General features: G+C 42.0%; 1 protein-coding gene across 3 annotated transcripts; it reads right to left on the bottom strand.

Annotated features, from left to right (window-relative positions):
- Positions 1-41,239: 41,239 nt before the first annotated feature.
- On the bottom strand, positions 41,240-108,291 carry WASF3 (WASP family member 3). Of its 3 annotated transcripts, none has more exons than XM_036457778.2 (9): positions 108,177-108,291; positions 80,754-80,896; positions 63,303-63,437; positions 60,909-61,062; positions 56,502-56,619; positions 51,645-51,820; positions 45,415-45,681; positions 43,788-44,134; positions 41,240-41,784 (listed from the first exon to the last, which is right to left on the bottom strand). In XM_036457778.2, exons 2-9 carry the CDS (start codon positions 80,884-80,886, stop codon positions 41,627-41,629), a joined length of 1,488 nt encoding a protein of 495 aa, XP_036313671.1. In that variant the 5' UTR covers positions 80,887-80,896; positions 108,177-108,291; the 3' UTR covers positions 41,240-41,626. The 3 variants fall into 3 exon arrangements, with proteins under 3 accessions (XP_036313671.1, XP_036313672.1, XP_045444419.1); XM_036457779.2 differs by lacking the exon at positions 51,645-51,820 and adding an exon at positions 46,491-46,657; XM_045588463.1 differs by lacking the exon at positions 108,177-108,291 and having other exon boundaries at positions 41,248-41,784; positions 63,303-63,507; positions 80,754-80,889.
- Between the last annotated feature and the right edge of the window lie 35,888 nt (positions 108,292-144,179).

The raw sequence follows: 144,179 nt of genomic DNA, 5'->3' as shown, positions 1-144,179 counted from the left end.
GACATAAAATAAAAGCAGGGCTCTGTGGGGATACGGGGAAAGGAGCTGATAATGCTGCCGCTGGTCATAGCAAGGTCCAGGACAGTTTTTCTGCTAATCACTTTCTCTAGTTTCTAAGAGAAATAATGGTCAGGGAGGCCGGATACTATAACTTGAAAGAGTATGAGCAGCAGTATCCAGGTTTTCAGGGAGTTGAGTGTTTTGCCTTGTTTGTGGGTCAGTTTTAGAATGTGCTCCAGCAGCTCACCATCCATTTTTCATTGGTATAGCTTCATGTATGCCATGGCAACAACACCCCTGCTGTTTCATTCTCTTTCTAGCTTACAGAAAGTCTTAAACCTCTGGGTAATCCTACATCCCAGCTACTTTATTTTTAAAACAAAGTCGTGTGTGTGTGTGTGTGTGTGTGTGTGTGTTCTTTGCATTGCAGGACAAAAGGCAAATGGAGAGAAAATTAGGGGGGAAATGAACCCAAAACATTTTTACTTGATTTTTTTTTTAAACTTGGGCTTTAGGGGAAAGGTATTATACCCAAGGATACAACATGCACCCACAAAATTGATCTTCAGAAAGCTTAAGCCCCATGCCTTTCATTTTATTGGCATTATTTTCTAATCAACCAATGAATTAAAAGATGAGAGGCCATTTCGATCAATTGTGCTCACAATGAAGCCAATGCCTTTGTCCCAGGTCGCAGCTTTCCAAAGGCCAAAGAGCATCTTAAAATGCTTCCTTTCAGATTGCTAATTGGCCATCCTGCCTTGGCATCTGAGGAGGGAGGCACTTAACTTCTGTCCTCTGCCTTCATTCGGATGGTGTCAGGAAGGAGGCGGAGCTATTCATACACATGCGCACCAGAGGGAAGAGGCTCCCCAGCTCACCATCTGACTGCAGGCAGAACCCTGGCGTCTCTTGCTTTATCCTCTGCTGCTGTGCACCATACCACCACGTGTCTGCTACCAGGCACACAAAATTATGAATAAACAAATAATTGGCTCAGTTTCCACAGTGAATGACAAATGTTTTTCATGAACATTAAATTCCTATTTATTTATTTTTAATTTGAAAAAAATTTACCTCATTTCTGGCATTATTTTCCACTTGTCTTCCTTCTGGCAGCATGAATTATTTCTCTGAGGCAGAAACGCATAACTCTCTTGTTTGTCTGTTTTGCAAACTCTGTACATTGCCTAGGGAAAGCTTTTCCGTGTTGCCCACTCGCTTGTACAGACTCGGGCGGGTAATTCAGATCCGTTGCAGTTCCATGCCGCTGTCTGTTTCTTGCTCTCCAGGCGGCCTTTCCTTTGCATCTCCTGCAGTGCCCCCCACAATCCAAGCCTGGTATACAGTGGTGCTCAGCGAGTGCTTACTAAGTAATTGAGAGCTCCTTGGAATGTTAAGATTGATTTTTCTATCAGTGTTTGAAATTTTATACAGTAAGCACAGAAATAAGACATGTTGACAAATATTTTCCTAAAATAAACACAGATCCTCCCACTTACCAAGGAAGCTCTCACCGCACTAGCCTTCATGCCAATCCTCAACTGTGCCAAACTTAACTTTTTGTGTCAGAACCAATGCATTAAAAGAAATAATTGTTTTCAACGTATTTTGCATTTAAATGAACACTGTTGACAAATACTGAAATATCTCTGAAAGATGGGATATGTTTTAAGAGGTGCTTTCACAGCCCTGAAAAGCTTCACTGTGTCATTTTTTCCAGAAACATCCCCAATGTCCACTGTGTCGTTTTCCAGAAAGTATCCTGGTGTTCACTCTCTTTTCCCAGAAACTGTCCCAGTTTGGATTTTATGAAAAGCAAGATCTACGAAAACTTTTTGAAAGTGAGGAGTTTGAACCGAAACTATGAAGTTTCAAAAAAACATCAATGACTTGGACTGGGCAAGTAATGTTTTCAGAATGAGAAAGAAAATAAGAACCAGTATGAGTATTACAATAGCTGAAAAGAAAAGAGAAAATAAATTGAGTTGAGATACATCAGGATGTTTCTGAAGCACTTGCCTTGTGGTTTTTCCCTATAACAGGTGACTGACGAAAGGAGATACATGAAAAGTTCCTTTGTCAATAAGAAGATGATAAATCATTTGGGAGAGAAGACTTGCATACAAGTCCGTGCTCACCCACTGCCAAGATTTTGTTGTAATGAGTTTTTAGCCTCACTCTCAGCTAATAAACTTGTTTCAATTTCTCAGGGGGGGGGGGGGGGGAAGAGTCATCACAAAGGAATTGCCTTTACTTCCTGCCTGATGCTCATGTCTATAAACATTACAGGATCTGTATATCTCCATCTCCTTTCCTCTTTGCCTCCTTTCCTAAGACCCCAGAGAAAAGATGCTTTTTCTATCCAAGGTAAATGCTGTGCCCCAAAATCATACCTTTCCACTTGCAGGAACTTGCTCCATCAATTACCACCCTCCCCCAGAATCTTCAACCTCCCTCTTCACCACAGTTTTCCTCTCACTACATAAGCATATGCTCGCATCACAAAACAAAATAGAACCATGATCACATAACAAAAAACTTCTTCCTTGATCTTATATCAGCTGATGTCCACCCTGGGTATACTGAATCCGCTAAGATCTCTGAAAAGGAAAATCCTGACCCCTCTGGTCCAACTCAGGTCAAGGGCAACAAAATCCTTAAGTAGGGTGGTCCAAGCATTGGTATTTTTAAAAATACATATTTTAATAAGTTTTTGTTGATTTTAGGAAGAGATGAAGGGAGAGAGAGACATCAACCAGCTGCTTCCCATACACTCTGACTGGTAATTGAACTGGTTGGCTCACAGGACGAAGCTCAACCAACTGAATCACATCAGCCAGAGACCAAGTATAGGTATCTTTAAAAACTACTTTGCTGTGCTGAAACCGGTTTGGCTCAGTGAATATAATGTCGGCCTGCGGACTGAAAGGTCCCAGGTTCGATTCTGGTCAAGGGCATGTACCCTGGTTGCGGGCACATCCCCAGTAGGCAGTGTGCAAGAGGCAGCTGGTCAATGTTTCAATCTCATCTATGTTTCAAACTATCCCCCTCTCTTCCTCTCTGTAAAAAATCAATAAAATATATTTTTTTAAAACTACTTTGCTGATTTTAATGCATAACCAGAGTTTTAAAATGTTGACCTAAATAATTATATTCCTCCTCTTCCCTTAACATTCAATCTTCTATAACTACATCTATTATATTTCAAAGCATTCATAAATAATAATACCTACTAGGGGCCCAGAGCACAAATTTGTGCACCTTGGAAGGAACTGTGGGCCACGAGGCTGCAGTAGGTACAGGAGTGGGTCTCAGTCCATCCTCCACACCCCAGCCCGACCCCTCCCGCCACAGCCCCTGGTCCCCTTTCTGTGGCAGCCCCCCTCCTGCCAGCAGCCCCCCTCCTGCCAGCAGCCCCCTCCTGATGCTGCTCCTCCCACATGCTGATAGTGCAGGCCCAGCCCTGCTCACACACCCGCTGGCAGTGCAGAGCAGAGTGATTGGGGCCGGCACCAGCAGCGGGTGTGAACGGTGGCTGCCGCCCCAATCGCCCCTCAGAAGCAGGGGGAGGTGGAGAAGCCCTCAGGGGTGATCAGGGCCTGTAGCCAAGAGCAAGGGCCTGCTCCAGTGCCAGCTGTGGGTGTGAGCAAGGCCCACACTGCCAACAGGTGTGAGTGTGGGGTAGGACTGCAGCACCTGGAAGCAAAGAATTTTCAGTGACCACCAGAGACTCAGCCCAATGACAGCTACTGGCGCCCCACCTCGGTCTGGTGCCCCTACTCACCTGCTCCACCAGCCTGCTGTGGCCAGCGCCCTCCATTTTCCACACACGCCCCTCGTGGTCATTGTATGTCACTGTGACCAGTTCAGTTTCTCAGTTGTTCCACCTTTAGGTCTATTTGCATATTAGCCTTTTTTATATATAGGATTGGAGAGTAAAGATATATTGGGTCGGCAGCTAAGTAATTGCGGGTTTCACACACATATGGCTTCAGTTGAATTTTTAGGTTGGCAGACGTAGTACAAATGTAAAACACATTTTGTTATTTGGTAGTTGGCTATTCAGCTGTTAATCAGTGAAAAAAGTTTTTTGATCTGTTTTGTAGTTTTCGTTTGGCGTTCATTGAAAAATGGAAAATCAAAAGGAACATTTTCGTCATATTTTGCTTTTTTATTTCCACAAGGGAAAAACGCATTGCAAGCTCATAAAAAGTTATGTGCTGTTTATGGTGACGAAGCCTTAAAAGAACGGCAGTGTCAAAATTGGTTTGCCAAATTTCGTTCTGGTGATTTTTCACTCAAAGATGAAAAACGCTCTGGTCATCCAGTTGAAGTTGATGACGCCCTAATCAAAGCAATAATCAATTCGGACTGTCACAGTACAACACGTGAGATTGCAGAGAAGCTTCATGTATCACATACATGCATTGAAAATCACTTAAAACAACTTGGCTATGTTCAAAAACTCGATACATGGGTTCCTCACGAACTGAAAGAATCACAGTTAACACAACGCATTAGCAGCTGCGATTTGCTAAAGAAACGTAATGAAAATGATCCATTTTTAAAACGACTGATAACAGGCGATGAAAAATGGGTTGTTTACAACAATATCAAGCGGAAAATATCGTGGAGCAGGCCAGGTGAACCAACTCAAACAACATCAAAAGCTGATATTCATCAAAAGAAGGTTTTGTTATCAGTTTGGTGAGATTACAAAGGAATTGTCTACTTTGAACTCTTACCACCCAACCGAACGATCAATTCTGATGTCTACATTGAACAACTAACGAAATTAAACAATGCAGTTGAAGAAAAGCGGCCTGAATTGACAAATCGAAAAGGTGTTGTATTCCATCATGACAATGCAAGGCCACACACATCTTTGGTCACTCGGCAAAAATTAATGGAGCTTGGTTGGGATGTTTTGCCACATCCACCATATAGTCCTGACCTTGCACCATCTGATTACTTTTTGTTTCGATCTTTACAAAACTCCTTGAATGGTAAAAATTTCAATAATGATGATGATGTCAAATCGTACCTGATTCAGTTTTTTGCTAATAAAAACCAGAAGTTTTTTGAACGTGGGATTATGATGCTGCCTGAAAGATGGCAAGAGGTCATTGATCAAAATAGGCAATACATTACAGAATAAAGTTATTTAGTTCCATGAAAAAATTGTCTGATTTTCTTTTAAAAATCCGCAAGTACTTAGTTGCCGACCCAATATTTAGATGATGGAATTAGCAGCAATTGGTAAAAGATTGGATACACTGGTGTTACAAACTGATGCTTAAACCATCGGTTCCATTTATCAAGATAAGAAATACTGGAATCTGTAGATTACTTTGGGCAGTATGGAGATTGTAATGATATTAATTCTTCCAATCCATGTTCAGCGAATATTCATCCATTTGTTTGTATCTTCCTCTAATTCTTTTTTCAATGTGCTATAGTTTTCTGAGTACACATCTTTTACCTCCTTAATTAGATTTATTCAAAGACTCGCCACAGCTGTTCCTGGAATCCAATTAAGGAAAGCTGGGCTCACTCCCACCAGCCATGGTACCTCAAAGTAACTCAAATGCCAGATCTCTTTGGGGGCAGCCATGGTGGCAACGAGAAGGCCTAATTCTCAGCCCGGGTATCGGGAAGAGAGTCAGAGCCTTTCCCTCGAAAGACAGGGGCTCACAGAGGCCTGGAGGAGTCGGACTCAGTTTCTGATGGCCGAATGCTGACAGCCCCCCGAACCCCTTCCTCCGTGCGCTGTCCCACAGCTGGGCAGGAAGCCCCAGTGGTCTTGCCTGAGATTCAAAGCCTGTGAGCCAGGCCCTTGCCCTAGTCACGCTCTCTGAACCCCACAACCCCCGTCCAGGCTCCGTCCTCTGCTCTCAGGTGCCGTTGGGCCTGCTCAGGCCGCCAGCCGTGCTCCCAAAGGAAGCCTCGTCATGTGAGTACTGACCTGTGCGGGGTCATCCGGGTAAAGGACGAGCTCAGCTTCAGAGGAGAGGCCACGGCTCCTGTGGGTTCCCGCAGCCAGGCCGGCGGAGGGGCTGCTCCAGCACAGGTGTGGCCGCGCAGGCTCCTCAGCCAGCGAACCAGAGGGAGTCTGCCGCAAGACTGGGTGCTGGTTCACCTCACAGCTGCACGGCGGGGACCACGGCGAGCGGGGCCTCGGCGCTCAGGTCAAGCAGCTCCCAGCCCCAGGTCTGCAAGTGTTTCTGGGAGAGTGGGTGATGGGACACTGCCGGTCACTCAGAAGATGCAGGACGAAGCCAGTGCCTCGGAAGAACCGCCTGTGCTCAATGCTGTGGTGATGAACATGAATACGGGACCCTCCCACCTGGAAATTCCACTAGGCAGTTTCCTACCTTCTGACAATGCCCCAGTCCAAGCACATCAAACTCAAAGTCTAACACAGGCCAAGTAAGGTTTAAGCTTATCTGGGCCACAAAAAAACAAAAGCTTCAGTTTTCATAGAAATGTAGCTTTTATTTCAAGAGACATGCTGAACACAGAGGACTAAAATAAATGAGTAATCATTAACATAAAATAATAGAAATTTTTAATAGAAATTAATATATTTTTTCTTGACTTACCAAACATTGAATAACTGAACAAATTAATAAGGGTAATGCAAACAAACCTATTTTTCTTGTTCCCCCAAAACAACATATTTCCTGCTGCGCACAAGTCACTACAAGACTAATGGCGTGGCAATAGGCTGCTAGGATATTCGCTGCTGGTATTAGTGGAGAGAAATGGTGCGCCCGTGTGTAACGAATGCAACAGGGTTATAGTAATCCCTCATTAGCGAATGTTGTAGTTTGTTATTAATAATTATGTATAACAGAAGATTGTAAAAATTAAGTTACGACATTTTTATTAAAACTGAGCTGCAAAAGTATTCGTTGTGGGCCACGTGCAGGCTGCAGGCCACAAATTTGACATGCTTGCTCTAGTCCCTTCACCATGTTTTCCACTACACACACATACACACACACATATACACACATATACACACACACTCACACACACACCAGGCCCTACCAGCGGCCCCAAGGACCACAGGGAGGAAGAGTCAGGCCCCCGGGAGCCTCCCAGCACACCTGAGAGCATTACTCCCGAGAAGCAGGAGGCGGGGCCCCAACAGCCTGCAGCTGAGCCAGCCGGACACTCACCGCACTGCCGCTCCGCCAAGTCCTGCCCCTGCCGGTCTCAGTCTCCTCCTGTTTCAGGGGGACTCACAGAGACAACATGGGGCGGCACCTGACATTTAACATCAATTTTACTTTTTTTCCGTCCAGACACTGTTTTCAAAAGAACGATTCAGCTGATGTGCTCTTACAGTGGACGTTTCCTCCGGCAGCCCCGCCACCTCTGATGGCCCCGGGCCCTCCTGGCTCCCTGGCTCAGACACACTGAGGCTCATGCCTGGGCTCTACGTCCTCTTTGTCCTCCTCCTGTCACAGGCCGGCACGGCCATGGCCTAATCAGGAAGAAGTTTTACAGGGCACAAGTGGAGTTTTCAAAACTGAAAAAAAAAAAAAAAAAAAAAAAAAAAAAAAAAAAAAAAAAAAAAAAAAAAAAAAGTAAGACTTTCAAAATATTGTGAAAAGAATTTGCATGATCTCCTTAAGAACTATGATGGAGTCACTTGTGCCAAGCCCCAAGGCAGTTAAACAAGCCTTAATCCTTACCTCACTGAAGAGAGAGAGAGAGAGAGAGAGAGAGAAAGGGAGAGAGAGAGAGAGAGAGAGAGAAAGGGAGAGAGAGAATCTGCCATCACCTCCTTCCTTTCCCACAGGAGGGCACCCTTACTAAAACAATGCATTCTTGGCTAATCCATATCCTTTCTGTCTTTAAAACCTTCCACTGTGTACAACCCTTTGCAACTCTTTTGTATTTGCTAGATGGGATGCCGCCCAATTCATGAATCACTCAATAAAGCAATTTAGATCTTCAATTTACTCAGGTGAATTATTTATCACTAACACTGAAAAGGGATTCTGAACCTCCCTACACCACTTTCAAGGGAAAAAACACACACTCAGATATCATTTGGAGGGAAGAGATCTTTGGGGGAAAAAACATCTAGATCAGGGGGTTGATGTAGAAAATGGAACTCCTGAATTTGGAAAGCCAACCTACCTCTGGACTACTTGCCTTGGCTTGAAAGTAATGTAAATCGAACTTTAAGTTTTGGGTTTTCTCCCAGCTCACAAATGAACCTAATCTTATTGGTACAGACCCCCAAACCCTGCCCTCGCATGCTGCAATCATCCAATTTGCCCTAAGAAATGACCCTGTAGGCATGGGTCCCATGGGGCAGGCCTTGGGTTATGAATCTGCTAATTAAATAAAAGACAAGCGCAGATGGAAATGCAGGTGGGGACCCTTCTCGCCTCTACACTTGTTCGCCCAGCTACAATAGATTTCAATGACCTGAGCCCAGTGTGCCTGGGAAGACATCTGCATAACGCCTCGTAATTAAATTTGCTGGTTAATAGGCTGCCTCAGCATGGACTAGGAATGCTGCTGCCAGGTCTTCAGGGCAGTCGTTGGGGGCTCTAACTGGAGTCTGTGACAACCTATTGGTTTGCTAGGGCCACCAGTACAGCTGGGAGGGTAAAGGGAAAGACACCATTCTCTCAGTGCTGGAAGCTAATGGTCCAAAACCAAGCTGTGGACAGGGCCACGCCCTCCCAGAGGTTGGGGAGGGGGGGAGCGGGGGGGGGGGGTCATTCCTCGCTGCCTCCAGCTTCCGGTGTTTCCTGGTGTTTCTTGGCTGAGGCAGCATCACACCAACTTCACCTCTGTCTTCACATGGCTGCTTGTCCTGCGTCTCTGTGTCCCTCTCCTCTAGGCAGTGGTCCATCTCACAGGCCCAATGGTCCCGGGGTGATAGGTTTTCATGGCCTTAAGCACGCAGAGCTGAAAAGAAAATGCCAGGCTCTTCCTGGTTTCCCGCCTCTGCTCCCTCCCCACCTGACCGCCAGTCTTGGCAGCTATGAGCCCAGACCCAGCCCAGGCCACCCTGGCTGCCATCCTCGCCTGGCAACCGGACTCTTGCATCGCTGCTTGGAGCCTGAGTCCTTGTCTGAGTCACTTCTTCCCCAGGGTTCATCATATTTGCAAACACTGAGGCCCAACTCTGACCGATTTCAGCAGAGATTTTCTTAAAAAGGATATTAGGAAGCTCCCAGAGGGCCAGAGAGCCAGGACTGGATGCTCCATGGCGGGAGCAATATCTGTAGGTTTTCAAAATCTCCTCAGGTGACTCTTACGTGCAGCCACATTGGTGGCCATAGCCCCAGAGCACCTCGGACACCCCGTTCCTATTAACCAAGCTGCATGAGCAGGGGGATCCACCTACAGCTCTAAATGATGGTAACAGCAAGTTTGCATTATGCTAAGGAAATTCAGCTGTCTTGTTATTCTGCTTATCCTAATCATCACGAGGTTATCCCGCACGGCATCATTTGGAATCTTAATGAGAACTGCTTTCTGTCCACGGCCATACCACCCTGAACGCGCCCGATCTCGGAAGCTAAGCAGGGTCGGGCCTGGTTAGTACTTGGATGGGAGAACTGCTTTCTTAGTTTTAATTGGATTCCAGGTCCTTTATAAAAATCTCTCGATATATTATGCTTACTATACCAAAAGTGTTTTGTTAGCACTGCGTTTTAATGAGAAAGAGAAAGAGAGAGAGAGAAAGCAGATAGCTCATTTTAAAATACACTAAAAGGTAGAAAGCACATGCCAAAGGTGCAGACATGGTTGTCGTCTAAGCTTGATTTGTAGAAACCATATTTCTGGGCAGGAAACAGAAAACACAGAAAGCAGGGCACTCGGGACGTGACCCTGCTTGTCTGCCGCCACGAGCCCCTGCCTGCTGTGGTCACCTAACCATGTGAAGCCTGTGTCTTTGTGGGGAGAGAGAGAGAGAGAGAACGCCGGCCCTCGCTGCCTCCTGTGGCAGGCCTGGGCCAGACGCCCGTGTCTGCTGCCCCCAGTCCTCCCAGCAGCACGGTGAGAGGAATATTATAGGACTTGCTTTAGTTCTGGGGAAACTGAGGCCCAGGCATCCCAATAGATAGTCTAAAATCATACGGCCAGGAGGGCCAAACCAGATTCCTCTGAGCCTCCAGCCAGTGCTCCTTCTGTCAACCGAACTCCAGGAGAACAATTCTGACCAAGGTCAGGGCCAGTTCAGACTTGACATCGTGCCAAGCGGAATGAGCCAGACACAAAAGGACAGATACCGTGCGATCCGCTGACCAGAGGTGCGGAGAGGAGTCACATTCAGAGTCAGAGCGTGAAATAAAGGTTCTGAGGCTGAGGGAGGGGCAGGGGAGTTGCCGTTGAATGGGGACAGAGCTCACTTTGGGAAGAGGGAAAGTTCTGGAGATGGATGGTGGTGACGGCTGCACAATAGTGGGGATACTTGATGCCACTGAGCTACCCTTAAAAATCACTGAGATGGTAAATCCGCAGCAATTAGTGTTGCAGATGTTAACAGGCCTCTAAAATGACTGATGTAATCATTGTTACCTATCACTGCAGAACATACTAGTGACTAGAGTAGAGGTCTTCTTAATGCAGTTTTTCCATGATGTTCTTTCTTTGTGAAGGAAAAAAAATAGATAACTCAGGTGTGGGAAGGCCTTTCTAGTGTACACAGACCAAAGAAACACATTTAGCAGATTTTATCATAAAAATTATTTGCACTTCAGAAAATTCCCCTAAGGAGATGAAAAAGTTAAGGTACCATTGGAGAAAAATAATTCTAAAATTTTAGTTCAGCCCAGCCAGTGTGGCTCAGTCGTTGACTGTCAGCATGTGAACCAGGAGGCTATGGTTTGATTCTTGGTCAGGGCACATGTCCGGGTTGTGGGGACAGGTAGAAGGCAGCCGATTAATGATTCTCTCTCATCATTGATGTTTTTGGTGTGTTTTTTTTAATATATTTTTTATTGATTTTTTACAGAGAGGAAGGGAGAGAGATAGAGAGCTAGAAACATCGATGAGAGAGAAACATCGACCAGCTGCCTTTTGCACACCCCCTACCGGGGATGTGCCCGCAACCAATGTACATGCCCTTGACCGGAATCGAACCCGGGACCTTTCAGTCCGCAGACCGATGCTCTACCACTGAGCCAAACTGGCTTCGGCTCGTCATTGATGTTTCTATCCTTCTCTCCCTCTCCTTTCTTCTCTGAAAATATTAAAAATATATATTTAAAAATTTAGTTCATCATTAGCTAATGTCCATAATATTTAGTTACTGCAAATCAGTAAGAAAAAAATATAACAACCTACCAACAGGACATAGACAATTGAAGAAAGAAAGAATACAATTAATTCCTGAAAGAGTGAACTGCATGAGGACTCAGGAATGCAAATTAAAATATTCAATATCGTTTTCACTTGTCATATTGGCAAATATTAAGCAGAATCATAATGTACCATGTAGCTAATAGTTTTGAGACTGACATCATACACTGCCAGTGGGAAAGTTAGTTGGCATGATCTGTATGGGCAGCATGCACTTCTTAGAGTCATCCTAAGGGAATCATATGCATTCAGTCTAAACAGAACAGATGTACAAGGACATGTGACAAGGTATATTATTTGTAACAGTGAAAAATTAGAAACAACATAAATGTCCTACCATGTATCCACATGCTACTTTGCAGCAATTTAAAATAATTTTAGAGTAATATGATCATGAGAAAAAAATGCACAAAATAGTTAAGGTGATAAAAGAAAGGTACAAAACAGTATATATTGTATAATTTTGATTATTTTAAGATGCTTAATCAGGCACAGAAAATATTATGAGAATAATATATGTAAAAATATTAAGCAATATAGATGGTTTTTCTTGTTTTGTTTTGTTTTTAACTAAAGCCTGGTGCCCAAATTCGTTGAGATCAGGCCAAAACTGGCTCTCCTGAGGAATCCCAGATTGTGAGAGGGCGCAGGCCAGGCGCAGGGACCCCACCGGTGCATGATAGGAGGCCTGGAAGAGCCATGGGAGGTTGGCCAGCGGGTGAAGGACTGCAGGAGGGCTCCAGGGTATGTCTGGCCCCTCTCGCTCAGTCCCCATGGGCCAGACCCCAGCAGCAAGCTAACCTACTGGTCAGAGCATCTGCCCCCTGGTGGTCAATGAACGTCATAGCAAGCAGTTGAGCAGCCTTAGCATAACATTAGCACAGCAGTCAGCAAACTCATTAGTCAGTAGAGCCAAATATCAATGGTACAACGATTGAAATTTCTTTAGAGAGCAGAAAACCGACTTCTGCACATGGGCCACAAAGTTTCAATCGCACTGTACATTGGCACCCACACGTGGTATTTTGTGGAAGAGCCACACTCAAGGGGCCAAAGAGTTACATGTGGCTCTCGAGCCATAATTTGCCAACCACTGCATTAGCATATTACGCTTTGATTGGTTGAATGGATGACCAGATGACCAGACACTTAACATATTAGCCTTTTATTACAAAGGATTGCTGTATTTTACAAGTCTCCTAAAATAAATAAATATTATTTTTGTGTCCACAAACAAAATATTACTTAACTTTCTTATCCACTTTTCACTCTGACTCCACCCCTGATGCTGTGTCAGAGTGCAGTATCCATTGTAGTGGTGCATTGCTCTGTGTTCGACAGATGCCAGGACCTCTGCTACCCTGCCTGCGCAAACCCTAGATACCCCCACCACCTTGCTGAGGCACGGGGAGAGCAGAGAGTGGTCTCTATCCCAAAATGTCCACTTTCTCCCTCAAAATCTTGCCATTCTAGATGGCAGAAGCGAAACCCTCATGCAAAACCTGACCTGTGAGGGGGATTGGAGGATGCGGTCTTTGGCAGGCCAGCTTCTGGCCGCAATGAGACACTCCTGGGAGAGGAATTGGAGGTGACTGAGCCAACCTGCTCTCTTCCACAAATGGTTGTTAAAGAGATTACACAAATTAACGCGGCTTAAATAGTAAGGGCATTTGTTGTCATGCTTATATAATAAGTAGTCCAGAGGGAGGCAGCTGCAGGATTAATGAATTCAGTGGCTCAGCGAATACAAAGCTCTTGTCAAGAACTGGGAAGGTCTGATACTGTATGCTGCTTGCAAACTCATGCATTAGCCTGCCCGCGTTTCATGGACACTGGCTGCCACACTCCTGCCTTCACACATCATCATCTAAAGATGAGAAGAGACAACCAAGGTCTTTCACAGGCTGGAGAATTGATACAATCTTACGTGAAAAAAATATAGGTGAATTACCAATAACTTCTCAAGTAACTCAAACCTTCTGTCAGGAAGTCAAGCTATTCTCATAAATTCAAAGCTGATTTCTCCCAAATTCCAACCCTAGCCATTCCTCCAATGCTAAGCCATTGCTCCGGGGCTGTGTTAGCTCATTTTCCCTGGAGAAGCCTGATACAGGGGACATGACGAGACCAGCAGTGATTCTGCATCTGGGCAGGCCCCCACCGAGGTACACTCCTGCTTCTCCGGGTGGTGGGAAGAGGGTTGCCCAGGTCACATAGCAGCCATCAAAGTCCGAGCAGACATAGGGAGCTCCAGGGGGCCCTTCCTTCAGAGAGTCACTGCTCTCACACTGCAGATGGCCCCTGGGCTGGCTGGCAGAGAGGTCATGACCCCGTGCTTCAGTTCTGTCCCTTCGGTCAGGGCTGTGTGTGTGTGCGCGCGCGCGCGCGCGGGGGGGGGGGGGGGGGGGGGGCAGACCTGGTTGCAGCAAAGCTCCTGGGAGGCCTGGAGGCTCCCACAATCCCCCATCCCCACTCCTGCATTCCCTGGACTGAGAGCCTGACCCAGAACGGGCCCTGGCTGCTTTGCTCTGTTTTTATCTGCTTGAGTTTTCTTACTGAGCACGGGCCAAAAGCATAATGCTTCTCCCGGCACCAGAGGGCCGCAGGAGTGTGTTTCGGTTGGAAGACCTGACTGTTCAGAATGAATGAGCCGAAGCTCCCGGGATGCAGAGAGCTGGCCTGGGCGATCAGGAGTGTGCTCGGCCAGGGAGAAGGCGGGCAGTGGAAGGTGTATGTGGTGAGTAGGTGAGATCAGGTTCAAGAGCAAACCTGAAATGTCAGCTTCCCAACCAGAGCTGTGAGAAACCCTCAGGGCAGGGCAACTTCCTGTTGAAGTTTGTTGACATCCATAGGCGGGTTAGCTTCAGAGAGACTAAAACTTGGCGCGCTGATGAAGCTGATCTCAGTTGACCTTGCCCCTGGATAGAGAGCTATGTTGTTACTGAAGCAGTTGAGTTGAGATTTCCACACTGCGATACACTGAAAATCAAAACCATTGATTCAGGAAAAAACCCTCCAAAACCTTCAATGGAATTACCCCACCTGCTGCATTCATTTACATAAATATAGCTTTCCTCCAACTTCAGGTTGCCTGTGAGCGCACACGTGCGTAAATTCTCTTTCTGGGAGAACAGGAGAGCAACCCAAATCTTCAACAAGTTGAAGCACAAAACGAGAACCCTAATGAAACAGCTGCAGGAAGAGTATATTGGATACAGAGAGTTTTCTTAGATGTAAATTTTAAAAAAAGTTGTTCTTCTTGTATTGCCTCTGGCCATTTACTAGCTGGAGTCCCAGGGAATGAATGCGCAGAGTGCAGACTGAGAGCTGCCTCTTCCAAGTAACCGGCTTCCCTCCCCTCCAGTCAGCCCGGGCATGGGTGGGTGTGGGGGATGGGGAGGGGAAGGGACAGGGATGCTTGCTGCTGAAGCCACAGCTGGAATCCCCTCCATAGCCATCCGTGGAGGCGGAGGGGCGGAGGGGCGGGGGGGCGGGGGGTGTAGCCACCCCTGCTTTCCCCCCACTCCCCGCTCTCCTAGCCACCAAGACCATCTTGGAGAACCCAGAGCACAGACGCAGTAAGTCTGTGACTTCTCACCTTCGCTCGCCCCGCCCCCCCATCCCCTCCCAGCAGGCGCTGCGGTGGCCTCCCTGGCTGCTCTGGCTTACTCTTGCCTCAGTTCCTGTCTTTTGCAACAGGCTGGCAGCTCCAAGCACTCATCTTACTGACGATGCTTCTTGTGACTTCTTTTTCCCAGCCTCATGGAACCGAGAGGGTGCTGTGGAAAGAAGCTTCCGGGTAAGAGGCCACTCCGCAGAGCTGCTGTTTAGTCTGAAGTGACAGCCACCACACGTTTCCCTCCATACAGGCCTGCGCGCCACCAGGTTCTCGCTGCTCTGTCATTCCTCAGGCGGCATTCGGAGAGCACCAGGGACACGCCATGGGACGCAGCTCCAACCGCTGACTGTAAGGACGCTTCCCTAACACTCCTGGGCTCCAGGCGAAAATCTGAGTGCTGGAGAGGTGTTAACTCCTGTAATCCTCACTACAGTCCTATTAAGCAAGCAAGTGCGTGCCCCATCTGCAGACAGTAAGGCGAGGGGGTGAGTTACTTGCCCAGGTTTTCCTAAGTACTGACAGGCAGAGCTGGGATCCAACCCCGTGGGCCTGGTTCCAAGCCCGGCCAGACATCGCCCTGCTTGACCCCGGGCAGTGATCTGAAACACACACATCCTCAGGCAGCGAGAGAAGCAACCAGAGCGCTTACACTTCTAACGCCAGGAAGCTCTGTCCGGAGGCAGGGGGTTGAGGCGAAAGCGGTAGACGTAGTCATGCCATATCAGCAGTAACAGCGGGCATCTCTCAGCACTCCGCACATGCCAGGATCAGCTCCGTCAGGCCTCACGCTCACACTAAGGGGCCGGGTATTCCCAGGGCACGGCCGTGCGCCTCCTCTCCAGGTTGGGTGATGCTGTTGATGGCGTGAAATCACCAGGGTGGGATTCAACAGACATAGGCAAAAACTACAAATCAGGACTTTTTCAATTCTCCACTGTTATTGAAAACCCGTCCATAATTCATTTGCCAGCACCCCCCGGAGGCCAGCTTGCCCAGTCACCCCATAAGCCGCAGCCTCTGCCTCCAGAATGGCTCCCCCTGGACAATCGGGGCATCGGAGCCAGTGAGATGCCGTCCAGAACTAACGGCTCTCAGGGAACAATCGGTAAACACCTGCTCCTTCAGGTAGGAATGCAAGTCCCATGGAGCAGTAGACATTCCATTGGGTAAGAAGAGCAAATATTCAAGCGGAAATAAACTTGGGAAGCACAAGTTTCAGGGAGAATAACCCTAATCACATGCCCTGCACTAAAGGCTCAGCTGATGGGCGGCAGCGGGGAAGCCAGGCAGCTGCAGGCCCGGGAGGACAGACCCTGTGGGAGTGCCCACCTGGGGCAGGGAGGCCAGGACCTTGGGGGCAGGTGGGAGGGCCCCAGACACCACTGCTGGACCTGCAGGGGAACTGCGGGCCCCTCATGCTCCCTTCCGGACACACCCGGACACCGGGCGCTCTGGGGCACCACTGACACAGTGGAAAGCCTCTGCACTGCTCTGTTCCCTGAAAGCTGATCTTGCATTGGCAGGGCCCTCTATTGGCATCAAATTTAGGTTCATTGGTGCTCACAGCCCCCCATGGGGTAGGTATCATTCTCGCTACTTTACAGACGAGGAAACTGAGGCTCAGAAATGGTAGGTGACCTGCCCAGGGCCCTGCCGTCAGAGACGGGCAGATGAGGAGAGCTCGATCCAAGGTCAGGGCCTCTCACTTTCCATCCTGTTCCCTCCACAGTCCCACACCCCTTGTGCAGGCAGAGCACTTGGATCTAGTTGCCTGTCCTTTCCCCAAGACCACTCTCTCTTGATGACCAGCTTTGGAGTGAGCCTTCGAGGCAGGCAGTGACAGTCCTCCGGCTTTGTTCTTCTCCTTCACCGGCCTTTCCGGGGCTTTTGCCTGTTCACCTCTGTGGACCAGCACTGGCCCGTCCACACCCGCTCCCCACAGGGGGCTGCTTCTGGAGGCCCGCGTCAGCACTCTCCAGCCGGGCCAGGCAGCTTCTGCAGAATCGCTCTGGCCTGCCCTGGTCCTCCAGGCATGGTAGGCTGCCCGACAGCCACGGCCCACAGTCTCCGACAAGGGTCTGTTGGTTTTCGCCACCAGCAGCTGCATGTTCTCATGTTACTAAAATCTCTCTCTCAATTGCTGAAGCTGTGTAACAAATTAGCTCAAATCTGAGACACCTAAAATGATGACAACATTTATGTTTGTTCACAAATCTGCTGGATTTGGCAAGCAGGGCTCAGTGGGATTGCTCTGCTCGGGCTGCAGCACCTTCCAGCAGGGATGGAGTCCCGGGAAGTGTGGCCACTCATGGGGCTGGCAAATGATGCCGCTGCTGACTAAGACTTTAGCTAGATCTACACCCTGCATGCGGCCTCTCCAGAGAGCCTAGGCTTCCTCACAACATAATGGGCGAGCCCGGGAGCAGTACTCTGAGAGAGGTCTAGGCCCACTGCCTTCTAAGACTTGGACCAGAAGTCAGACACGCAGCCAGGCAACCCCCAAATCTCACCCAGTCTTCCGGAGCCGGGGAGGCGGGGGGGAGGTTAGAACGGGGGCGTGGAACGGGATTGGGGGGGTGGGGGATGGGCAGACTCCACCTCTTGACCTGGAGTGAGAGTTCTGGAAGAGAATGTGGGCCCAGTATTACTGTCATCACACTTTTGGAAAATCAGTCTGCTGTGGACATGTTTCTAAATATGAACTTGTTCCATCGTGGATATGTACAGTTTAAATTCCCACCCCCTCCTATCCCTGGCCATCCCAGGACCCCATCCCTCACCGGACTGGCCATCCCTGTGGGCACTGCTACATCCAAGACCCAAGACCCTACAGTTTAAATTTTGATAAATGCCCTGTTTCTCTGAAAATAAGACAGTGTCTTATTTAATTTTTGCTCCCAAAGATGCACTAAGTCTTATTTTCAGGTGATGTCTTATTTTTCCATGAAGAAGACTACAGTACACATTCATTGTTAAATGAAAATAAAAGAAATCTATTACCTGTATACAGTACGGTAGTATGGTAGTTGTCAACATAAACCAGACAAACTGTGAATCCTACAGTATCAAGAATTTACTCATTTATTCAATGACAATCATGTCATCATCTTCTGAACATCATCATAACAATCCAATTCCTGAATTTGCTGTGAATTTCTTGTGACTCCATTTCTTTCAGAATCAGTGGACCAAATCTCTCATGTTTAGCAATAGCATGGTCTTTAAATGAGTACTTCTTATCAAGGTAGCCTGCTCGCAGCGCATTTGCAATGCAACTGTCAATGATTTTCTCCCATGAATTCTTCACCCAAGTCACAACTTCTTGCAGTTTAGGTTTCACAAAGTTTCCACGCTGATTTCTCTCTATTCTATTTTCAATGTAGTCATTAATTTCCATGCGCAAATTGTCTTTGAATGGCTTGTTTATTGCAATATCAAGAGTCTGGAGATAGGCTTTTATTCCTGCGGGAATTATTATCTGATCTATTTTTCTTTCGTGAAGAAATGTCTTCATGTCTTTAGCGCAGTGAGTGCTGGCTGCATCCCAGACTAGCCGACCTCTTTGGCTCCCTCGCATAACAAGCGGCAGCATTAAATAGACCCACTTCCTTATAACTGCTTGTGTGGCCCAGGCTTTTTCAGTTTCAAGAATAAAAATGCCCAAAACACATTCAATCTTTTCCTTCTGGCCCTTAGAAATGATTCAAGGTGGGATTTTAGTGCCATCCAGACGAATTACCAAAATACAGGAAACAAGTGCACTTTTGTAAGCAGTGGAGGGAATGTATACTAAGGAGGCACCCTGCTGTTCAATTGTTGTTTGAGATGATTGGCCCATAAACACTGCAGTTTCATCCATAGCAATCATGTTGGAAAGATTGTAGGGTCTAGTAATAATTAATGTCATTTTTAAACATTCGTTTAAAATCTTGCTTGGCGTTGACTTGTATTGACATAACCTTCAAACATGTTGTATCTACAGAACGTGTGAAGTGCAATTAACAAGTTTTGCTTGAAAAGGTTTGTGTTTGGTTTGGTTTTTGTTGCAAAACTAGGGCTAAGAAGATGGCAGATGAAGAGCATATTCGGCACTGCATGCTTTACGAGTTCCAATTAGGAAGAAAAGCAAGTGAGACTGCAAAAAACATCTGTAGTGCTCTTGGTCAAGATGCAGTTAGTGCCAGAAAATGCCAGCGTTGGTTTGAGAAATTTCGCAAGGGAAATTTTTCATTAGATGACAAGAGTGGTCGACGCCGTGTGTCCAATTTTGATCAAGAAGCTCTTCAAGCTCTTTTGGTGCAAAATCCTCAAATTACCCAACAAGAGCTTGGGACAACTTTAAATTGTTCACAAAAAACAATTTCCAATCAATTGCATGCACTTGGCAAAGTCCAAAAGTTTGGAAAATGGGTTCCTCATGAGTTGACCGACAACAACCGTAATCAAAGAGTCACAATTTGCAGTTCGCTCCTCTCTCGTCAAAACCGTTTGCCGTTTTTAGAGCAAATTGTTACTGGAGATGAAGAATGGGTACTGTATGTTAATTTGAAAAGGCGGCCTCAAAGGTTGGACAAAAATGAGGCTCCGCAGCCCACGCCAAAACCTGACTTGCATGCGAAAAAAGTGATGTTGTGTGTTTGGTGGAATTTTAAAAGAATTCTTCATTATGAACTTTTACCATCTAACCTAGGGGTGTCGAACTCAATCAGAGAAGGGGCCAAAATCTAAAATCCAGCCTAAATCGCAGGCCGAATGGTTTACTGAACAGTCATAAACTGTCATTGTGATGGAAACGCAGCGGAGAGCAGTGATGACAGCGCAGTGCGGGCCACATTGCAAGGCCTGGCGGAACGGATTTGGCCCGCGGGCCTTGTGTTTGACACATGTGACCAAACCATTACAAGTGCAGCGTATAGTGCCCAATTGGAAAGGTTAGCCCAAGCTTTAAGAGAAAAAGAACCCGCGCTGATTAATCGGAAGGGCGTAATTCTTCACCACGATAACACACGACCGCATACTGCAAGAATCACTGCTGAAAAACTGTACCAGTTGGAATGGGAAGTTCTCCCTCAACCTGCATATTCTCCTGATATTGCCCCTTCTGATTACCATTTGTTTCATTCTTTGCAAAACTTTCTTCTTGGAAAAAAATTTAATAATGAAGAATGCCTCAAAAATGCATTGACCGAATTTTTTGCATCAAAATCACAAGAATTTTACAACAGAGGGATTAAAATGCTTCCTGAGCGTTGGGCACAAGTAGTAGAAAACAACGGCAACTATATTGTTCATTAAATTTTGTTGTATTGTTTAAATAAATTCGATTTAAAAAAAAAGTATTAGAAAAGGACATTAATTATTACTAGACCTAATATTTAGAGAAGTCAGCATCATCAATAAAGGACTTGAATGCAAGTGCTCACTTAATAACTTGAGTATCTTCCAACCTAAACAATGTTGTACCGGTAGATCTTCTTAAAGACAGATCACTTCGCTGAAGGAAATTATCCAGCCAGTGTTGTGATGCTTTGAAGTCTTCGGGGGCTATGTCAAACTGTGGTGCCATTGCAAGGGCAAATTCTTGAATCTGAACCCTATCCACAACCAAAGCCCCTGCTCTCCTGTCAACAACCCATTCACAGATCAGGTCCTCCAGCTCGGAAAATAATGGTTGCTGACCTGATCCACACTTGTGCTTTTTAGCATTTCCCTTGTCCATTTGTTCAATGAGGTTACCATACTCTGCTCGCCATTTTCGGACCAATCAGATACTCAACATCTTCTCTTTGCAGAAAGCAGTAAGATTTTGGCCCCAAGTGTCTTCCACGATTCCTTTCTTGTACTCCACGGAGTATCTTTTTCTTTTTGCTCTCATTTCTAGGGGTAAAATAAAGGAATCAGGTTATCAAGGTGGGGAGAGGAGATCACTTAAAATGACACAGGGGGGATCAGAGGGGGGAATCAAAATGGCACAGGAGAATCAGAGGGGGGATTACCATTTCTGCTGACCTTTTGATCCTCCTGTGTCATTTTGATTGCTTCCTCTGATCCTCCTGTGTCATTTTAAGTGATTCCCTCCCCCCACTCTTGTGCCACTGAACACCTTCACCAGACATCCCCCCTACCCCTTTATCAGACATTTACCCCCTGGGGCCTGCCTGGGGACTGTCACTGGGCTTGCTGGGGCCTGGGTCTGGGCTGGAGCAGGGTCTGCCACTGACTGAGAACCTTCAGTCATCATGAGGGCGGCCGCGAGCATCAGGTAGTGTCATCAGAGACAGACCAGCACTCAGCACCTTCGCCGCGTCCCGTCCACTCTAATCCTTCTGTTCTTCTACACACATCTGCAAAAGTCTCCTCCTCTCTCCCGCCCCGCGCTCACCGCTCACTCAGCAGTGACGTCAGGACTTTGCATAACGTCACTGGTTGCTAGATGCCAGTTGGGGAGGCCCTAGCGACCAGTTTATAGTAAATTAATTTTCATTCTGAGACAGAGCCTAGGGGGGGCCTTATTTTTGGGAGGATGCCTTATATTTCACTCAGAAGGAAACCTGTAAGTAGGTCTTATTTTCGGATGATGTTTTATTTTCGGGGAAACACGGTGTTTGCTAATTGCCCTTCAGGGGCTGGGTACCAATTCACTCTCGATAGAGGAGCATGAGAAACACATATTTGTTTAAGGAAGTAATGAAAAGGATGGAGAAATTCAAATTAAAACCACAATGAGATATTACCTTACACCTGTTAGAATATCTATCATCAATAAATCAACAAAGAACAAGTGCTGGTGAGGATGTGGAGAAAAGGGAACCCTTGTGCACTGCTGGTGGGGATGCAAGTTGGTGCACCCCCTGTGGAAAGCAATATGGGGTTTCCTCAAAAAATTAAAAATGGAACTGCCTATGGCCCAGTGATTCCACTTCTGGGAATTTATCTGAAGAAACCAGAAATGCTAATCGACAGAATATATTCAGCTGTGTGTTCATTACAGCATTATATACAACAGCCAAGATTGGGAAGCAGTCCAAGTGCCCATCGATACATGAGGGGATAAAATAGCTATGGTACATTTAGCCCACTATTACACAGTGGAATACTATCTACATATATAAAAAGGCAGTGACCATGATGACTGAAAACCAGTTGACTGAACAGCAGGCTGCGTGGAGTGATCATGCTGAGAGGGGGCGCAGGCGGTTGGAGGTGACCAGGCCAGCAGTGGTGGGGAGGGGTCAGTGAAGGGTGACCTGGCCAACAAGAAGGAGGAGGTGTTAGGGATAATCAGGCCAGCAGGGGGGGCAGTTAAGGGTGAACAGGCTGGCAGGTAGGTGAGCAGTTAGGAGCCAGCAGTTCAGGATTGTGAGAGGGATGTCCAAGGGGTCCCAGATTGGAGAGGGTGCAGGCTGGGCTGAGGGAACCTCCCACCCTGTGCATGAACTCAGTGCACTGGGCCTCTAATTCTTCCATAAAAAGGAAGACAATCTTACCCTATGAGACAGCATCGATGGACCTGGCGAACATTTTGCTAAGTGAACAGAGAAAGACAAGTACCATATTTCACTCATATGTGGAATGTAATGAATAGACTGAACTACCAAGCAAAATAGAGACATACTTATAGATAGAAAGCAGACAGGCAGCACTGGTGTGGGATGGGGGTGGGGGTGGGCATGTGTGGAGGGATTGAGCAAAAAAGAAAAAAGAAAGAGAACTCATGGACAACAGAGTGGAGATTGGAGGAAGGAGGAAATAGGTGGAGAGCACATTGGAGGTAAATGGTAGTGGGGGGAAAAATAAAATAACATTAATAAATTTTAACCAGAAAAAAAAAAAAAGAACAATTGAGTGAAGCACTATGAAGCTGGTCTTCAGAGAAACAATCATCTGGCCACTGGGGGGCAGTGTGTTCCCACAGAAGCTCAGGGAGGGGCCCTCTGAAAGGAGCTTCTGAGGAGGAGGAGCCAGGAGTCTCCCTACAGTGGAGAGGGGGGTTGGGGGTGGGGAAGGCAGGTAATTCCTGGTTGGTACCTCACCGGATGCCCTGGGCGAGGGAAGACAGGATCACAGCTTTGCATTTCGTTGGCTCTTTTGGCAGAGGAGGCTCCTGGTCCTTGTGTAAGTCAGTCCAGAAACACAGGCCCAGAACTCAGAACACACCTGGCTTCTTTGGGGGCCTCAGGGGAGTTGAGGCAATTCCTTCAAAAGCAGATTTCCAAAATGTTGTGTGTGTTTTTTGTTGTTGTTTTTGTTGTTGTTTTAAGGCTACAAATGCCAGGGCTGGCACCGCCAGGGAGCACTGAACCCCATCTTGTAGCACCTTCCCAGGGTGATTCCCCCTACATGTAAGACTCTGTCAGTTCCAGGAACGCCTCTAAGTCACCAGGACCTGCACCTCGCCTGCATTATCTCTCCTGCCCAGGGCGGGCCAGTGGCCCTGGGCATGGTATCCAGGGGCGTCAAGAAAGATTTTGCCATCCCCATGGGCAGAGCCACCTGCTTCTCTGTCTGTCCCCATGGTGTGTCTGCTGACCTTCACATCCACTCGGATCGTCCATCTCCTGCGCCTGACACATCCACCTCCCTGTCTCCCTCTCCGTCCTGTGCCCTGGCAGAGAGCCACGGCCACCCAAGCTCAAGGGTGCCTGTGACAGGCTGTACGCAGCACCCACTTCCCCCGGGCGATGGCCCGCAGGAGGGGCCAGGCTGAGCAGCTGCCCTTTCCCAGCAGCTCTGAGGGGCCACGCCCAGCCTCCTGCCGCCCTAACTCCACTTCTCCCGTGGCAGGAAACAAAGCAGGGCATTTTGACAAGACAGCATGGATGTCACAATGATTCCATGGGCTGTGAGTTTCTTAAAAAACCAGTGAGATGGCAGATGTCCTCCTACCCACCTGGAATGTTACCTCAACCACTGAAGTCCAGAGCGCAGCCCAGAGAGGGTGTGGGGCGTCAGGGACAGTCCCCGAGGAGCAATAAAAGGTTTCTGGACATTGCAATGTGCTCTTAGTCTACGTTAGGGGCCAGCGGGCCTCTTTGGCTGTCCCTGCAGCCTGCAATGAAGAGGCCATGCTGTCACTTGCATTAAGCTCATCTAATTGTGGGGGTCCCTGTGGCTCCAACCCGCCACTTTCCACTCACAGCCCTGCCTCCCTCAGCTCGCAGGCACAGCAGCGGTGCGGGCCGGCCAGCGGACCACGAATCTCCAGCGAAGCCCCCCGCAATCCTCTCCGCCCCCCACAGGCCTGCATGGACTGAAGCTGAAGGAGCCCAGTCACATCAGGAAGGCCTTGCTTTGACCTCAGTTCTGTGTCGCTGGGCCGATGGCTGGGCCTCAGTTTCCTTTCCTAGGAACCGGATGGCAGTTCTCTCTTCATAGAATCCCTGTGAATTAAACCAGAGGGCAAATGCAGCCAACTCAGCACCATGCCAGGCACAGAGGCAACCCCAGGGCGGGCGGTTCCACCCGACTCCACTCCTCCCTTCACACCCGCCCCCACCCCCGCCCCCGCCCTGCCCTTCTCTGACCTTGAAGCCCAAACACGGGCTTCCAAACCGGAAATGCAGGCGTTGTGGACTCACTCACAGCAGAGGGTCAGGCTGAGACTCAGCACCAAGGAGCCGCGGCCGCCCATTTGCACCTGTCCCCGAGCCTGGGGGCCGCGGTGACAGTGTTCGGTGGCCCGTCCCTCAGGGGCGCATGGTGTCACACCGAGTGCCCTCGCCATCAGGGCCAGTGACTGGGTCATTTTCTGTCTGATTCCACGGGTGCTGGCTTCACCCTGCCCCGGCTCCCCGCGGGCCTCAGCGGGCTGGCACTGTCTCCCTCTCCTCCCGCTGGCCTCTCCCTGCTCCCTCGCTAACGCCCCTAAGGCACCTGAGCACAGGGAGCCCCACCTCCTGACCCACAGGCCTGAGGAAGACTCTGGTGCCAACCTCCTTTCACAGCGCTGCTCCCAGGCTCCCTGTGGCTGGAATGAGCCCAGCAGGTCAGGCGGGGGAGGGTGGGCAGGCTCGGCTCCCGCCGCTCCGCCACACGGTCCTGGGTGTGGCCCTGGCCACCAGGCTGAACCAGACACCATGGGAGGTCGAGGGCCCACCAGTCTCTTTGGCCGTGATACTAGCAGAGGGCAGGTAACAGGATTCCCAGGGCTGGGGCCACCCCCAGCACGTTTATTCTGCTTCCCATTTAAAGTCAGTTCGCTCACTGGGAAAGGGCGCCTCAGGGAACCTGAAGGGAGCCAGTCAGCTCCACAGACTGACTGCACGTGAGGGAGAGGGACCTTCCTTCCCCACGCCAGGCCCCGCCCCGGCCCGCCCCAGCGACAGCATCTTTGTGAAGCGCTTCGCTGGCTTCCAGGCCGCCTTCGGTGCAGCCTGTCCCAGGGGGGCCAAGGGTCAGAGTTCCCGCCACTGTTATTTATGCCTCCAGCACCCCCACTGCTGGGGAGGAGGACCCGCGCAGCTGGGGGCGGCTGGAGGGGCAGAAAAACCCACTGAGCAAACAGACCAGGGAGAAGTCAGGGGAGGGAATAAGGGCCGCGGAGAAAGATGAGGGAATCGATAAGTGTGTGCTGAAGGCATCCATGAGAGAAGCCCTGGGGCCCTGAGCTGAGAGTGCCACACGGGCCTGGCCCTGCCCTGCCCTGCCCTGCCCAGGGGCTCCACTGCAGCAGAGTCAGTGCTCCACTCCGGCCAGGGCGCGGCGAAGGCCTGGCATCGATGCAGACAGCGCACTCTGGGGGCAGCAAGATCAGCCCAACGGTTCTCCTCGGCACTGCGGACGGCAGCTGAATGGAGTCTGTGAACCACCTGCTCCAGGACCACAACATCTCCCGGTGCTTTGTGCTGCTGAGGCCCACCATGACCAGGGAGGGGCTGGGGAGGTGGGTTAGCATGTGGGCTGCAAATGACGGGAGAGCTGCCCGGTCAGGAACATGGGCTCAGGCCATCAGATGAGAAATTAAAGATGCAATTCTGCATCCCTGCCCCTGAGGTCCAAAGATGGAAAGGACCAGGTCATAACTCAGCCACCTCTGAAGGCTCAACTGCCATCATCCAGGTATTAGAGGGAGACAGCTGCATGCTGTGGTGAGTCTGGGGCCCAGCAGCATGTCCATTTGGTGCCCAGCTGGCTGCCCCGCAGCCCAAATCGCTGTAGGTGGCATCTCTGGGTTCCTAGCAACTACAGCAAGGCAGGTGCTCCTGAAGCTGGTATTCCTGAGGACCACCCCAAGTCATGGAGTGATCTGTGCATCCCAGAGTCTCAAGACTTCACTCAGTCGGTTTGAGACGGAGCCCAGGCACCTGCATTTTACATGCATGCCAGGCATCTTTGATGTGCGTGTGTCTTGCCTGGTATCTCGGCATTCAGGGGCCTTTTGGCTCAGATGCATTTTACAGCGGTGTCTGACAGGGCTCACACCCCCACTAACTTCCTTGGGCTTCTGCAACCCTAGTGCTGCCTTCAAAGTTTAGTGTGGCAGGGTCTGGCCAGGCAGGCAATGGAAGCAGGTGTCGGGCGGGTGGGAGGTGGAGGGTGGGGCAGGGGAAGGAGCCACAGCTGGCAGCTCCAGGGGACGGATGGTGATGGGGTGGAGGATGACAGCCAGGTGAGGATAACAGGATATGACGCAGGTGTGGCACGAGAGCCACCAGGAGCAGGGAGAGAAGGCCCAGGGCTGCTGGAGCTGCGCCAGGCCCAGGGCTCAGGTTGACCAGCGACAGAACTGCTGCCAGGACAGGTCTGCGGCCACATGGGGGCGCTCGAGGGAGGGGGGCTGGGAAGGGGTCTGGGTGTGAACAATCAGCTGTTCTCCTGGGAATGAGTCCCCCCTTGACTCACTCACTGTGCTATTCCTGGCCCCAGTCCTGCAGGCGATGTCCTTGTAACTCTCTAACCTGCTAATCGAGTGAATGCCTAGTTCCTTGAAATATTAAAAGACATTTCAAAGGAGCTGAAAATTGACACCCTAACTTAATCAACAAGATTGTAAGGTTGATTTCAAAAGGGTAGAGGTACATTTCCCACCATCAAGTACACACAGGAAAGGCAGCATCTCACCCATGTAAATGCTAAGTTACACTCACATTTCAGAATGTGTAGGCCACATACTCTCAAATTGCTTGACTTCTATTTAAACCTGTTTTAGGCCAGAACAGCTGAAGCACATCCTAGAATATTAAATGCTTTTGTTTTTTATTTATTTATTTTTTTTTTAAAGAGATGATTATTTGTTTATTTTATTTTTTATTTTATTGATTTTGTACAGAGAGGAAGGGAGAGAGATAGAGAGTTAGAAACATCGATGAGAGAGAGTCATTGATCAGCTGCCTCTTGCACACCCCCTACTGGGGATATGCCTGCAACCAAGGTACATGCCCTTGACCGGAATCGAACCCGGGACCTTTCAGTCCCCAAGCCGACGCTCTATCCATTGAGCCAAACCGGTCCCGGCTAGAATATTAAATGCTTTTAAATGTCACTTCATGGCAAGTACCAGTTTGTAGGTTTTATTTTATTTTTTTGTAGTTAAAAGTATATGTTTTATTTATTTATTTTTTCAAGAAAAATATCTTCAATATAATGTTACATGCCATAAACATTAATATCTTAAGAAAAACTATTTTAAATATGATAATGTTACATGCAATACCAATAATTCAAGAAAAATTATCTTACCGGTACATATAACACGCAATAAACATTGATATTTCAAGAATAAAAGGATTTTAAGTACAATATCACCAAAACTGTACTAACATAGTATCCTATCTAATAAAAGAGTAATATGCAAATTAACCATCATTCCACTTCATCCACAAGCCATGCCCACAAGCTAATCAGGAGCGAGTATGCAAATAAACCCAACCAAGATGGCTGCAGCCACAGAGAGCAGGAGAGAGGCTTGGAAGAAGCCAAGCTTTCTGCACATCCTGGCCGGCCCAGGCCTCTGCTATAAAGTTTCAATTATAGAAGATAAATAAATTCCAACAGAAATGGCTGTCACCATGGAGCGAGCAGAAGGCTTGGCTCCACTCCAGGCTACAAAGTTTCAGTTGTAGAAGATAAATAAATCCCGGATCCCAGGGCCTCCACTTGGGTCTCCAGAGGGCATAACTGGCCTGTAAACCACCACAGGCCCTTCACCCAGGCTGCCCCACACCCCAGGGGAACCACCACTCTGATCGGGGACACCCTTCAGGGCAAACCAGCTGGCCCCCACCCATGCACCAGGCCTCTATCCTATTTAATAAAAAGAGTAATATGCAGATTGACCATCACTCCAACACACAAGATGGCTTCCCCAATGTGGTCAAAGATACTGCCCCAATAGGGACACAAGATGGCCACCACAAGATGGCCAGCAGGAGAGGGCAGTTGAGAGGGACCAGGCCTGAAAGGGAGGGCAGTTGTGGGTGATCAGGCCAACAGAGGAGGGCAGGTGGGAGAGACCAGGCCTGCAAGGGAGGGCAGTTGGGAACAATCAAGCCTGCAGGGGAGGGCAGTTAGGGGTGACCAGGCCGGCAGAGGAGGAAAGTTGGGGGTGACTAGACCTGCAGGGAAGGGCAATTGGGGGGACCCAGGCCTGTAGGGAAGGGCAGTTAGGGTGACCAGGCCTGTAGGGGAGGTCAATTAGGGGTGACCAGGTCGGCAGAGGAGGGAAGTTGGGGGCAAATAGGCTGGCAGGGGAGTGGTTAGGGGGTGATCAGGCTGGCAGACAGAAGCTGTTAGAGGAAATCAGAAAAATAGGCAGGCGAGCAGTTGGGAGCCAACAGTCCTGTATTGTGAGAGGGATGTCCCGGATTGGAGAGGGTGCAGTCTGGGCTGAGGAGCCCCCCTCCCCCATGCATGAATTTCATGCACTGGGCCCCTAGTGATATCATAAAAGTTGTAGGAAATATTAAAAATCTGCAAATAATAGGATTACTTCTATTATATTCTAGAATATTTTCCCCCTTTGGCCCTATTTTTGTTCATCAGTTTATGTTCATTATATTCCACAAATGAGTGAGATCATATGATATTTATCTTTCTCTGACTGGCTTATTTCGCTTAGCATGATGCTTTTAAAATCTCTTTTGTCAGATATGAGTATTGCTACTCCAGCTTTTTTTCTTTTTCTTTTCCATTTGCATGGAAAATTATTTTCCATCCCTTCACTGTCATCCTATGTGTGTCTTTTGTTTTGAGATGGGTCTCTTGTAGACAGCATATAGTTGGTTCATATTTTTGCATCCATTCAGCCACCCTACACCTTTTGATTGGAGCATTTAACCCCTTTTCATTTAGAGTTATTATTGAGAGGTACTTATTTGTAGCCATTTTAATTCTGTATGGCTAAGTTTCTCACTCAGCAATCCCTTACACTGCAGTGTTTCCCAAACTTTTGACATATGTGTACCCCTTCTATAATTTTCATAACGCTGAGTACCCCTCGTACTCATGAGAACGTAGAATTAGGTGCAGCTAAGCACGGTGCAGTGCATATCCCCACCAAACTCTTCCCGTACCCCTGGGGGTACGAGTACCACACTTTGGGAAACACTGCCTTACAGCAATCCCTTTAGCATTTCTTGTAATGCTAGCTTGGTGGCGATGAATTCCTTTAGGCTTTTTTTTTTTTTTTTTTTTTTTTGTCTGGGAAGCTTTTTATTTGGCTGTCTATTTTGAATGATAGCCTTGCTAGATATAATAATCTTGGTTTCAGATCCTTTCTTTCCATTACCCTGAGTACTTCATGCCATTCCCTTCTGGCCTATAGAATTTCTGATGAGAAATCAGGTGTCAGCCTTTTGGGAACTCCTTTGTAAATACTGTAACAGTTTTCTTTTCTCTTGCTGCCTTTAAGATTCTCGCTGTCTTTAATTTTTGACATTTTAATTATTATGTTTCTGGGTGTGGGTCTATTTGGGTTCTTCTTTGGGGTTCTCCATGTCTCCTGAACTTGTGTGACTTTTTCCTTTACCAGGTTAGGAATGTTTTCTACCATAATTTCTCCAAACACCTTCTCTATTCCTTTCTGCCTCTTCTGGCACTTATTATTTTAATACTAGAAGCCTGGTGCACAAAATTTTTGCATGTGGGTGTGTGTGTCCCTCAGCTCAGCCTGCACTCTCTCCAATCTGGGACCCCTTGGGGGATGTCCACCTGCCAGTTTAGGCCCAATTCCTGTGGGATCAGGCCTAAACTGGCAGTCAGATATTCCTCTCACAATCTGGGACTGCTGGCTCCTAACCACTCACTTGCCTGCCTGCCTGATTGTCCCTAACCACTTTGCCTGCCAACCTGATAGCCCCCTAACCCCTCCCCTGATGGCCTGATTGACACCTAACTGCTCCCCTGCTCGCATGATCATCCCCAACTGCCTTCCCCTGGGGGCTGAGGGACTGGGGGACTCTGGCTGGGTGAGGGGGGGATGAGGGGACTGGGCACTGCCATCTTGTGGTTGTGGGCATCACCATCTTTGTGAAGGTGTGGCAGTTAATTAGCATATTTCCTCTTTATTGGCTGTGGGTACTGCTATTTTGTGAGGGCGTGACAGTCAATTAGCACATCCCCTCTTTATTAGATAGGATTGTTACATTTCACATTGTTTCACAGCTCCCTTAAGCTGTCCTCCTGTTTTTCATTTCTTTTGGTTTTCTAATGGAGTGTTTTCAACTCTGTCTTCTAATTCACTGATTTGGTCCTCAGTTCCCCCCAATCTGCTGTGTATTTCTTCCAATGTGTTCTTTATTTGTGTTATGTCATTCTTTATCTCAAACTGTTCTTTGTTCATAGTTTCTATATCTTTTTTTCATACTGTTGAGCGTTTTTAACATCATTACTCTGAACTGTTTCAGATAAATTTCTTATCTCTGCTTCATTTATCTCATCTTCTGGAGAATTCTTTAGTTCTTTCATTTGGGAGTTGTTTCTTTGTTTTCTCATTTTGATTGTCTGTTTGGGTTTGTGACTGTGTATTAGGTAGATCCTCTACACCTCCGTAGGTTTTAAATGACTCTCAAGGGCACCCTATATAATAAAACCCTAATATGCAAACTGTCCCCTCCGGCTGTTGTTCAACCAAGAGTTCAACCAGGAGACTGGGAGTTCGACTGCTTGCTATAATGTGCGCTGACCAGCGGGGGGCAGTGCAGAACATGCTGTGCGTTAGCACTGCCTGCTCCCGGTGGGCCCTGACGAGAGCGGGACCATGGCAGGATGGTGTAGCAGGTGAGCAGGTGGCGCCCTGGCCAAGGTGGGTATAAGCGGGGGCCCAATCGCCCCACAGAGGGTGACCATTGGTAGTGGCGGGGGGTAGGGCCACCTCCCGGCTCCCAGATGCTGAGGAAGCTGGGTGGGGGGACCTGGTGAAGGGGCAACACCAGGCCAAGGTGGGGTGCCAGGCGGGGCAGCAACGCTGGGGGCATGAGCTGGGGCCTGATCTCTGTAGGCCACCCCAAGGGACCCCATCTGTACATGAATTTGTGCACCAGGCCTCTAGACTATATAGATATAAAAGGCTAAGCGACTAAGTGACTGTACAACTGTTCAGTAGGTATGACACACACCTACACCAGGGGGAGACACTCAACACATGAGCTGCCGAACTGCAGTGTCTTGGCAGCTGCGGTTCTCAGGTGACGCAGCTGGAACCAGAGAGGAGGGAGCCCAATTCTGGGTGCATCACCAGAGAACCACACTCTCACAATCTGGGACCCCTTGGGGGATGTTGGATAGCTGGTTTCAGCCGCATCCTCACAGGCCAGGCTGAGGGACCCCACCTGCCGGAAGGACCCCACTCACTCCGCAGACGACCTTCAAGCTGCGGCACCACCCCAAGTGTGGCCGGGGAGGGACCACAGGAGGTTGGCTCCAGGGCGTGTCTGGCCCATCTTGCCCAGTCCTGGCCCAGCAGCCACCTTCTAATTAATTTCCTTTCAATGTGCATGAATCCATGCACTGGGGCACTAGTATTTTCATGATTTTTCTCCATGGTAAACCATCTATCAATTCACCACTTTAATCATGGTCCTGTATTTGAAGCTAATTACTCAGATCACAAGTGCAGGGGTGGGGAGAGTGGGCGTTAGAAAGATAGCATGCAAATGTTCACAACAGAGAGCTACTGTGTTTTGGCAAATAGATGCTCTGTGAAGAAACATACTTTGAAAGTAAATCTCTTTCTCATTAAGTCCCTGTCCAGATACTTCAAGTTACTCACACCTCCATATTAAACATGTAAGTCTCCTCACGCTGCTGACATACCTCTGTATCATACCCTCTTCCAAGATACAAAGTTAGAGTGCAGTACACTGTGCCAGCACAGGGGGAATACTTCCAGGTCTCACAATAAGAAATCAGGGAGTGATGATGTCAAGCAATAGTTTTCAAATTTTTAGGCAGTGGGACACTTTTTTTTTTTTTTAATCAAACAAACCCCAATAAAAATATAAATATTATTGTATTTGTACAGATTTATCCCTAAATTTAAAAGGCTCCATAATATTTGGTGGACATAAAAATTTGAGACCAGAAATGAGTCTGGCAATTTGTTGAAGTAGTTTCAACCTCCACATTATTTATGTACTATGCTATGCCTGCAGAATTTTGAGACTATGCTGATTCATAGACACATGGAGATGCAAAGCATACCATGCAATCCTTGGGTCCACTTAAATAAGTTTTACTGCAGGATCCTTGCAAAACAAATTTGCCTGGCAGAAAAACTGAAATGTTGGTATCTATTGTAATTTGGCATTTAACAACAGTCTGCATTTTAAAAGTTACATTTTAAATGTTTTAAAAATAAACATTGCATCAAATATTTATTTATAGAACAAGACTCCTGGGAATGGAGGACTAGCCCATTCCAGACCAAGTCTTTATAGATCCTTATAAATTGAACAAAGTATACAGCACAACTACTACCATATCAAAGAGAAAGAAAAAAATCCAGGAAGATACCTGAGGAGAGCTGATGCTGGAAATAAAAAATCTTTGGGTGCATTTCCTGTTTTTAATGACTTTTTGCTTGAGGACAGGCTCTATCCTGCCAAGCAGAGCAGCTAAACTTAAAACAGTAAACCCACAACATGCTGGCTTACCCCACAGTATCATGAGCTTAAAAAAAAAAAGGACTAAGTGTAGAGTGACTAGAAAGTGAGGAGAGGATCCTAGAAAGTAGAACTAGATTTACAAATTCTGTGTAAAACTTCCCCAACTTCTGGTTGATTCTATAACCAGACATGAGCAAGGCAAATTCAAAGCAGCCTAGCTAAGAATTTGAGATTTCTACTGCTATCTATTGCAGGGGGTGAGGACTCGGGAATTTAAGATTACCCATGTTAACTGTCACCCTTAAAAAAAAAAAAAATGGTACTCTTCCAAAGAATGTAATAGAATCCAGAATCTCCAAAATGTGTGATTCACAAAGTTATGATACAATCCAAAACTACTAGACATGCACTCAAGAGAAAAGGTAATCAATAGAGATTAATCCTGAAAAGATCTAGATGTTTGAATTAGAGCAAGGATTTTTAAAAGTATACTTATGCTCAAAGAGTAAAGGAAAATAAGCTTGTAAATAAGTGAACAAGTGGGAAATCTAAGTAGAGAAACAAAGCTATAAAAAAGAACCAACAGGAAATTCCAAAATGGAAAAAAAACAATGTCTGAATAAAGGATTTACTAAATGAGCTTTAGAGCAAATTATCGATGACAGAATAAAGGATCAGTGAACCTGAAAATAAATAAAATTACCCAACCTGCAGAACAGAGAGAAAAATAAATTTTAAATTGAAAGACCCTCAAGCAATTGTGGGCCTACTTCAAAAGTTCTAATTTATGTGTCAAAGGAGTATAAGAAGGAGAGGACAGAAAGGGGCAAAAATATACTTGAAAAATAATGCCCACATAGTTCCCAAATATCATGAAAGACACACTTACAGTCAAGCTCAGTGAACCCCAAGCAGTATAACTACAAAGAAAACAACATGTAAGAATGTGAAGCAATATTGCTGGTGAATGTGAATAGAATAACTACTTTGCAAAACTCTGGCAGTTTCTTATAACACTAAAAATGCATCTACCTATGACATAGCAATTTTGCTCCTGAGTATTTATCCCAGATAGGATGAACACAAATGTCCATAAATTACTTGTGTAGGTCTTATCCAAGAGAACATAAACCCACTATGGCATATACTACAATGGAACACTAATCTGTAATAAAAAGGAATAAACAATGTATGCAATGATATGAATAAAAAGAAAAAACAAAAAAACAAAAAACAATGTCAAAAGAAGCCAGATGCAAAAGGATACATATTGTTTTATTTCATACTAGAGGCCCGGTGCATGAAATTCATGCGGGGGAGGGAAGGGATCCCCTCATCTCAGCCTGCACTCTCTCCAATCCAGGACCGCTGGCTCCTAATAGCTCACCTGCCTGCCTGCCTGGTCACCCCCAACTGTCCCCTCCCTGCTGGCCTGGTCACCCCTTGCTGCCTCCCTGCCAGCCTGATTGCCCTCAACTGACCACCTGCTGGCCTGGTCACCCCCAAATGCCCCCCGCCACCAGCCTTGTCACCTTTCACTGTTCCCCTGCCAGCCTAATCATCCCCAATTGCCCCACTGCTGGCTTGGTTGCCCCAAACTGCACCCCCACACACTGGCCTGGTTCCCCTAACTGTCCCCCCACCAGCCTGGTCACCCTCAACTCGCCCCCTGTTGGCTTTGTCACTCCCATCTGCTCCCCCACCAGCCTGGTCACCCCACGCAGCCTGTTGTTCAATTGTTTGGTTGTCCCTCACTAACCCCGCGGCCAGCCTGGTCATAGGCAGCCATCTTGTGAGGGCATGAAGGTCAATTTGCATATTACCTCTTTATTATATAGGATATCCTATACAGTAAAACCCTAATATGCAAATTGACTGAACAGTGGAACAACCTGCAGAATGAATGGTCGCTATTACGGGCACTGACCATTGAGGGAGAGATGCTTAATGCAGGAGCTGAGTGGCAGTGCCAGGCGATCACAGGTGGGTGCCAGCAGGAGCCCCCCAATCGTTCCACCTGCCAGTCACCCCACAGATGGCCCTGATCACCTGCCAGGCCCAGGGACCCTACCCTATATGTTGGAAACAGTCTCTTAAATTTAAAAACTAAAACCTGACAAGGCTACTCTGACAATGAAAAAATAGGATGATGCAGTGATGACATACATGGACTCTGGCTTGCACATTTTGTGGTCTGCCCTGATTCTGACACTTACAACTATGTGACAAAGCCAATTACTTAACTTCTCTCTGCTTTAGTTTTTCTACCCATAAGATGAGGGAAATGGTTCTACTGCCTCAGAAGGATCATGTTATGTACTACTTTTTATAATCAGGGCAAAAAAAATGTAGCTGCTCATATAACAGCAAGATGCCATTCACCTGTATGAAAAGTATGGTCCCTGATGCATGCAGTATCCCACATTGAGAGAGGGATGTCTGACTTCCGGTTTAGGCCTGTAAACCTCGAGGGCGCAGGTTAGGTTGGGGCATCCCTTCCTGCATGAATTCTGTGCACTAGGCCTCTATTAGAGGTCCGGTGTATAAGATCCGTGCCTGGGGAGAAAAGGGTGTCCCTCAGCCCAGCCTGCACCCTCTCCAATCTGGAACCCCTTGAGGGATGTCCGACTGTCAGGATCAGGCCTAAATGGGCAGTCAGACATCCCTCTCACAATCCAGGACTGCTGGCTCCCAACTGCTCTCCTGCCTGCTTTCCTGATTGCCCCTGATTCTGCCTGCCAGCCTGATCACCACCTAACCACTCCCCTGCCAGCCTGATTGCCCTTAACTTCCTTCCTCTGCCTGCCTGATCACCCCTAACTGCCCTCCTTTGCAGGCCTGGTCCTTCCCATCTTGTGGCGGCCATCTTGTGTCCACATGGGGGCAGCCATCTTTTGTGTTGGAGAGATGGTCAATTTGCATATTATTCTTTTATGAGTTAGAGGCCTGGTGCCATGTGTGGCGGCCAGTTGGTTTGCTCTGACAGGTGTCCCACATCAGGGTGGGGGTTCCCTTGGGGCACATGTGTCAAACACAAGGCCCGCGGGCCAAATCCGTCCCACCAGGCCTTGCAATGTGGCCCGCACTTCGCTGTCATCACTGCACTCCGCTGCGTTTCCATCACAATGACAGTTTATGACTGTTCAGTAAACCATTCGGCCCGTGATTTAGGCTGGATTTTAGATTTTGGCCCCTTCTCTGATTGAATTCGACACCCCTACCTTGGGGAGTGAGGTGGCCTGGGCAAGGCGCCTGTGATGGTGTGCAGTCAGGCCACGCTCCCTGATGACCCAAGCAGAGGCCCTGGGATTTATTTATTTTCTATAACTGAAACTTTGTAGCCTTGAGTGGAGGCCAGGGCCAGCCAGGAAATTTAGCTTCCTCCATTGCCAGGGAAACCCAAGCCTCCTGCTTGCTCCATGGTTGCAGCCATTTTTGTTGGGGTTTATTTATCTTCTATAATTGAAACTTTGTAGCCTTGAGCAGAGGCCTGGGCCAGCCAGGGTGTGCAGGAAGCTTGGCTTCCTCCATTGCTGGGGAAACCCAAGCCTCTTGCTTCGTGGCCACAACCATTTTTATTGAGTTAATTTGCATACCCACTCCTGATTGGCTGGTGGGCATGGCTTGTGGGTGTAGCAGAGGTATGGTCAATTTGCATACTACTCTTTTATTAGGATATACATGTATATCCTATCTAATAATGAGGGAATATGCTAATTGACCATCACACCCTCGCAAATATGAGGAGGGAATATGTTCATTTATTGCCACACCCTCAAAGATGGCAGCACCCAGTCCACTCAGCCCCACTGCGGCAGCAGGCATGTGGCACAGCCAGGCCTGCTCCTAGGTAGGTCCAGCCACTCTGCAAGCCTGCCTCCGGAGTCCCCCAGTTCCCTCAGCCTCCCAGCCGCCCAGGGCTGGCCTCAGGAACAACCAGACTGCATGGGGTGGCCAGGCCGGTGGTGGAGGCCATGAGGAGTGACTAGCCTGGTGGGGGTAGGGGGGAGCAATTAGGGGCAACCAGGCCAGCAGGGGGGGCTGTTAGGGGTGACTACGCTGGCATGGGGGGCAATGAGGGGTGATTAGACCTGTTGGGGGGGGGGTGCAACCAGGCAGGCAGGTGAGGGATTAGAAGCCAGTGTTCCAGGATTGTGAGAGGGATGTCTGACTGCCCATCTAGACAGGCAGGCAGACATCTCCCAAGGGGTCCCAGATTGGAGAGAGTGCAAGCTGGGTTGAAGGGACCACCTCCCCCATGCATGAATTTCATGTACTAGGCCTCTAGTGTGTGTGTGTGTGTGTGTGTGTGTGTGTGTGTGTGTGTGTGTGTGTGTGTATCTCCAAGGATAGGCTAATCTATGGGGGGGAGGGGAGAGAAAGCTGAATAAGCTGCTCCAGGGATTAGACTAGGAGAGACAGGGCATGAAGAAGCATTCTATTCTGAGGTCACAGTAACTTGTCTATCTTAATATGATTTGTGTTACATGAGTGTTACGTTGTTAAAACTTGTTACATGGTATTAAGGTATGTGTGTTTCACTCAAAGTTATCTTTTACCTTAAAAACATTAAGTGCAAATATTAAACTCTAATTAATGATATGGACACTGAAGTGTTCAGGAGTGAAGTATACTTGAACTTACTTTGAAATGCATAAAATACAGTGACTTGATGAATGGGTAGATATGGGTATAGGAGCACTTACTGAACAATTGTAGTTTTTTAAGTTTTTTCATAGTAAAACACTGAGGAAGAGGGATATGTGCCTAATTCTTAAAGGTCTATTGTAAAACAGGGGGTCACAGTTAAAAATTCAGGAATTAAGAGACTGAGCTTTGAGAGCCAAGCAGTGCAAGCAATGGTGTTTACCATCTTCAGCACTAGGGCAGAGCCAGCTGAACAGTAGGATGTCTTCCAAATACAATAGAACAGTAAGTCTGAGGTGTGAGGCTGTAAGATCCCTGAATAAACAATAGGCTGCACACATGGAGAGCTTTGCTGTGCATCTGTAGCTGCCGCTGTGGTGGTAGCTGCTGGCTCAAACAGCTGCCCCCATCCTGAGTGCAGAGGACATGGAGACTTCCACACCTCTGTCTCCAGTCACACATTTCCTCTTCCTTTCACGCCTTCCATTTCACTGACCTTTGGTTCCATTACATCCATACTGTCCTTCCCACCTTAGGGAATGCAGATGCTGCGTGCCCTGCTGGTGAGACACTTCCTCTCCTACCCTTGGTCCCTCGCTCATTTCTGTTCATTCTTAGACCTCAGCTTCCGCTGGCCCACAGACCACACTGGGCACTCCCACCCCACCCCCAACTAAAGCACATGTGGAACGATCCGTTACTTCCTTTGACAGAATTTGATGTCTCTCTTTCTCCTTAAACTAGAAGCTCCATGAGGGCAGAAACTGGCCAGCAGTGGACTTGTACAGGACAGTAATGGCTTACCTTCATAGCACTGTTATAAATAAGCCCAACCTTTTAGGGTTAAAAGTGTAATTTTATTTAGATGTTACTTGTACATAATCTATAGTAAGATATACAAACAGATAAAAATTGTTTAACAGAAATTTTTTTAAGACCACTTTGAATTTAATTTACAATAGCATTGGTAACATCGCAGGATGACAGATACTCTGAATAGAAAACAAAAAGTCCTTGTTCCTCTGGCTGATGTGGTCCCACTGGCCTTTAATGGATTAAAATGTATCATGTATTCAGCTGCAAATTATTACAAAACTTTCACAGCCTAGCCACTGGGTGCTAAGAAAAGATTTTGATATTCTAAAAATTTACTAAAATGAAAATGTCAATGCTTTAACAGTATACTTTACCTAAAGGAAAATGTAAGGGTACCAAATCTTATCATTTGGTTTTGGTCTAACAACAGAAAATCAACCATATCATGTTTGTGTCAGTAAAATGTATGACACTGACTGATCTTCTCATCCCCTCTGCCTAACCTACTAATATGAAAGAAAGCTTGTAAAATATTAAACTAAAATATACATGGGAGGGAAGACTGGGGACAATTTAAAATAACCTTTCAATAATATATAACCACTTTAAAATGTAAAATTCATAGGTATGAAATAAGCCTTTAAATGTTCTTCTCCATTTGTTTTAGTAAATCCTTATTGAAAATGAAAACTGAAAATTCAAAATATTCACTTTTTCCTTTTCACGTAATACCATGTTAGAAAAAGTCTAAATTTAAATTTTAGAATCAAATTTATTGAGAAAAATACTGCAAAAATAATCTAAATTGAATTTTAGTCCTTTGCCATTCTTTTGAAAGCTACATTACACGCCAGCACAAAAGCTTTTTCTCTAGTCAAAAAATCAAGTTGAAAATAACTTGTTGATTAAACTACAGGCAACTAGTAACTAATAATAGGCTTATAAATATTTATGAATAAAGTACCACTGATTTCACCGTAATGACCTATGGACAGAAGAAATCCTTACTTAGATAGTAGCTTTACGTATCTTCTCCATCCTGAGAACAGAAAGGACAGGAGAAGCAAAGAAGCATCACCCAATGTGAGTGCTAGAATTACACAGGTCCCTCCTACTCCAAAGTACGAAAATCCCAAATACTGCAATAAAGACAAAATAAGACTAAAAAAATGGTAAGTCCCAATAATAATGCTAGAAATTAAAGGTTCATTAATAAATTATTTCTTCTATTGAATAAAATTATGGTGAGAGCCAAATGGTGACTAGCTCCAAGATACAGAAACTCAAAAGTCATGTGCTGATGAAAAGTCTCGACGAGCTGGCAGAAGCGTGGTCTTGGAAAGGGGATGCAGACATGAGGCTTTCAGAGTTTCAAAATTTATGTGACTGAAAGCCAACGTACAGGCCTTCTGTGAGGACCGCGTACAGGCCAGCCAATGTCCGTGCTCTGGGGCCGGCTGACTTCCTCAGCTGCACTCGTTAGCACACTCCTTTAGCTACCGTCCTGTTCACAACCCTACCATCCACCCAAACAACTCTTCCGCTAAAGATTCCTTCACCATGTCTGAGTGTCCCTGGACCTGCCGCTTGTTGGAAATGTGGGGTCTTGGTACAAATTCCTTAGTAAGTAAAGTGTCTTAGTGTTTTTGTGCTGTCTTTATATATACTCTTTATATATAGTCAAAGCCTGGGTGTTTGTTTATGCTGGAGAAGCAGTTATCCTGCATCCAAAATTACAGAGCATATGCTCTCATTCGTGAGTCTCCCCACGGTTTGCCTTCACCAAAAATATGACCCCCATGGGACCGTGGGGAGAACCGTAGGAAGGGAAAGGTTACAGGAACGTGACCTGCTACAGCTACAGGTCTAATCTAACCTGAGGTGCTTTTTAAAATGTCATGTGCTGACGACAAAGTGAGGAGAGAACCCGTGCTTCCAGGACAGAGCGAAAGCCCGCTCCTGGGATGGATCCCTAACCTGGCCAGCACAGGGAGAAGCAGAGAGCTCTCATGCCTACATTCGCCTACACCCAGGCTTTCAAAGTTCAGACCGAGGGCAGTGGGGAGCCGTCTGGAGCTCTCTCTAGGGCGCACAGAGGAGCTCCCGGGAAGCAAAAGGCAAAGGTCTCCCTCGCACTCAGAGCCCACACTCCGCAGCTCTGCCCGGCGAGGCCGGGGCTCCCAGACCGCGCAACCTGGCGGCCGCCCACACGGAAGGGCTGTCCAATGTTTCCAGCGGCATCGCCAATGGCCCCAGAAGGAAACAGAACCCTGTTCTTCATTCTGTTACTACCGAGCTGCTTACCTCTCACAAAAAGCATCCACAAACACTGACTAAATGCCCACTGGGACTCCTGCCTGAGAAGGCCCTTCCAATTCCACATTTTATAAGAGCGTGCAGAGGAGTGTATTCAACAAAACATTCAAGTCACAGAATGGACCACTCCAAGAAAATGAAAGCAGAAGCATTTGATTCTCCTTATTTGTTAAACCTTTCTCTCTGGAACCAACTTCTTCTGAAACACACACACAAAAAGTTCAAACAGTATCACTTACTGATTGGAAGACTTGGACACGTAGCCATATTTTCCGGAGTATAAGACGACCCCCTAATTTCACAGTTAAAACATAGGTTTAGGCCTATATTCGCTGTATAAGACTACCCCCCACTTCCAAGGCAACACCAGTTCTTTTTCTAATAGACCGCCTCTCTGACTCTGGCCAATCTGAGCAGCCTTTTTACCAGAACACAGTGTCGTCTTATACGCCGGAAAATACAGTAATCTTGCTGAGGCCTAACACTAAGCAGTTTCACAAACACACAGCAAGTCTGCAGAATTATAAGGTACGAGTGAACCCAAACTGCACTGAACACTTTCATGGCCGGGAAAAAGGAAGTCAAAGGCTGTTTTTAGGGCAATGCAATAGTTACAGCGTCATTTCCTCAGGTGCAGCATGATTTTCTATGTGTAGTGGCACTTAAGTATTACACAGTAAATACTGAAAGAACCCAGAATTTTTGGATGTGCAAAAGCAATTATCACATTATTAATACAAAAGTTGCTAAGCTACAGGATTATAATACCACTATTTGGGTTGTTGAGACCACTTAAAATTTTCAATTCACTTCCAACACACGGCTTCCTGGCTGTGCCCGCCCCTCAGTCAGACCAGTCATTTTCGTCCAGCTCCGAGTCGTCGTCGGAGTCGCTGTACTCCACGGCAATGCGTCTGGACAGGATCGTGGCCACGTCATTCCCGACCGGCTCGCGCTTGGCTTCTTGCTCACGCTGCTCTTGTACTTTTTTTAGCTGAATTCCTAGAAGACACAACACATAGTTTAGAATTAAATCCTTTTGCTTGCTCCAAATTAAGGAAAAACAAACTGGTAAGTCTACTTGACTTTTTTTCTTCTATTGACACTAAGGATAAAAACAGTTTTGGAAATTTGAAGGGAGAAAAGCTTGGGAAATAGAAGTTTCATGACTTAAAAAAAGAATGTACATACTGTAATTATTTTTACAGCAAAGTAATGGGTGGACGGACACCTTTACAGAAAACCCATGAGCTGCACTGTCCGACACCCCGCCTGACTGTGCACCAGCAAACACTAGGCATTTCTATCATTACAGAACACTTCCCACACAGGCTTGGACAGCTCTTTGCTAACCTGTTGAGGTAACTGAGAAAACTTTGCTTAACAATTATTGTTAAAAATGGATATAAAATAAAACCATCTGCTCTCTTACCTAGTAACGAAATGGATCATGTGATGACTTAATGTGTGAATTCTTTAACTTTTCCTTTTGAATTTCAGATTTATAGAGTAACAGTACACTAGTATCAAAACGTTCCCATATGACATACATTCAGATTCCCCAATGGGTAACATCTGATCACACTTGTTTCAGCAATCTTTATCATTGTTATTAATACACAGATACTTTTTTTACTGGACAATTTAAAAATAAGTGGCATATAATTTACTATTTTGCCCTTTACCCCTAAACTACTTCATGTGTAATTCCTAAAAAACAATTATTAAATTCAGAATATAAGCATAGATACAATGCTACCATTCAGTCTATAAATTTTATTTAAATTTTGTCAATAGATCTAATTTAGCAAATGAAACAAGTTTCCATCAATTTTGGGATTCAATACCAATCATCTGTTAGTTGTGGTGTTTCCAATAATGATCCTTAATCTAGGCTAGGGGTGTCGAACTCAATCAGAGAAGGGGCCAAAATCTAAAATCCAGACTAAATCGCGGGCCGAATGGTTTACTGAACAGTCATAAACTGTCATTGTGATGGAAACGCAGCGGAGTGCAGTGATGACAGCGTGGTGCGGGCCTCATTGCAAGGCCTGGCGGGACGGATTTGGCCCGCGGGCCTTGTGTTTGACACATGTGATCTAGGCAGTTCTTCAGCCTTGGTGTTTTATGACCTGCAGTTTTGTAGAATGCTGTCAATATGGGCTCCTCAGAGGTTTTCTCACGGATAGATATTTGCAATTATCACTCTTCCTGGACAGGGCTCACACTGTCAAAATCAAAACACTGTCCTCTTGTGACCCCAAATTTGTTATCAACAAGGCATTAAATAGCTGTTTTTCTTAACAAAATCAAAATGCGTCAATGACATTCAAGACAGATGAGAACCCTGGGATCTGCAGGGGCCTGCCCCTGGTGCAGAGCCTGCACTGCGACCAGTGCCTGGGCAGCTCCTCAGCCTGTGAGCAGCTCAGAGTGTTTCCACTTCGGCGGTGACCCCCAAGCAGGCGGGGCTGCGAACACATGGTTCCAGCAGGGTTGACGCGGGGCTCGGCGGGAGGCCGGCGGGGGCGGCTCTGACCTGACGGAGGCGCTCTACCTTCACGGTGCATGTTCTGGGCTTTGGTGTAGGACTTCCATCTGACAAGAGTTTTGCTGCTATGTAAATGTTGCTAACTACTGGCTTAACATATCAAGCTAAAAATATGAAAAGTCTAAGGCATATTAAATATTTATAAAATATCACTAAAATGAGCTCATTTTCTTTCATTTATACTTTTACCATTAGAATAGAATGCAGACAAAATAGTCAATGTTTATTTCTAGTCAAGTAAACCTTTCCTGAATTCTTGGTTCTTTATCACATGTGCTTTCTTTGCACAGGCAAAACCACATTGCTATTTTTTAAAATGTCACATAAAGTTTCTTTAACCACATTCTAAAAACAATCTGGTGCGGCAAGCAGTCCCTTTAAGACCAGCTCTAGCTGGTTGGAGACAAAAGTCTCTCTCTGATTGGAAGATGGCCCACGTCGGGGATCCACTTACCCATTCGAATAGCAGCAAGAAGATCACTGCGAGCATCGCTTATGGGTGGTTGTGCAGTTTCTTGTCGTTTTGCCTCGGCTACGGGAGGGCCATGCATGGGGGAGGATGAGAGGGAAGAGCTTGCGCCAGGAGGGCCTGGTGGGGGTGGCGGGGGGCCCGGAGGCGGCGGGGCTGTGACCACCAGCCCAGTGGAGGGCGGGTGAGGGGATGCTGCTGGGAAGGAGGGCTGCGTGGGAATCTGGAGAGGACTGACGAAAGCAGTTTGTGCTGAAGGGATCATGGGAGGTGGAGGGGGCGGAGGTGGTCCCGAGGGGTTGTAATATTCCATGATCTGGGCTGGGATCATCCTGTTAGAGAGAAAACACAGAGTCATTTAAGCAGCAACAGAGGGTCACACCTGAGGCTCTGACATGCCTAATGGAAAGCCTCTCCCAAATACAATACATACTGTCATTTGGATTTAAGACACTGCAGGATGCAATATCCACTGCTGGGCCAGTTATTTCCACAGGTTTACATGATTCACTACGACAGAGTTTATGATCATTCACTGAAATGCATCCAAAAGATAACCACTCAAAGAGGAATTTCCTGTGAAATGCTAGGTAAGAAGAGCAACACAAATACATCCTTTACGCTGGGCATCTCAAACACATGTGGCTCACAAACTTGTCTTATAAGGGTTCTGTGGCCAGATTTGGAAAATTCTGTATTTTATATCTCATCTCCATGGAAATTCCCCAAGCCTACAATGCCCATCAGAATATAAAAAGCTTTGAAAAGTCCTACAGCCAAGAAAGCTGCTGAATTCTATTTAGTCTAAGGTTGTCCAAACCAGATGGACCCCAGATTCTCTTTTTACCTGACACCTGGAGCCTCAGAACTAACTTCGGGATTCCTGACTTAACAAGGACCAGGGAAACAGCCAGAGCTGAGTGGTCAGGGAGGATGCCCCGAAAGATGAGGGATGTATGTTTAGAAACCGGTACATGCTGCTCTGGACTGAAGAACATGTGGTTAATGGAAACACACGTTCGACTTTCCTAGGCACTGCCTCTGAGGGGTAACTCAGAGCGCCAAGGCAGCCTATGAAAACACAGGTGGGTGCCTAAATTACCAAACACCCCAAATGAGGGTCTTTCCCAGGGCCGTGTGAATGTCACTGATCAGCAGGAAACAAGGTGGGAGAATGATGAGCGGGCAGGAAGAGGTTATACAGCCAGGTGTAAGCACGGGGCTCTGCACTGCACAGTGCTCTCACTGGCGGTATGACTTCTCCCTGGTTCACCCAGGATATATACAGAAATTTCAGGATTTGGGACAGGTTCACAAAATCGGGAGTTCCATTCTTTATCAATGCCTCTGCTTAACGATCCATTCACACATACACAAATATGTGTTTTAAGGGAGTATACACATGAATACAGACACAAACCTGAGTTTTATCTGTAATAAGAAAAGGGAACAGCATAAGACTATATTTTTTAACCAATAGTTTCCACATTCAGTCATTCTGGGCTGTACTCTGGCCTCGAAAGTATGACTTTTAATTAAAATTCTTATACACACATAGCGAGATTCCATTGCATGGTGAGTAGCAATCAGAGTACAAAGAATTCCAAATTACCCATAGTCTGCTGGAGCCATGGGTGCCGAGGCCTGGGACCCCTCTGCAGCCTGTGGTGGGGGTGGCGGAGGTGGCTGCTGAGGCCTGTTCAGGGCCATGTGTCTCACCGACGCAGAGGGGGGTCGGTACTCATGCTCGGGGGCCTGGCTGGCTGGCCCAAGTGGCAGCGCGTCACCTGCTGCATATGAAGGGGTGACGGGCTGTGGGTGCAGAGAATGGTTGGGAGTGGCTGGATAAGAATAATCTGTGACATCCGATGCGTGAGACCTGGCATTCAAGAAAAGGGTGGGAGAAATTTAAGTTGAAAAGATTTCCACTAACCAGCACATAAGCATATATTTGAATAATGACATTGCCAATACACAGAAATCACACATTTATTTCCTTTACTGTAAACTAGGTCCAGCCTCATGAGAGCTTCCAAGCAACAACGTAATGACTACGTTAGCAGCGAGCCCGGTGTTACATGGAGTCAGACTCACAGCTTTAAAGTGAGCAAGTCAGACAGATGGGCATGCAGGACCAGCAGAGCCCCATTTCACACCATCTCAGCATTCGGTCTTAGGAGAAAAGGCCACGAGACAAGTCCCACTTAATTCAAAAATAGCACCGAAGACAGAGGACTTCAGTGGCCAGGAAGCTGATAGCATATCATTAGAAATTACAAAATGGCAGATAAACTGGATAAATATTAACAGTAAGAACAGAAAAAGCAAGAATGCAGTACAGTGAAAAATTGTTCTCTTAAACAGAAGAAATGTATTTAGCCAAAAATGAAAGAACATGGTGCAATATGGAAGGGCCTTCCTGCTTCCTCTGAATGCACAGTCATGGGCGAAACGCTGAAAAGGATGGAGACTGTATGTTAGCTGACGGAGCTCAGACAGACAGAAGCCTTCGTGAGGGGGCACGGGGACTTGTAAAGGTCACAGCTGCACAGAAGGGTGTTAGTAAGGCGGTCGCGCTCCTGGCCTGGTTACAGGACACGTGGTCAGTATGGGGCTGCATGTCCTCTCGTGATGGCCAAAGCGGGTGGGCAGCCTGAGGACGGCGATGCGGAGAGCAAAATGACAAACCCTCTGGGCGTTCTGTCCTCTTTCGTGCTCCCTGCCTGTTGCAGTGTCCTTGCATCACTCATAAACTCAATGCCCATTTTCCTCCTCTCCCACTCTTCTTTTCTTGTTCTGACTTTTCTCACATTTATCTGCTGGTTTCGGGTAGGATTCAGCTTGTGTTTCTCTCTCTGAAGGAAACAGGCAGACATACATGGGGATGTGGAGGAGCAGGGGAGACACCAACTGAACTTGGATCTCAGAATCAGACATTAGCTTCCCTTAACTAGAGCACCTCAGACATTAAAAAAAACAAAAAACCAAAAAAACTTTCTACATGATAAGAGACTGTTTTCCCCCTCCTAATTGCAATGTAATAATAACTAATAATTCACCTTTTCCCCCCTCTAATTGCAGTATCTATATATATAAAACCCTAATATGCAAATAGACTGGACGGTGGTACAACCGGTTGCTATGATGTACTCTGACCACCAGGGGACGAGTGCGAGTGTTGGCAGCAGGCAGCAGAGCATGGAACATGGTGGGCATTGGCTGCAACAAGTGAGCGGGGATGCCGGTTGCTGTCATCGGGGAGAGCCTGTGGTGATTCTTTGCTCCCGTGTGCCACAATCCCACCAGGCACTCACACCTGCTGCCAGCACCGGTCCCACTCGCACCCACTGCCAGTGCCAGTGGTTGGCTTCTCTACCTCCCCCTGCTCCTGAGGGACGATTGGGGCTGGCAGCCACCTCTCACACCGGCTGTTGAAGCCATGGCTTGCATCTGCTGCTGGCGCCAGTCCCAATCATCAGCAGGTGCAAGTAGGGCAGGCACCATTAACGCATGGGAGCTGCAGCGGCAGGAGCGGGGCTGCTGGCAGACAGGGGCCAGGGGCCATGGTGGGAGGAGCTGGGCAGGGGCCGGCCCTGTGCCCATTGCAGTCTCGCGGCACACAGTTCTTTTCAAGATGCACAAAATTGTGCACTGGGCCCCTAGTAAATTCTGTATTTAGGTGTGCATATGATTATATCTTTTGAACTATGCAAATTGCTGGCAAGTAAGTTAAAATGTTTTTAATGGGGGAACAACCTAGCATATTTTTATAATGTAAATACCTAAAACCCAGGAGTCCTTGGTGATATATGTTTAACTCTGTGTATGTGACTATGTCATATGCTATGTGTACAATTTCTAAAGAAAACAAAGTGATCTGGAAAAATATAGAGCGCTTCTCATGGGAGGAGGAGCCAGAAATTATGAATATTCTGGAATAATTTAGAGTGCTATCCTTATAAGTAGCTTTGTGACACAGCCAAAAGGAGTCAATAAAGAGGAGGAAAGCCAGACAGATGAGTGAATAAAGGAACAGGCAGTGAATGTCTGAATTTAAGAATTACAGCTGGAGAGTTGTGGAGGGCAGGACTGGGAGGAAGGGTGGGCAAGGCAGAGGACTGGTTTAAGAGTGAAGGCTCATTTAAAGGGGAGCCCAGTGGGCTGGAGGAGAGGTGAGAAGTGGGGTGACTGCTGGAGACAGAGACCTCCCATGCAGGAAGGAAGAAATCAGCTACAGAGACACACATCAATGTGGAGATGTGTGGACTGGTCCTGTGACTACCTGTTATAGGAGAGAGAACTGGTAGGAGTGAGATGATATGGAAACAGGAAGAAATGTAAGCAGGAGAGACTTGGTGGGAGAAGCCAGGGACTCCCAGGGTTTTGTGGGTGGAGAGGTGGGCAGAGTCAGAGCTGTAATACAGCGCCCAGAAGAGGATGAGAAACAGCACAAGGACAACTGGGCGTGGAGGTCTCACGTCTTCCAGATCACAGTGAAAGAGAGCTGTGGGGAAGAATTTAATCAATTTCCATCCTGAATTTATGCTTAAAATCAAACCACTGCTGATAATCTACAGAGAGAGCAAAAATTTATGATTAGTTTACATAAACCACTTTTTATGTACAAAATATATTACTTATATGAAGTTTTATTATATACAAGCCATAAAACTTAATATTCAAAATTTCCTCAGTTACTTAAAAGCCGTGATTCTAAATAATACTTAAAATAAGAATATAAAACATTAAAAAGTTAAAAGGCAGAAAGTATAGAGCATGATTCCAATTTTGTAAACAAAAAACATATATACCTTTACAGTAAAAAGATAAAAAGGAAAAAGTACACTAAAATGCAAACAGTGGTTTCTCTGGATAATAGGATTATGGATAATACTTGAATGTTTTCTGTAATTTCCAAATATAAAAAAATTATTTTATAATAAGAAAAAGTGGTACACTTTAGTAAAATAAAAAAAATTAAATTAATTTAAGGAATGTAATCCAAGTGCAATATTAATTATAATCTATTTATCTGGGACATGCATATAGTAAGAGGTCATGAAAAACAGTATGAGACAAAAGGAAATTCTAAAGAAATAAAACTGATTAATCAATTTGCTTTTTGAAAAATAAAAAAGTAAAGATATATCTAAAAACATAAAAATTCAGATACTAAATCATCTGAATGATTTTATTCCCAGCATGAAGCAATCTAATCTCAGATATTAGAATGAGCATCAACTATTCAACTGAGGGATTAAAAAAATCATTTTTTTTCTGTCTATACATATTGAAATAAGAGTGCAGAGTATTATAAAATAAAGTATATGTTTTGCATGAGTAAACAATACAACTAAATTAGCTGGGAAAAACGCACACAAAAAGCAAACTGACATATTGGGAGCTCTCAAATTTAAGTGCTTCTCCCACCCAAAGAACTATGTGTAGAATTGTCGACAGAAACAAACTGACATAATAGATGTACCAGTTAATAATGCGGATTTTTTTCAATAGATGGAATTATATATATGTTGAGATATATGCAATTTGATATGTATGCTATTCTGCTTTATTGACACAAGCTTCAAAACTTCATATGTCAAATTTGCTGAAGGTGTTAACATCATAGATATTTTTGCTTAAAAATGTCGAATTTTGTGCCAAAAAAAGAACATTTGTGGGAACTTTTAATTCATTACTTTATTTTGAAGAAAAAGTTATCGTATACTTGGGGAAGCTAATGGTGAACATGCTCCATCTTAAGATACTTGTGAACGCTGGTTTAAACACTTTAAAAGTGATGATTTCAATGTGAAAGACAAAGAATGTCCAGGTTAACCGAAAAAGTTTGAAGACCAACATTTACAAGCATTATTGGATGAAGATGCGTGTCAAACTCAAAAACAATTTGCAGACAGATTAAACACTGTTCAGCAAACAATTTCCAATTGTTTACAAGCAATGGAAAATTTTTTAAAGAAAGGATAATGGGTGCCATATCAACTAAGCAAAAGATAAATGGAAAAACCTAAAAGTCATCAGTAAAATGTTGCTTCAATGGCACGAAAGAAAGTCTTTCTTGCATCAAATTGTGACTGGCAATGAAAAGTGGATTTATTCTGAGAATCCCAAATGCACAAAATCATTGGTTGATCCAGATCAACCATCAATATCGACTGCAAGGCCAAATCACTTCAGAAAGAAGACAATGCTCTCTTCGTTTGGTGGGATCAGGAAGGTGTGATGTATTATGAGCTTCTAAAACCAGGTGAAACCATAAATACTGATCACTACTGACAATAAATAGTCTATTTGAACCATGCTTTGATCATGATTTCAGAAGACACAGCAAAGTAATCTTGCTTCATGATAAAGCACACACTTCAAAACCAGTTAAAGACATGTTAAAAGCTCTTGCCTGAGGAGTATTAACCCACTGGCTGTATTCACCAGACCTTGCTCCTTCAGAGTACCACTTGTGATCGGTGGCACATGCACTTCCTAAGCAGCACTACAAAGCATACGAAGAAGTGGAAAATTGGGTCTCTGAATGATTTGCCTCAAAACAAGAAAAGTTCTATTGGGACAGTATCCACAGATTACCTGAAAGATGGGGAAATGTGTAGCTAGCGATGGACATTACTTTGAATAAAGCACTTTTGATGTTTCTCTTAAAATTATCGTGTTTTCTTTGATTACAAATTCCGCAATTACATCTAGTAAAGATCTAACCTTGAGACTAGAGCTCAGTTAAAGCTCTAATAATTCTCTAATATTTAGCAGATAACAAGATAACAACTTATACAGAAAAATTACCTAGAACTTGCCTCATATCCAACCAATGACTTAGAACCCTTCTGGGGCAGGAACATTCACAGGCCCTGTAACTACCAAATGTTAAGCAGCTTCTGTCCACAGTCTGTGCTAAGCATTGAAATCATAAAGACAAAATTTATTTTAAAAGGACACAGATCTAAGGCCAGGACCAGGTTGTTGCTGTTTTTGAAACATCCTTCAATCACATAGGAATTCTCTGTTCGAATTTTTAAATGCTGATGGAAGACTTAGAGAGATCATGCAAATGCAAGACAACAACTTTACAAGAGCAGAAATAGGAAATTAAACCGTAATTTAAAATTGACTAGTCAGTCCCTGTTGTTCAATGAATCCCTTTTGTGACAAATGTGACTTATTGTTCACATCATTCACACCTGCAAGAAATATTTTTACTTAATTGCTAACACAGTTTTAAAGTAAACACCAACAGAATGCTTGTGAAATCAGAGCACATAAGATTAAGGAACTAAAGAAATAAATATCTTTTGTTCATCACTTTTTACAAAGGTTACCAAAAGAGCAAAGAAATTATTCCTTGACCACATCAATTACTACCTACCGATCGTTTTGATATCAAAGAGCAAAAGAAATTCAACTCTAAGCTGAAGAGTAAGACAAAGATTTAAATTATTACAATAAAAATGTAAGTCACTGGGGTGTGTGTGTGTGTGTGTGTGTGTGTGTGTGTAAGACCAAATTCAGAATCCATGTTAAAACACTGCATATCCAGATTAACTGAACAAGAAAGTAAATTGGAGATATGAAAAGTCATCCAATGTGACCCAACACATAATAAAACTACCTTAAAGTATTATTTCAATATTCATGTGTTGTTCACATATATTTTTTAAGAAAAGATGTGAAACATTCTGTAGCCTTATAAATACCAAAACTACTATTACCAGTCACATCCAAGGAATAAATAAAATGAAACACTACTCAGAGGCATTACTACACACACACACACACACACACACACACACACACACACATACACACACACACCTAGTATCTGGGGACAGGGATCCCTCGGAAGATGCTCCGTGGTACACACTCTGAGACAACCTGTTGTCGGGTCTGAGCTCTTTGTCATACGCCATCATATTCCACTCCTGGCGCCTGTTTCTGGCTTTTCTAACCTTTTTCACCTCACGGGTTGTGCCATCTATACGTTTTTGCTCCTGAAGTCCAAGAAAAGAAAAGCAAGCATGCCGAGACAGGAGAGAAAGGACAACAGGTTAAATGCAGTTATAATGCTCAGGACACAAGCATGATGTGCAGATAATGTCAGAAAATTCTAGCACAGTGTCTACTCCTATCCAACACAGACCCCCCAAAAGTAATAAATACTTGACTATTTAACCCAATAAATGAAAATTATTCTGCTGCAACACCAGAATTATTGTACTATCATTTTTTAGTAATTGCTTCAGCAAATTTTCATCTTATTAGGCGTTTAGGTGATTTTAAATATAACTTTTAGATCTATAGTTTACAGATAAAATGTCTGATGGCACCATACAGATAAATCATTTCCCACCCCTACATAATTTTGACTGGCTTGTTAACTTACAATTAAAAAAAAAATAATTCAAAATGTTCTTTTTCCAGTTTCTACAAGAAATATTTAAGCTAATCCTGCAATGAGCTAAACCCAAAACAAAAATAAGGCATGAACTTACCTTCCCATACAAAGACTCATTCTTGCCCCAGCCCTACTTTGCCGGCAAAAATGTATCCAATAAATACGTAGGTACTTCTTTAAAGGCGAGAACAATTATTTCTGTTGTTTATAAATTTTTTCCTGGTTCCCTCATAAAATTTTATGATCTCTAAGGACAAGAACTATGTGCTCTAAGTTCTATACTCCTTTTACAATCCTTCCACAAGTGATTTACCTAAAGTGCACACACAATCAATGCTGACTAAATGGCCAAATCCAGGTGAGCTTAGAGAACTTGCTATGGCATCGATGATACAAAAGGAAAACAACAATAACAACAAAAAGATGTGTGTCTGCCCTCGTGGAGCCTGTAGTCCAGTTGGGGAAGCCTACAAAATCATAGAAATAAATGTCTAATTATAATATAATAAAATGCAGTAAAGCATATATGCATCACGTGTAGAATGCTGTCTCAGCTGGAAGTCAGGGATAGCGTCCAGGAGTGAGAGGGAAGACCTACCTGTGAGTGGCTTGGACTGCAGGGAGCCCATCAGAGCAGCTAAGAGAGGACTGAGTGGGCATGGGCTCCAGGAGGAGGAAGAACACACTTAGGAGAAATGAAAGAAGGTGAGGGGCAAATGAAGGTTAATGGCCCCAAAGAGCTGAAAGGTAGGCAAGACCTTAAAGGCTACGTTTAAAATGTTTTTTTGTGTGTTTTTTTTAATCTCAGAAACAGCGGGAAAGCACTGAAGAATAAGAAGGGAAGGGCTGACAGATTGAAGGAGAAGAGGCATTTAAAAAGATCCTTCTAGGATGGGGAGCACAGACTGAAGGAGTAAGGTAGAAACACCAGTCAGAAAGCTATTCAGGTTGTCTAGTGAGGATGGAAGGCAGCTCATGATGGTAGTGAAGACACACGATTAGACTGTTTTTGGGTAAGGAGGTAAAATGTATTGGCAAAGAAGGTAAAGGTGAAATTCACAGAACATAAATAAAGGGTTAATAAAGATGAATAGATGTGTAATGCAAATTAGATTTTTTTGGAGGGAAGGAGGGCTCATAAAAAAAAACAACAATATCCAGGACTGGAGGAGGCCTGTAAACTGGTTCAGTGTTTTAAGGGTCAGGAGCAATAAGATGGTATCTCTCAAAATTTAAAACTCACATTCAACTTCCATGAATTTGCTCTGAAGAAATATCTGCATGTGAGTACAGGGATATCTACTACAGTACTGTAATAGTAACAATTTGGAAACAACCTAAATATTCATTATTCTAGTAATGGGCAAATAGTTTATGATAACTATTAAAATGCTACATAACTTCATAAAAAGAACAAAGTACATCTTTACTTATGGCAATATATGTGTATGCCTGTATGTATAAGTTGCATATAGTACATTCTATGCATATAAAAATATTTTGTGAAATGTATATGCATATATTTGTGAACTGAAAAAAATCTAAATCTAAAAATATGTGTGCCAAGCTGCTAAATGTTAACATAGTTATGCCCATGGAAGAAAAACATATCCCCAAATTTTCTAAACTAATGCATAATAGTTTAGTATAATTTGAGCATTTCACAACTTGCATGTATTGTTTGTATACTTACACACACACACTCACACCACCACCACCACCACTGCTACCACCACCACCACCACCAACAAAAAGGAGGGAGATTTCAATGGATTCCAATACACATCCTAATTAAGAACCACTGTATTAAATTAATTAGACTATTCCCCTTACTTTTAAGAGATGAATGCTAACGTATTTAGGGACTGTTATAATAACTCTCTTTGCAATAATTTAGCCTCTAAATTTACCCATCAATCTGCACACACCACACACACGTATGACATGATGTTAACAGTGATGCATCTATGCCTACATTCAAATGTCTAGAAAATGCCAAACTATTCCCTATACCAGAATGATCTTAGCTGCTTAGAAGCAGTTCACCTCCTCTGCCCTCCACTCCTCCAGCACCCTCTCACGTACATGTGCTCGCACATGCGCCCACAAACACACCTGCACCCACACTGACTTGAGCTCACTTCCACCCACGGTTGGACCTGTGAGATACCCCGAGGCTGTCCTAGACACTCACTTCCTCGTCTCTGTCATCCCCACCTTGTCTTCTCATCCCCAGCACAGCATACTTCTCCTTCACAGCACTTACCAGCATTGTAACTGCATACTTTCAACTACGTGTTAATTTGCATAATTTAAAAAATGTTTTTAATGGATTTCTCACATCCAAATTTTCTAAACAAATTTTTCCTTCATATAGACTTGTCAATACCAAATTGAAAGTGACTTGCTTTCCAGAAACCCCAGAGGATTTCCAGAATGAAGGACATCTTGCCTTATTTTCTGCTCCTATATAAAGGAGATTTGTATTAGAATTTCTCATTTCTTTCCCTCTTTACGAGTTCCAGAGGGCTGCAAAATTATTTAATGCTTGTTTCCCCCACTCTATTGCAATCTCCATGAGGGTGGTAATCCTATAATTTTCACCACTGTTTATACAGCATTAAAAGACTTTTTTTTTTCTTCTTTTTTTTTTTTTTTTTAAGAGAACCTTAGAAGCATGGAACACTGTCGAATCTCAGAGGGAAAGCAGGGTGAGGGTGGGGAGGGAAGAGATCAACCAAAGAACTTGTATGCATAATCAAGGATGCAGACAATATAGGATGGTGAAGGCCTAGGGTGGGGAGCAGGACTATAAGGGGTCAATGAGGGAAAAAGGAGACATATGTAATACTTTCAACAATAAAGATTTAAAAAAATCATTATATAAATGAATGAATAAAAAATCCTTATCAGAATTTTATGTGTTTGAACAATGTGGAATGAGATAAAACTGCCAAGGAAATAACTAAATTTGATGACACAATAATCATACATAGATTATGACTGTTTTCCCCTGAAGATCACTAGTGAAAAATTAAATATTTTTTGCCAAAAGTATCACTGAGAAGGGAAACCTAGAAGGTAATTTAAAAGGACTTTTGCCTGGTTACTGCCAAGAAGTGTGGGGATGAAGAAGAACATGACTAAGTAAGTATCTGTTTCCTTTCTGTCCCAGAGAATGGGGTCTTCCTTTTCTCCACCTGAATACTTCGTAGTTTCTTAGCTTGAATAATCCTTCATTTGAGAACTCAGCAACTCTTCCAAGATTTCCCAATTAATCCCAACCCATGAGCACAAGAAAAGAGGAAACCAAGCCTTTGGAATTCTCTCCTAGAATTCAATGGTAACATCTTACACTTACATCTTACACTTACATCTTACACTTGCAAATTGTTATCATGTACTCTGTTGTAAATCCTAGTTTCAAATTTCAAATTATCTTCTATCTCAAATTATCTCCTTTATTGAGCTAAGACAATGCCTCAAAATCTTAAGACCTCGAACCCACAAAAAGGTAAGCATTTCTCTTAACTAAAGCACTCCAATATTTGTCAAGGAAACCAGATGGTCATTTTTTTTTTTAAAAAAACATAGCTTACATATAAGTCTTAGCAAATATAAGCCTTTGGAGAATTAACTCTTCTCAGTGGCTTAAGCCTAATTTCTGGCCAAAGGAACAATTTTCAAAATGTAAGTCCCCACACCTGCAGAGAGTGAGCTTGTCCTCCAAGAGTGCTCACAACCTCAGAAGTGCTTCTAAACCTTCAGACTTGCAGTGACCTCGCCTCCCTCCACCCCCCACGGGAGCCTCACGTCCAGTAGATACCATCGTCTGAATTTGCAGATCACACGCTTTTCAATCCAATATGAACAGCTCACTAAAGCTTTAATTACAGCTAGGTGGCAATCCAGTTATGAAGAAAGCTTTAAAATGATGGAAGCAAATAATTATTTCTGATATGGAATACTGCTTTATGAAACTTGAAAGAACAGGAGAAAAATTCTAAAACATGGTTACAAACAAAACTGAAATTTTAGCCACTACTTTCGTGAAAGCACAGCAAGTGTTAGAGAACAAATCAAGAGTATTTACCAAAAAATAATATTACTGTGTTAGACTGACTTGTCTGTATCTTCCTGTATAAACTACAATCTCTAAAAATCCTTCCTCACTAAATCCAACATTTCAACCATTCAAGTAAAGAATTTACTTATTGCTTTCCAAACAAGAATCCATTTACACATATATACACAGTTCTCCTAAAGGAATTATTTACCTTTTGACGCCTTTTCTCTTTCCTTTTGTCTTCTGTGTCCTGTAGCATTTTTTCTTTCCAGAGGTCAAAGAAATAGGAAGGATCTGTATAGAACTTCAGCCCATCCTTTTTATCATCTCTAAAAATCAAGATATTACAAGTCAGGGGGGAAAAAAGACTGTTAGATATCTTCATATGGGAATAACATAATTCTTTTTTTTTAAGAGAGAGAAACATCGATGTGAAAGAGACAGATTGATTGGTTTCCTCCTGCACATGCTCCAACCAGGGCTGGGAATGGAGCCTGCAACCTAAGTATGTGCCCTTACCTGGAATTGAACCTGGGACCCTTCAGTCTGTGGGCTGACACTCTTTTCAATGAGCCAAACCTAATTCACTTTTACTCATGAGATTATATTATAACATCTTCAGGGGGGCATTTTAACTGTCCTATACAGTATTAAGTTTCTCAGATTTTCTTACTTGAAAAAAAGGTGTATTCAAGAACATCACTTTCACTAGAATAATCAGGTAAAAAAGTACTCTTGCAAAATTAGATTTAAATATAGAAAAGTACTCCTAAAAATCACAATATGGCTCAGAAACAGTAATATTCAATACCTCAATTACTTTAGGAAATGATCTGTTTATTCCAATAGGGGGCTATCTATACAGAAACAGATGGATTCTTTACACACATTTACTTTTACTCTGGAGTGTCGATGTTATGAGGATAAAGATTAGTTAAGTATTTTGTCCCCTTTACTCAATGAGTTTTGCCCAATGTCTAAAAATTCATTTAGAAAAAAAGAAAAATATTCAGTGTGTAAATGTGACTAAGAAAAACAGTAAAGAAATATTTTTAAAATGGAAGTAACCAACAAAGAAAATTCACTTGTAGTCATTTCATTTTCAGGCACTGCTATAATTACTATGGTCTAGAGAATATTTCAAGTCTTTGTATAACTTATTCATTAAAATAATGCAGCCAACATGATTTCAAAGTATAATATAAATCAATAGTATATCTAAAACTAATCATGATATGAAGTAAATACTCTATCAATGCTTTAAAAGGATATGGCCTATAGAGGAAGAAAAATACATTTCAAATCGGTATTTCATTAAGTCATTTAAGGCACAGAGAGGAAGCAAAAATTAATGAAATTAAATATAGGAAAGTTTATAGCCAAATAATCAAAGAAAGCCATCTGTCCTTGTATCTCCTGCTCTGCCATGTTCTGTAAACTCTTCATCAAATGATAAAGGCCCAGTTCCTCCGAGGGCTATTCTGGCCACTCTCTGAAATCCACTAACAAACCAGTGCATTGTACTCTATGCTTTAACCTCAGATTACTTAAAATCCTTTCTTTGCCAAATTTCTAACTGATAAGCAACGTGCAGTAAGAAATTTCATTAATAACATTATTGTGAAAAACATAATTTGTTTCCCTAAATACTAGACCTTCAATATAGATAAAAATATAGAAATTTTTTTGAACTTGCTGCAAAATTTAAGATGTACAATAAATTCACATTTTAAAAGAATGAAGCTAATACTTAAAAGAGGTCAGAAACTCACATAACTAAACAAATATTAACCCTGACATAAAAACATAAGAAGAAATATCCTATGTTCAAAGAACTGAACACTTGGTTTTTTAGTCATATTGTACTTCTCATATATTAACTATGTTAGGACAGTGTCATACTTAAGCTCAAATGCAAAAGTTTGTGCTTTACATACCCCAAATATTACTGTATTGAGCAAAAAAGAAAAGAGAAAGAGAATTCATGGACATGGACTATAGTGTGGTGATTACAGGGAGGGGGAGGAGGAGAAGTGGAAATAGGAAGGATCAGTATAGAACTTCAGCCTATCCTTTTTATCATCTCTACTAGAGGCCAAGTGCATGAAATTCATGCATGAGGTAGGGAGGTGTCCCTCAGCCCAGCCTGTACCCTGTCCAATCTGAGACCCCTTGAGGGATGTCCCTCTCACAATCCAAGACTGCTGGCTACCAACTGCTCACCTGCCTGCCTGATTGCCCCTAACTCCTTCTGCCTGCCAGCCTGATCATCCCCTAAGCACTCCCTTGATAGCCTGATCAGTACCTAACTGCTCCCCTGCTGGCCCAATTACCACTAGCTGCCCTCCCCTGTCTGGCCACTCCTAACTGCCCTCCCCTGCTGGCCTAGTTCCCCACAACTTTTCTCCCCTGCAGGCCTGGTCCCCACAACTGTCCTCCCCTGCTGGCCTGATCTTTCACAACTGCTTTCCCTTGCAGACTTGGTCTCTCCCAACTGCCTTCCCCTGCAGACCAACCTTGTGGTGGCCATCTTATGTTCACATGGGGGCAGTCATCTTTGACCACATGGGGGCAGCCATCTTGTTTGTTGGAGTGATGGTCAATTTGCATATTACTCTTTTATTAGATAGGATAAATCAAGATATTATAAGTCGAGGGGGGGGAAAGACTGTTACATATCTTCATATGGGAATAACATAATTAAATTTAAAATATTTAAAAAAGTACATTTGAATTGGCGTTGCTATTCTTAAATACACTATAAAAAAAAGTAAAGGAGATTTTTATTTTCATAAAACTGAATATACACATACAATCCTATATAGTAAAGAATATGCAAATTGGCCATCACTCCAACACACAAGATGGCCACCCCCATGTGGTCAAAGATGGCCACCCCCATGTGGACACAAGATGGCCAGCAGGGGAGGGTTGGGAGGGACCAGGCCTGCAGGAGAGGGCAATTGGGGGTGACCAGGCTGGCAAGGGAGGGAAGTTAGGGGTGACCAGGCCTTCAGGGGAGGGCAGTTAGGGGCAATTGGAACAGCAGGGGAGCAATTATAATAGGTATCAATCAGACTGGCAGGAGAGTAGTTAGAGGGTAATCAGGCTGGCAGGCAGAAGCAGTTAGGGGCAATCAGGCAGGTGAAAGTTTGGGAGCCAGCAGTCCTGGATTGTGAGAAGGATGTCCGACTGCCCATTTAGGCCCACCGGGATCGGGCCTAAACGGGCAGTTGGACATCCCTCAAGGGGTTCCAGATTAGAGAGGGTGCAGGCTGGGCTGAGGGACACCCCCCCTCCGTGCATGAATTTTGTGCACAGGGCCTCTAGGGTGTGTTTTTTTTTTTTTTTTTTTTTTTTTTTTTCTTGTGTGTGTGTGTGTGTGTGTGTGTGTGTGTGTGTGTATGTCAATTTGTTTTTTATGCAATTAAAATTTTAAGATCATCACAAATATTTCATCTTGTTCCTAATTATTCACATATAACTGTTTAGTTGAGCACAAGCAAAATTACTAGTTAAAACTTCAGGCTTACAATACCCTATTTACATAAATCATTGATTTTAAATACATGTGCTAAAGCTTCCAGAAAAATATCCTTGTTCCTTACAAAAATGTGGCATCAAATGTGAAAACATCAGTGTTTCCATGGGCTCTCACATTTTTTTGAGAGACAGAACCTTTCTCCCCTTCCTGAAAGAAAGGGATGTAGCAGGAACTGCTGCTTTGCCAACAGAGCTATAGGTCCAAACTGGGACTCTTGGACCATGAGAAGGTGCAGGAATTCAGACCAAGAAAAACTCTGGGAACCCCTGAGAAGGACCAATGGCCTACGAAGGCAGTAAAAAGAAGCTAAAAACTCACTGAAATCTGAAAGGCGTGGGTAGGACTATCACCCACAGGCTAATCCTGGGGGCAGTGAGGACTACCCCCCACCACTCTCCTTCATTCCTCCAGCCTCTGAAGGTAAAAAGATGGGAGAGGAACTCGATGTGCAGTGAGAAAGCATATGAAAAAGAAAAGGGAGACAGAAAAGAAAGTGACAGGAAATATGGAAAGAAAGCACATGTTATGGGAGGTAGTATAGGTGTTGTAGAAAGCATAGTTTCTTATTGTTAATTTTTTGCACTATTTGTTTTTCATTCTTTTTCTTGGAAGTCTGGTCCTGATAATGTGTCCTACATTTTAAAATAACAGAAAGTTAATTTGTTAACTATATTTTCACTCCTGAAAACCCCAAATGCTGCAGAATACATTTTCCTAAATTAAATAACAAATATCTCTGCAGGGCTGAAATGCTGAGACAGTTATTTTGCTGCATTCTGACTGATTATGAGGTCCCTTTAAGAGTGACTTTGAATATGAGAAACAAAATAAATATACACAGTACTGTTATGTAATGTGCTCACTTCCACTTATGATGTCTACATTTAAAAGCTAATATTAGAATTCACATTTTTCTTGATAAGTTTATATTTTGAAATATTAACACTTTTAACAATGACTAATTTCACTGTAATACTGCAGTTATCTTCAAAGTTTGAAAGATACTTTCACAGTACTGTCACTGTCTTTCAACTTATCAATACTGACAAGGCCTGGGAACCCCTGAGGCCATACCTGTATGGTGTCAGGATGTTCAGAGGAGGTGGTTTATCACTCTGGTTGTAGATGTCAGCTACAGGGTTAGGAATGCTGTTCTTTGAAACCACCTGCTGGTCTTGGACTGTGGAACTTTTGAAAGCTTTTTTCATGTTGATATCCTGCAGTGACACTATTTAGAGAAAAGTCCCCAAGTTGAGTAATATGAAGATAGTTTAACTGTTTACAAGTAAATACAATTTTAGTCACAATCATAAACATCTCCTAGAATAATCAAATAATGTTGTTTTCATTTAAAGACATGCTAAGATAGCATGAGCTCCTTCCCTCTCATCAATCACAGTGACCTCTGTGAAGGCATGTCTTTCTTCTTTTGTAGTGACCTAACTACTCCACTGAACCTAATATTATAGCATTGTTATCACTTAAATAGTATTCATTTAAATAGTAATTCACTTAAATAGAAATCACACATGAGTATATTTCTATTTAAGTGAATAGAAATATACTCATAACAATATAGTTATGAGTATAAAAGTCATGTAAATACATAGATATGGGCATCCTTGTGGAGGCATTAGAACAGTTAATACCATTTAATTATAATACATGTAGGAAAGATTTCTGCAGAAAATGTAAAAAAAAAAAAAAGGCATTACTTTTTTCTGACACTATCATTAAAGAGAGACAGCAAAGCTTTTCAACCCACAGTCCTAGAAATTATATACATGATACAAAACTATACTAAGGAGTAAGAGAATCAAGGCTGATTATGCTTACTTACTTCTTATGTTTTTACAACTTTACATCTCATGTACTAATTCATCTGACTTTGAGACAAGCTTTCTGAGGTGGGCAAACTGGCCCATTAACCCACTTGACCAATGGAGCTCAAACTCGGATATACTGTAAAATCTCATAAAATTTAACCCACAAGTTAATCTTTTCCAGTGTAAGGTTTCTCACAAGACTTTCCATTGTAAGAAAAAACAAACAAACAAACAAACAACAACAAAAACACAAAAACCTGAAGAAAGGTAAATATTTTTAAATCACTTTAATAGCAATCTAAAGGGTGAATGATTGGCCTAAGATGTTAACAATTCCTTCTCTAAATAAACCAAATAGGTATTAAAGTTTTAGTTTTTTACAATAAAAGATTAATTTTAAAAATAAGATTAAAAAGTTCCACTATTTTTGTTGGAAAAGGCAGTTAAATTTAAGACATTAAAATTTAAATGTTCTACATTTTTGTTAAATTTCTAATTCACTAATTTAATTCTGACCTTTAAAAAAGACATTTTTAAATGAGAGAAGACTTCCACAAATAACCACGTTAAAAAAAACCTTCATTTTTCACTACTGCTACTACTACAAGTCTAGTAGAAAAATCAGATGCTAGGATCATTTTAACGCAATAAGAGAAACTATACCATTACACAAAGGTAAAAATAATTTTTAAATTGAATATTTTTCTCAAAGTAAACATGAAAGGGCATTTTTTTATACCTTTTTTACAGATTCCCTCCACCCCCAGTTTAATCTCAATCCTTCACGCAAAAGATAATGAAAGTGAAATTTTAAAAAAGGAATTAAGTTTTTTGTTGAAATGGCCACAATTTCATGGTGCATCATTAAAATGATTACAGTTAACTAACTACACAGTGCTTGCCAATATGAACATTATTTTAAGACCCCAAAGTCTGAAGGCTTTTAGTAAATGCTGTTTCTAAGAAGTTAAACCATTAAGATTATTTAAAAGCATCAACCCTAACAAGAACATGAGGTGGAAGCCTTCACTCTGAACACTCAGTATATACTACACGCCCTCTTATCAATATCTTTGGATGGATTCTGTAATTTTTAGGTAAGAAATTATCTTTAAAATAACTACTAATAGCCTAAATTAGGACTTTTAATACTGAATGCAGAAAAAAAATCCTTTAAAACAAATACTAAATGGGTAAATTAAAAAAAAAAAAGAGTATGGCATATGAGATACGACATGATATGAATCTCTTTTTTTAAATAAAATTTTATTGATTTCAGAGAGGAAAAAAAAGGAGACAGAAATATCAATGATGAGAATCATTGATCAGTTGCCTCCTGCATGTCACACATTGGGGAACGAGCCCACAACCCAGGCATGTGCCCTGAACGAGAATCAAAGAGTGACCTTCTGGTTCATAGGTTGATGCTCAGCCACTGAGTGACACCGCCAGGCTGATGTGAACCTTTTAATTGCAAATTAACCCAAAGTTGTGGGTTGTCCCCCCTCACTATTCTTCTAGCAAGAGACAAGATGAAATATCAGCGTAGTAGCCCAAGGAAAAAGCAGTAATTGCCCTGCAATTAATTACTATTGTCTTGTCAAGATCACTGCTAGCTCATTGCTTTTGTGCAATTACATACCCTCTTCCACTGTAGAATCCAGCTGGGTAACTTTGACAGCAAGGCGATCAATTCTGTCTTGAAGAGAATTTGCTCTGATGTAAAAGTTGTTAGCTTCATTAAACAACTCACCAAATATGTCTTCAGCATGTTTGCCTGTAGGAGAAAATGAATGGAGAGAGCCATCTGTTGAGGCGGCCTTCACACATTCTCACACTGCCGATTACTGTTAACACAGGGATTTTGTGCAAATGATTATAAAAATAGAGAGTCACAGCCAAGGCCTTTAGAAGTTTTGAACATTTATTAGGGCTGTACATATATCTGAAATTGACCCACAGTTGTAAGAATTTTAAAATACTGCAGATAGTACAGAATTTTTATTTAATTGCTACATGAGCTATCATGCAAGTTTGTTTCCCATTAAACTTGTAAAAAAAATTACTCCAATTTTGCATGCTTTTTGTATAAATAGAATCTCAGTACCTAAATTTTCCTTTTATTTCCACAGATAATTCAATAAATCATGTTGGTTTCTAAATTTAGGATTTTATCTTATTCACAATTAGAAAGTTAGGTATCTTACATTGCGCCTGACACTTTCAAATTGCATTAAATTGTTCTAGTTCATATTTTAAAATCTAAATACTAGTATATAGTGCTGACTCTGGAACTTTCAAAAAATCAGTATTTTGTATTCTGAGTTAAATTGTTCTGTAAGTATCACTTCTTTATTCTTGTGAGTGCTAGACACAACTACTTTCCTTAAAGTGTAATTAATACATTTCTGAAAATCTGACAGGCAAGAAAAAAAATCTGCCTATGTTAAATTTCCAGATTCTAACACCATTTGTTTACTCATTCAACAAACATCTAGTCTGAGTGTGCCTCATTCAACACACATCTAGTCTGAATGTGCCAGGCACATCTGCATCGTATCTCCTCCAGCAGAGATGCTACTTAAGATAAACTTTCTTTTTAAGAACAGTTTTAAGTTCATAGCAAATATGCACAGTTCCCCCCAACATCCAGGACCAGAATGGAACATCCTATATAATAAAGAGGTAATATACAAGTTGACCATCACTCCAAAACCCAAGATGACCACTCCCATGTGGTAAAAAATGGCCGCCCCCATGTGGACACAAAATGACAACCACAAGATGACGGGCAGGGGAGAGCAGTTAGGGGCAACCAGGCCTGTAGAGGAGGGCAGTTGGGAGGGACCAGGCCAGCAGGGGAGGGCAGTTAAGGGCAGCCCTTAAGTGTCGATCAGGCTGGCAGGCAGAAGCAGTTAGGGGCAATTAGGAAGGCAGGCAGGCAAGCAGTTGGGAGCCAGCAGTCCTGGATTGTGAGGGATGTCCGACTACCCTTGAGGGGTCCCAGATTGGAGAGGGTACAGGCTGCGCTGAGGGACACACATCCCCTCCCCTTACACGAATTTCATTCACCGGGCCTCTAGTTTGTTATAATTGATGAACCCACATTGAATCACATGGTTTGCTCCCTCACCTCATCTAGGTCTACCCAAACATCCAAGTGAGACTTCCTCTAACAACCGTAGCTAATTGGCAACACCTCACCACACACACACACACACACACACACACACACACACACACACACACACACACCATCCCTTCCCTGCTCTAATTTTCTCCTTAGCACTTACTTATTCATCTTGTTTCCCGCCTATCTCCTTCCACGAGGCTGTAGGACCCAAGGAAATAAGAGCTCTCCTCTGTTCTGTGCATTGCTGTACCAATCAATCACCAAGGTGTAGTATATGCCTGGCTTAGAGAAGGTGCCCCCAAACATTTTGGAATAAATGAATAAATAATATATTAAAATCAATTCTTCAGGATGAGGATTAGGGCGTGCAAGATCAGATGCCCCTCTCTGTTTCTCACAATACCATAAGCATGTCTCAATCGCAGGACTAATCACAGAACTCTAATCTTATCTATTTATGGAAGTTCTTTGAAAATATGAGCTATGCCTCTTATTTCTGCATTGTGCTAAGCCAGTGCCCATATTTCTTGAATAAAAGGCACAGGCTCTACACCAGTTGTTAATAAGTATACAACCAACAAATGCTCCCTGCACAAGTTTGGGAAATGCTGGGCTACAAAGATTTAACATGTTTCTATGTCTTGGGGCATCTCAGAAGCCTTACTATGCTAATGTTGTGTTAAGAATCTGCAAGAGAAGCAGCTAGCATATAATGTTTTCAAGCTGACTGGGCCTGGAAACACCTAATAACATCTTCCAGAACCACCATCTTATGAAGCCCATTGGGGAAATGCCTGCCCATTAAGCTGGATGACCTGGAGACAAACACCATTTTTCAAATGCTTTATATCCAAGTCTGTCCATAGTTTGTTTTGAATGTCAGACATAGTTAAAATGTACCCAACTAATTTTTGTTTTTCTAGTTGATCATTCATAGCTTTAAAAAATTATTACAGCCCAAGCTTATTTGGCTCAGTGGATAGAGCGTGAAGGTTCCGGGTTTGATTCTGGTCAAGGGCACATGCCCGGGTTGTGGGCTCAATCCCCAGTTGGGGGCATGTAAGAGGCAGCCAGTCAATGATTCTCTCTCATCATTGATGTTTCTATCTATTTCTCTCCCTCTCCTTTCCTCTCTGAAATCAATAAAGAGATATTAAAAAAATTATTACAGTGCAACTCTAAAAAAAAAAAAAAATCACATTCCTTTCCCTTTAGCTATGCAGAAATCTAATTAACAGGGACAGTATATGTACCAGGAATGTGGGAGTATACAACAGGCTCTTGCAAAAGTTATACTAGTATCTTCAAAACACAACAAGTATGGTTAAGAACCACACCCTGGGAGACACTATAAGTTGAAAAGGTTACATAACAAGTCCCTTCTATCTTCAGTGCTTAATCCTATTTGAAAAAAAATTACAGATATATGTATATACATGCAATTGATATTATAATCCCATTGGAAGTTCTTGATTTATAAAAGAAAACGCGCGCACACACACACACACACACACAATTAAAGACTTTTAATATTTAATCTTTTGCCAGCTGCTGAAAGCTGACAAGTGACTAAAAAGAAGAATACTGAAGGAACTATAATTACTGCTGAACAAGAATAAAGTGTTGCAATTACAGTGTTCAGTTTTACAAAGAACTTATTTGAAAAGCTTGATTTTAATCACTCTTTCAGTGGTACATCCATTAATAGCTATACTAAAATAATGGAAGACCACACTGAGATAAGTGGAATTCATTCATTTTTTGCTTACCAAGTATCTTCTTATAGATTTGTCAGGCCCATTATGAACTTGTGTCCAAGTATGTCAGGTTGAGAAGTATAAAAATTTTGCATGGATTTTAAATTGCATTTAAAAGTGAAGGTTCATTAAAAATAACCAGTATGTTTGTTGTGAGTCCTTTCTGTGGAACAAGAAACCATTCGTGACAAAGTCCTTCAGACATTTTAATACACATATCTAGCATATTGGGTTGTCAAGATTTTGGCTTATTCTCTATTAAAAGGAAGTAAGATTCTTGGAAAAATGACTGGATATAAGGCTGAGGGGGAAAAGTACAAGATAAACGTAGACTATCTTGCTATACTTTTCTTTCTTTCTTTTTTAAATATATTTTATTGATTTTTTTACAGAGAGGAGGATAGAGGGATAGAGAGCTAGAAACGTCGATGAGAGAGAAACATCGACCAGCTGCCTCTTGCACACCCCCTACTGGGGATGTGCCCGCAACCAACGTACATGCCCCTTACCGGAATCGAACCTGGGACTTTTCAGTCGGCAGACCGATGCTCTAACCCTGAGCCAAACCAGTTTCAGCTGTACTTTTCTTTAAAAAGTAAAGAAGTACTCAGAGATTGGTGGGGACATGGCAGGACACAGAAGCCAGCCTACAAGGGCTCTGACTGGCCAAATGTGGGAAAATGTGAGCATCAAAATAAATAATAAAGATGATGGATTAAAACCCAGACAATAAATAAGAATCTATGAATTCATATTGATACAAATAAACGAATGAATGAATAGGGGAAGAAGTACAAACACAACAGTATTCCAACTAATAAATGTAAGATAAATTATGGAATGATCAAAATCACCATTCGCTACTACAGTAAGAGTTTTGAGCAAAAATCATCAATGGATACTGAGACTAGTAGGGAGAAGTGGGATGGAAACAGGATATTACAGTCATAGTGTGTCTCCCCGTATATGGAGACACTCAATTATATATGGACAGGGATAGGGGAACCTTTACATTAGAAAACCCTATGAATAAAATGTTAACCAAAGATAAAAGTTAATGTGGGCACTCAAGGGACAAACAGATAATCTGTGCTTCCTCGTAAAATGCACTGAGGGTGATATCTCATCACTCTGCCATACATACTCATGACAATATCCTATATCTAATCATGAGGAAGCATCAGAAGATACAAACCAAGGGACAATCCACAAAAATAAAGGCCAGTTTCCTTTAAAAATGTTAAGTCACAAAGTTAAAGAAAGACTAAGAGCTGTTCCAGATTAAAGGAGATCTATTAACATCTACCTATATGTCTGTATACATATATACACATATGTTGAGATGAAGGAGAAAGAAAAGCAGGAAAAAAAGGTAAGTCTCTGAGGAAAAAGATGGGGTAAAATCTACACTAATAAAAGAGAAAGATGTAAAATGACCATACTTTTGCAACACCCACCAGCCAATCAGGAGTATGCAAATTAACCCAACAAAGATGGCGGGTTAACTTGCATATGCAGGCACCTGGGCAGGACACTGCTTGCTTCGTCGCCATGGCAACAACATAGGCGGTCCACACCACCCGGCCTGTCCGGGCCACTGGGCAGTGTGGGAAGGCAGAAAGGTGGATCCAGGCCAGAGCAAAGGTAGAAAGGCGGCTCCGGTCCGGAGCGAAGGCGGAAGGAGCGAAGGCGGTGCTGGCAGCCAGAGGAAGGAAGGCCCATTCTTGCGTGAATCTTCGTGCATCGGCCTCTAGTATATGTAAGTGAAAGTCTATGAGAATTCTCTGTTGTTCTTCAGCTTTTTAAATGAGTGGTATTATGTCAAAAACGTTTAAAGAAACTTTTTACAGTACTTGTAATAAAGTTCAGTTGCTACTGAATTCCATAAAACAAGTCATAATTAGTGAGTCCTAAGCTTTTTTTTTTCTTTTTAAAGTACTTTTTTATATTATGAAAGCAATCCCTGCTTATTATGACATATAGAAAACCCAAAAATAAACAATAAAAAAATGGCCTGAAGTCCAATCTAAATAATCTACTGTTAACATTGTGATCTTTGTTGTGTTTATAAGTCTGTGATAAGTAAAACAAACAAACAAAAACAACACCCAAAACATAGTATATATCTCAATTCTTTGAAATGTCTTTGTATCAATGTAATATATGCTTATGTAGAAAATTTGGAAAACTCAGGAATATAAAAAAAAAAGTCATCATAGTTAACTACAGTGAACTTTTTGATATACTCTTTACAATATTCTTTTAAAGCATTTTATAAAAATTAAGATAATAGATGTTAATTATTAAGTAATTTGCTCTCAGTTTATTTAGCAAATACTTATTTACTTATTAAGCACTGTGTACCAGGCACTTAAAGATATATAGCACTGCTTGGCCAGTGTGGCTCAGTTGGTTGAGCATCCATGCACCAAGAGGGAGCAGGTAGGATTCCCAGTCAGGGCACATGCCCAGGTTCTGGGCTTGATCCCAATGAGGGGAGGTACAGGAGGCAGCCAATCAATGTTTCTCTCTCATCCATGTTTCTATCTCTTTCTACCTCTCCCCCTTTCTCTAAAATCAATTAAAAAAAAAGATATACAGTAGTGAACATAGCCACAAAGCTTATATCAGACATTGTGTCACATGAAGGTGTGATGAATAGATGATAAAGGAATAGACACTGGAAGAGGTGGGTGGTATTTAGGTGGTCACTAAAGGCCACTTAAGGTGATAAGGGAACTATATGGATGTCTGGGGGAAGAAACTTCCAGGCAGAATGCAGAAACACGCTCGGGATGTGAGAGCAGCATCAAGGAGGCCGATGTGGCTGGAGCCTGTGAGTAGAGGGGAAGTGGTAACAAAAAACAGAGAAATAAAACCCTTCCCTTTAGGGGTGGTGGCTAGAGAGAAGCAGGGAGGTCTGATAGGAGGCTACTAGAGAGCAGTGGAAGGCATGGACTAGAACAGCAGCAGTGGAGGTGCTAACAAGGTGTAGAGATTTGGTATGCATTTTTTTTTTAAATATATATTTTATTGATTTTGTACAGAGAGGAAGGGAGAGAGATAGAAACATCGATGAGAGAGAGTCATCGATCAGCTGCCCCCTGCACACCCCCTACTGGGGACATGCCCGCAACCAAGGCACATGCCCTTGACCGGAATCGAACCCGGGACCCCTCAGTCCCCAAGCCGATGCTCTATCCGTTGAGCCAAACCAGTCTCGGCTGGTATGCATTTTGAAGATATCTGGTGTGAGAGAAAGAAGAGGCAAATCAAAAGCACTGGAAGAGTGGAATTCCCACTTACTAACAGACAGGGGGAGAGATAGAAGAAAGGAATCATTAATTTTGTATTAGACATGCTGAGTTGAGATGCCCATTAGAAATCCAAATGAAGAGACCCACCAATACAAGTTTGAAATCTAGGGGAGAGGTCTGAACTGAGGACACAAACTTGGATGTCTCCATGTAAAGATAGTATTTCAAGCCATGGACCAGATGAGATTGCCTAGTGAATGGGAACATTGCCTAGTGAAGAGAGTCAATGACCCAGCCCTGGAGCACTCCAGCACACAGAAGTTGGGAAGATCATCAGAGACTAATAAAAAAGTGCCTGAAGTGGGAGAAACATCAAGTGTACTGGCACAGAAATCAGGTAAGAAAGTTTCTCCAGAAAGAAATAATCAACCGATTCAAAGGCTGCCAATGGATCAAGTCACAAGATAGAGAATGAGCACTAGATTTTGCAACACGAACAGAAACGTCACTGATAACATTGACAAGCAGTTTCAAGAGTGGATGGGACAACACTTCAATGAGGGAAGGAAGTGAGGGCAGTGGAGTTATGAATGATTCTTAAGAAGTCTTGCTGTGAAGGGGAGCAAGAAATGGGTTCATAGGTAAAGACGATCTTAGGTTCATTTAGTTGGAAGATTTCTCAATATATTCGTATTTAGTAGGGATGATGTCAGGGGTCCTCAAACTTTTTAAAGTGGGGGCCAGATCACGGTCCCTCAGAGAGCTGGAGGGCCGGACTATATGAACTACTAATTCCTACTGTAACACCTCGGCTGCGCTCACTGCCCAAAAAACCTGGCGGGCCGGATCAGACTCCTCTGCGGGCCGCATGTGGCCCGCGGGCCGTAGTTTGAAGACGCCTGAAGGGGAAACAGATGATGCAGAGGAGAGAAGGTAAATGGACGGACATGAGGGTGAGGGGTTCCATGCTTTACATAGAAACATGTACATACACCACTTTTAAGGGAGAATGAGGAGGACATATCAGATTCAGCAGAAGGGGGCTGTTTTGTTCTCTGACTACTTTTATTTTTCCAGTGAAATGAGAATAGCAAGTTCATCAGTGGTAGGAAGTTTGAGGTGGAAAGGGAGGATAAGATATAGGCAGGAAAACCAATTAAAACAGAAATCACAGCAGGACTTCTAAGCAACACTGAAGGCTCAACTGAGGAATATGTTTGTAATTGTAAAACTTTCGTCTATTTTAATATAAGCATTTAAAGCTACAAATTTCCCTCTAAGCACTTCTGAAACCAAATCCCACAAACATATTGGTATTTTGTGTATTCATTACCACACAGTCAGACATAGTTTCTAATTTCCATTTTTATTGCTTCTTTGATCCAAAGATTATTTTTGCTTCATTTTCCAATATGTGAGAATTATCTAAAATGATTATAATTATTATCTCACTCTCATTCCACTCTTTATGATATCGATATTTTCAAATGGATCACTATAGGGCCAAGCATATGTTCCTTTTAGACATTAAGAAAATGTGTGGGAGTTTTGTGTTCTACAAAGGGCAATTAAAGTCACATTTGGTTGGTAATGTGGTACAAACCTTCTATATCCTTACAGATTTTCTGTTTATTTGTTCCATCAATTACTGAGAGGATTTTGTTAAAATCTCCAACTATGATTCTGGGTTTTTCATTTTTCCCTTTATTTCTATTTTTATTCTATGTGCTTTGGAGCTCACTTATTAGGTACATATACATTTAAGATGGTATCTTTTATCACTATGAAATGTCCTTACTTATATCTTTTATACTCTACTTGATATTAATATATCTACATAAGCTTTATGTTTTATGTTTACATGGTATATAATTTTAGTATTTTTTATTTTTTTATTGTTTAAAGTATTACAAATAGTAATACATATGTCTCCTTTTTCCTCCACTGACCTCCCTTAGGCCCCACCCCCACCTCCCCATACATTCCCTCAACCCCCTCCCCCAGTGTCTGTCCATGATTATCCTTCTATGCATGCATACAAGTATTTTCTTTAAATCTTGTCTTCATCCTTAAAAAAATGCATGTATGTTAGCCTTGCTGTTTTATTTATACTAATAAGTTCTGCATTTTAAGCAGAATGTTTAAAATGTTTATTGCAATTATTGATACAGTGGGTTTAATTCTATCATTTGGGTGTTAGTTTTCCTTTTTTTTTTTTTTTCTGTTCCTTGTTCTTCTGTTCTTTTCCTGCCTATTTTTCTGGGATAATCAAATAATTATCTTAGATTTCCATTTTCTCTTCTCTATGTATTATCTTAGAGGTTATTGGAAATTAAAATATACATTCTTAATTCATCAAATTGTACTTTTAAGTAATATAGTATTTCATAAACAATGTAAAACTCAACAGTAAAAAAAATCCATTTATCCCCTTCTTCCCTTAGAGCTATTACTGTATATATTTTAATTTCACACAGTAAATAATTTTTAAATATAGAGATATATATATAATTTTTAAACATCTTTCTGGTGATCTTTATTCCTTCTTACAGATCCAAGCTACCATCTGGTTTCATTCCTTTCAGCCTAAGTAATTTGTTTTTGGCTTATTTATTTATTTTGTACTGCAGGTATGCCAAAGACTAATTCCCTCACATTTTCTCTGAATAAAAATGTCTTTATTTCATTTTCATTTTTGAAAGGCATTTTCACTGGGTATAGAATGACAACTTTTTTCTTTTGTCACTTTATTCACTGCCTCATGGTTTCCACTGTTTCTGATGTCATTTTTAACATCGTTTTCCCCTATTTATTTCTCTTGCTTCTTTTAAGCTCTTTAAAATTGTTGTTCTTTTAGCAATATTATCATGTGACAAGATGTGATTTATAATACTTCAATTTACATATCCTGAAATTTGTTGAACTTCTTGGATCATTTGGTCGGTATCTATCATCAATATTCAAAAATTCTCACCCATATTTTTTCTGGGCTATTCTCCTTTCCTCTTCTGGAACTCCAATTATATATGTGTAAACCATTTGATATTGTCCCATTTGCCCCATATTCTGAATGCTCTCTTAAAAAAAAAAAAAAATATATATATATATATATATATATATATATATATTCACACACACATATATATGTGTGTATATATTTTACAGAGAGGAAGGGAGAGGGTTAATTAGACACATCAATAGGAGAGAAACATCAATCAACTGCCTCCCCCATGCCTCCTACTGGGGATGTGCATGCAACCAAGGTACATGCCCTTGACAGGAATCGAACCTGGGACCTCTCAGTCCTCAGGCCAATGCTCTATCCACTGAGCCAAACCAGTTAGGGCTGAATGCTTTTTTTTTTTTTTTTTTTTTTTTTTTTTTTTTTTTTTTTTTTTTTTTCTTAATCATTTTCTCTTGTGAATCAGTTTGGATAATTCCTATTGACTTGTCTCCAAGCTTACTAATCCTTTTGCTTATGACCAGTCTGCTTTTAGGCCATTAAGTGAATTATTCCTGATACTATATTTTTCAGTTCTAGTATTTTTTCTTTTTTTAATAGTTTCCTTTTCACTATTAAAATTCCTTATTTCTTTATACATTTTGTTGACCTGTTCATTCTTTCCTTCAAAGTATTTTTTATTCTTAGAATTTCCACCTCTCCGTTCATATCATCTACCTCTTCTTGAATGTTGTCTACTTTTTCATTAGAGCTTAGCATATTAATCATATCTATTTTAAATTCATGGGCTGATAATTCCAACATCCCTGATACATCTCAATCTGGTTCTGATGGCTATTCTGTCTCTTTATACTGTGGTGTTTTCTGGGTTTTTTTGTTGTTTTTTTTTTACCCTTTACATTTTGTTACTGAAAGCCAATCATGACATAGGTAAAAGGACCTAAGGTATGGTGGCCTTTAGTACCATGTTGGAAAGGTGTGGGAGAGAGATGGTGTTCTAGAATTCTATAACTTTCCCCCCAGCTTTACTGAGGTATAACTGACAAAACTGTATATATTTAAAGTACACTATGTGATGATTTTACATGCATAAATTGTGAAATGATTACCACAATCAAGGTAATTAACACATCCATCTATAAATACTCACTCAAATGCCTGAGCAATCATTAAGCTCAGGCTTCATTAATTATCAAGATGGAAAATCCTCATCACCCATCCAAGTACCAGAATACCTCTTTTCTCATTAATTGAATGTGTAGAATTGAGAATTGAAAAGAGAAGTTAGCTTCTTAAAATGACACGATTTTTATTTTAAAAATAACCACATCATCACCTCACTTTCTTTTGTAGGAACACTTACAATCTATTATCTTAACAATTTTCCATTATACAATATAGTATTTTAAATTATAGTCAGCTTGCTGTAGATTCCAAGGTTTTACTTATCTTATAACTGAAGGCTTCTACCCTTGACCAGCATCTCCCAGCCCTCATCCCACCCTACAACTCCTCCCCTGGTAATAACCATTCTACTATTTGTTTCTATGAGTTTGACTTTATTTTTAGATTCTACATATAAATAAAATCATACACTGTTTGTCTTTTTCTGTCTGGCTTATTTCACTTAGCATAATATCCTCTACATTCATCCATGCCACAAATGGCAGCATTTTCTTCTTTCTTGTTGTTTAATAATATTCCATTGTGTGTGTGTGTGTGTGTGTGTGTGTGTGTGTGTGTGTATAGTAGTAGTCATTGTTCCCCCTTATCTGTGGTTTTACTTTCCACCGTTTCAGACTGAAGCAGACAATGTTCACTCCTATAAAAGAGCCTGCTTTATGAAGAATACTAATTTAGGTTACTGATAATCACGTTCCTGATATGACAGATTGTAGTAAATTTTTAGAAAAATATTAAAATCTTTAAAATCTTCCTTCAAAGTTTTTAGATGATCTGCTTTAAAAGTGTAAATCAAAACAATCAGAAAATAAATCACTTAAGGCATTTTACCATAAGCCTATAAACTCATGAAATGGGAAAAATAGAAATGATAAACCTGAGATGTTTAACGAAGGCAAGACTGAAGAACATTCAGAGTTGGCTGACTCTCCAACTTGTATTCTTAAGGATTATTCTATGTTTAAATCCTGCTATGTTGAAATCTATCTAGGGAAAGAAGAAATGAAAAACAACCAAACTCATAATTATGTCTAAAATTCCATAAGGAAGTATTTCTGATATTCCAGGTCAAACATCAGTTGGGAAAGTGCTTGAATTTCCAACAATTCTGCCTTTGGTGGGAAGGGGTCTCTTACGATGCTTGTCTCTAATTCTAGTGCTGACAGAACTTTTATGTTAGACTTAGAGCTTCATAAGTAAATACATTACTTCTTACCTACTCAATGGAAAAAACACACAAAAAATAAAGACTGACCCAAAATATAGATGTCATTTATTATGTGTTAATGTGGTAGCAGGTCATAATAATTACATATATTTTCTATTTTATGTTGATGTCAAGTACATGTGTATTTTTTTTTAACTTCTAAATACGCATCATATTGATTTTATTTGCTGTATGTTGCACCTACAAGGGTACTGCTGAATAAGCACTAATAAATAAATAAATGGTAATAATTAATTTGCTATTCTACTAACAAGTAATAACTTAGTACCTTAGTTTGCCAAAATCATCTCCTTGGCAAATATGTATCACTGTACTCCTCTTTGTGTAAGGCAATCTGGGTGGTGAGTACAGATGCACTCGAGGAACTTGAAGAATGGGGATCTGTTCTGAGGACACCCAAGCACTACTCCTTGAATGTCCAGCTCCTGCAGGTCCAGGGACCTGCTGCTCTCTCCTCCTCGCTGGGCTCGTGGTCACTCTTATGTTCAGCTCCAGTTTCTCTCTGCAAATTATTTTGCCATTCTTCACCGATTTGTTCTATCTTCTCGTAAGCTCTGCCCCAATCCACAACTTTAGCTTGCACGCAGCCATCATGATTTCTTTAGTGCTGGGTGAGATTTCAGGAGGAGATTCCATAATAAACTAGCAAATTCAGTGTGGTTTCTTAGTTCAAACCTCCTGGGAGCAAACGACTGATCCAGCTCATCTCTTCAATCCAGATGCAGAGAATCTAATTTGTAGGCCTTGTCTCTGGTACACACTCCAAATACAACCTCTGCAGTGATTCCTAGTCTCTGGTTCTAAAGCTCCCCAAATGATTCTGGTTGAGATCCACTGAGAGAGCCTAAATAAGGCTGACTATCCTTGAGGCTGGTATCTCACGTAAGGTTACAGTGGATTATGTGTACAAAATATAACCAAGGCTAGAGTAGTGCACTAGTTTCCTATGACTGCTGTATCAAATCACCACCAATTTAGTGGCTTAAAGCAACACAAATGTAGAGTTCCCAGAGGTCAGAAGTCTGAACAAGATATAGGAAGAACTGTGCCTTGTAGAGGCTTTAGGGGATAATCCAGTTTCCAGAGACTGCCTACACATTCCTTGGCTTGTGTCCTTTTCTTCTATCTCAAAGCCAGCAACGGCCAATTGAGTCTTTGTTAAATCACAACTCTCTGGCACTGACTCTCTTACCTCCTTTTTCCACATTTAAAGGACCCCTGTGATAACACTGGTCCCACCTGGCAATCTTAATTCCCCCTTGCCACATCACGTAGGATAGCTGCAATCTGAAGGTTCCAAGGTTAAGAAATGGACATCTTTCGAGGGGCTATTATTATCCTGCCTAAAACTGGACTACGTGAAACAAAACATACTGTTATTAGTTTCACTTACAAGAGATGATACCCAAGTAGACATCATAAACACTACTAACACAACACTGCACAGAATATTACAGCATGAGATACAGCTCCACTATTAAAACTTTAACAGTCTGTGTGGGTTTTCATCACTTATACTCTACTAGAGGCTCAGTGCACGAATTCATGCACCAGTTGGGTCCTTTGGCCTGGCCTGCGGGATCGAGCTGAAACTGGCCTTCCAACATCCCCCGAGGGGTCCTAAATTGCGAGAGGACATAGGCCAGGCCAAAGAACCCCACCAATTCATGATTGGGGAAGGGGAGGGATGCAGGAGGTTGGCCAGCTGGGGAGGGGCTGAGGGAGGGCTCTAAGCCTTGTCCAGCCCATCTCACTCAGTCCCAATCGGCCAGACCCCAGCAGCAAGCTACCTATAGGTTGGAGAGTCTGCTTCCTGGTGGTCAGTGCAAGTCATAGCAAGCGATTGAGCATACTAAAGGCCCAGTGCACAAATTCATGCAGGGCTGGGGGCAGGGCTGGACAGGGCAAGGGATTGCGGTTGTTCTGCCATTCGGTCACTAGGCTTTTATTATATAGGATTAGTCAGCTTAGACAGCCATAACAAAACATCACAAATTTGTGTGGCTTAAACAACAGAAATGCATTTTTCCCACAGTTCTGGAGGCTGGAATTTGGGGTCAGGGTATCAGCATAGCATCATCCCATACCCCAGAAAGTGGTGAATCAATTGCCAGTCAGGGCACATGCCCAGGTTGCAGATTCAATACCCAGTCCAGTGAGTGCAGGAAACAATGAAACACTGTTTCTCTCTCCCTTCTTCTCTCTGAGATCTATTAAAATGAATAATAAATAATGTTCTATAAGTATGGTTTTAACAGAAAAGACATTAGTGATCTATGAAGTGAAAAACACTTTATTATATATATATATATATATATATATATATATATATATATATGTATATATATAATGATAAAATAGCAAAGATCAATTAAAAAGGAATTATTGATTTCAGAGGAAGGGAGAAGGAAAGATAAAAACATCAATGATGAGAATCATTAATCAGCTGCCTCCGGTATGCCCCTACTGAAGATCAAGCCCGAAACCTGACCAGAAATCACATTGTGACCCCCTGGTTCATAGACAGATGCTCAACCACTGAGCTCCACCAGCTGAGCCCCATTTTTATCAATACTAGGCACATGAGGTACATTGGCAAGATCTGATTCCTACATGAAAGTCTGAAATTGCTCAAATTTTTTTGCAGCTAGGTTTCTGAATATGAATTTGTTTCTGACAATTAGATGCACTTTTACAATATTTTGAAGGCAAAGGTGGGGCAGAGGCATCTTCGCAGTTAGGGCTGTTTGCTGCTGGTGTTCATGTTTGCAGAGATGTGGAGGTTTTCTGCAGTGGAATCCAGACTGTGCACAGGCAGTTGTGGCAGAGGCAGTGCCCAGTGACCTGTTTTGTGGGTGCAGGATGGCACTTGTGGGGGTAGCAGTTCCAGATCCCCAGGTCACAGCTGTGCCAGTGTCCTAGAATTTAGTTGTGGCTGAGGGAGCAGATCCTCCTACTGGGCAGGGAGTCTTTCCTGGGGACCCAGTCTAATACCCACTCCTCCAGCTTTCCAGTGATTTCCCAGCACCAGTTCCCTGTGCGAAATTCTTTCCTGCCTAAAATAGCAAAGATCTAAAAGCATTTTGGACCCATTATTTTCAATGAAAACAATGCTGCACAGGGTTGGGTCTGAGAAATGGGTAAGGTGTAGTGGAAGGCTCCCTTCTTTGAGTCTCAGCTTCCTCTTCTACAGAACGAGGCCAAAGATCATCTGTTCACAGTTACTGAAGACCATGGCATCTGTGTTTCCCAAAGATGGCCACATTTCCTATCCCTCCTGTGGCCTTGCCACTTTCCACCATGTCCTCTCTCATGAAGCAGGGCTCTATCATGCTGGTAGCCAGTACACTGGTTGCCCATAGAATTCTAAGGCCAATGCCCATGCCACTCCAGGCTCTGGCTGGCATGGGGCCTTGCCCTCCTGGCTCGCTTCCTCTCCCGGTGTCCCAGTGCCTCACTGCACACCATGGCCCACCTGCTGGTTCTGCAGGGCCCCGTGGGCGGCGTAAGAGCCCAGATCCAGCCTCGTTCCTCCTAGCTCCTGTGTGCTGCCGCACCCGCACCCTGCACCTCCTATTCTTGCCACTGTTCCAGCGAGGGCCAGACACCCAGGTGCTATGCACAGACCTTCCGGACTGCCATGGCCAACAGGAAAGCCTCCCCACCCCATCCCCAACTTTGGAACCCTGATCCCAGGTCCCCTTCTGCCAAGGATAGCTTTGCCCATGCAGCTGCCCAAGGCAGTGTACATCCAAGGTCTCCGGACCCCAAATTTCTGCCAGCCACAGCAGTTGGTTGGCTGGCCCCATCCTGGTTGGAGTGTTGGGGGTGATCCTGCCAGGATCAGGCTGGTTGGCTGCCACAGTGCATGTCAGAGCCACCAGTCATTCTGGTCGTCCTGGTCATTCCACTGTAACGGTCACTGGACTTTTATATACATAGATTACATTTTGATAGGTTGAATGGCCGACCAAATGACTGGGCACTTAGCATATTAGGCTTTTATTATATACAATGCCAAGAGATAAGATATTTCAGCCATAAAAACAGGAGACTAATTCACTCTGATAAAAATATATGAATGCAGGAATCTAATGAACATAATAAACTGATGAACAAAATAGATCCAGAGACATAGAGCCATGAAACAGACTGATGAATTTCAGAGGGAAGGAGGGGTTGGGGAGGTGAGAGGGGGGAGAGTAACAGGGGAACTTACATGCATATATGTATAGGCCATGGACACAGACAATAGTGTGAAGGCTTGAGAGGGGTGGGTGCAGGGTGGAGGGGGTTGATGGAGAACAAAAAAACAAAGAGGACATCTGTAATTCTTACAACAATAAAGATATATTAAGAAAATATATGAATGCAAACAGAAACATTTTATACTTCAATAATTTGCAAGTTATCTTCCTATAATTATACAAATTTACACATTTTATCAACAACCACTACCAAAACTAAATTATGAGTTTATTTTCCAGAAGAAATCTACTGTGAAATATATTTAACTAATTGCCAAGTTACTTTTGACTTAGTCAATGATTATAGATGTATTAAAAATTAATAAGTAATACAGTACAATTATTTCTAAAAATACCTATCTATAATGTTTTTTCTTAAAAGAAAGAAAAAAAAGAAAGTGCTTAAAGTTTTTTAGGAAACATACCCTGTGCTTGAGGCTACCAGTATGTGAAATTTTATGGAGGATTTTCTAGTTATTAACAGTTTCTGAAAAACTTAACTGTGAAAACCTGTCATCCAAAATGCAATGAACCTAAAAGGAGTGGGATGAAGTGAGAAAATAAAATTATGTAAAAAGTTAGGGGGAAAAACACTGCAACTTCAAAAAGTTTTGAAGGAGAAGGATTTTCAAACACATATTTGAGGCTTAAAACATAGAATATTCCTCAAATATTTCATATCAATGTTCAAATTAGAATAACAGAAAGTCTTTTCCTTATGCTTGAATTTATATAACCTATGCATGTAATATGTAACTGGTTCTGTATATCTATAATAATTATATTTGACTTCAATTTGGAATCAGCAAATCTCATGATTTTTTTGCTTTAATCTTTGATCAATTTGGAGTATTATTCAATTGAATAATACCTATCTAAATATTTGTCGAGAGCTTACTTTGTGCTATATTACTACAGGTGTTAACTAGTTTCAATTTACTACCTTTTATATAAGTTAGTCCTGTCTAAGTTAAACAAAATACTCCAAGTTTATAAAGCTAATTGTATTATGCTCATTTTCATAAGTTTTAAAATTTTATAAAAACTACTTTATATCTACTCATTTGGCCTCATCTAATAATTTGTGAACTGGTGAATTCTAACTTTATGTGTTGCTACATAAAGCTGGTGCTACAAAGCCAGAGAGGGTGCTGCTAATTTCACACTGGGACATGTAGGAGGGAGGAAGGGCAGTTCCTTCCCTCAAAGCTGCAGTCTCCTCTTTGGACAAATAGCTACTGAATTGAAATCTATTTGCTAACATTGAAATCAATAAAATGCAACTGATAATGAAAAAGAAAGTTGATCTCAAAAGGGGATGACTTACTTAGACTGCTTAGCTGGCGTATGATAGCAGCAAGGGTACTATTGGTTACACATTCAAGTTCACTGGTAATCCCTTCGGGCAAGGCGCCCCGGCAGAGGTGCCGGGGTTCGATGTTCCTCTTCACTAAAGGCATGGCTCACAATCTGAAAATTAAACAGACATTTTTTAAAAGGCTCACTGCACTTTTTAATAAATCGAGTCTTCATTTTCTGGAAAATTGATTCTTTTCCCCAGCAATTCTCATTATCCTGTCATTTCTACATAAGAGAATCTGCTAAATATGCAACAGATGTTGAATAACTTAAGTGAATTCTATAGAGATCAAATATAAATGCACAGTACAATTCTACTTTACAGAAAAATAATATATGCAAGATTTCCAGGTAAGCATAAGTGAATGAATACATCATCTTGCCTTCCCTCCTACTGACAAGAGAGAGAAAAGGTGTGAACCCACAAGAACTAAGAGCAGGACACAACAGCCCTAAAACTGTGGACAGAGCTTAATCAAATTAAGACTAGGCTGCAAGTAGAGGGAGGCAGGAAGTAAGCTCACTTGAACACACAATCTTGCCAAATCTCCTCCACAAAGTTCAGGAATGGGAGATTACTACGAAATGGGGCATTAAAGGGTATGGAAACAGAATTGGTTTTTTTTCTTAATAAATCTTTATTGTTCAGATTATTACAGGTGTTCTGCCCCCCCCTATAGCTCCCCTCCACCTGATTCTCCCCTATGCCCCCCCCGCCATTGTCTTCATCCATAGGTGTAAGATTTTTGTCCAATCTCTTCCCGCATTCCTCAAACCCCCTTCCCCTTGAGAATTGTCAGTCTGCTCCCTTTTTGTGTACCTGATTGGTTTTTAAAATCGATTTATTAATTCCTTCTCCCTTCTTGGGCTGGCTTCTTCTACCTCACCCAGAACATTTTACTCTCTGGAAGAGCTGAATTCAAGCATCTGGACTTGAGACACCAGGCATAGCTCCAGGTTGGGGTAGGCACTGAAGCCCATAGTCTGAAATCAAAGTCTACACTGAATGCTAAGATACATATGCTCCCCACACCCCACCTCCCTTCCTGCTTGGCTTCTAGGACACAGGGCCTGTTTTTACTACCCACTGAAAGAGACCAGAGCATTCTTCCCTGAAAAGTGTTTGAAGAGAAGTCCATAAACATTAACACCTGACCTCCTATTGAAATACAGTAACACATGTCAATAATCTCTTCCCAGTCGGCTTTAATAGCTTAGACCTAAACAAAAGCAGAGGATCACCAGACACTTCAGGAAAGCTTCCTGTTACCCTGGGAATTCCTTTCATGTTTCTCCTTATAAAATACATTATTAAAAAAATAAACTTTTTGTTTAAGGAGGCATTTATAGTATCAAATCTACTCATGCAACAAATCTATTGCTCACAGCACAGTGGAAAAATGCAGTGACTGTCACTTTGAGAAGACTGTCATATTGCCCAATTTGCAGCAGCAGAAACACAGAAAAGCCTAGAACCTTGGTGACACCTGTTAGCAGTCAAACCAGCCTGAAAAGCCAACCTGGAACTCTTTTTAAAAAACTATATTTTATTGATTTTTTTTACAGAGAGGAAGAGACAGGGATAGAGAGAAACATCAATGAGAGAGAGACATCGATCAGCTGCCTCTTGCACACCCGCTACTGGGGATGTGCCCGCAATCAAGGTACATGCCCTTGACCGGAATCAAACCTGGGACCCTTTCAATCCGCAGGCCAACGCTCTATCCACTGAGCCAAACCGGTTTCAGCTGGAACTCTTGTTGTGTGAGACAGATAATATTGTATTTGTTTAAGCAACTGTAGTTGGGTTGTCTGTAACTTGAAATAAAACTCATTTTTATAAAGTACAGTAACAGAATGAATGGTATACTACTGTATCTGAAGAGCCAGAATGTGGTCAGCATACAACCAATCTTTGCTTTTCTTCCCCCTTTCTTCATAACCTTTGTTCATGCATCCAATAAATACTTTCTGAGCACCTGCCACAGACCCGGCAGTGTATGAAGTGACAAGGACCCAATGATTAGTGAGAACAGATAAAACCCTCAAATTAACTTTATACTAGTGAGAAAGTGAAACATTTATCCAACCACACAGGTTAATGGACAGGGGGATAGGGCAAGGGTGTGGGGGGGAGGGGAGCGTGGTCAGCATATCTGAGGAATCATGGGAACCCTGCTGGGGACAGGATGGACTAAAATCTGAAGGGTGAGGGCTAACTCACAAAGGGTCCCATGGCAGAGGCAGTATCTATATATACTAGAAGCCTGGTGCATGACATTTGTGCACTGGGGTGGGGGTGCCCTTCAGCCAGGCCTGTGCCCTCTTGCAGTCCGGGACCCCTCGGAGATGTCCTCCTGTTGCCTAAGTGGCATTCAGACAACCCTCTCACAGTCCAGGGCTTTCACAGTCCAGGACTCCTCACTCCTTACCACCCGCCTGCAGCAGAGGCAGGAGAGGCTTCCTCCAATGCTGCTGCGCTTGCCAGCCATGAGCCTGCATTCTGGCTGAGCTGCGCACCCACTGTGGGAGCGCGCTGACCACCAGGGGGCAGCTCCTGCATGAGCATTTGCCCCATGCTGGTCAATGCGCATCATAATGACCAGTCATTCTGCCGTTGGGTCAATTTGTATATTAGGATTTTATTATACAAGACTAGAGGCCTGGTGCACAAAAATTTGTGCACTCAGGAGGTTCCCTCAGCCCGGCCTGCACTCTCTCACAATCTAGGACCCTCAGGTAGGGACCCTAGGCTTGGCCTAAGATCAGGGCCTATTGGGACTTTCCTTCCCTGGGCTGCAGGCAGGTGGCACCACCCCTGCCCTGCTTGCCATCTGTGCAGCAGCTGCCCCTCCTTCCCCTGCTTCAGGTGACCTCCTTCTGCAGGTGACAGTCGTGGGGTGCGATGACTTGGCTGGCCTAGGCCACCCTCTGTGGGGCCATCGCCACTGGTGGCTTTAGACTCCCTCTTTCTTTGCTGGAGGGAAGGGACCTAACCACTTGCCTGCCTAACTGATCACCCCTAATTGCTTGCTGGGGAGGCAATGCCAGCCCTGCAAGGGCCATCTGCCTACCTGATCACCCCTAACCGCTTGCTTAGGGGCAGGGCCAGCCCAGCAAGGGGCCATGGTGGTTCTGGTTTCTGGTTGTTCTAGTCATTATACTTATGGAGGCTGGCCTTCTATTATCTACTAGAGGCCCAGTGCATGAAATTTGAGCAAGGGAGGGAGGGGGAAAGGGGGAAAGAAATATCCTTCTCAAATCTGGACCTCTCCAGGGATCCAGGGCTGCTGGCTCCCAACCGCCTGCCCGCCTGCCTGATTGCCCCTAACTGCTTCTGCCTGCCAGCCTGATTACCCCTAATCACTCCCCTGCCAGCCTGATCAATGCTTAACTGTTTTCCCCTACTGGCCTGGTTGCCTCAAACTGTCCTCCCCTGCAGGCCTGGTTGCTTCCAATTGCTATTCCCTGATTACCAGTCACCCCTAACTGTCCTCCCTTGCCAGCCTGGTTGCCCCTAACTGCCCTCCCCTGCAGGCCTGGTCGCCTCCAACTGCTATTCCCTGCTTGCCCGGTCACCACTAACTGCCCTCCCCTACCAGCCTGGTCACCCCTAAATGCCCTTCCCTGCAGGCCTGGTCACCCCTAACTGCCCTCCCCTTCCAACCTGTTCGCCCCTAACTGTCCTCCCCTGCAGGCCTGGTCGCCTCCAACTGCTATTCCCTGCTTTCCTGGTCACCACTAACTGCCCTCCCCTGCAGGCCTGGTCACCCCTAACTGCCCGCCCATTTCAAACTGGTTGCCCCTAACTGTCCTCCATGCAGGCCTGGTTGCCTCCAACTGCCCTCCCCTTCTTGCCCGGTCACCACTAACTGCCCTCTCTGCCAGCCCGATCACCCCCAACTGCCCTCCCCTGCAGGCCTAGTCCCCCGCAACTGCCCTTCCCTGCAGGTCTGGTTCCTCCCAACTGCCCTCTTCTGCCGACCCAGTCACCCCTAACTGCCCTCCCCTGCAGGCTGATAGCCCATAGCTGCCCTCCCTTTCAGGCCTGGTCCTTCCCAACTGCCCTCCCCTGCTGGCCTGATCACCCACAACTGCCCTCTCATGCTGGCCATCTTGTGGTGGCCATCTTGTGTCCACATTGGGGGGGGGGGTGTCATCTGTATGCCGGAGTGAAGGTCAATTTGCATACCACTTCTTTATTATATAGGATAATAATAAAAGGGTAATACCGTATTTTCCGGCGTATAAGACGACACTGTGTTCTAGTAAAAAGCCTGCTCAGATTGGCCAGAGTCAGAGAGGCGGTCTATTAAAAAAAGAACTGTTGTTGCCTCGGAAGTGGGGGGTAGTCTTATACAGCGAATATAGGCCTAAACCTATGTATTAACTGTAAAATTAGGGGGTCGTCTTACATGCCCGGTCATCTTATACGCCAGAAAATACGGTATGCAAATTGGTCACGATGCCATCACAATAACAAATGAAAAAGACTGTGTGGGGCAACTAGGCCAGCAAGGGATGACCAAACGACTGACCAGCAGGCTGCTTGGTCGACCAGGCCAGTGTCGGGGAGAGGGGAGGGCAGTGAGGGGCGACCAGGAGGCTCTCCAATATCCCCTTAGGGGTCCTTCAATGTGAGAGGGCAGTTCTCAGGTAACACACTCTGGAATTGGGTTCTCTCCTCTCTTCTCACAATATTATGTCACTTTCTCTCTGTAGCTGTCTCACTTCTTTCATCTTACTTTACCCTACGTTTGACAGTAACTGACAACTTGTGCGCATTTAGCTGCAAAATGCAATTATTTAGCAAACAGGATTTACTTAGCCTGGATCTAGTAGGCCCAGAGCAAGATCCTGCTGTCAGGCCTGCCCAGGCCCTTCACCCAGGCAGAGTCCTGTGGCGGCAGGAACCTCCGTCTTCCCACCTGAGCTGTTCCTTTACCTCCTTCTCCCCCTGGAGTTTGCCCACTGGTACTACTGTCTGCCTGGAAGGAGGGAAACTGTGGCCTGTTTCCCAGCTGAGTGTGGTAGATTGCTGCCTCCCCTGGAAATCAGTATTAAGCAGATGGGCCGATGCAGGTACCAGACATTGGGACCGCAGTCAGTAGGTCCTGCATGTCTCATCATTTAGCTGAGTCAAAAAATTCCTGTAAGGGCCAGACCCATGACCTCTACAATGGGCTAGAAGCCTGGTGGGGAGCGAGACCCAAAGTGGGGAGCCAATGGGCTAGCGGCCTGGTGCACAAGCATCAGTGGGGTCCCTCGGAATGGCCTGTGGCTCTCTGAAATCCCCAAGGTGTCCTGAATTGCAAGAGGATGGTTCTCAGGTAACGCACCCTGGAATCGGGCTCCCTCCTCTCTGGTTCCAGGTGCATCACCCATGACCTACAGCTACCAAGTCACCATAGCTTGGCAGCTCCTGTGTTGAGCATCTACCTCCTAGTGGTCAGTGCACATCATAGCTATCAGTCGGCTGGTTGCTTAGGCTTTTATATACCCTGTTTCCCCGAAAATAAGACAGTGTCTTATATTAATTTTTGCTCCCAAAGATGCACTAGATCTTATTTTCAGGGGATGTCTTATTTTTCCATGAAGAAGAATACAGTACACATTTATTGTTAAGTGAAAATAAAGGAAATTTATTACCTGTATACGGTACGGTAGTATGGTAGTTGTCAACATAAACCAGACAAACTGTGAATCCTACAGTATCAAGAATTTACTCATTTATTCAATGACAATCATGTCATCATCTTCTGGAATATCATCAAAACAATCCAATTCCTGAATTTGCTGTGAATTTCTTGTGACTCCATTTCTTTCAGAATCAGTGCACCACATCTCTCATGTTTAGCAATAGCACTGTCTTTAAATGAGTACTTCTTATCAAGGTAGCCTGCTCGCAGTGCATTTGCAATGCAACTGTCAATGATTTTCTCCCATGAATTCTTCACCCAAGTCACAACTTCTTGCAGTTTAGGTTTCACAAAGTTTCCACGCTGGTTTCTCTCCATTCTATTTTCAATGTAGTCATTAATTTCCATGCGCAAATTGTCTTTGAATGGCTTGTTTATTGCAATATCAAGAGTCTGGAGATAGGCCTTTATTCCTGCGGGAATTATTATCTGATCTATTTTTCTTTCGTGAAGAAATGTCTTCATGTCTTTAGCGCAGTGACTGCTGGCTGCATCCCAGATTAGCAGACCTCTTTGGCTCCCTCGCATAACAAGCGGCAGCATTAAATAGACCCACTTCCTTATAACTGCTTGTGTGGCCCAGGCTTTTTCAGTTTCAAGAATAAAAACACCCAAAACACATTCAATCTTTTCCTTCTGGCCCTTAGAAATGATTCAAGGTGGGATTTTAGTGCCATCCAGACGAATTGCCAAAATACAGAAAACACGTGCACTTTCTTAAGCAGTGGAGGGAATGTACACTAAGGAGGCACCCCGCTGTTCAATTGTTGTTTGAGATGATTGGCCCATAAACACTGCAGTTTCATCCATAGCAATCATGTTGGAAAGATTGTATTTAGAGAAGTCAGCATCATCAATAAAGGATTTGTATGCAAGTGCTCACTTAATAACTTGAGTATCTTCCAACCTAAACAATGTTGTACTGGTAGATCTTCTTAAAGACAGATCACTTCACTGAAGGAAATTATCCAGCCAGTGTTGTGATGTTTTGAAGTCTTTGGGAGCTATGTCAAACTGTGGTGCCATTGCAAGGGCAAATTCTTGAATCTGAACCCTATTCACAACCAAAGCCTCTGCTCTCCTGTCAACAACCCATTCACACATCAGGTCTTCCAGCTCAGAAAATAATGGTTGCCAACCTGATCCACACTTGTGCTTTTTAGCATTTCCCTTCTCCACTTGTTCAATGAGGTTACCATACTCTGCTCGCCATTTTCGGACCTATCGGATACTCAGCATCTTCTCTTTACAGAAAGCAGTAAGATTTTGGCCCCAAGAGTCTTCCACGATTCCTTTCTTGTACTCCTTTTCTTTTTGCTCTCATTTCTAGGGGTTAAAAAAAAAAGGAATTGGGGTATCAAGGTGGGAGGGGGGGGATCACTTAAAATGACACAGGGGGGATCAGAGGGGGGAATCAAAATGGCACAGGAGAATCAGAGGGGGGATTACCATTTTAGTAACCCCTTTTGATCCTTCTGTGTCATTTCGATTGCCCCCTCTGATCCTCCTGTGTCATTTTAAGTGATCCCCCTCCTCCCACTCCTGTGCCCTTCACCAGACATCCTCCCTACCCCTTTATCAAACATTTACTCCCTGGGGCCTGCCTTGGGACTGTCACTGGGCTTGCTGGGGCCTGGATCTGGGCTGGAGCAGGGTCTGCCACTGACTGAGAACCTTCAGTCATCATGAGGGCGGCCGTGAGCATCAGGTAGTGTCACCAGGGACAGACCAGCACTCACCACCTTCGTGGCATCCTGTCCGCTCTAATCCTCCTGTTCTTCTACAGGCATCTGCGAAAGTCTCCTCCCCCCTCCCACCCCACGCTCAAAGCTCACTTTGACCTCCACTCCGCCTCCATACAGCAGTGAAGTCAGGACTCCGAGTAATGTCACTGGTTGCTAGATGCCAGTCAGGGTGGCCCTAGCGACCAGTTTACGGTAAATTAATTTTCATTCTGAGACAGAGCCTAGGGGGGCCTTATTTTCGAGGGGATGCCTTATTTTTCACTCAGAAGGAAATCTGTAAGTAGGTCTTTTCAGAGGATGTTTTATTTTCGGGGAAACACGGTATATAGCCTAGAATTCCAGTTCACGTGCACCAGTGGGGTCCCTCGGGCTGGCCTGTGGAAATCAGGCCGAAACCTGCTCTCCAACATCCCCCGAGGGATCCTCGATTGCAGGAGGGCCCAGGTCAGGCCGAGGGACCCCACCAATGCGTAGATCCATGCACCAGGCCTCTAGTGGAAAATAAAACAGAAGAGGGCAAAAGTGGTTAACAGCTATAAAAAAAAGTTCTGTTTAATTATCCAATGTTTTCACTAACTATTTCTGTCTTATATCCATTAAAGTGGTGGCTGAACATATTGACCATATTTCCAGAATCAAATACTATCAATATTTAATCTATTGCCTTAGGTGCACTGCCTAGGGGACATGGCCTCTCTGTGCCTCAGTTTCCTCCCTGTAAAATGGGGATAACAGTATCTACCTCATGGAGTGAAGAGTTACTGATTTATTATTAATATATCCATGAGCATTTAGAGCAGTGCCTGGCATACAGTAACATTCATTCTGATTATAGGAATAAAAACAAACAGTTCACTAGTTGAGGATAAAGCTGAACCCTGGGATATAGCTAACTCTATTTACATTAAAATTACGTAAAAGAAGAGGTGTGCAGGAAGGAAGGGATGCTCTCACGTGAAAGGTCCGAATACACAAGTCTCTGAGCTGAGTGTAAGATTTATTGTGATTTGTCACTTCTTTTTTGGAGAATCAATTGGAACAGTCACATTAGGATGGTAACTAATTACAGAACAAGAAACCAGGATTCCTCATAAGAACAAAAATCAATAATAAACGTAATAAAGGCATTAAGTGTGAGAAAGAAAAAATACTGGATAACGATCAGCATGAAAACTAGAAAGAAATCAAGCAACAAGACCCTGATATCCATAAAGAAGCACCGAGCAGTCGGGGTGGGTGGAGGAGTACCCAAAGACAGCACTGGGAAGCTAATGAAGGGACAGAGCTCAGGGCTCTGAGCTCATCAGCAGTCTGCTTGTGATGCGGTTTGTGAGACGGGCCCAAGCATGAATTAGCTTTTAAATAATTTCTCAAAAGAAGGTTTTGCAAGACTTTGGGGTAAACATGAGATTTAGGAGCTGAATGCTGACTGTGTATATAATATGCCCTGTTTCTACATTCATTTTGTATTTAATCAGGATGAAATGTCACCCTTTCCCCATATTTTTAACCCTTTGACATGCCAGAAACATGCCAGCACACCATCTCCCAGCCCACCACCACACTTCTCTGTATCCACAATTGTTCAAATAGACAGAACCATAATTATATACAGAGGCTCACCAGCCTGTCCAAAACACACCCAAAGCTAGTAAATACCTTCTCCCCCTTCCCTGCTACCAGACATACTGTCATTAAGGCACAGTCGGATGTGCCTGCACCCTACTCTGATGCCTACCCCAACCCATGCCAAAAACCCTCACCCATCTATGTAAGGCATTTACCTACTGAGTCACAGATGACGATATGCTAAGCACTGGGAGGCCCCATGTATCCATGGCAGCCTTGCTGGAAGTACTAACCTGGATGTAGTTTAAGTTGTCATAAGAGTAAAAAGGAAAAGCTCAGCTCTATGCAGGTGTATGCTCATCTTCTGCTTTCTGTATTCTGATGCTTTCACAGCTTGGGCCCTGCTGGCCCTGCGGGGACTGCCCCTCTCAGGACTAGCCAATTCCATGAGCTAGAAAACAACTCACAGCAGTTAGCCTTTCATATGCAAACCTATCAGTTCAGAGCCCACACCTACCACCTTCTCTGTGGAGCTCTTACACTATCCTCATAACTAATAATGCAGGCAGCTAGGGACAACATCATGCTGCTGAAATTATTCACACCAGGTAATCCTAAACCTGCTTATCCTGCCTCACCTGTTCCTTCATGCCCCAGTCATGGTCCCCACTCCCCATCCCGCCTCCTGACAGACCCTGGTGCTTTCCCGTGTGCGTCCTGCGTACATATTTCTAGTCAGTGCAGCCTTCACTTGGGCACTTTACCTGTTGTGGTATTTCAGCTATGACTAATCCTAGCCTCCATTTCCCACTATCACAATACCTTTATTTGGAGCTCCCACACTTATCAAAATACAGAGAGGTGACAGGGTACTGTCTTTGCAATTTTAAAAAAAGAATTTCATAGCTCCTTTTAAAAGTTCTATCACCTATCAATGACTATTATGGCTTTCCGATTCAGTGTAAAGTACTCTAACTGGTGTACTTTTCCCCAGACAGCCTTTATTTTTATCTGATACTAATCTATTTAAACAAACTGAACAGCAAGGGAGAGTTAGAGGAGAAAAAGTTGGGTCAGTTGTTACTCTTGAAAATGGTTTGCAGTAACAAAATCAAACATGTAACAAACTACCCCCATTACCAATGACAAGCATGTCTCTCAGCTCCTTCACTGGAAAAACTGCGATGCAACCAAATCATTTCCCCCAGTCATTTTAGGTGCTAAGAAAAGAAAAAAAGACTGCTAATCAAATGCATAAGGATTATTAGAAGTTACATAAGGCATTACTATTAAACCTGGAGTGTGTCCAACTTTTCTGGGAAATGTTTCAATTTAGAGAGACAACCTGGTTCACATAGCTGTGAACTAGATTCCAGACAAAGCTAAAACCAGGCCAGTCCTTCCCTAGGAATTTGAAAGTGGGATCATGATACCCACCTAGTTGCTGTTTTCTTAAACAGCAGAGAAGGTAATTCTTTTACCACATGAAATGGAGGTTCACAAAGTTAGCCAGCAGCAAGAAAGCAGAGAGAGAAACTGGCAGAGATAAGAGAAACAGAAGGACCCCAATGGTTATCCCCAATCTCTCTCAGACTGCACAGCCATCTGGGAGAGAACCTTCTCCCCCACTCCCCCCGCACTAAGGGTCAGGCTCGCATCAAGTTTGATGCCTCTGCCAGCCTTCTCTAGCTCTCTATTTCCTTTCACACAGGCATTTCCCGAATCGAATCCTTGCAGGTGTGATCCAGCTTGGTGTCTGTTTCTCAAAGGACCCAGACTAATACAAGCGGCCCCAAGTGGTCTAAGAAAATAGGTGGTTGGTTAAATGGGATTAGGACTTGCTCAATACCATGCTGCAGGTTGACAAGGATGCCATCCTAACAAGTAGGCAGTAAACAAATATCCTAACACAAGATCATGTTCAACTGCCAAAGATTTCCCTAGAAGTGACCTGGATGATGTCCTGGTGGAGGGAAATGCCATCTACACTAATAAAAGAGAAACACCTTGCATCCCCCACCACAAAGAAGGAAGCATGGTGCCTATTAGCAGGCCCTAGGAGCAGCGTACCTAGGATAGTGCTGTGGCCCACAGACTGGGTGACACGCAGCTTCTACCTTTGAGAGTGGTCTGGAGCAAGAAAGGGCTCTATAGTGTGGCCAGGTGGTGGTACAAGCAGCCTGGCTGCTCAGCTGTTGATCCACTGGACCTTGGATGGGGCAAAGGTGTCAGTGGTAGGAGAGACACAGGATGGGGGCCATGGCAAGCTCCAGGGGAGAATGAGCTTGCCTGGTTATGTGGGCAAGGGATTGGAAGAAAGGGAACTAGAGTATGTGACAAGGAGGTATGAGAAAAGGCACTTGGGAATAGTTTCGGTGTAACTAAAAGTGGACACTTGGGAATAGTTACGGTGTAAAGACTTTTAGATCATGTTAATCCCCACACAAGGCACCCCACCACGGAAGAGGCAGTAAACAAGATTTGCAGCATTGATCCCTCCAGAATTGGCCAAATGAAATCCCATATGACATTGCATCTGACTAGGGGCCAGCATGGGGGTTCAGGAGTGAGCCTGGCACAGTGGGTGGGATCATACACACCACTTAGAGGCACACAGCAAAAAACACACAAACAAACCAAAAAAAAAAACTGAAAGAGTGGGTGCCACCCTTCACCATGAGGTGTGCTTATGAAGTCAGAGACCTCTCTAAGTCACTGTTCCAAAGGACACCAGGGTTTAGAAGCCAAGGGGTAGATGCAGGAGTGACCCCACTTATCATTGTCAAAAGCCCTCCAAGGGGCCTGTGCTTCCATCCCTGCCCACTGGACTCTACAGGAATGGATGTCCCAGTCAGAAAAGGGGCTCACTCTTGCAAGCAGCAGAGCAAGGTCTCAAAGATCTGCAAGGTCCAGTTCTGGATGGTTCTCTGAACTCATTCTGCCAGCAATTAGAGTGAAAATAGGAATCCCCATACTTTCAGAGGAAGCTGACCAGCAGGAAGATTGTGGGCTACATTTACAAGGGACAGAAAGAAGCATGTGTGGAGGCCGCTGATACATTTGGGATCCTTGCATGTGTGAGCATGTCTTGTCATCTGCTACAAGGAGGATCCAATCACTTACTGACCTTCAGTAAGTGTGCTAATCCTGTGTGTTCACATGTGTACATGTGTTTGCATGTGTGTGCTGTATCTGCAGACACTTGCTGGACACTTGCCTGTTATTATAAACTTAGCATTTCTCACAGTGGGGATTGGTTCTCTGCACCCTGCTTCCTGAGATTCCTTACAGAGCAATTCTGTGTTTGCTTCTACTGGCACAGGACAAAAAAATGCAATTTCTCAATGAAGAGTTCTTACTATTGGAGCCCCAGGCAGATGAGGAGCTATTTTGTGGGTTTGGTGAGCAATTTTTAAGGGATCTAACAACCTTCTGAAAATGCCAGCATTTACTCTGAGGACTTTCTAGCTCATGCTCAGGCTGGCCCAAGGCACATTCCAGTCTCACAGCAGCAGGAAGACTGAGCCTCTAGCACCTGTTTCAGTGTCCAGCCCAAGCTCAGCTCTCTTAGCCTCTCACACAGATGGAGGAGTGACCAAGTCATTCCTCTTAGCACGGTTATGCTTTAAAAAGCTATAAATGCAGACATACTTGTTATACTTTGTCCAGTACTTGTTATACTTTGTCCAGGAGCTAATTTCACTTCATAACGTCACTTGTGAAGAACTTCTTCAGAACCTTTAGCTCTGATGACTCTCCCTTCATTCCTATAATCACCACATTTCACTGTCCCCAGAACCCTCCCCAATGTGCTTCTCAGATGTATTTTGAATGATAAACAGTGACATTTATCAATTGCTGACTAGGTAGAGTAAAAAAACAGAAGGAAAATAAGGCGACCTTCAGAGAATGACATGAAGTATTATAGAAAATACAGCAAAAATGTATACTCAACTCTTTATTACCTACTCAAATTAATCCTATGAGTCCCCAGGTATACTAATAACATTCCTTGCCTTCTTTACAGGGTGTTGGGGGCTCACATAAAAATACATACTGGGGGAGGGAATTTACAAAATCCGCTCAGGAAGGAGCCGCAGGGTGTGGCTGCCATTCGATGCCCAGCCTCAACCATCATGCCGTCCACACCAGGCTAGGGCATCGAGGCTGGGCATCGAGTGGCAGCCACTCCCTGCTGCGTCTTTTCCCTGCTGCCAGAAGTTGGGGTCCAGGAACTGTGGTATTTAACAAAGAGAGAAGGCTCTCACCTCACTAACCCAGGCGTGGGTGGAACTGTGAGCTAGACAGACAGAAGCTACAGCTAGGCCAGGGAGCTGGGAGCACCAGGGGAGGAGAGAGGTGGCCAGGGCAATGCTGTGGCAAGAGTGCAGCAGCAGAAGCCCAAGGCTGAGACTCACCAGAGGGGGCAGTGCCAGACCCTACCATCATCCTGCCTCAAAAATTTGTCCCAATCTGTGTCTATGGGATGGGCTGTGTGGAACTCAGGGATGGCAGAGGGGTTTGTGAATCTGAGGGACCTTTATTTTCTGAAGGAACTTTGAGTGGACAGCATGATGAGAGCTGGAAAATGAGATCAGGAAAGAGGATCAATCCTGCCCACCCCAAGTGCATGAGAGGTACCCCCTTCCCAACCTGCAGAACAGCTGATTCTGCAGTGGCTGGAGGCAGAGGCTCGAGGCAAGGGGGATCAGCTCTGGGCTGGAAATCTGTGCTCCTAGGGCTGAGGCTGGCTGCCCAGGGGACTAAGATATTTGGACAGCTCAGAGCCTGGGGGAAGGCCATGACCAACAAGGGCCTGCTGTGGTGAAAGACTGGAGTGCCAAGCAGGGCTGATTTTTTATTTCTTTTGTCCTGAGGTGGCAGCAAGGGGGTGCCAGCAAGCCAGGCAGAACTGAGACACTGGAAGGAGAGGAAGTGTCCAAACTCTTCCTATAAACTACAGGCATCATCCCCAATACCAGACTGAAACCATCCTGGCCAAGACCCAGCTACACCTACAGAGCCCAGTTCTTTGAGGAAAGGAGAGCAGATCAGAACAGGGGCATTTAACGGGTGAGACCTGAGGCAGACCCAGCCTCTAGGATACATTCAAAGAAGAACTAACACCTATCCTCCTCAAATTATTCCAAAAATTTCAAGAAAAAGGAGCACTCTTTTTACGAGGCCAACATTATCCTAATTCTAAAACCAAATAAAGACACCACGAAGAAAGAAAATTATAGGTCAATATCCCTGATGAACATAGATGCTAAAATCCTCAACAAAATATTAGCAAATTGGATCCAACAATACTTTAAAAAGATCATACACTGTGACCAAGTTGGATTTATTTCAGGGATGCAAGGCAAGTACAATATTTATAAATCAATAAATGTTATGCTTCACATAAAATGAAGGATAAAAAATCACATTGTATTAATATATGCTGAAAAACATTCAACAAAATCCAGAATGCATTTATAATAAAAACTCTCAGCAAAGTGAGAATAGAGGGATCATACCTCAACATAATAAAGACCATATATGACAAATCAATAGCCAACATTATACTCATTGGACAAAACTTAAGTGTTTTCCTTAAGACCAGGAACAAGACAGGGATGTCCACTTTCACCACTCTTATTAAACACTAGAGGCCCAGTGCACAAAATCTGTGCATTTAGGGTGGGAGATGTCTCCGCCTGGCCTGTGCCCTCTTGCAGTCCGGGAGCCCTTAAGAGATGTGTGACTGCTACAGAGTGGATGGAGAGGCTGTGGGAACACACTGACCACCAGAAGGTAGCTCCTGTATTGAGTGTCTGCCTCGTGGTGGTCAGTGCTCATCATAGCAACTGGTCATTCTGCTGTTTGGCCAATTTGCATATTAGCCTTTTATTATATAGGACAGTACTGGAAGTCCTAGCCACAGCAATCAGACAGGTTGAAAAAGTGAAAAGCATCCAAATTGGAAAGGAGGAAGAAAATAATGTCATTGCCGAAACCGATTTGGCTCAGTGGTAGAGCATCGGTCTGCAGACTGAAAGGTCCCAGGTTTGATTCCGGTCAAGGACATGTACATTGGTTGCGGGCATATTCCCGGTAGGGGGTGTGCAAGAGGCAGCTGGTCGATGTTTCTCTCTCATCGACGTTTCTAGCTCTCTATCTCTCTCCCTTCCTCTCTGTAAAAAAATCAATAAAATATATTTTAAAAAAGAAAATAATGTCATTATTTGCAGATGACATGATATTGTACATAGAAAACCCTAAAAACTTTACCAAAGAACTACTGGATTAATAAATGAATTCGGTAAAGGACCCAGATACAAAATTAACATCCAGAAATTTACGGCATTTTTATACACTAATAATGAACTTTCAGAAAAAGAAACTAAAAAAACAACCCCACTTATCATTGCAATAACAAAATATAAGATACCTAGGAATAAACTTAACCAAGAAGGTAAAAGACCTGTACATGGAAAACCATAGGACATTGAAAAAAGAAATAGATAAAGATGCAAACAAGTGGAAGCATATATTTTATTGATGGATTGGAAGAACATCATTTAAGTGACCATACTACGCAAAACAATCCATATGTTCAAGGCAATCCCTATTAAAATACCAATTGCATATTTTGCAGATCTAGAAAAATTATTCCAAAAGTTTATATGGATCCAAAAAGGAACCTGAATAGCCACAGTAGTCTTAAAAAAGAAGAACAAAGTTGGAGGAATCACAATACTGAACAGCAAACTATAAAGCCATTATAATCCAAACAGCCTGGAACTGGCACAAGAAAAGATATTATATCCCAGAAATAGACCCATGCTATTATAATCCTATCTAATAAAAGAGAAACATGCAAATTAACCATCACTCCACTATTCACCCACCAGCAATCAGAGCGAGTATGCAAATTAACCCAACAAATATGGTAGTTAATTTGCATACACAGGTGCCTAGCGGCCTGGACCCTGGGAACACCCAGGCCATTCCTAGTCTGTAGGCCCACGCTTAGGCCCTGAGTGGCAGGGTCCCAGAATGCCCCCTGGCCACTCCGGGCCTATAGGTGCAGACCCTAAGCCACTTGCGCGTGCTCTGGCACCAAGCGGGGGTTCGGATCCATGCTCCCAGTCCAATGCCCACAACAGGGGGCTGGTTGCTGGCCTCTGAGGTGTGCAAAGACCCCTACGGCCGCCGCCACTACACGCAGCCCAGGGTCCCTGCATGCCCCCAGCCCGGTGTCCATGGTGGGACTGGCTGCTGGCCTCAGAGGCGTTCGGAGATGGAGATGTTCCTGCCCCAGCCATTTGTGCTTACTCCGGTGCCAAGCAGAGGTTAGAGTCCATCCCCCAGCCCGGTGCCCAAGACGGGGGAAGCGGGGGAAGGAGGTAGGAGGGGGGCTGGCTGCCACCCTTTGGGGTGTGTGGAGACTCCCGCAGCCACTACCAGGTGGCAGGGACACACCCCTAGCCCAGTGGACACAACACAGGGGCCGCATGAGTTGCAGGGGCAACACCTTTTCAAAAAATATATTTATTTTATTGATTCTTTTACAGAGAAGAGGGGAGAGGGTTAGACAGTTAGAAACATCAATGAAAGAGAAACATAGATTAGCTGCCTCTTGCACATTCCCCACTGGGGAAGTGCCTCCACCCAAGGTATATGTACTTAATAGGAATCAAACCTGGGACCCTTCAATCTGAAGGCCCATGGTCTATCCACTGAGCCAAACCAGTTCAAGAGTAAATACCTTTTCTGACCGCTCATTGGCTAAGCTCCCTGTAAGCCATCACTTGCAGTGTTCTTGGTAACTTGGGTTATAAGAATCCAAGAAGGTGATCTAAGGTTTTTCCACCTCACTCCTGGAAGAAAAAACGAAGGTCCACTGCTGGAGGGCTAAGAAATGTCCTATCCTGCCCTACCGGTTTGGCTCAGGGGAGAGAGCCTCGGCCTGCCAACCGCAGGGTCCGGGTTGGATTCTGATCAAGGGCATGTTCCTAGGTTACAGGCTCCTCCCTGTCCAGGGCCCAGGTCAGGGCTCATGCAAGAGGCAACCAATTAAAGTGACCCTCTCACATTGATGCTTCTCTCTCTCTCTCTCTCTCTCTCTCTCTCTCTCTCTCTCTCTCTCTCTTCCATACTCTCTCTCTCTCTCTCTCTCTTCCATACTCTCTAAAAAAATCAATGGAAACAGCCTCAGGTGAGGATTAAAAAAAAGAAATGTCATATCCTATGAAAGACACTTCTTGAAAATGCCTTAAAAAAGTTGTCATTTTTTCACAGTGAAGGGACTAGAGTCTGTGTTGATGAAAATACCTTGGCGGCTGCTGTGGCTGGCAGTGGCTGCAGCAGTGTGGCGATGGGGCTGGCACCTTCCCTTGATCAGCCCTGTTGCCTCCCGCAGAGGGTGGCCAGACTGTGGCTGAGGCCTGCTCCCCATGGGATGTCCTACTAAGCCGTCAGAAGGACATCTCCTGAGAACTCCCAGTCTGTGAGAGGGGGCAGACTGGGCTGAGGGAAACCTCCACAGTGCACAAATTTCAAGCACCGGGTCACTAGCCTATATAATAAAAACCCAGTGGCAGTGGTCGTAATGCTGTAATGACAAAAACAAAAACAAAAAACAAACAGTCACCAGGAAGCTGCGTGCGGAGCAAGGCGCATGTGGGTGGGTGGAGCCGCATGATTTCATGTGCTGGGCTTCTAGTCAATATCTGAAAAGGAGGCAAGAACATATTGTACAATAAAGAAGTCTCTTCAATAAACGGTGTTAAGAAAATTGGACAGGTATATGCAAAAAATGAAACTATATCACCTACTTACACCATCCACAAGAATAAATTTAAAATGGATTAAAAAAATTTAAATATCAGACATGAAAACATACAAATCCTAGAAGAAAGCATGGGCAGTAAAATCTCAGACATCTCACATAGCAGAATTTTTGCTTATACATCTAAGGGAAGGGAAACAAAAAAAAAAAAAGTAAACAAATGGGACAACATCCAACTAAAAAGCTTCCGCACAGCAAAAGAAACCAGCATCAAAATGATAAGGGAACTCACTGTATGGGAGAACATACTTGCCAATGATTCATCTCATAAGGGGATAATTTTTCAAAATATATAAAGAAGTTATACAACTCAAGAAAAGGAAGACAATCCAATTTAAAAAATAGGCACAGAACCTGAATAGATACATCTCCAAAGAGGACATATAGATGGGCAAGAGACATTTTAAAAAAAAATGCTCAAAGTCACTGATCATCAGAGAAAGGCAAACTAATACTACAATGAGGTATCACCTGCCAGAATGGCTACCATCAATAAATCAATAAACAGTGTTGGTGAGGATGTGGAGAAAAGGAAACCCTAGTACACTGCTGGTGGAAATGGAGACTGTTCCAGCCAATATGGAAAACAGTGTGAGTTTTCCTCAAAAAAATAAAAATGGAACTGCCATTTGGCCCAGCAATCCAACTTCTAGGAATGTATCCTAAGAATCCTGAAACACCAATCAGAATATATGCTCCCCTAAGTTCATAGCAGCATTATTTACAATAGCTAAGATCTGGAAACAGCCCAAGTGCCCATCAGTAGGTGAGTGGATAAAAAAGCTGTAGAACATTTATACCATGGAATACTAAGTAGCAGTAAAAAAGTAGAACTTCTTACCCTTTGTGACAGCATGTACGGATGTGGAGATTATTATGCTAAGCAAAATAAGCCAGTCAGAGAAAGACAAATATTACACAATGGCACTTATATGTGGAGTCTAATGAACAAAATAAACTGATGAATACAATAGGTCCAGAGGCATGGATACATGGAACAGACTGACAGATATCAGAAAGGTGAAGAGTGAGCATGACAGGAAGAGATTAACCAAAGAACTTATGTGTATATTAGAGGCCCAGTACACAAAATTCATGAACGCACTTAGGGGATCCCTCAACCCGGCCTGCACCCTTTCACAGTCTGGGAACCTTCAGCAGGCCTAAGCTGGCAGTCAGACATCCTTAGTGCTGCCATGAGCCCGGCTTCTGAATGAGCAGCACTCCCCCTGTAGAAGTGCACTGACCACCAGGGGGCAGTCCTGTGTTGAGCATCTGCCCCCTGATGGTCAGTGCATGTCAGAGCAACAGGTCATTCCACTGTTTGGACAATTTGCATATTAGCCTTTTATTATATAGGATATGCATAGCCCATGGACACAGACAATAGTGTGGTCAAGGCCTGGGGTGAGACATTGGCTGGGTCGAGGGAGCAAAGGGAGGGGAAATGGAGGCATCTGTATACTGTCAACAACAAAAAATAAAATAAAATAAATGTGCTGGGCAAAAAACAAACAAACACCCCAAAAATCTAAGATTCTAATGATATTATTACTTTAATTTTAATATTATCTTACTCCTTACTAAAATGATACTCAATATTTACTAAGTTTATTATACAATTAAACTAACATTTTTTATTGAAATTTTACTTACTATGCAACTAAAGGGCCTGAACACTGGCATTTGACTTCTCTAAGTAGTACTTTGAGTTAAAGTCAAATGATTTAAATGAATTAAAGTCAAAATTTCAAAAGCCTGTCAAGTGCTTCCTAATTCAAGGCAACTATTCTACTCTCTAATACTTTATTTAATTTCTTTCTTAAAATTCTACATACTAAAACTCCTAAGTTTTTCTATAACATGATTAAGTGAAATTTTTTTCCTAACAAATAATATATTGTACACCTGTAATTTCCTACGTAATAAAAGTACTAGGAACATCTTTTATTCTAATAACTGGTCTTTGAGCTAGGTTCCTAACATCAAGCTCCTAAATGCCTTAGAAATTCTGGGTGATAGAAATGCACATGGTTCTAATAAAGTGACTCTTGGTGGAGTCCTGGATAAAAGCTGATCAACAGAAAGACTGAGCCACGTTTAGAAGCTTGGAACTTTCAGTCCTACCCCCTATTGTCTGGGGAGAGCAGAGGGGTTAGAAATTGAGCTAATGATTGATCATGCCTACATGATGACATGGCTATAGAAATCCCTAAAGAATGGGGTTTAGAGAGCTTCCAGGTTGGTGAAAACATCCACATACTAGGAGGGTACACCCCAGTTGGGACAGAAGTTCCTACACTGGGGCCATTACAGACCTCGACTTATGTACTTCATTTAGCTATTCATTTGTATTCTTTATGTTCTTTGTTGAATAATAAACTGGTAAATGTAAGTATTTCTCTAAGTTCTAGGATCTGTTCTAGCATATGATCAAATCCAAGAAGGGGATTATGAGAACCTTGATTTATAGCAGTCTGATGTTCAGGTGACAATCTGGAATTTAGGATTGGCATCTGAGTTCGGGTAGTCTTTTGGGACTGAGCCTTTAATCTGTAGGAGCTGTACTAACTCCAGATGTTAGTGTCAGAACTGAATTGAGTTATAGGACATGCAATTGTTGCAGAGACTTGCTCGATGTGGTGTCAGGAATTATGTATTGTCTCTATCAGAGAATTGAGAGTAGAGAGAAATGTGGGAGGAATGTAGTTTTCCTATATACTCTCCTTTTCTTTCCCTGCCTCTTCTTTTTGTTTTTGTTTTTATGTTCTGTTGACTTAAGCTTCAATTAGCTGATTCTTTTTTCAGCTTTGTCCAGTTTGCTAACAAACCCAACTTGTTTGTGTGTTTTTTGTTGTTGTTGTTTCCAGTAGTTTCCATTTAACTTCTAAAAATTGTTTAAAGTTTCCATCTCTCTGTTGATATTCACCATGGGTCAATGGATATTGCCTACCTTTCCCACTACATCATTTATATATTTAATCACAGCTATTTTTAAAGTTCCTGTCTGATAGTTCCCACATCTGGGTTATCTCTGAGCATGTTCCTATTGAATGCTTTATCTCCTGACAATAGGTTTTCTTTCTTCCCTTTTTTGGTAGCATGATTTTATTATTTTGGCTGAATGTTAGATATCACATGTAGAACAGTGGCAAAAGATGAAAAGAATTTTTCCACCTGAAATGGCTAGCATGATCTTTTGGTATGACATTAGTACTGGGGATTGAATCAACCTACTCAGTGGTTTAACAGATGTGTTATTGTTACACAGTACAAAACAGCGTTAAAAATCCCTTAGTGATGGGCTGTTACCTTGCGCCAGGTGCGGGGTCTGGGATGCCAAATTTTTCTTAATGTTCCTGCTCCACCCAGTAGTCCCTTCACACGTGTGTCACACTTTTCTATTCAGAAGAGGATTGCTATTGCTTTGTTTCTATGGGCAAAGTTCATAGTAGGAGCAGGGAAAGTTCTCAGTTTTTCTGGTCCAGCCTAAATCTTACTTGAACCCCAGAATGAGACCTCCTCAGTGTCTGTGCCTTTCTTCCCAATGACAGCTAAACTCTGCCTTGTACCTGTCCCCACCTCAGGCATGAGTTTCCTATCCTCATCTGCATAAACAGAACTCTGTTTTGTTTCATTGAGAGATTATGAGCCTGAGAGGTTGTCCTGCTTCTACTACCATATTTTGCCCCCAAAGCAGAGGTCTTTGCTGATTACCAAGGGCAGGAAGAAGGGCCCTTAACTAGAAGCAATCAATATTTGGTTGTATCCTGAGGATTAGAGGGTTTGTTGCCCTCCCAGGAACTAGTGCCCTAGGAGAGAAGAATCTGGGGAAGCAGATGCTATTATGCCGGTCCCCCAGTACAGTTACTACTCCTGTGTGGCTATACAACCAAAGGAGTTCTGTCTGATCTCCAGGGCTGCCTCTAGCCTTCCTTATGAGTACCTGGCAGAGGCCTGAGGAAAGAGCTGAGTATGACCTCCCCTTGTCTCTGGGATCCTGTTATTCCAAGCAAATGTGTTAACTCACATTAACCTTTAAGAACTCATTTACCTATTCCTGTGGTGGTCGCCTGTTCCTCCTACGCTCTGCTAAACATAAAACAGCTCAAGTGTCCTGTCTCTCCTCAGGAGGGCTTGTCACTCTTTAAGAAGTCAGGGAAAGTTTTCCTTCTGGATCATCTGGCTTAGTCTCTTCCTTTTGATGGAAGCTGTTCTCTTGTACCTTTTTACATCCTGGTTGGAAGATAAACTGCCATCACAGTAAGAACAAAAAGAGCTTACTGGCTTCTTGTTAAGACTTTAAACTGCTAACTATATTCAATAAGGAGAAAAGAAAGTAAATTGACATTGCTAATGAGCGAACATTCAAGCAAACTATTTTCAAAAGGTAAGAATACTACTACTGCCGAAACCGGTTTGGCCCAGTGGGTAGAGCATCAACCTGTGGACTGAAAGGTCCCAGGTTTGATTCCGGTCAAGGGCATGTACCTTGGTTGCAGGCATTTCCCCAGAGGGGGTGTGCAGGAGGCAGCTGATTGATGTTTCTCTCTCATTGATGTTCCTAATTCTCTATCATTCTCCCTTCCTCTCTGTAAAAAATCAATAAAATATATTTTTTAAAAAGAATACTACCACTATATTAGTACAGATAATAACTAGCTTTCACACAGAAAATATATGGCAATTAGTAGTATAAATTAAACTGTGATTATTCCCTATTTTATATTGTGATTATAGAAAGGGCTGATGGGATTCAGAATAACATATTAATTGCATTATATCCTTATTACAAAGTTTAAAACTATATTATTGATAAAGCTAGTTGACTGTACAAAGCTGGCTGAAAAGATTTTGTGATGGATTTCTTTCTGTACTATGCAGCCACACAGATTATTCTGTGAGCTTTGAAAGTATGCAGTTTGCAAAACCTGACAAGGTTAATGATTCTGTCTTTTCTATTCTTGATGTGTTGGTAACCTTTGCTCTGATTGCTGTATGCTCAACAATTAAGAGTGCAGTGCATGGCAGAGCGAAATCACATGGTAAAGACTTTATTATAGACACCAAACTAAATGTGTGCAGATGGCAGATGTCTGGCTTTTTAATCACGCTGACTTTTATGTATTCAGAATACAAGTGATCTAAACAGAAGTGGTCTGGTTCTATCCCCATGTCCAATCAAGTGGCACAACGCTGCCTACGCCCCTTCCTTTTACTTCCCATTGTGCCTCTTTTATTTTGAAAGACAAGGGCCATGTCTGCTCAAGCCAGTTTTATGGTACTCCACTTGCTTACTGACATTCCCCCGAAATTAGTCACCAGTAATAACACATTCCCACGGCCAAAGAGGGGGTTGGCTTCCTCAACTCCCAAGCTGTCACAGTGCCTTGTAGAGCTACTCTGCCTCACCTTTGGGTGAAAACTATGATGCAGCTGGGGGAAATCTGCATAAGCTTTACTCAATAGCGGGTCATTGAGATGAATGCTTACATTTCACTATTTAGATTATGGTCCATTGACTTAGAATTTCAGAGTGAAACTAGACTGGATTAGGAGTGGGGACCTGGTTGCTAATCCTAGTTCTCCACTAACACTGTGTGAGACCCTGTGCAAGTTTTGTCATCAAGGTGGACCTCAGTTTCCTGTTTTGAAAAACAAGTTTTCTCCCTCGGTTTCCCTCTAATCTGCTTTGTTTCTTTTCAGTTCAATATTCAGCTGGTTTCCATAAACTACTATATTGGATTCACTTGCTCTCCAAACATTTTGTGCCTTTTTATTATGCTTTAGCCAGAGAAAGTACAAAGAATAAACAGGCAAAAACAAACAAAAATCCCTTTTGATCATACAATATATATATATATGTGTGTGTATATATATATGTGTGTGTGTATATATATATACATATATATCCTATTATATATATATATATATATATATATATCCTATAAAAATAAACACATAATATGCTAATTAGACCAGAGAGCTGAACAACTTTCCAGATGAAGCTGAGGTGGTGGGGCTGAGGCAGAGGCGGTTAGGGGTGATCAGGCAGGCAGGCAGAGAGTGGTAAGGGGCAATGAGGCAGGCAGGCAGGTGAGTGGTTGGGAGCCAGTCCTGGATTGTGAGAGGGATGTCCAACTGCCCATTTAGGCCCGACCCCACGGGCAGTCGGGGCATCCTTTGAGGGGTCCCAGATTGGAGAGGGTGCAGGCTGGGCTGAGGGACCCTTCTCCCCCATGCACAAATTTCGTGCACCAGGCCTCTAGTGTGCCTATAATTGGAAACCTAGGAGAAATAGATAAATTTCAAGAAACATACAAACTTGCAAAAGTGAATCAAAAGGACCTCTTACCCTATGAGACAGTATGAGGAACCTGGAGAGTATTATGCTAAGTAAAATAAAACAGTCAAAAAAGAGACAAGAATCACATGATCTCACTCATATATGGAATCAAATGAACAAAATAAACTGAAAACCAAAACAGATTCAGAGACACAGAAACATGAAACAGACTGTCAAAACTCAGAGGGAACGTGGGGTTAGTAGGTGAGTGGCAAGAAATCAACCAAAGAACTTGTATGCATACTAGTATATACATAGCCCATGGACATAGACAATAGGGTAGTGAAGGCATAGAGCAGAGGTGGAGGGGTGGGGGTGATGGAGGTGGGCAAGAAGGGGTCAATGGGGAAAAGAGGACATAATGTAATACTTTCAACAATAAATATTTTTAAAAATATAAACCAATGGCATTTGCCACAGAATTAGAATAATCCTAAAATTTATATGGAACCACAAAAGATCCTGTAGCCAAAGCAATCTTGAGAAAGAAAAACAAAATTAGAAGTATCGTGCTATCCGATAGCAAACTATATAGCAAGGCTATAATTATCAAGACAGCATGGCACTGGCATAAAAACAGATGAACAGATCAATAGAACAGAATAGAGAGCCCAGAAAGAAACCCACATCGATATGGTCAATTACCGTATTTTTCGGACCATAAGATGCTCCGGACCATAAGACGCACCAGTTTTTAGAGAAGGGAAATGAAGAAAAAAGATTCTGAAACAAATAGTGTCCTAAAATATTTTATGTGCATTAAAACCCAACATCACAGTCATAAACACATGTAATCAACCCTGTAAAGTAAACAGCAGCATTTAGAACCATTTTAGAGCCGGGCAAGCACACAGAGACCACACAGAGCCAGGCAAGTAAAAAAAACTTTTTTTTTTAAAGTATATGTGTAGGCACTTCTGGGGGGAAAAAAGTGCGTCTTATGGTCCGAAAAATACGCTATATACAATGGAATGTTACCTGACCATGAATAAGAATTAAATCTTAGGATTTGCACAACATAATGGACCTAAGAAGGTATCATGCTAAGTGAAATAAATCAGACAAAGTCAAATATCATATGATATCACTTATACCTGGAATCTAAAAAATAACAACAAAAAACAGAAGCAAACTAATAGATACAGAGAACAAACTGGTGGGTACCAGATGCAAGTGGGTTTAGGAACTGAGTGAAAGAAACCCTGGCCAGGTGGCTCAGTTGGTTGCAACATCATCCCATACACCAAAAAGGTCTTGAGTTCAATTCCCAGTCAGAGTGCATAAAGGAGGCAATGCATCAATGTTTCTCTCTCTCTCATTCATAAAACATATCCTTGGATAGGGATTAAAAAAAGAGTGAAGGTATTAAGAAGTACAATTTGGCATCTATAAAATAGTCGCATAGGTGTATAGTATAGCATAGGGAGTGTAGTCCATAATATTGTAAGCTGTCAGGTGGTTACTGGACATATAGGGGGAGCACTTTGTGAGTTATATAAATGTCTAACCACTATGCTGAACACCTGAAATATCATATTGAATGTCAACATAACTGAAAATTTTTAAAACTGAAAATTTAAAAATAAATAAAACTCAATACAAAAACAAACCATTCAATTAAAAACAGGGACAAAAGACTTGAACAGATGCTTCAAGAAAGAATATAGATGGCAAATAAGCACCTCAAAGATTTTCAACATGGTTAGTCATTAAGGAGTTGCAAACCAAAACCATGAGATACCACTACACACCTAAGAGAATGGCTAAGCTTCAAAAAGACTGACCATACTAAGTGTTATTAAGTATCTGGAGAACCTAGAACTCCCATACCCTGCTGAAGAGAATATAAAATATCCCAATCACTTTGGAAAAGTTTGGCAGTTTCTTAAAAAGTTAAACATATACTTGTCCAGTTGATCCAGCCATTCTACTCCTAGGTATTTATGCAAAATAACTACTAGTAAAAGCATTTGTACATGAATGTTCACATAGCTTTATTTGTAAAAGCCAAAATAACCCCAAAATCCATCAACAGATGAATGATAAATCAGCTGTATATTCATGGAATGATTTATACCTGCAACAACATGGATGAATTTCAAGATAATTATGCTGAATGAAAGTCAGATGAAAAAAATGTATAAGCTGTATGATTCCACTTGTATTACTACTAGGGGCCGGTTGCAGGAAGATTCCTGCAAGAACAGGGCTTCTGGGGGGCTTCCCTCCCACCACCGCCACCTCTCCGCCCACCCCCTATGCTTTCCCTGCTGCCTCTGCCCCCTCCCCCGCCACCAACCATCGGAAAACACAGATATTTACATCACCATAGCAAAATTACAGTTATGAAGTAACAACAAAAATAATTTATGGTTGGGGGTCACCACAACATGAGGAACTGTATTAAAGGGTTGCGGCATTAGAAAGGTTAAGAACCACTGCTCTAAATGATACATTGGCAGACTAGATTAAAAAAAAAAAGAAAAAAGAATATGTTCTCTCTAAATACCAATCTCAAAACCAAAAAGCCTTTTTGTTATTCTCCCTCTACTCTTTAAAATAAAGAGAAAAAAAGGACAGTTCCACATACATCATTTCATTTGGTTTTTACAACTCTATAAAACATGCAAGACAAATAATGGCATTTTATGCATGAGAAAAGTGAAGCTCAGAGAAAGAACTTGTCCTATTTGTCTGCTATGTCTCATTATTCTTAAATACCCTTTAAAGGTAGAGCAATATAGGTCATTTAAATCTTTAATTTAAAACCTTATATTATCCACTGTTGGAATCACCATCATTTTGGTTCAGAGTAAGCGAAAGAAAAAAATGACTAGGCTTAAGTTTTATCATCTTGACCTCTCATACCCATTCATTATTAACAAAGTTCAGATAATAAAGAATTGGTTAAACCTCAGAAAATAAAAAGTAAACAGGCAAAATATATAGCCATATTTGTTGTTCACATAAAAATTAATATGATGACTATGGTATATAAAATTTCCTTTCAAATTCTTACTGTTTATTAGGATCTAAAGATCTATTATCTCTTAAAATTTATATATTAAAATACATTAATATCAGTATTTTAATATATTAGAATATTTTATCCTGTCTATTTCAAATTAAAATTCTAAACTATAACATTATATAAATTAAATGGCTTTTAAGGGTAAAAGTCATATGCTCTTACCGTGTAAGTGTTGACTTAAGAGTTGCAGAAATTTCCCTCAGGCAGCATCACCACTTTGGCTCAGGTATCAGAGTAACAGCAATCAAAATTAAAACTAAAAAGAAAAAATAAAATAAATACTGGCAAGCAAAATGCATTCAATTCTTCAAAGAAGTCTTAAATTCAAATTTCACATTTCAACAATTTCATCAAGGGAGCTCTAATTCCGGAATTAGTTCTTTTGAAATTAAAACAAGAAGCTAATAAGGTATGTGAATTGCTGTATAATTCCAACTCCCTGCCCCAGAGTAAGCTCTAAAATTAATTTCAAGGAATTACAATAAATAATAGGCAAAGGGCAGAAACATAAAAAGGCAAGTATACTGTAAGTTTATTCAACTGAAATTCATTGTTTGCCATGTGCTGGAGCTGCGAGGTACCAAAAAGTACAACATGATTTCCTCCCTAAAGAGATCTATGGTTTAAAAAGTACATATAAGAAAAATTAAATGACTAAGCATTTATTCATTCAGCAAAACTTTATCAAACACCTTGTATAAGTTAGCTTCCTTTTAAACACTGCAAACAAATAAGGAAATGCATGTTCATGAAACAACTCAGTTTCATGAATGTAACTAATCATCTACACTAATAAAATATTAAGATGCAAATTGACCATACCTTCGTGATGCCCACCAGCCAATCTGGAGTATGCAAATTAATCCAACGAAGATGGTGGGTTAATTTGCATACCCAGGCACTGAATGGCCAGGGTGGGATGCTGGTGTTGTCTCTATGGAGACAACTGCCCCCAGCTGCTCCAGGCATTCCACACTGCCCCCAGCTGCTCCAGGCCTCTGGGCAATGTGGGAAGGCGAAAAGGTGGCTCCAGGCCAGAGCAAAAGGGTGGCTCTGGCTGGAGCGAAGGCAGTGCGGGCAGCCAGGGGAAGGAAGGTCCATTCTTGCACGAATCTTTGTGCATCAGGCCTCTAATAATAAGTAGATGCTCAAAAGCAAGAGCATGGCACCAAAATGGGGTAGGATATACCAAACAGCTCAGGGGAAGTCAAGAGAGATAGGAGGAGTGAGCCTAGCAAGGCCAGGTAGGCAGAGGAAGGGAAAGGTATGCAAATTCCACAGGAAAGAAAAGCAGCGTTCACTCTACTAAAGAGCACTACTGAACATGCATGAAATGTACGAAGGCCTTTACATGATGAGAACCTACACAATCAAGACTGTCAACATCTTTTTGAAACTATGGAAAAATAGATCATTCAATGCCACTAATTTATGCACGCCTTACTAGTATGCTTATTTAAAATTAAAAGCAGTACCTAATTTTCTTCCCTTTCCCTAGGAACTCTTGATTATACAAAGTAGAAGGAAAAAAGTGAGTTTTTCCTAACTAATTTATGTAAGTGATCACTTTATTTCCAAATACAGAGAACTGTCCCTGGATTTTAGATTATCCTGGATCATCTTATTTGCATGATTTTGAAAGTAACCAACACTATACACTTCACTTTAGAGGTGATTATATCTAGATGACTGTGTTTTCTAGATGATCATTTATGTTAAGCAACATGTATTAACTCTTCCTTTGGGTAACACAACTATGAGTTTTCCAATTTTGTGAAAGGCTATGTAACTATTATTTTGTTATTAGTTATTACTTGGTGATGCTTTACTCAGGACTAAGCACAGTGCTAATATGTGACATATATTTTATATTTAACTTAATCTTCACAGGCACGAAATATCTCCATTTAAAAGCAAGAAAATTGAAGATCGGAAGGTGACTTTCCCAGGATAACACACAGCTTGGAAGGGGTTGGGTTAAGATAGGTCTGTCTAGCCAGTCACTCATTTTAGTTACTGTGTTAGATGGCCTCCTTTTGGGCATGCACACATGCATTTTTCTTTCCTACTCTACTGCTAACAGATCTAACATAATTATAAGCCTATATTTATATAGTTTATAGTTATAAACTATAACCATAAAGGTCTTAAAAGAATTAACTAGATTTTCTGAGTATGTTGCCTAATTTTACAGGGCAAAGTTTCCTTTTACTCCTCTGAAATTACAAATTAAGTTTAGTAAGTGTGAAACCCAGCACTTCTACAAAGAGGTGTCATGTAGCAAGCACAGGGGAACACATTTACTTGCAATGCCAGAATTCAAAATTCTGTATATGGCCCCATGGTTAAGCTCTGAGTGGTGCTGAAAACGTTCTTCTGCGGCTAGAGTCTAGGAGCAGAGCTGCCATGTAATTTCCTACCAACGGGCTTGCATTCATGGTGCTCCCCCACAAGAATGCCCTCTTTTATTCTAGTTTCCATGCATCCAAATTGTCTCTTGACTTCAGAATACAGCCTAGTTCCGCCTCCTTCATCCACCCATTTTCACTGCTCTCTCTGCTTGACAAACACTTATTTTATTGTGGAAATGTGCCAGGCATTATTGTGTGTTGCCCTACCCTGCAAAATCAAAGTCCAATTTTGCACCCCTAAGAATCTCTTGGTCATCTAGAAGAAAAGTCATACAAACAGGGATTAGTATTCAATGTGGTAAAGGTATATACATGGTATCAAGAGTGAGCGGAAGGCGCAGATGCCACTGGAGACAGGTGTGGCAACGAAGGATTCAGAGTCCTGGTAACACTGGAGCATTAACTCAGATGACAGAAGATGAAGACCTAAAATAAGACAGGCCCTCGCCAATCTGGCTCAGTGAACAGAGCATCACCCTGCAGACTGAAGGATCCCAGTTCAATTCTGGTCAAGGGCACATACTAGGGTTGCAGGCTCGATGCCCAGTAGGGGGCGTGGAGGAGGCAGCCAATAATGATTCTCATCATTGATGTTTCTATTTCTCCCTCTCTCTTCCTCTCTGAAATCAATAAAGACATATTTTTAAAAAATAATAAGACGGGATAATTTTTTAAAGGGAAGAAACTTGAGATCTGGATGATGAAGTGGATGGGGTGCTGAGATGCGTCAGGGTGGAGTCAAGGAACACTAAGGCAACATAGTCTGGCATCCCCCTTTTACAAATGGGCAGTGTCCAACACGACAGCCTCCAGCCACAGGGCGCACTTGAAATGTGGTTGGGATGACTAAGGAACTGAATCTTTTATTTCATTTTAATAAATGTTAGTTTAAATAGCAACCTGTCGCTAGCAGCTATTGTACTGGACAGTGCAGCTCTTAAGGTATCAGGCTTGAGATAATGAGTTGAAGGGGTTATTACCAATATCTGAGAAAAGAATACCAAGATGAAGAGCATACAGACACTCAAATATTTGTTGGGGGGGAAAAAAGAATGAACAGAAAATGAAGAAAGGAACAAACTGGTTGAGCTTTAAGGACTTCTCCCTTTAAAATCCCATCATACAGATACCTATCCTTGCTCATTTAAGTTTCAAATAAGGTCCTCAATATGGTAGCACCAAAATGTACTCATGCTGTTTCCAGATCTCAGTCCAATTTTTAAAATAGTACTACTAAATTAAAATTCCTCATGTTAGTATATGAAAAAAAGAAAAACTCTATATGGAAGCCATGGCAAGTTGTAACTTAAGGAATAACACAGACCAACAACAATCAAGCCAGGATAAATAACTGTCTAGTAAAATATGTCTTTTTCAGAAAGGAAGGGAAGGTAGGGAGGAAGGACTAGAGAACTTTATGATGAGTTCAGGTAATTTCAAATGAACTACTGACCATTCACCTCCTAAGCAGTTCAGTTTATATTCAGTTTACATGCCTGTGTCATCTGTTGAGAGAAATGATTGAATATACCTCATGAAATATCTTATTTTACTCTATGCACATGTGTCAAACACAAGGCCTGCGGGCCAAATCCGTCCCACCAGGCCTTGCAATGTGGCCCACACCGCGCTGTCATCACTGCACTCCACTGCGTTTCCATCACAATGACAGTTTATGACTTTCAGTAAACCATTCGGCCCGCGATTTAGGCTGGATTTTAGATTTTGGCCCCTTCTCTGATTGAGTTCGACACCCTACTATAGAGCATTTTAAAAGGTCAATGATAATAAAGTTTTCCCTAGTAATATACTCTTTAATCTTAGTTATACACAACAAAGTCAATATGAAATAAAAAATTCTGTGCTATGAAAACATTTCATCTGAGAACAGGTTGTGCCTAAATGAGGCATTGTTAATCTGGCAATATCCTCCTAATCTGATTATATTAAGATTTGTTTACTATTTTGGTCCTTGCCAGTCTCTCTTAAGCTTCTGAATTTCAGTTTTTATAAATTAGAAGCTAGCATATTACAACACTCACACAGTCCCAAATATCTACTTATCCCCTGATTTTCCAGTGCTACCTTCTTAATCAGACTCAAATTCTAAGTTCCTCTCTAACCATGAGATCATGGCATTAATGTTCTTATTTATTCACATATAAAGTTCTGTTTACAAGATTATTAGACACTTTAGAACATGAAGCTATATTAGCGTCAGAGAAACATATCCCATCAGAACATATAATACGAACTATTTAGCAAGAAGTGTTTATCTAATCCCATGATTAAAAAAAAACCACACACACAAAAAACACCAATCTTTGTGCTTCCCGCCTTGGCCTCTCAGGCTGGTTATCTGAGCTTCAATTCCTATTGCTAAAACAGTCCCACATCTTTTATATCAGAGCCTGTAAGAACACACTTCAACTTAACTGGCGCCACTATTCAACTTAACTTATAAGTGAGCTCTTATATAGAAGGTGAGATAAAAACAATATTAAGGCCCTGACCAGTTTGGCTCAGTGGATAGAACATCTGCCTGTGGACTGAAGGATTCCAGGTTCGATTCCGGGGAATCTTGACTGCAGGCACATCTCCAGTAGGGGGTGTGCAGGAGGCAGCTGATTAACATTTCTCTCTCACTCTCATTGATGTTTCTAACTCTCTATCCTTCCTTCCTCTCTGTAGAAAATCAATAAAAAATATATTTTTAAAAATGTTAAGTAATAAGACAAGGTCTTGGTCCCAGAAAGCTTTAGCTGGTAGGAAAGAGTAAACAAACACGAGAGTTCTAAAACAAGTAGCAGAAAATACATTGCTATAAGTTAATAATGTTAGCCAGCTGACACCCGAGGAACACGCAAGTGCATCAATCTCGGCTGGTACACATTCAGTTAAGAGCTGAGAAAACAAATTAACCATCCTATGAGAGCACAGGTGAAGAAAATGTCTCCCAGTTTTAAGCAATGTGTTCATCCTATAAAATGAAGAGCCAATATGCTAATTACTAATATTGTACTAGACCAAACAGCAGAAAGACCTGTGGACAAAGCCAGGGCTGTGAGGGCCAAGGCACCCAGGGCTTTGGGGGCTGAGCTCCTTGCATGAATTTTGTGCATTGGGCCTCTAGTTTAAAATAACTTATAACATGCCCAGCCAGTGTGGTTTAGTGATTGAGTGTCAACCTATGAACCAGGAGATCATGGTTCAATTCCCAATCGGGGCACATGCCCAGGTTGCAAACTCAATCCCCGGTGTGGGGCATGCAGGAGGCAGCCAATCAATGATTCTCTCTCATCATTGATGTTTCTATATCTCTCTCCCTCTTCTTTCCTCTCTGAAATCAATAAAAATATGTTTAAAAAGTAATAATTTATCACAGACATAAATATATGGGTCATAAAACACTATTTTCTTTCCTTTTTTAATCTTCACATGAGGATATGGTGTGTGTGTGTGTGTGTTTATTGATTTTTAGAGAAAGAGGAAGGAAGAGAAAGAAACATCGACCTGAGAGACATTGATCCGCTGCCTCCAGTACACACCCGACCCTTGGATCAAACCTGCAACTTGTGCCCTAACTGGGAATTGAACCCACAACCTTTTGGTGTATAGGACGACACTTATAATCAACGGAGTCACCCAACTATGGCTAAAACACTATTTTCTTCCCCTTTGCTTAATGAACAATAACTGCTCAGTAAAATATGAAGAACAATCACTTCCTGATATAATACTACTTTGCAGAGATGCATGGATTGGCCAGTACCTCTGGGTAAAACAGTTCCTGGCCAGAGAATATGATGGCCCAGATACAACCACTCATCAATCCAACCAGACATTTACTGTTCTCCTGTGCATGAGCGATACAATCATGGACCAGACAAAAGTGAAGCTATTTATAGAAAGTTGGAAATGCTCTCCAGCAAGAAAGACACAGGCAAAGAGCCATAAGAGAAGACTAGTTCCACCTGCAATACACAAGACTTACTAGTAAAATCTGTCTGTGGAACAAAGTGACAACAAGAGACTGAATACTGTCCTTTGAGATGTACAAAGTATGCAAAGGTAATATAAAGATAAATACTATTACCTCCCCTAAATACTAGGACATCATGAGGCAGTTCAAAAGTTCCCAGATTCAGAGTTTGCTCATGAACTAGAGTATACACTGAGTGGCCAGATTATTATGATCTCTGATATATATTTTAGAGGCCCAGTGCATGAATCCGTGCATGGGTGGGGTCCGGCCAGCCTGGCCAGGGGGAAGGGACATGGGCAGTTGGCTGGCCTGCCTGCTGGTCAAACTTCTGGTCAAGGGGACAATTTGCATATTAGCCTTTTATTATGTAAGATATATACTGAAACCTGGCTGCTATGGGTCAGTGGTTGAGCATCAACCTATGAACAAGATATACACTGAGTGACCAGATTATAATGTGTTCAGAGATCATAATAATCTGGCCACTCAGTGTATATGTGTCTGCAGACCTGTCTCCAGGGAACTCACAGGCCCATAGGCTGGAAGAACAGCAAAGACAAGAGCTGGAAGGGGCTGCAAGAACTGCCCCCATTTAGTGCAAAGCCCTCTGTACCATATCCCTGTAAACTTCTGTCTGAACATCATTCAGGGTGAGGGAATTCATGAGTGTGTAATGCCATGCGTTGAGAAACACTATTTGAAATGAAGCTGTCTTTATATTCAGTTAAAGCCTACATCTTTAAAACTTCAAACGAATGCTTTCTCTTCTGCCCAGTGAAATCAAACCCTTCCAGTCTACAGCTTTCAAATATGTAAAGGTGCCCCCAGGTTGTCCTTTAGGAGGCACAGATCGATGTGGCCTGGGGAAAGGAGCACATCCCAAAAAAACACAGCATCTGCCTGTGCCACTGGTTTCATCTTCCAACTCCTGCCATGCTGGATGCATTCCTGCTTAGAAAGCCCAGTCATCACAGGGATGAGCCTCTGGTGGTTACTGAAAATTCTTTGCTCCTGCCCAGTGCTCACTCCTGCTGCCGGCACTGCTGCTGGTGCTGGAGTCTCTGCTAGCACCTGCTGCCAGCACTTGGTGCCAGCCCCATCACTTGACGCCATCAGTGGGTGCAAGCAGCGGCTGCTGGCCCCAATTGCCCCTCAGGGCTTTTCTACCTCCCCCTGCTCCTGAGGAGCAATTGGGGCTGGCAACTTCCTATTGCAACCCTCTGCCGGCGTCGGAGCTGCTGCTTGCACCCACTGCCGATGCCAGCCCCACTTGCACCCACTGACAGTGCAGAGCTATTGGGGCCAGCGCCAGCAGTGGGTGTGAGTGGGGTGGCGCCATCAATGCATGGGAGCAGAGGCTACGGGAGTGGGGCTGCTGGCAGACGGGGGACTGGTACCAGGAGCTGCAACAGGAGGGGCTGGGCAGGGGCATGGAGGATGGGCTGAGACCCACCTCTGAGGCCACCGCAGCCTCGTGGCCCACAGTATCTTTCAAGGTGCACAAATTCATGCACTGGGGTCCTAGTCTGAAGATAATAGTTAAAACCTTGAAACAGATACAACACAAGTATAAGATTGTTCTGTCTATATGATGTTATATGTATTTTTATCTGCTTTAATTACTGAATTCTGTAACTAGGATTCAATACTGATTCATAGAGATGCTAAAAATAATCTGTCTTAGAATATAGAATGAGAAACATCATGTAATTTTGTTACTAAATATACTACTTTTCACAGCTTAGCAACTTATTCTTTTTCAAAGAACATATTTTTATTGATTTCAGAGAGGAAAGGAGCGGGGGAAGAGAAAGAAACACCAATGATGAGAAAGTATCACTGATTGGCTGCCTCATGCACACCCCACACGGGGATGGAGCCCATAATCCCAGCATGTGCCCTGACTGGGAATCGAACCTGGCTTCCTATAAACTAAGCCACACTGACCAGGCTATTTCCTCTTTTTAACCAAAAATGTAAAACATTTCAGATACACATTAAACATTAATTTTCAATACTAATTATGTATTTATAAGTTTATAAGAGAAATGTCAGACATATACTAACCTTACTTAAAAACAGTCTCTTGACACTTTCCCTCTACATCTAATCATACTCTTCATTAAACACCTTTGCTTGCAAGAGTATAATCTCATTTACATATGATGAATGAATGAAAACAAAGCTATTAGCCAACAGGCATTCCATTGCAAATGGAAATTATCAATAACAACTTACATTTGAATCCATGGTGCCACTTACAAAGGGCTTTCACATAAATCATCTCCGATTCCACAACAACCCTGACACAGATAAGAAAGGCAGCAACTTAACTATCTTTCAAATTAAGCAACAGGCTTAAAGGGTGAAACATTAACTAAAGATAGGAGAAGCATTCACCTACATTTTTCCCACCTTAAGTTCTACCTTGTATTACAAACGCAGCTTGCTCCTTCTATGACAGACACTCTAGCTTCCTCAGCACACTTTGGGTCCACCCCATCCTAGCCAGCTCACCCTTCTTTTCAAAATCCAACAGAACTCATGATGACTATCACCCCTGTGAGATCCAACACTCTCCTTTCCATTTGGTCTATCTTTGCATGGATATGGTTTGTTTTCTCAACCCAATTAGGAGTCCCTTGAGGGTAAAAACATAGTCTCATATTTCTTAATGTCTATAATAATACCATGCACATAACAGGTATACACTAAATTACTGTTTATGATGCTACCTATTAGAGGATCATTTAGTAGACAAATGTCTCTCTTTTCCTCACTTCAGCATCCCAACTATGGCATTATTCTTAGCGATGAGTCCACCTTCCCAGTTGCAACTAGGTTACATAACCCTAGACCATCATAAATAAATAAAACAGAGGCTGTCTTAACAATGGTTAAAGTTGCTTTACACCTTTAACTGTCTTGAGTCTCTGCTGTTCTCCATACTAAATACTATCCCTGGTTTCTGATTGCATGGTGGTTCCTGAGCACCTGAGAATCTGTGTTTTTATTTCCTTGATATGACCTGTCTTGATTTTTATATTCACTTAGTTTCTGTTCATGCCAGGACACATGCCTTTACCTCCCAGCCCTAGCTCAGTTCTCTTGACCCTGATTTTCTAACCTTAATTCACAACAACCACAGTCCAATCCCTACACAGGGACCTGCTGAGCCTTCTATGAGTGGCCAAAAGAGGGATGTGGCCTTCCTCTTTACCTTCAGCTTCTACCTGGAGTTCTGCCTTCCCACAGCTATTAAAAAAAAAAAAAAAAAAAAAAAGATAAATTAACACAGATGCCAGCTGCCGTCACTACATTCCTCATGACCCTATATACTTCCTCTTCAAACATACTAAACAAATGTAACAACTAGGCTAACATACTATATAGTCAGCAATCACCAGCCTTTAGGATGCCAAATAGATCATAACCAAATCAGGATTACCAATTAGTTTCAGTACATATGATGAATCTCAAATTTGGACAAAGAAAATTATTACCTAATGCACAAAAATACTTAGGCAAGTTGCACATTGTCATATGAAAAGAGCAGATATAAATGCTGCATTGCAGAGATTTTTTAAAAATTTTAATGACAACTTTTTTAAAAATATATTTTAAAGATTTTTTTTACAGAAAGGAAGGGAGAGGGAGAGAGTTAGAAACATCGATGAGAGAGAAAAACATCGATTAGCTGCCTCTTGCACACCCCCCACTGGAGATGTGCCCACAACCAAGTACATGCCCCTGACTGAAATCAAACCCGGGACCCTTCAGTACGCAGGCTGGTTAGGGCTTCAATGACAACTTTTATAAATTCCAGAATCAAAATATATGTCAAAGCTAGCTATGTCATATAAACATGAAATAAAGGTTTTCATGTGCAATTTAATCAGTAACTCTGGTTATCCCCTCCCCCCACCTAACCCAGGATAAAATATAATAGCAGCCACTATAACAAATGGGTCCATAAACTTTCACCCACAGGGGAAGCACTGTGCTCAAAGAAGACTAACAAACAGGGCAGTCACGTTTTACAACATGTCTGCATTTGATTCTCCCAAGCCTCTAGTCAAAGCCTAACGTAATCAGGGAGGAATGGCTCACCACCGTACTATAAGAACACAGCACTGCCACTTACGTATGAGATAAGACTAAAACATGAAAAAACATTACCACCATCCAGAAATGAACATAAAATTCCAGCCACCTGGGAAGTAACTCATTACCACGGAAATATTTTTAACATTAAATTCTGTCTCCTATAGAGGGCAAGAAGCAGGGGCGGGCCCAGAGCTACTAAATGAAACTGGAAAAATTGGACAGGTACACAGAAAAAAAATGAAATTAGACCACCAACTTATGCCATACACAATAAACATCTCAAAACGGATAAAAGGCTTAAATAGAAGTAACGAACCATAAAAAATACTGGAAGAAAATAGGCATAAAATCTTAGACATCTGTCGCAGCAATATTTTTGTCAATATATCTCTGAGGGCAAGGGAAACTCAGGAAAAGATAAACAAATGGGACTATATCAAGCTAAAAAGCTTCTTCACAGTAAAAGAATCCTCCATCAACAAAATGAAAAGAGCCCAATGTATGGGCTCTTTTTTTTTTTTTAATATTTGTCTATGATATATTCGATAATGGGTGAATTTCCAAAATATATAAAGAACTTTTACAACTCAACATCAGGAAAACCAAAAATCCAATTATAAAATAGTCAAAGGACCTAAATAGACACTTCTCCAAAGATGATATACAAATGGGCCAAGAGACATATGAAAAAACACTTCAAGTCAATAATCGTCAGAGAGATACAAATTAAAATGACAATGAGGTATCAACTCAACACCTGTCAAAGTGGCTGCCATCAGTAAATCAACAAGTGCTTGTTGATTTGTGGGAACACAGACTGGTGTGGCCACTGTGGAAAACAGTAAGGAGTCTCCTCAAAAAATTACAAATGAAACTGCTTTTTGACCCAGCAATCCCACTTCTGGAAATATATCCTAAGAATCCTGAAACACCAATCAGAAATAATAGATGCATTCCTATGTTCATAGCATCTTTATTTACAATAGCTAAAATCTGTAAACACTCCAAGTGGCCATCAGCAGATGAGTGGATAAAAATGCTGTGGTACATTTACACAATGAAATACTACATGGCTATAAAAAAGAAGGAAATCTTACTGTTTGTGACAGCATGAATGAACCTGGAGATTATTATGCTAAGTAAAATAAGCCAGTCAGAGAAAGATAAATATCATATGATCTCACTAATATGTGGAATTTAATGAACAAAATAAACTGATAAAATGGAAACAGAAGCATGAATGCATGGAACAAACTGACTGGTGCCCAAGGGGAGAGAGGGGTGACTGGATAAAGAAGGTGAAGGAAATAGTTAAAAAAAAAAAAAAAAAAAAAAACTAAAAAAACACACACATATATTAATGCCCCAAGAACACAGAAAATAATTTAGTAAAGACCAAGGGAAGGAAAGGCTGGGGAAGATGGAGGTGAGCAAAAGTGGGGGAGAAGGGGACTCCAGCAATAGCATCAACATTAAAAACTTTGTTAATAAAAATAAATTCTGTCCCCTATTAAACAGTAATCATTTAATTAGTGGCATCCTCTATTATCTTGTAAGAGACATTTTCTAGGGACCAGAGGCTGCACGGTAAAGGGAAAAGAACAGGTGTGGGCATGAGAGCTCTGAGTTCCAAGCCCGCATCTATCACCAAAAGCTTTGGACTCTGAGAAAGTTATTACCGTCTAGGCTTCCATCTCCCCATCTGTAAAATGAGCTAATAAGACCTCCTCTTATAGTATAAAGATAAGGGGAGGATGAGCTACTCTAGGCAAAAGCATAGCAAGATGGCCGAGGCTAACACAAGCTGAACATGCATCTACCATCAAACAAGGAGGCAAGAAGCATAACTGCCGCAATCAGGCTGTGCAGAGAACATGCCACCTTCTCGTTTCCCTCGAGTGACGGTAGTAGCACCGACTGTCTGGGAATGACAAAGAGGATGCTTGTGGCAAGTGGCCAATGCATGGATGAGCCAGACCCAGCTCTTCTTTCATTTCTACAGGTAAAGATAATGATGGAATTTACCACTGAATGGGCAGAAAGGTGGATATTCCAAACAGTAGGTATTTTGATGTTTGAAATCCTCATGTTTATTTAACTAATGAAAGCTCCTTTTACTTTTGTAGTTTTGTTAACAGGTTGAATTCTGCACTAAATGCCAGCTGATCTATCAACCCTGAAGGCATCAAAATATCAAGGTTCAGTTTCTGCTTCTGTTCTCCCCATGACCTGCCACAATCCCTAGTGGGCGACAGCATTTTTCTCAACGTCAAAAGGCGCTTATTCTCCCAAAGGCCAATGCTCTAGAACTTTCAGAACAGAGGTCACAAATAAATGACTGACTGAATCCACATATAAAGTAAACTGAGGAAATTAAAGTGGTGACAGCCCGTACACAGGGATAGTCAATAGACTTGAAATCAAAATGCACTCTAACAAGTCTTAAATCCAACTTTACTTTCTCCCCTCCCAAGTACTGGGGACATGTTATAAAATAAATACCATATCATTCAGATGTCAAAGATGTATGATTGCATTGATTTTAATGTATTACAAACACCCAGACATTAAATATCATTTTTATCTATTTCAATGCTTAAATGTAATGACCCCTTAAATCTTTTTAACATAAATTGGTCAGCAATTTTTAAATTGAAAACAAGTAAATGAGTTATTGCACTTAAAAATACTGAAAGAGCATTATAATTAAACTACCAAAATCACACTATTTCAATAAACTATGGCCCTTCTTACTATATAATATAGAAACTTAAGCAACCTAAAAGAACCATATAATGGTGAACTTTACCCTAACACCAAGAGAGCAATCAGCACACTATATACACATTCCTGCAAGAGTTAAAGCAGACAGACAGAAAGGAGAAGGTGGAAAGAGGATCTGGAGAAGAGAAACGACTTTAAGATTCACCTGATGTGGGGTGGGAGCAGCTGGGAAGAAGTCAATTGGGGGGAGAAGACTTATGTAATACTTTAAACAATAAAGAATAAAAATTAAAAAAGGTTCACCAGAGCTGTGGAATGTTTGTTCTAGCCCAGTGGTTGGCAAACTCATTAGTCAATAGAGCCAAATATCAACAGTAGGACGATTGAAATTTCTTTTGAGAGACAAATTTTTTAAACTTAAAACTTCTTCAAAATAGACTCACCCAGGCCGTGGTATTTTGTGGGAGAGCCACACACTCAAGGGGCCGAAGAGCCGCATGTGGCTCAAGAGCCGCAGTTTGCTGGCCACAGTTCTAGGGGGTAATAAGTGCAGAGAGAGTGCTCCTGTTATGTTATGCTAACGTCTTTCAAACACAAGGAGATTAAAGTAAGGAAAAGAGGAGGCAAAAATTCTGGTCTCCAAACTAAAGACCCAACAAAAGAAAGAGCATCCCAACTCCTATGAACACTTAATATTTCTTTTTTCAAACACTGTTTTAGTTGGGATTTCTACAATGAATTCTCTGCTGGGCTGAAATGTTACCCAGGATTATATCTACACATAAGGGCATTTCAAAAAGAAAAATATGAAAAGCACAGTAGCTAACAATGCCATGCTGAGCCTGGTGCTCTGCTAAAGTGCCTGCTTCATGTGCATATATCTCTCAATCTTGAACACAGCTCTATGAGCTAGGCGCTACATCTGTATCTGTATCTGTATCTATATCTATATAGAGAAATATGCTAATTAACCAGAACGTCATAATGGGTCAACAGGACAGGAGGAGATTGAGCGTGCAGTGTCAGGGGTGGGGTGGCAGGGGCCTCTGTGCACCTGCGCTGGGGGAGGGCCTGATCAGCAGCGGCCTTAGCTGCTTCAAGGGCCAAAGAGGGAGGCAGGGCCAGACCTGGGACTCAAGGATAGGCAGTACCGTGCGATTTCGAATCGTGTACTGGGCTACTAGTTTTAGATAAGAGAAAAGTAGGGAATAGAGAAGTTATATGATCTGTCCAAGATGCTCCAGTACATAATGGAGTTGAGATTCAAACTAGAAAATCTGCTTCCAGAGACTAAACTTTTAACCACTATCCCACCTTCCATTATTTGAAATTAATATGGTTGTTATAGCCAGTTCAGGAAATGGAAAGCTACCAGATATCCGCTGCATTCACCTTACTGTGCACTCCACCACTAAAAATAAATTTCAAAATCTCTCTCTACAGTAATACTGGGTAAGCCAGTCAAGCCAAGGGAAGTCTACTATGTACTAGTACTTCTGCTTATAGTACATTATTTAAACTTCAGAGCCCACAGAGGAGGGTAGACAGAGGTGGGTATAGTAATTCCCAATTAGCAAACAATTGGGAGTAGGTAATTAAATATTACTACAAACTTCTACATGGTAAAGGCAAGACTGGAACTCCTCAGTCCATTTAGAGTACATTGATGTCTTTGGAAATATTTGTTTGATCTGTCTAAATGAATCAAATCCCGTAAGTTGACTGAAACTTCCACTCTATAATATTACATAGACAGCCTGCCCTAGAACTTATCAAGGAAGCATCCTTCCTGAAGGATCCTGCTGAGCTCTAGACAGGGCCTTTGGGGGCGCAGGGAAACAACTACTCTATCAGGCTCAATAAGAAAGTTGCCTGAACAAAGGCAATGATATCTCTGAGAAGGTGAAAGAAGAGTTGCCCCCAAAATACACAACTGGTTCTAGTTCTCTAAGGCAATGGTTGAGAGGTGCAGGCCACCAATGAACATGGGACTGAAAGGATAGAGACACACGATGACTCAATGAGGGAAAAGAAAATAAATTAAGGGTTTTGTTTTGTTTTTTAAATATGTTTTATTGATTTTTCACAGAGAGGAAGAGAGAGATAGTTAGAAATATCGATGAGAGAGAATTATCAATCAGCTGCCTCTTGCACACCCCCTACTGGGGATGTGCCCGCAACCAAGGTACATGCCCTTGACCGGAATTGAACTGGGACCTTTCAGTCCACAGGCCACACTCTATCCACTGAGCCAAACCGGTTTTGGCTAAATTAAGTTTTAATTGTATTTAATATACATAAGACATTACATCTTCATATGGACCATAGGTCAGCTGTCATACATCACAGATGTATAAAACCACCCTGGTAAGGAAAACAAAGTTTCAGTTCTAAACATTGTCAGGTTATGACATTCTGCAGGGGTGCAGCCTACAGGGGTTAGGCAAATAGAATTATAAATTTAGCCAGTTTTAACTAAACTAATCCAAACAAAACAGAAAGGAGGTTTTAAAACAGAATTCCTGAAATAACAACCAAAAAAAATGATTAAAAATAATACTGATAATCTTATCTAATGAAAGAGTAATATGCAAATTGACCATCATTTCAACACACAAGATGGCTGCCCCCATGTGGACACAAGATGGCCACCACAAGATGGCCAGCAGGGGAGAGCAGTTGGGAGGGAACAGGCCTGCAACGGAGGGCAGTTGGGGATGATCAAACCTGCAGGGAAAGGCAGTTAGGGGTGACCAGGCCAGCAAAGGAGGGAAGTTGGGGGTGACCGGGCCTGCAGGAAAGGGCAGTTGGGGGGGGATCCAGGTGTGCAGTGGAGAAAAGTGGGAAAGATGGGCAGATGAACATGCACAGTGAAGAAGTTAAGCAGAATAAAATTGTAACTAAAAAGCTAAGTGTATTTGCTTGAATGCACATAAAATAGCAATATATCATCTCACAGCTATTACATTAGCAAAAACTAAAAGAGAAAATAGCTACTGCTGAAGAGATTTGGAAAGAAGGGTAGTCTCATAAATATTTTAAAATACATAAAAGCTAGAAATGAAAATTACATATTCAGAAATAAAAAAAAATCCTTCAATGATCTCAGCTAATCAGACACAACAGAAAAGGTTCTGTGACTTTTAAGAGGAAAAAAACAATTTAAAAATAATGAAACTTCCCAAGATCTGTGGAACAATATCAAATAGCTACATGGGTAACTGGAGATCCAGAAGGTGAGGAGATGGAAAGGGACAGAGAAAAAAATTTGGGGGTGGGGGGGAAGTCTAATCCAAATGTGATGGAAGACATCAACCAACAGATCCAGGAAGCTCACTCATCTCCAAGGAAGATAAATACAAAATAAACTACAGCTCCGTACATTTGTACATCAGAGCCAAACTACTGAAAACCAAAGGTGAAGAAAAAATATATCAATGCAACCAGAAAAATAAAACAACATATTGGTTACAGGGAAAAGTAATGAGAAAGGATAACACATAGGTTACATTTTACCAAAAATCATGCAAGTCAGCCTGGCCACAGTGGCTCAGTTGGTTGAGTATTGTCCTGTGCACCAAAAGATTGCTGGTTTGATTCCTGGTCAGGACACATGCCAGCGTTGCAGATTCAATCCCTAGTAGGGGCACATATAAAAGGTAGCTGAATGATGTTTCTCTCACATCTCTCTCTCTCACCCTCCTTCCCTCCTTCTCCCATTCTTCCCCCTACACCTTCTTTAAGCATGTCTTTGGAGGAGGATTTTTAAAAAAAACAATGGAAGTCAGAATACAACACATTGACATGTTTAGAATGCTAAAGGGGCGGGGGGAGGGGGAATGTCACCAGCAAAAATGCTTTCAAAAACAAAAAGCATCAAAATTTTCTCTTGAACTGTGAAAGACACTGTTAAAATGTTGAAAAGCAAGCTACAGACTGGGAGAAAATATTTGGAAAGCAAATATGCAACAAAGGTCTCATATCTAGAATATGTGGATGGCCATAATTATTAACAGCCAACATCATTAGCCATTACGGAAAAGTAAATTAAAATCACAATGAGATATCAATATACACCTATTAGAAAATTAAAATAAAAAATAGGGATAATACCTAATTTTGGTGAGGATACAAAGAGACTGGATCACACACATATTACTGGTGGGATTATAAAATAGTACAGCTACTCTGGAAAATAGTTTAGCAAGTTCTTACAAGACAAAACGTGTACTTGCCATTTGACTCCAATCATACTCATGGAAATATGTAATCCCAAGGAAATGAAAATGTACAGTCATACAAAAACCTATATACAAGTGCTGTGGGAGCACTTGCCCATCCCCCTCCACCTAAGACAGTCCTGAGATGAACCACTGTTAGTGCTAAATTTTATTCCTGATAAAACAGGTTGACATTTTCTCCGAACTAATACTCTCACAAAAGAGAGGGCCCCTATAACCCAGCAATTTCACGGAACAAAAACAAAAGAGAAAAGTGGACATTAAAAAATGCCCAACTTCACAAACTAATAAAGAAATACAAATTAAAGCCATAATGTGTTATGTACCATTTTGACTTTTTAGATTAATAAAGATTTTAAAAAATATATATTTTATTGATTTTTCAGAGAGGGATAGAGAGTTAGAAACATTGATGAGAGAATCATCGATCAGCTGCTTCTTGCACACCCCCACCGGGGATGTGCCCGCAACCAAGGTTAAAATATAAAATTCCTAGTGCTGCCCTGACTGGTTTGGCTCAGTGGATAGAGCGTCAGCCTGCAGACTGAAGGGTCCCAGGTTCGATTCTGGTCAAGGGCATGTACTTTGGATGCGGGCACATCCCCAGTAGGGGGTGTGCAGGAGGCAGCTGATCAATTTGTCTCTCTCATTGATGTTTCCAACTCTCTATCCCTCTTCCTTCCTCTATATATAAATATATATATATATATAAAAATCCTAGTGCTGGCCAGGATGGAGGTACATAGATACGTTTACATTTTACTGGTGGAAGTGTAAACTGTACATTAAACTTTTTAAGATTGCAAAGGGTCCACAAGATCAAACTACAATAGATTCTAAGGAGAGAGAAAAAACACATGCATTTCCCAAAATGTAATCTGTGAAGACAAATGAGGGTACTATTTGACTTTTCGTAAAGACAAAGGTGGCTAATAACCACTGTAATCTTTTGAGTTTGGAACCACCATCCCTACTTCCTGGCCATAGCTGACTGGACAAGGACAGACACTTCCCAAAATGGGTTAGTCATCACCACTGCATCCCAGGAATTAGGACGTTGATTCTGGTTTACTTTAGCACATGTACTCTTGAACAAAAACATACACTCCTATCAAAAGCATTACCTTAAGAAGGTCCACATTCCTAGGATATTCTATTTCTATTTAACACACAAAGCATGTGAAAATTCAATAAACTGACTTTCAGTTTGAATTTTTCAAATTTATTACTATAGGATTATTTTTTGCTTATATATATTTTTTAATTCTTTATTGTTTAAAGTATTAAACATGTCTCCTTTTTCCCTCATTGACCTCTCCCTGACCATTCCCACCCCCCAGCACATGCCCTCACCCTCCTCCTGTCTGTGTCCATTGGTTATGTTTATATGCATGCATACAAGACCTCTGGTTGGTTAATCTCTTACCAACCCCCCTTGTCACCCTTCCCTACATTCCCTTTGCTTCTATATCTCTGGATCTATTTCTGTTCATCAGATTATGTTGCTCATTATATTCTACAAATGAATGAGATCAAGTGCTATCTATCTTTCTCCAACTGGTTTATTTCGCTTAGCATAATGCTTTCCAGGTCCATCCATTGCTGCTGCGAATGGTATTTTTTTACAGCAGCATAGTATTCTACTGTGTAGATTTTCTTAATCCACTCATGTACTGGTGGAAACTTAGCTGTTTCCAAATCTTAGCTATTGTAAATTCAGCCACTATGGACATAGGGATGCATATATCTTTTCTGATTGGTGTTTCTGTTTTCTTGGGGTGTATTTTTAGAAGTGGGATTACTGAGTCAAATGGAAGTTCTATTTGTAATTTTTTGAGGAAATGCCAAACTGGTTTTTGTTTTTTTTGTTTTTTTCCCACAGTGGCTGCTCCACTCTGCACACCCATCAGCAGTGCCCACATCCTCCCCAGCACTTGTCATTTGTTGATTTGTTGATGACAGCCATTCTGACAGGTGTGAGATAGTACCTCATTGTTGTTTTGATTTGCATATTTTGGATGATTAGTGACTTTGAGCATGTTTTCATAACTCTTGGCCTTTTATATGTCCACTTTCTGATGAACATAGATGCTAAAATCCTCAACAAAATTCTAGCAAATCAGATCCAGTAGTACATCAGAAAGATCACACACCATGACCAAGTGGGACTTATTTCAGGGATGCAAGGCTGGTATAATATCCACAAATCAATAAACGGGATACATCACATAAACAAATTGAGAGACAAAAATGACATAATCCTATCACTTGACCCAGAAAAAGCATTTGACAAAATTCATATCCTTTCCTGATAAAAACTCTCAGCAAAATGGAAATTGATGGATCACACTTCAACATCATAGAAGTCTTACCTGACAAACCTAAAGCCAACATCATACTCACTGGGCAAAAACTAAAACTGTTTGCCCTAAGAACAGGAACAAGACAGGTATGCCCGCTTTCACCACTCCTGATCGAAATAGTACTGGAAGTGCTAGCCACAGCAATAAGACAAGAAGAAGAAATAAAAAGCATTCAAATTGGAAAAGAAGTAAAACTGTCATTATTTGCAGATGACATGATATTGTACATAGAAAACCCGAAAGACTCCATCAAAAAACTACTAGACTTAATAAATTTGGCAATGTAGCAGGATACAAATTTAACACAGAGAAATCTCTGGCTCATTTATACACTAATAATGAACTCACAGAAAGAGAAACTGAGAAAACAATCCCATTTACCATTTCAATTAAAAAAAAAAAATTAAGATACCTAGGAATAAACTTAGCTAAGGAGGTAAAAGACCTATACTCAGAAAACTACAGGATGTTGAAAAAGAGATAGGGGAATTTATAAACAAATGGAAGAACATACCATGTTCATGGATTGGTAGAATCAACATCATTAAAATGTCCATACTCCAAGGAGAGGTCAATGGGGGGTGGGGGGGGTGTTAAAGGAGACATATGTAATACTTTAAACAATAAAGCCTTTAAATAAAAAATAAAAGTAAAAAATGCTCATATTACCCAAAGCAATCTAGAGAATCAATGTAATCCCCATTAAATTACCAATGACATATCTCACAGACCTAGAACAAACTCTCCAAAAATTTATTTGGAATAAAAAAAGACCTCGAATAGCCACAGCAATCCTCAGAAAGAACAACAAAGTTGGAGGGATCACAATACCAAATATCAAGCTATACTACAAAGCCACTGTTCTCAAAACTGCTTGGTACTGGCACAAGAACAGATATGCAGACCAATGGAACAAAACAGAGAACCCAGATATTGACCCAACCTATTATGCTCAATTAATATTTGACAAAGGAGGCATGAACATACAATGGAGTTAACACAGTCTCTTCAATAAATGGTGCTGAGAAAATTGGAGAGATACATGCAAAAAAGTTTCATAGACCACCAATTTTCACCATACACAAAAATAAATTCAAAATTAGAAGAAGCCACAGGCAGCAAAATAGCAGACATTTGTTGTTCTAGAAGTATCTTTCTGGAACAGCTCCTAGGCCAATGGAAACTAAGGAGAAAATAAACAAATGAGACTTCATCAAAATAAAAAGATTCTGCACAGCAAAAGAAACAAGAAAGCTCACTGCATGGGAGAACATGTTTGCCAATGTTATCTCCGATAAGGATTTGATCTCTAAAATTTATAGGGAACTCATACAAGTTAACAAAGGGAAGATAAACAATCCAATAAAAAAAAAATGGGCAAAGGACCTAAATAGACACTTTTCAAAAGTGGATATACAGAAGCCAAGAGACATATGAAAACATGCTTATATTCTTATTTTCCCTAAACTCCCTTCTCTAATCTTCCTATTCACTAATGGTAATTTATATCAGTTTGTCCCATTTTCGTATTTACTCTTGCTCAAGAACATTATTTACACTCCTTGAATAGACGAGTCTGATATATAACTAGACTTAGCAACTCCCAAACCTCACCTTTTACTTCAGAATATTTTCTTGACAGGATTATAGGATTTCTGGTATTTTTAGAATTTTTTAAGTACTGTAACAATTTTAAATCAATGAATCAAGAAAGTAATTTTCCAAAGGGGGCAAAAAAAATTTTCTTTTCATTTTAAAAACTAATCTTAATTTAATGGTAACTATCATTGACCGATAGATGACAACTAATTTTCTCTCATTATTTGTTCCAATATTTTCTAATCTGTTACAGAATTATATAAACTATAGAACTGATTTACCTTTCAAAATATAGTTTGACTTTTGAGAATTATCATAGTCTTGATAGTCCTCTCCCTTGAATCAATCACTTTGTTCAGTATTCTCACTCAGCCTAACAATAAACACTCAGAAAGGAAAGAAGATATATATACTTCAATCTTAATAGTCAACTATGCTAACACAAAGAATTCAAGCTTTCAAAGTACTTAATTCGGCTTAAGATGCAATCATGTTACATGCTGTGAAAATAATGCACACCCCCATTCTGTTTTTAGAGAACTTTGAAAACCTAGACAATATGCTTCCTTTCAAAATACCAACTGCTTACAGAGGAAAGAAAGAAACAGACAATGATCTTGCCAAGAGCCATTTCTGTAGTTTCTCTAGAAAGAGTAGCCCTTTCAGTGACTACAAAGAAAAGATTTAAATTCAATCTCTGATTGCATTGATGATAGACTTTTATTTATTTAGAACTGAATTTGAGAACAAAAATGAGCCCAGAGAACTCTAATTCAGTTGTTTCCAACTTTTCAAAGTATCAAGACTCCAATGCAAAGTTAAAAAATTTTTGAGGATTCTTACAAGAGTTGTTATCTAGTGATTAAAAAGATTAAAAAAAAAAAACAAACACCAAAAAAAAACCAAGCAAACAAAAATGCAAGTACACAGTTATGATTTTCAAGTACCTTAACACATGGTTAAAAGAGCAAGACATAAATCTAATATTTTACTACAGAACTAGTTAATGTCAGAATTTGGTCAGAAATAAAATCTCCAGTCTTAGGATAAGATAGGGCTCTAAGAACCGGAGAGTATGATTCATCATAGAGGAAGGTTTAAGTATTCCCAATAATTCTCTTAGAAACTAGACAAGCTGATTTCCAAGTTCTTATGAAAAAATAAGCAGATAGACAAGATAATTCTACAAAAGACGACTACAGAGCATCCCTATTCAGATACTTGTGGACCCTCAGAATAAAGATGCCAAGAAGGGCTCCTGGTGGCTAATTGGGCTCAAATTTACCGTATTTTTCGGACCATAAGATGCACTTTTTCCCCCCCCAGAAGTGGGGGGGAAAAGTCCCTGCGTCTTATGGTCCAAATATAGCCTACACATATACTTTTTAAAAAAAAGTTTTTTTACTTGCCCGGCTCTGTGTGGTCTCTGTGTGCTTGCCCGGCTCTAAAATGGTTCTAAATGCTGCTGTTTACTTTACAGGGTTGATTACATGTGTTTATGACTGTGATGTTGGGTTTTAATGCACATAAAATATTTTAGGACACTTTGTTTCAGAATCTTTTTTTCTTCATTTCCCTTCTCTAAAAACTGGTGCGTCTTATGGTCCGGAGCGTCTTATGGTCCGAAAAATACGGTAAAAATGGTGCCCGTGTGTGTGTGTGTGTGTGTGTGTGTGTGTGTGTGTGTCTCTCTCTCTCTCTCTCTCTCTCTCTCTCTCTCTCTCTCTCTCTCTCTCTCTCTCTCTCTTCCCTTCCCTTCCTCCTTCCCTCCATTCTACTCTCTAACAATCAATGGAAAAAATGTCCCCAGGTGAGGATTAACAAACAAAAATAATTTAGCAAACAAAACGTGAATAAAGAGCCTTGTGGTGGTTTCTAAATCGGGCCTCTCACACAAGCTGCATTTAAGAAGCCTGCACTAAGCCTACCTGCACTGTGTTCATGCTGAGTCAGCTCTTATAAAGGAGTTCTTGGAATTATACTTCAACCAATAGGACTGAGACCTTCCCTGTCTAATCAGAGCTGAGCAGCAATACCCCATCAGAATCTTCACCAAACAATCAGCACAGCTCCATTGTGATCAATCAGAACAGTGCTTTTTGGACCAAACTGTGAGGATTTGAAGGTCTCATTTACATGCGGATGAACCAATCAGCGGGGACTTCTCTCTACATAAATCAGCTCCTCTCCAGCTCAGAATACGCACTTTCTTCTCTTTCTACCAAAAATTGTTTTCCCAAAGACTTCTTACGGGAATAGAATGAAGCAGACTGGAGCAGGGCAGAGGGGCACAGACCAGACTGGACTGGGGCAGAGCAGAGCAGAGCTGTCTGGACAGAGAGGGGGTATTACCCCAGGGCCGCCCTAACCCTGGCCACCCTGCAGCCTGCAGTTTCCCAGCCATGCTGTTTTATAACACTACTGATCTGCTCCACAGCCTTGCTGTACTCACAGCCATGCTGTGTCACACCTGAGCTGCATGCACTAATGTTTTCTTCTTCGCCACACCCCAAATTGGGGATTCCCTGTTGGCATTAAACTGGTGCCAGCAACCTCCAGTTGACATTCCAAAACACTACACAGCTACAATAATTAAAATAATGTGGTGCTGGAACAGATTAGAAAATGCAGAAATTGACTAATATACACTAGAAACTCAATATAAAATAAATGTGGTATTGAAATCACTGGAGTAAGGATTATTCATTCGATTTTACTGTAACAACTTAGTACCTACTTGGGGTAGGGAAGGATCAAATTGAGTCCTTAACCTTATACCAAAGGAAGTTCCAAATATAGCAAAAATGTACACAATGAAACCACTAAGGAACCTGAAGAAACACAGAATTTTTAAAAATAACCTTGTAGGAGAAAACGTCTTTCAAAGCATGACTGAAAAACAATAGAAGCCAAACATTAAATTGCTTGCAAAAAAATCAAGTAGTATTGCATTACAGAAAATTCTATAAACAAAGTCAAGATTATACATTAAATGAAGTCCCTTCAGAGCATTATATTCTTTTTATTTTATTTTTTTTATTAAATTATTATTTTTGTACATATACCAATGCCCCCCCCTCCCCCTGAGCATTATATTCTAACCCCGGTTCTACATCACCCAAAGCACAATACTCTTTCTGTATTCCATACAATCCCAAACCACTCAGGAGAAAGTTTTAAAATAATAAATCGCATCTAACAAAATCCATTTAAAACCTTTCTTGCCCATGCCTATGAAGTGAGATTTCTATAGCATCATCCTCCAGTCATATTAGAAACAATCAGCCATAAAATAAGGTCATGTTTTTCATTATGCACTTAGGGCCACAGTTTCATTTTTGCAAAATATACACATAGTAAAGCAAAAAAAGGTCAGTTTTTTCAAAATAAGCTTGCTCTGGGATATATGGTCTGACTGTCAACACCCAGGTTCAGCAGTGAATGCTTACCAAGTTTCCAAAATCAACTGAGCACCTACTATCTCTAAGGTATTATGCCAAACTCTAAGATGAAGAACCAATCTCCTGCTTTCAATCTAATTTCTTATTAGTCCAACAATACATAAGGATATCTGCTTATCAACAACAGGAACATATGTTATCAATAGGAACATACTGAAACATACATTTCAATCTTCAAATTTCCCCATGTAACTAACAAAAAAAGCAAAATTACAATTATCTAACATCACCATGGGATGTTTTTAAAAACTAGTTTATAGGTCTATCTAAGTGACTCAGCCCAAAACCTAAAGGCACAACTGTATAGCTTATAAGCTGCATGAATGAGGTACTCCATCCTAGGGTAATGTCAATGGTGGCTCTTTACATTCAGATCATTAATCCAGTATCATCTTGATCCCAAAATCATATAATTCTTATCCCCATGGACTTTGTCCCCTTTAGCCATGTCTGATATTTCTCCAATTACTTATCAATTCATTCTTTCTTGTGGACATGGAAATGTATTTATTATAATTACGTATTGGCTTACTTTAGTCAAATTTTTAAAAGTTTATCTTCTGTTTTTGCTTTCCATGCTATTTTTTAAGTTGTATTCCATCTATTAGTTCAGTTTCCAATGAATTCATTCATTTTTTTATTGCACATTTAAGGTGTTGTTGTTTTTTTAATATATTTATTTCAGAGATGAAGGGGAGGGGGGGAACTGGGGACTGGCAAGCAGGAAGAACGGTGGACCTCTTGGCCTCTCCCCCTGGCTCACAGGCTCCGATTGCTGGAACAGGGAACCGGGGTGGGTGTCGGCGGTGGGGCAGGACTGAGGACTGGCAAGCAGGCAGAAGGCAGACCTCTTGGTCCCATCCCTCCTCCCCCCCATTGCTGGGTGGAGAATGGGGAATCACAGGGAACTAGGGTGGGTAGTGGCAGGGCGGGACTGGGGCCTGGCGAGTGGGCAGAAGATGGCCCTGATCGCAGTCTAGGCCTAGGGACCCTACCTGCACAAGATTTCATGTGCTGGGCCTCCAGTACTACCGTAAGGAATTCTAGAACCAGCTTTATGCAATGCTTATGTGTGTCCATGTGAACTTGTCTGTATCTCATCCACTAAGGAAAACAATTCCACTATTTGTGATCCTTGCTTGCTCCCAATTGCCTTTGGAACCTGCCCCAAGGTAAACCAGGATCATTTTAATAAGCTACCATAACAGGATTTGCTGTAAGCATCAAATGTGATGATGTAATTAAGATACTTAATACCTAAAGCATTATGCAAACATGTACTCATGAAAATGGACACATTATCTGCACTGTACCTTAGTTGTTACACTCTGTCACTAAGACTCCAGGCATCAAACTTCTAACTTAACATTAACTTCTTTCAGCCCTATTTTCAACATCCATAAATGTGCCTATCATCCTCTTTCTTATTAGTTATGGTCCCGAGGTATCTATCCAATTAGAAGATATGTTAGTTTAAAAAGACATCGGGGTTGTTTTTCCCCTCTTTTGAAGATGGTCTCAACACACACACACAGATCTCAAGCTTTCTTAGGAAATGTTTTGCTACTGTTGCTCTTTATTCTGCCAATTACTGGGCAACTTTCTATTCTCAGTACAGGGCTCAACCCTTTATTTCTTACTTAAGTGACCTCCTTTACTCCTTACAATAACTCTGGGGGAGTAGACATGGTTTTCTTACATGAGGAAATCAATGCTCATGAAAGTTAAGAAATGTCCTCCAAACCATACAGTTCATAAATGGCAAAGCCATGATTTGAAAAGAAATCAATCTGACAAGGTTGCCATTATGTCTCACCTAGTCCTGAGGAAATCAATCATCACAGGTTCAGTCTGGACCATCCACATATGACTGCGTTTATGTATGTTCCATTGTGTTCCACAAAGATAGTATTTTGTTGGAAGTACGTAAAAAAAAAGAATAGAAACATTAAATGAGCTAGAAATGAGACAAGTGCAAGAGGCGTCCCTTAAAGCACTTAAATAACCTTCTTCAGATGAACTACAAATTTAGCCCAAGAACTTGTAAAGATGAATCTAAGGTATTACAGAATTCAGGGTCTGCAAACCACAAATCTACCAACTATTCAAAGAAAGTGCCTTTATTTCTGATTCTAGGTCCCAGGAAGAAGGTCAGCCTTCCACACCTAACATTATTTCAAAGCAAAAGCTAAACAATCACCACCATGGCATATTCCTCTTTCTTTAATATCATAGTCCCCCGTTACTCAGTTTCACTCTCCATGATTTCAACCATCATCTGAAAATATTAAATGGAAAATTCCAGAAACAATTCATATATTTGAAATTGCCCAACATTCTGAGTAGCATGATAAAATTTCAGGCGATCCTACTCCCTTTGTTCTGTGTCTTCAAACTATATATGCTCCCCACCCATCTCAGTTATCATATCAACTGTCATGGTATCACAGAGCTTTATATTTAAGTAACCCTTATTTTGCTAAATACTGACCTCAAAGCTTATGAGTAGTGACGCTGACAATTCGACTATGCCAAAGTAAAGCCATAAGTGCTTCTTTAAGTGAAAAGGTGGGTACAATACAATATTCTGAAAGAGAGATGCCACATTTGCATTTTCATTATAGTACATTTTTATAACTGCTCTATTTTATTAGTTACTAGAGGCCCGATGCACAAAATTCATGCATAGGGGCTGGGGGTGTCCCTCAGCCCAACTTGCACCCTCTCCAATCTAGGACTCCTTGAGGAATGTCCAACTGCCTGTTTAGGTCTAACCAGGATCGGACCTAAACGGGTAGTCAGACATCCCTCTCTCAATCCAGGACTGCTGACTCCCAACTGCTTGCCTGCCTGCTTGCCTGCCTGCCTGATTGCCCCTAACCACTTCTGCCTGCCAGCCTACTCACCGGCTAACCACTCTCCTGCCAGCCGATTGATGCTTAACTGCTCCCTTGCCAGCCCAATTACCCCTAACTGTGCTTCCCTGCTGGCCTGGTAATCCCTAAATGTCCTCCCCTGCCAGCCTGGTCACCCCTAACTGTCTTTCCCTGCCAGCTTGGTCACCCCCAACTGCCCTCCCCTGCTGGCCCAGTTATCCCTAACTTCCCTCCCTTGCTGGTCTCGTCACCCCTAACTGCTCTCCCTTGCAGGCCTGGTCCCTCCCAATGCCCTCCCCTGCTGGCCTGTCCACCCACAACTGCCCTCTCCTACAGGCCTCGTTACCCCTAACTGCCTCCCCTGCTGGCCATCTTGTAGCAGTCATCTTGTGTCCACATGGGGGTGGCCATCTTGTGTGTTGGAGTGATGTTCAATTTGCATATTACTCTTTTATCAGATAGGATTGTTGTTAATCTCTTACTGTGCCTAATGTATAAACTTTATCATAGGTATGTATAAGAAAAAACATAGTATATATAGGATTTCAGACATCCTCTGGGGGTCTCAGAATGCATCCCCCTAGGAGAAGGAGGGACTACTTTGTATGGCAAATGGCCTCTTCTGTACTTTTGATAGCAAGTCTAGTTTGTCGCAAATGATTACCAAGGAAAAAAATCTCTAGGAGATAATCATTAAAAGCAAAAGCCAAGTGATTCTAATTGTCTTCCGTTGAGGTAACTTGAGACTCCTTACCCACAAAGCTGTGATTTTATAATTTTTCTTTTTATATATAAAATTTTCATTGCAACTCCAAGCAGCTAGAAAGGAGTGGCTCTGGTTGGAACAAGAGTAGAGGCTTCCAACTGATTTCTCTTCCTGAGCTGTCTGAAACTTGACAAGTCACTCATGGTTACTCTCTGAACTTTTCTGACATGTACAGCTAACCCATTTCCTCTTGCTTCCTTCTACCACAAAATGAATCTGTGAAGTGTATCCCTATTTTCCTTCCAAAAGTAGCAATCATCAGCAAAAGTTAAACTCGGAGCAAAAAGCCTATTAAATACATACCTACATAAACATTTGGGAAATCTCATCAAAAAGGAAAAATAGCAAATTAAGAAAATTGAAGCAGTTTATATACAATATAATATATTAATGACTTAAAGTTATAAAACTATTCTAGACTTAACTCTAATACTCTATAACCAGAGAGACAGCCTTAAAATATAACTTTAGGTCCTGGCCAGTGTGGCTCAGTTGGTTGGGCACCATCCTGTGCACCAAAAGGTTGCCGGTTCAGTTCCCTGTTGGGGTACATGCCCAGGTTGCAGGCCATTCCCCAGTGAGGTGGACATGCAAGAGGCAGCCAACTGATGTTTCTCTCTTGCATCCATGTTTGTTTGTTTTTTCTCTTTCTCCCTCTCTTTTCCTCGCTCTCTAAAAATTAATTCAAAAATCTGAATAAAAATAAAATAGAACCTTAGGAGATACAGCATTTATTGTGTCTGCTTTAAGGGAATAGGGAATGGAACAGATAGATAAAATTGCTCTGGTCAACTCAAACTGCTCTGGGTTCCTAGGCAGTCAGTGGTCTAATTAGTTAATTGTTCATATCCCTATCACTTCAGAAATCCTGGGAAATTAAATTTAAAGAAAATTTGCTAAACTTTATTATCTATTTTAATACTTTAATGCAAATACTAGAGTAAATCAAATTCTACTCAATTTAGGAAGAAAAATTACATTCCACCTATCCAGATAAATAAGGGTTAAGGGTTCCTCATTTCATCAACAACCAATGTCTGCAAAACCAACATAATCTTTGGAAAAAAAAGAAAAGGAATTCAAAATTTACCAGAAATAATTTAAGACTGACACTAGATTTGGGAGGTATGGGGGGTTATCAAGCACCAAAATACAATATATGAAATCCAACACTTCAGAAATTAGAAATTTGAATGCTAATTGGGCCTACAAAATAATATGAATCTAATGCTTGGCTGGTTTTATACAAAGCCCATTGTGTCGTACTATTCATTAAGATTCTTTCAGATGTTCCTGATGGAAATGGAAAACTACACATATTTTTAAACTACATTATGCTACACAGCACTTCTGAGGGGGGAAACCATGAAAGCCAATTTTTGGACACATTCATATTCATGAGTCTATCCTAATATCTTCTAAAAGGAAAAGTTTAAGGGGTTATTTTTAAATGAAATTTTTGTGTTAGAAAGGCAAAAACACAGTAAAAAAATTACTGGAAAAGCAGGCATCTCCAATTTTCAGCATCAAGGTTTCAGAAACACAGACATTCTAGAAAGCATCTGTTTTTTCAGCATGACTCAGTTTCATTTTTTCTGGGCTCATTCCTTCATTTTCTTTGGCAGTTCACTTATTTCATATATATATATATATATATTGATTTTTTACAGAGAGGAAGAGAAAGAGATAGAGAGACAGAAACATCGATGAGAGAGAAACGTTAATCAGTATCCTCCTGCACCCACCCCCACTGGGGATGTGCCTGCAACCAAGGTACATGCCCTCGACTGGAATTGAACCTGGGACCCTTGAGCCCACAGGTTGACACTCTATCCACTGAGCCAAACCGATTTCAGTGCAGTTCACTTATTTCTGATGCCCATACATAATCAGTGTTCACAGTAATTATTAGAAATTCGGTCTCCAAGTGGGAAAAGGTCATCACAAAGATATATACATATGTATATGTATGTGAGTGTGTGTAGATATATATAGATATATACAATATCATGTCCACAGGGGTTGGGAGTTTGAGGGAAGGGATGCAAAGAAAATCTTGTTTTCTTTTTTTAATATATATTTTATTGATTTTTTACAGAGAGGAAGGGAGAGAGATAGACACGGAAACATCGATGAGAGAGAAACATTGATCAGTATCCTCCTGCACCCCCCCCCCACTGAGGATGTGCCCGCAACCAAGATACATGCCCTTGACCAGAATAGAACCTGGGACCCTTGAGTCTACAGGCTGACGCTCTATCCACTGATCCAAACTGGTCAGGGAGAAAATCTTGTTTTTCTTTCCTTTTTTTCTTTCAGGAATTCACAGAGACAAAAAAATAATGATATTATTGACAATGTATGTGAGATTTTGTTATAGCTGCAGAATCCAAAATATAAATGTCTCCTCAGTAAAAGAGAACAATTATTTTCTTTTTTAAAATATATTTTTATTGATTTCAGAGAGGAAAGGAGAGAGAAAGAAACATCAATGATGAGAGAATCACTGATCAGCTGCCTCCTGCATGCCCCGTACTGGGGATGGAGCCTGCAACCCAGACACATGCTCTTGTCTGGAATCGAACCTGGGACCCTTCAGTCCACAAGCTGACAATATATACATTGAGACAAACTAGCTAGGGCGAGAACAATTATTTTCAACCTTATTTCCCATCCCTGGCACTTCAATTTAACATCTTCAATGGAACCAGACTATTCACCTATATAATCAATGAAATATTAAAGTAATTGAATTTTCGTCTACCATGCAAAATTACTCAATAAAAACAAAGATTTTTTAAAAATATTGTATTTAAATAATTTGCTTATAACAAATCACCACCTTCCTTCCCCTTCACTAGCTTGGATATTTTATTTATTTATTGTAATTTAATCTAGTTTCTATCTTTCTGTTTTCAGAGACTAAATATTAGTTTAACATTCAAAAAATAGCCCCAACTCTGGTGGTGCGGCTAGGGGGTTTGCAGCATTATCCCATACACCAAAAGGTTGTGGTTCAATTCCTGGTCAGGGCAGGTATGATAAGAGTCCAATTGATGTTTCTCTCTCACATCAATGGACGGAGGCTTGACTTGGGGTGGTGAACATACAGTACAGTGTACAAATAATGTGCCGTAGAACTGTGCACCTGAAACCTATATAATTTTGTTAACCAATGTCACCCCAATACATTTAATAACAGAAATCATCAAAAATGAAATGTAGGTTTCCCAGGTGATTCTTTTGTGCAAATTTGGGAACTACTGAGTTACAATCATCTAGAGATTGTTTTAAATTTTCAAAGCCTATGCAACACCTCCAGACCAATTAAATAATAATTTCTGGAACTTGGATACAGAAAAGATCCTCAGGCCTCCAATCTAAAAGATGAAATAATTTACAAGAACAGAGAATCAGACTAGCATCAACTTAATAAAACAACATATAGTCCTGACCAGTGTGGCTCAGTTGGTTGGAGCATTATCCCATACACCAAAAAGCCACAGGTTCAATTCCCAGTGGGGACACATGCCTAGGTTGCAGGTTTGGGTCCCAGGTGGGGAACATGTAAGAGGCAGAGAATCAATGTTTTCCTCAGTCTGTCTGTCTGTCTGTCTCTCTCTCTCTCTCTCTCTCTCTCTCTCTCTCTCTCTCTCTCTCCCCCTCCCTCCCTTCTTCCCTCCCTCCCTCCCTCTCTACCTTCCTGTCTCTCTAAAATTTTAAAAAGAAAAATCAGTAAACATATCCTTATGAGAATTAAAATAGCAAGACAAAAGTAGAAAATTATTTTTAAGAAACTTAGAAAAGAAATGAAAACAAGGATTTAATATCAAGCTATCAAAGCCATAAAAAAAGTACTTGAATAAGCAGGCACTCTTAAAAACACTTACACATTCACCCTTCCTAAGGATTCTAATCACCTTTCTCAACTCAGCTCAGCATCTGAATTACAGACACAGAAAATTATCTGAATAATGATTTCCAGTTTTCCCAAGGATACACAGTGATAGAATTCTAGATGCATAGGAAAGATGTAAATCTGCTACCTTCAATAGATGCATGAGGGCATTAATTCCATTTAAGCAATGGATGACTGAAGAAATTTCAGCAAAAGGACTAATGAATAAGTAAGCGGTTTATGTAAGATTTTTTGGACATATATTGAACACTATACTCTAACAATGAACAAACATTTAATTGCAGAATTAAAAATAAGACTGGGCTTATTTTTCCATAAAAATAAGTATGTAAATATGTTCTTACAAAGCAGAAAAATACAACTAAAATAACAGGAAGAGAGAAAAGAGAAAATAAAATCATGAGTATTGTATGAGTAAAAGGGGAGAACCAAAGAATGACAGTTGCCAATGTTAAAAGGATAGGTTTAAAAGTGGAAAGAGGATTAAAGGCAATAACGAAGGTATATAACGAAAATGTAATCACTGAAAAATTTAGCCCTTCCTACTTTTCAAAAGAAGTATTTTTTAACTCAAGTAAAATACACTTAATAATAAGCACAGTAAGTATTGTATAATACAGATAGTAATTCTAAAATGACAAAAGAGAAAACAAACATATCAGATATAATAATATGAATGAACTTAACTTGCCTATTTAAAGATTTTCAAACTTGCTTAGAGAGGATATTTGTGCAACATTTCTGTTTTATATTAATGATTTCGTTGTGGCTTAATATAGCATTTTTAAAATGTTCATTATTAGAGTATAGTGTTCAATATATGTCCAAAAAATCTTACTACTTATATTGTTAGATCATTTATATCTTTACTTAATTCTCTCCCCGCCCCCTTGAATTCTCATGCTGAGTGGTGTGTGTGTCTTATTTATTTATTCTTGGATTGACTATAGTTTCTATATAGAATATACTTAAAAATGCATTGATTCAAAATGGCTAAAAATAAAGGAATGAATAAATACCTCTCACGCAAATGGAACACTTAGGTTGCAATCATACCAGACAAAATAAAATTTAAGCAAAAAGTATTCAAAAGACAAATGCTAAAAGCTCTATTTCACAAAGAAAACTAAGTTAATATCTATAAACCTATAGCCAATCCAAGAATAAATAAATAAGACACACACCCCACTCAGCAAGAGAATTCAAAGGGGGGGGGGAATTAAGTAAAGATATAAATGATCTAACAATATAACTAGTAAGATTTTTTGGACATATATTGAACACTATACTCTAATAATGAACATTTAAAAAATGCTATATTAAGGCACAATGAAATCATTAATATAAAACAGAAATGTTGCAACCAATATTCTCTAATGACAATGGGGAGAAAACTAGAAATAAAAAAACAACAACATTGGAAACAATATAAATACCCACCAAAGAGATTATACAAAAGAACTGTATAATCACCCAATGAAATATCAATATTATACCGCAAAAAGAATGAATGACATGAGTACTTGCAACAACATGGATGAATTTAACAAAATTGTTGAACAAAAGATCTAAATACAAAACCATATGTAATAATGATCTAAATTCAAAATTGGGCAAAACTTATCAATGTTAGAAGTCCACATAAGTTGCCATTTGAGAGTGGGGTGATCATGACTCAAAGTGGGCACTGTTAACTTCTGGGTGCAAGTTTCACAGGTAAATGCATTTTGTAAAATTTCACCAAGCTCTATATTTCTGATCGGTAGACTTTCCTGTATCAATAAAATTTACAAAATCAAAAGACACACTAGAAATTAAATACAAGTCTTTCCAGCTGAAAATTGAAACTCTTTAATGAAAGGGAATATGTACACAAATCACAAAATTTCTGAAAAATAGGAATAATGAAAATGTTATATATCGGAGTCCCTAGAATAATTTTAAGTAATAATCAGAAAAAAATTCAGAGCTCTAAACACCTATATCATTTTTTTAAGTAAATACCTGAATTATATTCCTAACTCAAAAAGCTAGAAAAAGAACAGAGTAAACCAAAAGAAAGCACAAAGGTAGCAATTATAGATACAAACAGAAATTCATGTTTATAGAGAACACATCAAATTAATAAAAATCCTGGTTCTTAAAAAAAAACTGAATCCGTCTTTTGAGATAACTAGAGTACTAGTCAAATTCATAACAGAAAGTAAATAATGGTTGTCAGTCACTGGGGGAACGGGGCTGGAACGATATAGAATTTCAGTATTGGAAGATGAAAAAGTTCTGGAGAAGAATGTGATGATGGTTGTACAACAATGTAAATGTACTTAATACCACAGAATAGTACACTTAAAATGGTTAATATGGTCAATTTTATATTACTTATTTTTACCACAATAAAAAATACTGAAGTAAACAAAGCACACACAAATTCTATCAAAGAAAAAAGGAGCAAATACACAAATATAAAAGAAGATATGATATATAAAATATAAGACTACTCTGCATACATCAATGCAAATACACTTTTTTAATTTAAAAAGTCTTTATTGCTCAGATCATTACAATTGTTTCTTTCCCCCCCGCCATAGCTCCCTTCCTCCCAGTTCCCACCCCACCCTCTGCCCTTACCTCCCCCCCATTGTCCTCATCCATAGGTGTAATTTTAGACCAGTCTCTTCCTGCACCCCCATACCCTTTTCCCCTTGATAATTATCAATCCACTCCCTTTCTTTGCCCTTGATTCTATTATATTCACCAGTTTATTGTTCCTCAGATTTTTAATTCATTTGTTGATATATATGTATTTGTTGATCGTAATTTTTATCTTTTCTTTTTTCTTCTTCTTCCTCTTCTTAAAGAATATCTTTCAGCATTTCAATACTGGTTTGGTGGTGATGAACTCCTTTAGCTTTTTCTTGTCTGTGAAGCTCTTTAACTGCCCTTCAATTCTGAATAAGTAGAGTTTGCTGGGTAGAGTTATCTCAGTTGTAGGTTCTTGCTATTTATCACTTTAAATATTTTCTTGCCAATCCCATCTGGCCTGCATAGTTTCTGTTGAAAAATCAGCTGACAATTGTTTGGGTCTTCCCTTATAGGTAGTTGTTTTTCTCTTGCTACTTGTAAGATTCTCTCTTTGTCTTCTGCCCTTGGCATTTTAATTATGATGTGTCTTGGTGTGGTCCTCTTTGGATTCCTTTTGTTTGGGGTTCTGTGCGTTTCCTGGACTTGTAAGTCTATTTCTTTCACCAGGTGGGGAAAGTTTTCTGACATTATTTTTTCAAATAGGCTTTCAGCATCTTGCTCTCTCTCTTCTTCTGGCACCCCATAATTCTGATGGTACGCTTGAAGTTGTCCCAGAAGCTCCTTACACTATCTTCAACTTTCTGGATTCTCTTCTCTTCTTGCTTCTCCGGAGGTGTTCTTTGCCTCTTTGTATTCCAAATCTTTGACTTAATTCTTGTGCTCCTCTAGTCTGCTGTTGGGTCTCTGTATAATATTTTTATTTCAGTCAGTGTATGTTTACTTTCTAGTTGGTCCTTTTTCATATCCTCAAGGGTCTCGTTGAATTTATCAGCCTTTTCCAGAGAATTCTTGAAAATCCTTATAACCGTGGTTTTGAACTCTATATCCAGTCTTTTGTTCTCCTCCATCTTTTTCGTTTGTGATCTGTTTCCTTGTTTCCTCATTTTCGCTGCTTCCCTGAGTTGGTAGGG

Source organism: Pipistrellus kuhlii, unplaced genomic scaffold, assembly GCF_014108245.1.
Source record: "Pipistrellus kuhlii isolate mPipKuh1 unplaced genomic scaffold, mPipKuh1.p scaffold_m20_p_3, whole genome shotgun sequence".
In the NCBI taxonomy this organism is placed as follows: domain Eukaryota; kingdom Metazoa; phylum Chordata; class Mammalia; order Chiroptera; family Vespertilionidae; genus Pipistrellus; species Pipistrellus kuhlii.
The sequence above is the reverse complement of the archived record's forward strand: the minus strand, read 5'-3'. Positions and strand labels throughout refer to the sequence as shown.

What these genes read in the sequence shown, in the direction of transcription:
- WASF3 (XM_036457778.2), bottom strand. Translation starts at nt 80,886, where the DNA reads ATGCCTTTAGTGAAGAGGAACATCGAACCCCGGCACCTCTGCCGGGGC. An exon ending in ACGCCAGCTAAGCAGTCTAA is followed by an intron (nt 63,438 to 80,753) that starts GTAAGTCATCCC and finishes TTTCTCCTACAG; the next exon opens with GCAAACATGCTGAAGACATA. An exon ending in AAGAGAAAAGGCGTCAAAAG is followed by an intron (nt 51,821 to 56,501) that starts GTAAATAATTCC and finishes CTTGGACTTCAG; the next exon opens with GAGCAAAAACGTATAGATGG.